The 144,179-nt window shown below is 46.5% G+C and overlaps 1 protein-coding gene across 1 annotated transcript; it reads right to left on the bottom strand.

Annotated features, from left to right (window-relative positions):
- Window positions 1–57,025: 57,025 nt before the first annotated feature.
- On the bottom strand, window positions 57,026–125,598 carry SYCE3 (synaptonemal complex central element protein 3). Its single transcript, XM_069242944.1, has 2 exons — window positions 125,490–125,598; window positions 57,026–57,180 (listed from the first exon to the last, which is right to left on the bottom strand). The coding sequence occupies exons 1-2, from the start codon at window positions 125,596–125,598 to the stop codon at window positions 57,026–57,028; spliced, it is 264 nt and encodes an 87-aa protein (XP_069099045.1).
- Window positions 125,599–144,179: the final 18,581 nt, after the last annotated feature.

Genomic DNA, 144,179 nt, shown 5'->3' with positions numbered 1-144,179 from the left:
AAACCCGAGGAATCAAGGGTATGGGGGGAAACGCGTAAATCAACTGGCCGCTCCAGGACGTCTGAAACGAGTCCCCCAACGCCCCTTGCATCAGATACTGGAGGCTGCCGAATAACAGGCAATGCGCGTTCTCCCGAGTGGCATATAAATCCACCTGAGGAGTACCCCACATCTCGAAGATGTGGAGGACTAGGTCCGGATGGAGACGCCACTCGTGATCTAACGAGAAGTGACGACTGAGAACGTCCGCACGTACATTCAACACTCCGGCCAAATGATTTGTCATCAAGCAAATCTGATGGTCCTGAGCCCAGGACCAGAGTTGTAGGGCTTCTCGGCAAAGAAGATACAACCCCACTACTCCCTGCTTGTTTATATACCACATTGCGGTAGTGTTGTCCGTCAAGATCTGAACTGACTGACCGCGAAGGGAAGGGAGGAAGGCCTTGAGCGCCAAACGTACAGCCCGCAATTCCAACAGATTGATATGCAACATCTGTTCCGCTGGAGACCAACGACCCTTGATCTCCAGGTCCCCCAGAGGAGCTCCCCACCCTAGAGTGGAAGCATCCGATATCACTGTGGCCACTGGAGGTGGTAGTGAAAATGGTTTTCCTTGGGAAAGGTTGCCGTCCACTGTCCACCAATGAAGATCCGCTAGAGCGTCCCTGGAGATCTTTAGTGAATCCCTGAGATCCCCATTGTGCTGGAACCACTGTCTGCGGAGACACCACTGAAGAGCCCTCATATGCCAGTGAGCATGAGTGACCAACAGAATGCAAGAAGCAAACAGACCTAGCAGGCGTAAGACTTTGAGGACTGGAACTGCTGCTCCTCTTTGAAACAAAGGAATCAGCGGCTGAATGTCCCGAACCCGCTGAGGCGGGGAGTAGGCCCGAAACCTTGTTGTGTCCAATACTGCCCCTATGAACAGGAGGCATTGAGAGGGCTCCAGGTGAGATTTGGGTACGTTCACTGAAAAACCCAGATCGAACAACAACTGCGTTGTCATTCGCAGATGAGACAACACAATCTCTGGAGACTTGGCTTTGATCAACCAATCGTCCAGGTAGGGAAAAACCGCTACCTCCCTTTTTCTGAGATGCGCTGCAACAACTGCCATCACCTTTGTGAAGACCCGGGGTGCTGAAGTAAGACCAAATGGGAGAACCGCAAACTGGTAATGTTGGGATCTGACCACAAAACGGAGATACTTCCTGTGCGACTTGATTATGGGAACATGAAAGTACGCGTCCTGCAAGTCGACAGACACCATCCAGTCTCCTTCGTTCAACGCCAATAGCACCTGCGCTAGGGTCAGCATTTTGAATTTTTCCTGCTTGAGAAACAAATTCTAAATCCTCAAGTCTAGGATCGGCCTTAGACGACCGTCCACTTTGGGAATCAGGAAATATCTTGAATAACACCCCTGACCCCTTTCCTGCCATGGTACCAACTCTATAGCGCCCTTTGCCAACATGACTACAACCTCCTGTTGCAACAACAGAAGATGTTCTTCTGAACAAAAGGAGGGACGGGGAGGGAAGGGAGGAGGAAACTCCTGAAAGGGGAGAACATAGCCCTTTTCCACAATTCCTAGCACCCACGAGTCTGTTGTAATTGACCTCCATTGCTGCAGAAAAAGACTCAATCTTCCCCCTACAGGAGAAGTGTGACTGATAAAGTGGGGGAAAACTAGGGCTGCTTCTGCTGTTGTCCACCAGAGGAGGATGAAGAAGAAGAGAGCTGCTGGGCTGGATCTCTAGCCCTACCTCTACCTCGCCCTCTGAAGGCACGATAAGGCGGGTTGGCAGGTTGTTGGCCATAAGATTGAGACCTACGAAAGGCAGAACCTCTAGCAAACCCTCGAAACCTACGAAAAAAAGGCCTGTACAATGTAGCAGAAGGGGTCTGCAAACCCAGGGACTTAGCTGTAGCCCAACAGTCCTTAAACCGTTCAAGGGCAGAGTCTGCCTTGTGCCCAAACAACTTTTCCCCATCAAATGGAAGGTCCATTAAAGTGGATTGTACATCCGACGAGAAGCCCGAAGACCTTAGCCAGGCATGCCTTCTCGTAGCCACCGATGTTCCCATGGCCCTGGCAATAGAATCCGTAGTATCCAAGCCAGATTGAATAATCTGCTGTACAGCAGCTTGCGCATCCAAGAAAAGGGCACCAAAAGATTTTTGCACTTCCTGTGGCAGATCTTTTGCCATCTCCTTAGCAGAGTCCATTAGGGCATGAATGTATCTGCCTAGCACACAGGTGGAATTGGTAGCTTTCAGGGCCATGCTGCAAGAGGAGAAAATTTTCTTCGAGGATTGCTCCATCCTCTTGGATTCTCTGTCTGTTAGAACACCAGGGAATGTACCGGGGGCAGACATTGCAGAACATGATGCCTGAACCACAAAACTCTCCGGAGTCGGGTGACGAGATAGAAAAACTGGATCTCCTGGGGCACTTCTATGCCTTCTCGCCACTGCCCTGTTCACCGCAGGAGATGTCACCGGCTTTTTCCACAGGTCCATAATAGGCTCAGTCAAAGCCTCATTAAAAGGCAACAAAGGGTCAGCACTGGAGGAAGAAGGATGAAGAACCTCTGTGAGTAGGTTAGTCTTAACTTCTGCCGTGGACAAAGGCAAATCCAGATAGTCAGCTGCCTTCCTCACCACAGCATGGAAAGAGGAGGCCTCCTCAGTAAACTCCCCGGAGAAGCAATGTCCCACTCCGGGGAAGTATCCAAACCACTTGCAGTGGCAAGTTCCTGGAAATCTTCAGAAGGCTCTATCTCACCTTCCTCAAGCCTTCTGTATTCCTCTTCCTCCAGAAGCCTCAACGCTTTCCTTCGAGATCTTAAATGCATCTCCAGAGCCGGACTCCATCGACGCCGATGATCTCAGACCTTGAACCGGTTCCAGAAGGCTCCCGGATTCAACCGGCGCCGGCCCGAAGTCGGCAGATGACCTCCTCGACGCCGAATGTACAGAAGGAGATGGAGCCGGTATGGATGAGGCCACCAATGACGCCGGATGGCGCGGAGAAGGAGTCGGATGAGAAGCCGACGGATCCACGGTCCCAGGTGAAGGACTCCTGCCAAGGGAATCCCACGGCGCCAGACCACCAGGCTCTGCAGGGCAGAAGGGCATGAATGGAGCAGCCCTGTACGACGCCGGCGAGCCCAAATTGAATGCCAATGGCTCCGTGGGACTCGCCGGTGCACCAGCAGGGGCCATGGATTGAAAAACAGCATACATCGCATTCAAAAATGCGGCCGGATCCGTCCCTGGAGTCGGGAAAGCTGGGTACTGCTGTGTAGATGTCTGAGGAACATCAGGATCCCTCGGCGCCGGTGAGAAGCGAGGACTACCTTGAGTGACCTCATAGACTGAAGGCGCCGGTGACAACCCCGGACTCTCCAGCTGAGGAGTGACTGTAGGACTCATCTCCCACGTCTTCTGGCGCCGTGACGAACATGATCTCGACCTCGAATGACTCCTCGATCAGATCCGCTCCGAACGGCGCCGAGAGTCATGACGGCGCCGAGAGTCATGATGACGCCGCTTCTTATGTTTTTTGGGAGAAGCATGGGAAGAAACCTTCTTGTGTTCCTTCTTCTTTGCCTTGGCCAAGAAGAGCTTCACTTCGCGTTTCTTCAGAGCTTTCGGATTCATGCTCTGGCATGAAGAACATCCTTCCACATCATGTTCGGAGCTTAAACACCAAATACAATCCGAATGGGGGTCGGTCACTGACATCCGACCCCCGCATTCCCTACACGGCTTAAACCCGGACTTCTTCGGAGGCGACATTGTAACTTCAAGAGATCGCTACAGTAACCAACGGGCCAGAAAGAAAAAAACGTTGGAGTCGAATGCACGGAAAAAGGAAAACTGACGTTAGTACGCCGACGGGGACCTCTTATTGGCACGTTGACGTCAGACGGAGTCACGCGGAGCCGTGCCATTATGACGTCCTCGTCGACGTAGACAGCTAGGAAGAAGACTTTCCGTCGGATGCTGGCGCAAGGATCGAATTCATAAGGTGAGGAATCCACAGGTAGTTGTATCCATCAGAAATATACTTTTGCATTGATATACTTATTTTTGCATTCAAGTAGGCCCCAAAAGTATCCATATAACTTAATAGGCTCACCTCCATATGCATACGGACTGAAGACTTATTCTTGAGTTTCTCAAGAAAAAACTGCGTTGATACAATGGTTATCTTCGCTCCAGAGTCAAATAAAACTTTAGTTCTCTCACCATCCACTATTATTTCATCCAGTAGGATTTTCCTTTTGCCTCCTTCAATTTGAAGGACAATTTGACCACATTCAAAGTCAGTATCACATCCGTCATATGAAGTAAGTTTGACCATCACTTCAGATACTTTACCCTTGCCACCTCTTGCTCTGCACACAGCAGCAAAATGACCCTTTTTTTTACAATGACTAAGAACCATTTTTATTGTTGGACAACTTTTGTCATTAACCATATGACCTTGTTTGCAACAGCGAAAACACTTCCCTTGGAATACATTTTTCTCTTGTAGTTGTTTCCTTCTAAGCCTTCATGTTTTCCTGTAGAAGTCTTAACTACTTGTATACTATCACCTTTCCCTTCTTCCTTTTTGATAGTTTCCACACATTGCAAAGAGTGTTCAATTGTTAATACCTCATCCAAAGAAGGCTCATCCTTCTGCCAAATTTCTTCCCTTATTTTTTCTATATTGCACCCTAGCATGAACTGGTCCCTAGTACGTTCTTCTAACAACATGCCAAACTTGCATGAGGAAGCCAGTTTCCTCAGCACAGTTGTATAATTTTCCACACTTTCACCTTCCTTTTGACACCTCCTCCCAAAGTGATATCTCTCCAAAATAGTGCTAACTTTCGGTAAATAATGTCTATCTAATTTTTCTATACATTTCTCATACTCATTTAAGTTCTCATCATTTACCTCTGGCAGATTATCAAATACCTCTTGCCCTTCTGACCCCAAACAGTGTAAGAGTAATGCAGTTTTTCTTTCTGCACTCAACGATGCTCCACATACTTTTGCGTATCTATCAAAAACTTTTTTCCATTTCTGCCACTTTATGGGTGGGTCACCTGGAAAAGCCAAAAAGAAAGGTGGAGCAGTAACATTCTGCATAGTTTCTATAATTTCCCCCACTGTGGCAGTGGGTGAAGGACAACTAAGCGTAGTTAGGGTTTTGATTGGTCTCTTTATTGTTCTAGTTGCGTCTGACCATACTTCTATACATATATAGAGATTATTAGTCTTCTAATCCTAGGTTGTTTTCTTCTTTTCCAGACTTCCTCTTGACAGGCGAAGATATTCCACGTGGATCTCCCAAAATCAGCCCGGAAACCAAGAGGAACGGAAAATAGGGTAAGTGTGGGGGTTTTAGGTTTTCAGAGCTCTTGTAGATAAAAAAAAAAGAGAGAGAGAGAGAGAGAGTGAGCACCCAATCTCCAGGAGTCAGTGATATTCTGGGGTCAGACTGAGGAAGGAAAGTCACCTCCATATACTGTTTAGATAGGTAGTGGCACAAGTTGGGTTTTTGTTGTTCTACTTCTCCTAGGTCTCCTGTATAGAAATCTTATTTAAGAGCTTCCCTTCCCTCTCCTCCTCCCTGTCGTCTTCTCCCTCCACTCCTCCCGCCCCTCTGTTCCCTTCTCTCATACCCCTCTCCTTTCCCTAGTTTAATCTGACTCTGTCCTTTAAAAAGGACTGTACCTGGTATAGCCACGTCCCTCCTGGGACGTGGCGGGATTCTCGGCCGTCTGTTTCTTCCTCTTTGGTCGGGGTAGCGTGGGTACCGCACGTCTTCGGGCTTGCTGTTGGTGTAAGGACGTCGTTCTTCTCCTCGGTTCCGCTTTCGTCCTCCTCTCTTACACCTCCGGCGTCTTCCATAAATGGAGCTCTCTCTTTCTGTATCCGTCTTCCGTTTTTACTAGTTCGGGAACCCGGATATCCGGGTTCCCCGTGTGGGCGTCCTCGTTGCCTTGGCAGCTGTGGAGTAGCTCGGGAATCCGCCCAGTAGGATTCCCGAGGTCTCTGCCATCGTGCTGCGTGTAAGGAAATCTGGACTCCGCTCCCGATTCTTCCTGTCTTGTAGCTGGTACTGTCAGCTGCCGGCTACAATTATATATAAATTCACAAGATTTTCTCTTTTCTTCTTTTTTTTTCTAAAAAAATGAACTAGAAAAAAACAACTAGTATGCAAACAATAGGTTTCTTATGGCGCTCCGATATTCTGATACATTCACTTCCTGTCGCTCGTAACGTAGCACTTCCTTTTAATGTTGCGTCCTCGTAAAAAACGTCCATTTGCAAACAAGTCGACGTCCTCCGAGAACAGCCGTTTGCGACTCGCTAATCGCGTTTCCCTATGCAGAAATGCATAGTGCAAGTCGGTACCTACTCGCAATATGCATTTCAGAATCGCAAATAGGAAGGGGTGTTCCCTTCCTATTTGCGATTCGGAGTGGTATACAATACCATTTGCGACCGCATATGCGGTCGCAAATGGTGTCGCAGTTACCATCCACTTCAAGTGGATGGTAACCCACTCGCAAATTGGAAGGGGTCCCCATGGGACCCCTTCCACTTTGTGAATGGACCCACACATATTTTTTCAGGGTAGGTAGTGGACCAAGGGACCACTACCTGCCCTGAAAAAAAAAACGAAACTAAAGGTTTCGGATTTTTTTTTAAGTGCAGCTCGTTTTCCTTTAAGGAAAACGGGCTACACTTAAAAAAAAAAAACTGCTTTATTTAAAAGCAGTCACGAACATGGAGGTCTGCCTCCATGTTTGCGAGTGCCTAGACTCGCTATGGGGCCGCAATTTGCGACCCACATCATGAATATTAATGAGGTGGGTCATTGCGACCCCATAGCGAGTCGCAGACGGTGTCTGAGACACCGTTCTGCATTGGAAATTGCGACTTGTAATTTGCGAGTCGCTCCGACTCGCAAATTGCAAGTCGCAATTTCCAAATTTGCTACATCTGGCCCTTAGGGCCAGATGTAGCAAATAACCAATTTGCGACATGCAAATTGCGAGTCCCTGCGACTCGCTATTTGCAAGTCGCAAATTGGTATGCAGTACGGTGTCTCTGACACCATCTGCGACTCGCTATGGGGTCGCAATGACCCACCTCATGAATATTCATGAGGTGGGTCGCAAATTGCGGCCCCATAGCGAGTCAAGGCACTCGCAAACATGGAGGCCTGCTGTAGTCAGCAGACCTCCATGTTCGTGACTGCTTTAAATAAAGCATTTTTTTTTTTTTTAAGTGTAGCCCGTTTTCCTTAAAGGAAAACGAGCTGCACTTAAAAAAAAAAAAAGAAACCTTTAGTTTCGGTATTTTTTCAGGGCAGGCAGTGGTCCCTTGGACCACTACCTGCCCTGAAAAATATGTTTTGGGTCCATTCACAAACTGGAAGGGGTCCCATGTGGACCCCTTCCAATTTGCGAGTGGGTTACCATCCACTTGAGGTGGATGGTAACTGCGATACCCTTTGCGACCGCATATGCGGTCGCAAATGGTATTGCATTCCACTCCGAATCGCAAATAGGAAGGGAACACCCCTTCTTATTTGCGATTCTGAAATGCATATTGCGAGTCGGTCCCGACTCGCAATATGCATTTCTGCATAGCAAAGAGGCATTTGCGCCTCGCAAACGGCGATTTTCGCCGTTTGCAACGCGCAAATCCTTTGCTACATCTGGCCCCAGGTTCCTTATTTCAGTTGAAAAACATTCATACCATAAGAAATCGATATTTAAAAGTGATGCCCTAAAAACAACCCATCAAACACTTATTAGTTATGGTTTCCTAAACTCATGTTATATTTGAGAGCCTACGCTGCTCATCTTCTACTTTGCCAAAAAAAACAGAACACCATTAATAGATATTCGTTCATTAACGTACACAGTTTAACTTTATGAACATGAATTGCACCAAGTTAAGAAATAAACACAGCAGTCTCCCGCCATCTAGTGGATCTGTTCAGACACCTTCTAAATAGAAATTCACTATTTAAGCGTGAGTTTCAAACGCCACGTATGTTTTAGACATAAAACATGCGCTTTAGACGTGGCAGTTCCGTGCTCTCATTCAATAATAAATACGAATGTCATAAACAACTGTAAAGCAAACATATCGGGTAGATTATAGTGGATCTATAGGAAACCTGAAATGCACAGCTATTTATAAATGTCTAACGGTTCTAAGCTTTACAATGACAGTATACATGTGCATTTTGTGTCAAAGGTTATTTTCCCTATCACCTCTACAAATATCCCATAGGCATATGTTCTAAAGGCCAAAAATATAATACCTACCATACTGCCATTATGTTGTGTAGGAATATGGGACGCGGCTGTATATTTAGGCCCATATTTATACTTTTTAAGCGCCGCATTAGCGTCATTTTTTGACGCAAAAGCTGCGCAAACTTACAAAATCCAATTTTATTTTGTAAGTTCGTGCCGATTCTGCATAAAAAAACAACGCAAATGCGGGACTAAAAAAGTATAAATATGGCCCTTAAAGTCGATTTCTCCAAAATGTTTGGCTATTTGAATTTTCAGTTGACGAATGCTAAATCCAACATAGGAGCTCATCTACAAGCACCTTGAGTCTACTTAGCGACCTTTTTTTTTAATGCTAAGGAGGCGTAAAAAGGTCCCCAATCCCATGCCATAGTTACAAGCTGGCGCAATGTCACCATTTCCAATATTTACAGTGACCACAATGAAAAAGCCTCTGGGTAGTGATAGTAACCACTGATGTTCAAAGTTATCAGGTTTTTCCACAAAATAATGTGATCGCACCAACATATCACCAAAATTAGGGGTATATTTAAGAGCCCTTAGTGCCACTGGAGCGTCACTTCTTGTGACCGGTTGCGCTATGCGCTATGCCCTATGCCGTATTTGCAAGGTGTCGTTAAGCCACTTTTTGTGGCTTAGCGGTACCTTGTAAGTATGGCCCCTTCACTTGCAGTACTTTGCATGGAAGGGGCGTGCAATGGGTTTTGCTGTGGGCGTGCCACAGTAACTCCAATTGGATTTTTACGTTGCCTCAGGTTTACGAGTTTTCGTAAACCTGAGGCAACGCCAAAAGCTGTGGCACAACGAGGAGAAATGCTTTCGTTTCTCCTTGCTTTTGCAACACACATAGACCAACTCGCCATTTTAGATTGTTTTGTGTGCAGGGAGGGGTTCCTGCACAAAAGCAAACTCCCCTCAACTCAACCATCCTTGCACTACAGTGCAAGGGTGGCTGTGTTGGCACACGCCAGCAAATTTAGCACCGCGAGGGGGAAAAAAGGGGTGCGCCATATTCTAGTAAATAAGGCGCATCCCTGTGTTTTGAAAATGAATGTGCACAACACTGCCAAATTTGGTGCAGCGTCGTGCACTGTCATTTTCCATTAAATCTGGCTCTAGGCATTTTAGTTATAGTAATAACTGGTGTTGAAGGTAAGTCAAGGTCTCAATCGTGTTTTAAGTGTCTCATTAATATTTTTCTAAGCAGCCAATGATTAGTGTTAGACCTGACAACCTTAGAGTGGTCACCCTCAACATTTTCCCTGCCTCCCTCCACTTTTTAACAGTTTTTGCTGATTTTAGGACTCAGCACACTTTACCACTGCTAACCAGTGCTAAAGTGCATATGCTCTCTCCCATAAAACATGGTGACATTGGCTCATACCCAATAGGCTTATTTAATTGACTTATAAGTCCCTGGTAAAGTGCACTACATTTGCCCAGGGCCTGTAGATTAAATGCTACTAGTGGGCCTGCAGCATTGATTGTGCCACACACATAAGTAGCTCCTTAACCATGTCTCAGGCCTACCATTGCAAGGCCTGTGTGTGCAGTTTCACAGCCAGGAGGCTATGGTCCACAAATCTGCGTTGCCTGCGTTGCCACAAATCTTCTCACTGTATCCCAGTAGAGCAATTAGTGGTGTGAGTGTTAACTGAGTGGATATCATTGTGGATAGTGCCTGCTCAATTTTCCCCAATAACTCAGCACCAGGGGACATGACCAGGCCAGGTGTAGGAAATATGCGTTCCCTGCCCTGCAGTTGGGATCTGGCCTAAGGTTGTGTCTATAAAGTTTTGCGGGAGTGTAATAGAGTCGATCAAGATAATTATAGTGTATAAGTCTCGATCTACTGCTTGCCGTGATTCTACCAGTCTGCTGGCAGCAATATGTCCATTGGGTATCCGATAATTGCGTTTGTAACTCTTCATCCCTGCCCTCACATGCTTTCCCCTTGATGAGCAGCTTTTCTTGCTATATTGAGTGATAAAGGATAGCAACCAAGAGCAACCAAGAGTTGTGGTGAATTCACCTGTAGCAGTGCATGGAATGTGTTCACCCTAGGTGGTTCTAAGGGGACGGACGGTGTAAGGTCCCTGATGGAGCGCTTGAGGCGTAGGATTAGACAGGTTTCGAGTGGTGATTGTAGGCCATCACGCGAGAGTGAGTCTGGTTACCGAACGCAGGTATTAATGTAAAGGTCTCCCCATTTAAGGATATTCAACTTTGTTAGTAATTTTGCACCTGCTGTTTCACATCAAATCTATACCACCTCTTGATTCAACAGTGGCATGTCTGGCGAGTATAATAGGTTACTACCTGCACAATTAGCTATTTTTCTTCAGGCTCTCTGTGTACATGCCATAGTACAGTCCGAGGGGAGGCGGCAACCATGTCAGGTCTCAGATATGCAGTGTGGGGGGTTGGGGTCATGTATCCCTGCTCTACGGCCAGATGTGCCATATGTGGAGGCGGGTGATACCAGTAATACGCGAAATGCGCTTGTGCACAATGATGGTATAATTCTAGATCGGGAGACTCGAAGCCCCCATTTGCAAAAGGTTGTATGAGGAACTTAGACGTGGCTGCTTGCCTGGCCCATGCCAGCCGAATCATCAGTGTTTTCAGCCCTTAAAGAAAATGTCTAGTTGGTAGGAACAGTATATTTAAAAATAAGTAGATTAGCTTGGGGAGTATAATCATTTTCATTAGGGATATGTGACCCTCCATCGAGAGTGGCAAAGCGATCCATGGTGTAACTTTAGATTGTATATCATCTAGCAGCACCCCATAGTTTAATCGCATCTGTTCTTGCTTATTACAGGTAAGTTCTATGCCTAAATAACGGAGACTGGTGTCAATCCATCCAAGGGGAAAGTCTGGGCAGTAGCGGGTATATTCTCAGCTAATGGCTATATGTGTGATTTTTCCCAATTTATCTGGACTCCCAACATGGGGCCAAACCTGATGAATTCCCCTAATACAGGATTTAAGCTCTCAGCCGGGTCTCTTAGACATAGTGTTATATCATCTGCATAGAGCGATATTAGAATATGTCTAGTGGGGTGCGTATTGCGTAGTCATTATGATGTTGGCGGAGTTTGGCCGCCAGCGGTTCCATCGCCAGAGCAAACAGCACTGGCGACAGCGATCATCCCTGCCTGGTTCCTCTCCCTATGCGAAATGGTGTGGATCTGATTCCATTGACTGATGGGGCAGAATATAATAATCTAATCCAGGCCAAGTATGCATGGGGAATCCCATACGTTTTAATATCACCACTAAATAATTCCACTGAAGGGTGTCAAAGGCCTTTGTGGCATCTAGGAAGGTGGGAACGGCGGGAGTTTCAGGGTCTATGCTTTGTTGGATGGCGAAGAAGGTACACAGGTTATGTGATGTGGATCTACCTGGGCTGAACCCAGATTGGTCTGGCCTAGTCAAGAAAGTCATCAATAGACTTAAGCGGTCGGCAAACACCTTTGCCACGATCTTTACATTGCAGTTGATAAGCAACAGTGGTCGATATGATTCACTGCTGGTGGCTAATTTCTTCGGTTTCAGTAGAGTGATTAGAAGAGCCTTTTTCATGGTTGGGGGGGAGGGCACCCCCCTGTTTGGCTTCCCTATAGACTTCCTTTAGCCATGGAGCGAGTATGTCTACATAGGTTTTGTAAAAGTCAGCCGGTATGCCATCGGGCCCTGGAACCTTGCCTGATTTTAGCTGCATTATGGCTTCTCGGATTTCATCAAGTTTGAGCTCAGCCTCAAGGAATTCCCCCTGCGCGTCGCCGAGCCAGGCCAGCACCACATCCTCGAGGCATCCATCTATACCCGGGGATTTTCTCATGTAAAGGAATATAGGTGCTATTAATAATGGACAGAGGTCTGGAAGTATTGCAGGGGTGTCCCTAAGAAGATGGCCTGAGGGGTCGCAAATCTCCATTACTGTGTTCTCTGGCCTTGTTGCACAGATAGTGTTAGCCAAGATCATACCTGGTCTTTCCCCTTCACCATAGGAATGTGCTTGAGTGTATTTTCCCTTGAATATGACCTCCCATTCCGCTGTCTCCTGATAGTCTGTTAACGCCTCCCGGAGGCGGTGTGTGTTATGGCCTGTTCTGCTTCCAAGCTTTTGATTTGTTATTCCAGGTGAATAAGTGTGGAACGTATATCGCAGAGGATGCCTATGTCCTTTGCCAAGCAGAACCCCGAGCGTGACCTTGAAGGCCTCCCACACCATACCTACTTTAGCCACAGTATCCTTGTTCCTGACAAAGAAGTCCCCTTTCTCCCTCCTCAGTTTCCTGTGGAATGCACCATCCAACAACATGTTTGGGGATAGTCGCCAGGTGACGAGGGGAGCAGTTGTTGTGGGCAGCAGCAGCTTAAGTGCGACCGAGCAGTGATCAGAGTATGTGCGACGTAGGAGTGTGATTTCTCCAAGCCAGGGTACCTGGATTGGGATATGAATCAATAGTACAGTCTGGACCAGCTGGAGTGTACCGCAGAGTAGAATGTGCCTTCCCTGTCATGCGGGTGCAGCCAGCCATCTACCACTCGTGTGCCACGGTGTCTGTTCTCAACCGCTCCGCAGCCCTGTGGCGATGGGGCATCGCCCCAGTCCGCCTATCCTCCAGGGGGTCTATGGCCAGGTTGAAGTCCCCACTACATTTGAGATTTTTTGATCCAACCTCCAGTACCCAGCCCCATATGGAGTCAAACAAGGCAGGGTTGTTGATATTGGGTGCATAGCAATTAACAATTGTTATGGATTGTTGCGCTAATCTTCCCCAAATGATGGTGTATCTGCCCTTACCTAAAAAGATTGTTGGACCTCGCGAACAGGATGAATAGGTGGCATGCTGGCAATATGAAGACCAGCAAGTCGCAAATGTAATCTGTGCCCCGGTGTAAAGTGGGTCTCCTGTAGGAGTGCGATGTGTATGTTGTGTCTCTCTAGGTACGCTAGGATGTGTTGTCTCTTGCATGGGTCACCCAGCCCCCGCACATTTCATGTCAGGCAATTTAGTGCATGCCCACCCCTAGTAGGTTGGGTTAATCCCCTGATTGCTGCCATTTAGGGGTGCTGCTACGAGCTGGACTCACTCTGGGAGGAGCACGGAATGCAGTTGGTGAATCGTGTGCAGTATGCGCAGTTGGGTTATGTGTTGATCTGACTCCGGAAAACAGTAAAACTCCCCTTCCCACCTCACCTCCCACCGCGGCAGCCCAATTCCGCCCAGGATTGCCCACCCTTTTAAATCCCAAACCATAACTACTAACTGGAAAGGCTTGATCTCCAAGGGTAACAGGGGAGTTCCCAGTGGAAGGCCAGCTAGGAGGCCATGCTAGAACCCCTCAGATGTCAGAGGGTGCCCGGGCATCTTGTGGACTGCCCAGGACAGTCTGTTTTGTCTAGCTAGTCTTGCGCCGGGGGTGCCCAGCTTTATTTTATGATGGGATCAGTCCTGGTATGATATGCTGGATGTTTGTGTAGAATCTATGCCGCTTTGTCTCCTCAGTGACTCTTGCCCGCAGTTGCGCTTCAGATAGTCATTGGCCTGTTGAGGTGTGGCAAAGATCAGGCTTTTCCCATTATGTGTGATTTTTAGACGCACTGGGTACAGCATGGCATAGGAAATGTTTGCTTGGCTCAACTTCTGCTTGACGGCAGCATACTTTTTGTGAGCCTTCCTACACAGCCATCGTGAAATTGGGGTAGATTGAAATCTAATTGCCCTCGAACTGCAGGGGATGTCGTTCGCGGCCCAACCTTAGTGAGGTGTCTGTCTCTATAGTTCAGTAGGCGGGCAATTATTGGTCTGGGTGGTGCCCCAGGTGGAGACTTCATCGCTAGGGCTCTATGTGCCCGCTCCACTACCAGCTGTCAGGAATCCCCAAGGTGCTTCCTGCTTTATCTGTCAGCATCCCCAGGGATTAGGGTTAAATCATATCTCTGTTCTTGGTTAAACCTTCATATTTCTAAGTAAACATAATGTGCTGTGTTACACAATTAGTTTTTATCAATGCTTGTTTGCTAATGTGAGCAGGTGTAGATATGTGCTTCTAATTAGGTGTGGTGACTCATCCACATGTGGAAACTTAACAGCTTTCCTGATTGGCTATAAATAGCAGAGTGAAGCATGCCTGCCTGCTTGGCTTTGTTTTGCTTCCTGATCTCAGCATCTGATTTGGCAGTCCAGCCCCCGCTGTCATCCTTGTATTCAGGATTTTTGAGGCAATTCTTTTCTTCGTTTCTGTACCAGCTGACACCAGGCATTCCTCCAGCACTCCGGAAAAGACTGCAGCTACGTGACTAGTATTCTCAAGGGAGTTTATTCTTTGAGCGCCGTGCTTTCCTAGAAGAGCTGGTGTATTTCAGACCTCGTGTTTTGGCAGAGTGCTTATTTTGAAGAGACAAATGCATTTCTGAACATTCTACATTATTATTGTAGTTACTTGTCTAAATGTGCTTCAGGAAATCTGCTTGAGCTCAAGTACTACAAAAAGTGACAGTGCAATTTTAAAAGAGCATTTACGTGACTTTTCTTTCTCTAATAGCATGACTCTTGGATTTAAATTGTGTCATTCATGCCTTGTTTCAGGTTTGAGGAATTTGCTTTTGAAGGGTTTTTCACACACACAGTGAAACCAAACCAAACTGTGCCACCCTAACTGTTTAAACCCAGAGTGGACATCTGTATTTCTTGGATTGTTTTTGTTCCTTTTAGTTTTTCCCTATGCATGCAGGAAAGTTATATGTGATATAATTAATGACCTTGTTTGTCCTTCTTGCGCATGATAAGTGCAACCACAATTCTAATTGTAGTGTGCAACCGTGAATCTCTGTGATGGCAGCCCTAGTGCCGCAGTACTTATTGTTATGGTACTCAGTTTGGGTTGTTGGTAATGCAGTGTTAGTAATTGTGCCAACAGTTATTATTATCCAAGAAAAGTGTTAGAGCACCCCTGTGTTCTTCTACCGCTTCCGTGCCCATATCAGAAAGACAGATTCAGTTTCAAGGAAGCTGAGTACACTAACTCTACTATCACTCTGTCAACAACAACCTGCCCCCGAAGATACAGGGTGCCTGGCTGGGCCGGCAAGACGTGGCCGTGTTTTGTCTCTTTCTCTTCCACTCCCCTTTTCCTTTTGGGACACCTGCTGGGGTTTCTGTGTCCACCAGGAAGTGCCAAGAGGTGTTCCAGGAGGTCGGGGCATACCATCGCCCCTGCAGACATCCTGCTTTTCAGGTGAGTGGCCCGTCTCAACATAAAGCTAAGCCACAACATACAGGCTGCGTGGGCGATGGATTCCTCAATGGGCACTTTCAAAGGTTTAGCACAGGCTTTACCAGCTGATCAGGATGCTCCATTTTTATGCTACTGCTCCAAGGAAAGCCATCAGAGCGGTAACAGGGCCTGAATTCTCCCTTCCTGACAAGGCAGAAAACGAACTGGCTCGATAACTTCTGAGACCATTTTATCGAGCTCCTCTTTCAATATGGTCTCACATCTTCTGGTTAATACCACCAGTCCAGTACCTGGACATCTAACTCTTATTGTGAGCCTAGTGTTGTCCCGTCAGGTTCGTAAGGTCATTCCCATACTGCTTGACTCTGGGGCTACCGGAAACTTTTTAGACTTGGGTTTGGCTAAAACCCTAAATATTACGACTGTCAGAAAAGACGTCCCTGAACCAGTCAGAGCCGTGGATGGCTCAGAATTGTCCTCTGGGCTTATCGTTTATCAAACAACCCCCTTGTCTATGCTTTCTGCTAACAACCATACAGAACAAATTCAGTTTGACCTCATAGATACCCCAGTATTTGGAGCCATTTTGGGGATACCCTGGCTTCAGTTACACAATCCCAAAATTGACTAGGCAGCAAGGACAGTGACATTAGACTCTAAACATTGCTGGCACTCCTGTTACCAAGACAAACCATTACTAGTGACACCCTTGCATTGTGGGTGCACACATATTACGGCTATCAAGCCGGACGACACACTGGCCATTCCTGCACCTTATAAAGACTTCCATCATGTCTTTAGTGAACAGAAGGCCACCCAGCTGCCACCAAATAGGTCATACGATTGTCGTATAGACTTGATTCCAGGGGCAAAACTACCATGTAGTAGGGTGTATGCTCTTTCTGAGCCTGAGAATCGGTACCTGCGAGACTACCCGGATGATCTATTGGCTAAGGGTTTCATTCATCATTCAACGTCACCAGTATCGTCGTCTTTGTTCTTTGTGCCCAAGAAGAATCGCAAACTGTGCGCCTGTATAGATTATCGCACAGTGAACAAAGTGACCATAAAAAATCGGTATTCACTTCCGTTGATCCCAGTACTTTTAGATCAGGTATGTCGGTCAACCATTTATACTAAACTCGACCTTCGGGGCGCCTACCACTTGATCTGAGTGATGAAGGGGGATGAGTGGAAGACGGCGTTCCGAACTAAAGTTGGACTCTTCGAGTACACAGTGATGCCCTTGGGTTGTGTAGCGCTCCTGCAGCGTTTCAATTTTTCATCAATGAAGTGCTGCAGGAGTTTCTGGATATCTGTATAATGGTATACGTAGACAACATTTTGAACTATTTGTCTTTCACTGAGGAACATATAGGGCATGTAAGAGCGGTTTTAGAATAGCTTTGTGAGCATCATTTCTTCGCCAAGCTGGAAAAATGTGTTTTTCATGCTACAACTGTAGAATTCCTGGGATATGTGATCACTCCCAATGGAATTTCCATGAATAGGTCCAAAGTACAGGTCATCCATTAAGGAAGTGCAACAGTTTTTGGGCTTCACAAATTTTTATCGGAGATTTATACCTCACTTTTTTACCATGGTATCTCCCATAACTCGTCTCCTACGAAAGGAGGTTAAGTTCCTCTGGGATGCAGAAGCTGAGAAAGCCTTCCAACATCTTAAAAACACATTCACTGAAGCACCCATTCTCCATCATCCCGACCCGGCTCAGCCATTTTTCGTGGAAGCAGATGCTTCTCAAATGGCAGTGGGTGATGTCTTGTCCCAACAAGATCCTGAATCTGGGCGTTTCCATCCAGTAGCTTACTTCTCAAAGAAATTGCTACCCGCAGGGAACTTCTGGCCATCAAGCTTGCCTTCCAGGAATGGCGTCACCACCCACTAGGAGCTAGACACACCGTAACTATTTACACAGATCACCATAATTTACAGTTTTTTCAAGTGACCAAGGACCTGACACCTTGTCAATTACTCTGGCTTCTTTTCTTTAACAAGCTTCACTTCGTAATCACCTATAGGCCCGGCACTACACAACAAAAGGCAGACACGTTGTCTAGGATGGGTTTCTCCTCTGAAATTGCGCTAGAACAGGTCAGAAGCATTATACCCCCAGAAAAAATCGTGGCTAGGTGCACTTCCCAAGAGTTCCTTGAGAAAATACGGGTAGCCCAACACAAGGTTCCCTGTTCAACTGATGTGTATGAAAAAGAGGGTTTACTATACCATGCTGTTCAGTTGTACGTCCCTACCAAAGAATTACGGGATACAGTGTTACATTGGGGACATGATTCTGTCCTGCAGGTTACCCAGGTGATAAAAAGATGTTAGATCTCTGTCAAAGATGGTTTTGGTGGCCCACACTTGTGCAGGATATCAGAAGCTACATCCAGACTTGTTCAACCTGTGTTTGGGCTAAAGCCCTGCATACTCAAGCCACAGGATTGTTACTTCCCATGCCAATTCCGGTGGCTCTATGGCATCCCATAAGTATGGATTTTATTTCTGATCTCCCAGCTTCCAATGGACACACTGTCATATGGGTGGTTGTAGATTACCTGACTAAAATGGCTCATTTTATTCCATTAAAATGCCTCCCTACGGCTTCCAAGCTCTCTGATTTGTTTGTCCAACACATTGCACAGCTTCATGGGTTGCCCACCACAATTGTTTCCGATCGTGGCCCCCAATTTATATCACGGTTTTGGCGTAGCTTCTGTTCTTCTGTTGGTATGGATGTCCGCTTGTCCTCTGCACATCATCCACAAACGGATGGGCAGACGGAACGTGCCAACCAATCGCTGGAGCAAATCCTGATATGTTACATTGACACATGGTCTACTGAGTGGGATAAGGCTTTACCTCTGGTTGAATTTGTATATAACAACAGTGTCCACATGGCTACAGGAGTATCCCCATTTTACTGTGTGTTTGGTCTTCACCCTAGAATGCTACCAATAACTGGGTCCCAACATCCACAAGAGTCCCAGCAGTACAGAAACACCATAAAGAGTTACAGGAGATTCAAAAACAAGTGCAACACCATTTAAAAATCTACCAAGCTCAAGTAAAAAAACAAGCAGACAAAAGGAGACCTGCTCCCTCTTATCAGATAGGAGATCAGGTGTGGCTCTCATAAACAAATCTCCATCTTGCAGGATCCAGAAAATGAAACCCCCCAAATCTAGGCCCCTTTCCTATTGCCAAAATCATCAGTCCTGTGGTAGTAGAACTGACATTGCCAGATGATTTCAAGGTACACCCCGTGTTTCATGTGTCGTTACTCCGTCCCTATTCCCCTGATACCCGCGATGCCCCACCACCTACCCCGGTAAAAGTGGGCCATGGGAATTTGAGGTGGCCAAAATTCTTGACTCCAGGCGCGTTCGTGGTGTTCTACACTATTTATTGGCTTGGAAAGGCTTTGGGCCTGAGGACAATTCCTGGGAACCCGCGTCCACAGTTCATGCTCCACATCTTACTAAAAAATTCTATCTCCTGCACCCTTCAAAGCCCTGCTCTTTGAACGGGTCCTTGGTGGGAAGGACTGTCAGGAATCCCCAAGGTGCCTCCTGCGTTATCTGTCAGCATCCCCAGAGATTAGGGTTAAATCATACCTCTGTTCTTGGTTAAACCTTCATGTTTCTAAGTACACATAATGTGCTGTGTTACACAATTGGTTTTTATCAATGTTTGTTAGACATGTGCTTCTAATTGGGTGTGGTGACTCCAGTGATTTGGCAGTCTAGTCCCTGCTGTCATCCTCGTATTCGGGACTTTGGAGGCAATTCTTTTCTTAGTTTTTGTACCAGCTGACACCAGGCATTCCTCCAGCACTCCGGAAAAGACTGTAGCTAAGTGACTACTATTCTCCAGGGAGTTTGTTCTTTGAGTGCCGCGCTTTCCTAGAAGAGCTGGTGTATTATAGACCTTGTAATTTGGCAGAGTGCTTATCTTGACGAGACAAATGCATTTCTGAACATTCTACATTATTATTGTAGTTACTTGTCTTAAATGTGCTTCAGGAAATCTGCTTGAGCTCAAGTACTAAAAAAAAGTGACAGTGCAATTTTAAAAGAGCATTTACGTGACATTTCTTTCTCTAATAGCATAACTCTTCTGTAGGAAGTTGGCTCTGTATATACTATTTCAAAGTAAGAAATAGTGTGCACAGACCCTTAGAGGTAAGATAGTGGCAAAAAGAGATAATTCTAATGCTCTATTTTGTGGTACTGTGGTCGAGCAGTAGGCTTATCAGAGAACTTTTAATAATCACAATAGCATGTACAGTTGTGACAAAAATGGCAATAAGCTATTTTAAAAGTGGACACAGTGCAAAAATCAACAGTTCCTGGGGGAGGTAAGTATTTGTTAAGTTCACAGGTAAGTAAAGGCCAAATAGTTGTCGTCTCCGTCTTCTCTGCCGGGCTTCAGGTCAGCAGTCCTTCTTCGTCTTCAGGTTGCAGGAATCTATCTTCCTTGGTTCTGGGGGCCCCTAAATACTCAATTTAGGGGTGTGTTTAGGTCTGGGAGGTTAGTAGCCAATGGCTACTAGCCCTGAGGGTGGCTACACCCTCTTTGTGCCTCCTCCCGGTGGGGAGGGGGGCACATCCCTAATCCTATTGGGGGAATCCTCCATCTGCAAGATGGAGGATTTCTAAAAGTAAGAGTCACCTCAGCACAGGACACCTTAGGGGCTGTCCTGACTGGGGAGTGACACCTCCTTGTTTTTCTCATTATGTCCTCCAGGCTTGCCGCCAAAAGTGGGGGCAGTGGCCGGAGGGGCAGGCATCTCCACTAGCTGGAATGCCTGTGGCGCTGTAACAAAGGGGGTGAGCCTTTGAGGCTCACCGCCAGGTGTTACAGTTCCTGCAGGGGGAGGTGAGAAGCACCTCCACCCAGTACAGGCTTTGTTCCTGGCCACAGAGTGACAAAGGCACTCTCCCCATGTGGCCAGCAACATGTCTGGTGTGTGGCAGGCTGGCAAAAACTAGTCAGCCCACACTGGAAGTTGGGTATGTTTTCAGGGGGCATCTCTAAGATGCCCTCTGGGTGTATTTTACAATAAAATGCACACTGGCATCAGTGTGCATTTATTGGGCTGAGAAGTTTGATACCAAACTTCCCAGTTTTCAGTGTAGCCATTATGGTGTTGTGGAGTTCGTGTTTGACAGACTCCCAGACCATATACTCTTCTGGCTACCCTGCACTTACAATGTCTAAGGTTTTGCTTAGACACTGTAGGGGCATAGTGCTCATGCACATATGCCCTCACCTGTGGTATAGTGCACCCTGCCTTAGGGCTGTAAGGCCTGCTAGAGGGGTGATTTACCTATACCACAGGCAGTGTGAGGTTGGCATGGCACTCTGAGGGGAGTGCAATGTCGACTTAAGTCATTTTCTCCCCACCAGCACACACAAGCTGGCAAGCAGTGTGTATGTGCTGAGTGAGGGGTCCCTAAGGTGGCATAAGACATGCTGCAGCCCTTAGAGACCTTCCCTGCCATCAGGGAGGGCCCTTGGTACCAGGGGTACCAGTTACAAGGGACTTACCTGAGTGTCAGGGTTGTGCCTATTGTGGAGACAAAAGTACAGTTTAGGGAAAGAACACTGGTGCTGGGGCCTGGTTAGCAGGGTCCCAGCACACTTTCAAATCATAACTTAGCATCAGCAAAGGCAAAAGGTTAGGGGGTAACCATGCAAAGGAGGCATTCCCTTACACAACCCCCTCCTCAAACGAAAGAGGGTGAGACTAACCTTTCCCAAGAGAGTCTTTATTTTCTAAGTGGAAGAACCTGGAAAGGCCATCTGCATTGGCATGGGCAGTCCCAGGTCTGTGTTCCACTATAAAGTCCATTCCCTGTAAGGATATGGACCACCTCAACAGTTTAAGATTTTCACCTTTCATTTGCATTAGCCATCTGAGAGGTATGTGGTCAGTCTGAACTACAAAGTGAGTACCAAAGAGGTATGGTCTCAGCTTCTTCAGGGACTAGACCACAGCAAAGGCCTCCCTCTCAATGGCACTCCAACACTGCTCCCTGGAGAGTAACCTCCTGCTAATGAAAGCAACAGGCTGGTCACGGCCATCATCATTTGTTTGGGACAGAACTGCCCCTATCCCATGTTTAGAGGCATCAGTATGCACAATGAACTGCTTTGGAGTAATCTGGAGCTTTGAGAACTGGTGCTGTGCACATAGCGTGCTCCAGGGTGTCAAAGGCCTGTTGGCATTCTACAGTCCAGTTTACCTTCTTGGGCATTTCCCTAGAGGTATGTTCTGTCAGGGGTGTCACTATGGATCCATATCCCTTCACAAACCTCCTATAGTAACCAGTCAAGCCAAGGAATGCCCTGACTTGAGTCTGGGTTTTGGAGCTACCCAGTCCAGAATAGTCTGGATCTTGGGTTGGAGTGGCTGAACTTGGCCTCCACCTACAAGGTGTCCCAAGTAAACCACAGTACCCTGCCCTATCTGACATTTAGATGCCTTGACAGAGAGGCCTGCTTCTTCAGGTGAACCAGGTGATCCTGCCAGCTGGAGCTAAAGACAGCAATATCATCAAGATAAGCTGCACTAAAGGACTCCAAGCCAGCAAGGACTTGACTCACAAACCTTTGGAAGGTGGCAGGGGCATTCTTTAAACCAAAGGGCATCACAGTAAACTGGTAGTGCCCATGAGGTGTAGCGAATGGTGCCATTTTAATTTGCCAGTACCCTACTGTCAAAGGTACTCCAGTATTTGGCAGCACCCAATTTGTCAATTAACTCATCTGCCCTTGGAATGGGATGGGCATCTTTCTTCAGAATTAAGGGCCATATGTACTACAGCATTTTACCATAGAGGCAGAATGGGTAAAATCCTTTGATACATCTGGCCCTAAGTCCTCTGTAGTCCACACAAAACCTCATCTCTCTCTTGCCATCTTTTGTGTGAGGCTTGGGGACTAAGACCACTGGGCTAGCCAGGGGCCCCACAACACCCGTTCCAGCCATCCTGTTCTGGCGGTGAAAACCGCCAGAAACAGGCTGGCGGGAAGGGGGTCGGAATCCCCATGGAGGATTCCCCCAGCCGGGGGAAATCCGGCGGGAAACCGCCAGGCCCGGCTGGGAGACCGCGGCTTTACAGCCGCGGTCAGAATGCCATGTGAAGCACCGCCAGCCTGTTGGCGGTGCTTCCGGCAACCTCCACCCTGGCGGTCATAGACCGCCAGGGTTGGAATGAGGGCCTATATCTTGCTTAGGCTCATGAAGAGGTCTCTCCCAGCCTTCTTTCACAAGAGCTAGTGGTCTCCTTACAGGATGGCCAAACAGAAGTTCAAAGGGGGAAAACCCTACTCCCTTCTGAGGCACCTCTCTGTAGGCGAAAAGCAGACATGCAAGAGGACATCCCATCTCCTTTTGAGCTTTTCAGGGAGCCACATGATCATGCCCTTCAATGTCTTGTTAAAACTTTCAACAAGACCATTGGTTTGTGGATGGTATGGTGTGGTGAACTTGTAAGTCACCCCACACTCATTCAACATGTGTTTAAGGTATGCTGACATGAAGTTGGTACCTCTGTCAGAAACCACCTCCTTAGGAAATCCCACTCTGGTAAAGATACCAATGAGTGCTTTGGCTACTGCAGGGGCAGTAGTGGACCGAAGGGGAATTTTCTTCAGGGTACCTAGTAGCATGATCCACTACTACTAGGATATACTGATTCCCTGAGGCTGTGGGAGGTTCAAGTGGACCCACTATGTCCACTCCCACTCTTTCAAAGGGGACCCCACCACTGGAAGTGGAATGAGGGGGGCCTTTGCATGGCCACCTGTCTTACCACTTACCGCTGGCTTGACAGGTGGCACAGGAGGCACAAAACTCCTTGACTTTCTGGGACATGTTGGGCCAAAAGAAATGGTTGACTAACCTCTCCCAAATCTTGTTTTGTCCCAAATGCCCAGTGTAGGAAGTTGGCTCTGTATATACTATTTTAAAGTAAGAAATAGTGTGCACAGAGTCCAAAGGTTCCCCTTAGAGGTAAGATAGTGGCAAAAAGAGATAATTCTAATGCTCTATTTTGTGGTAGTGTGGTCGAGCAGTAGGCTTATCAGAGGGTAGTGTTAAGGATTTGTTGTAGAAACACAGGCAATAAATGAGGAACACAGACTCAAAGACTTACTCCAAGCCAATAGATTTTTATATAGAAAGATATATTTTCTTAGTTTATTTTAAGAACCAAAGGTTCAAGATTTACAAGTAATACTTCAAATGAAAGGTATTTCACTCATGTATTCTAGGAACTTTGAATAATCACATTAGCATGTACAGTTTTGGCAAAAATGGCAATAAGCTATTTTGAAAGTGGACACAGTGCAAAAATCAACAGTTCTTGGGGGAGGTATGTAATTGTTAAGTTCACAGGTAAGTAAAACACTTACAGGGTTCAAAGTTGGGTCCAACGTTGCCCACCGTTGGGGGTTCAAGGCAACCCCAAAGTTACCACACCAGCAGCTCAGGGCCGGTCAGGTGCAGAGGTCAAAGAGGTGCCCAAAACACATAGGCTTCAATTAGAAACAGGGGTGCCCCGGTTCCAGTCTGCCAGCAGGTAAGTACCCGCGTTCTCGGAGGGCAGACCAGGGGGGTTTTGTAAGGCACCTGGGTAGATACAAACAGGCACAGAAAGTACACCCTGAGCAGCACAGGGGCGGCCGGGTGTAGAGTGCACACAGGTGTCGGGTTTTGTATTGAAAGCAATGGGGAGACCCGGGGGTCTCTTCAACAATGCAGGCAGGCACAGGGGGGGGGGCTCCTCGGGGTAGCCACCACCTAGGCTAGGCAGCAAAGGGTCGCCTGGGGGTCGCTCCTGCACTGGAGTTCGGTTCCTTCCGGTCCTGGGGGTGCAGTGTTGGTTTCAGGCGTCTGGTCCCTTGTTACAGGCAGTCGCGGTCAGGGGGAGCCTCTGGATTTCCTCTGCGGGCGTCGCTGTGGGGGGTCAGGGGGGACAACTCTGGCTACTCACAGGCTCGCAGTCGCCAGGGAGTCCCTCCTGTAGTGTTGGTTTTCCGCAGGTCGAGCCAGGGGCGTCGGGTGCAGAGTAGAAATTCTCACGCTTCCGGCGGGAAACATGAAGCCCTTGAAGTTGTTTTTTTGTTGCTAAGAAGTAGCTGGTTTTGAACAGAGCCGCCTTTCACTGCAGTTTCTTGGTCCTTGGATGCAGGGCAGTCCTCTGAGGCTTCAGAGGTCGCTGGTCCCTGTTGGATGCGTCGCTGTTGCAGTTTTCTTCGAAGTTGGGAGACAGGCCGGTAGGGCTGGGGCCAAGGCAGTTGTCTCCGCCTTCTCTGCAGGGCTTCAGGTCAGCAGTCCTTCTTTGTTAAGTTTGCAGAAATCTAGGTTCCTAGGTTCTAGGGTGCCCCTAAATACTGAATTTAGGGGTGTGTTTAGGTCTGGGAGGGCAGTAGCCAATGGCTACTGTCCTTGAGGGTGGCTACACCCTCTTTGTGCCTCTTCCTTGAGGGGAGGGGGGCACTTCCCTATTTCTATTGAGGGAATCCTCCAAAATCAAGATAGAGGAGTTCTAAAGGCAGGGGTCACCTCAGCTCAGGACACCTTAGGGGCTGTCCTGACTGGTGGGTGACTCCTCATTGTTTTTCTCATTATCTCCCCTGGACTTGCCGCCAAAGGTGGGGGCTGTGTCCAGGGGGTGGGCATCTCCATTAGCTGGACTACCCTGGGGCGTTGTAACACTGAGCCTGAGCCTTTGGGGCTCACTGCTAGGTGTTTACAGTTCCTGCAGGGAGGAGGTGTGAAGCACCTCCACCCAGAGCAGGTTTTGTTTCTGGCCCCAGAGGTCACAAAGGCCCCCACCACATGGGGTCAGAAACTCGTCTCTCAGCAGCAGGCTGGCACAGACCAGTCAGTCCTGCACTGAACAACTGGGTAAAATACAGGGGGCATCTCTAAGATGTCCTCTGTGTGCATTTTTTAATAAATCCAACACTGGCATCAGTGTGGGTTTATTATTCTGAGGAGTTTGATACCAAACTTCCCAGTATTCAGTGTAGCCATTATGGAGCTGTGGAGTTCGTTTTTGACAAACTCCCAGACCATATACTTAATATGGCCACAACTGTACTTACAGTGTCTAAGAATAGACTTAGACACTGTAGGGGCATATTGTTCATGCAGCTATGCCCTCACCTGTGGTATAGTGCACCCTGCCTTAGGGCTGTAAGGGCAGCTAGAGGGGTGACTTACATATGCCACAGGCAGCATTTTGTGTGCATGGCATCCTGAGGGGGATGCCATGTCGACTTTGCCTTTTTCTCCCCACCAACACACACAATCTGCAATGGCAGTGCGCATGTTTTAGGTGAGGGGTCCCTTAGGGTGGCACAACATATCCTGCAGCCCTTAGGGACCTTCCCTGGTCACAGGGCCCTTGGTACCACTGGTAACTTTTACAAGGCACTTATCTCTGTGCCAGGGGTGTGCCAATTGTGCAAACAATGGTACATTTTAGGTGAAAGAACATTGGTGCTGGGGCCTGGTTAGCAGGGTCCCAGCACACTTCTCAGTCAATTCAGCATCAGTATCAGGCAAAAGTGGGGGGTAACTGCAACAGGGAGCCATTTCCTTACACAAGCCCCCTCCAGCCCACAGGCCAGGAGACTCAGCCAAAGCTGGGAGAGTCTTCCTAGTCTGTCAGGCGAGGAAGAGTAGGGGAAATAGGCTGGTTTGTTGCAGGGCCTACTCTGCCTTACATCCTCCTGTTCAGGTCATTCCCTCTGGGGAACTGACCCACTTCCACAGTGATATGACCTAGTCCGAATTGCCTCTTGTCTGTGTCTTTGATATCTTCACCCATTCTCTCTATTTTGGGGTTAGAGGTATCCACCTCTGCTAATCTTATCGTAGCCAGGCTCACCCCTAGCTTACCCAAAGAGGTTACCCAGAGCTGGAGTAACCCCACCATGACCAACAGGGTCAGGGGGCCTAACTTGCTATTTGGCATGGGGTCAGACCACCATGCCAAGGATAGTGCAGCCGTAAAGGCTAACACCCAGCAGAGGCCACTGACAGCTGTCAGTGCCCAGAACCACACCTTTAGCTCTTCACCTATAAGGGAAGGAGCTAAGTTACAGGCTCCTTTGGGTTCAGGGTGCCTGTCTGCTGTGTTAGAGTGGGGGGTTACTACATCTTGTAGTAAATACCCTTCTTCCACTGTTTCTTCTGTTAACTGAGGAGCCACCCACTCAGATTTAACAGTTGCCTGACTATCCAGGACTTCTTGTGGGTCAGGTTGGAGCTTACCAGTGCCACCTTTGGAGCTCTCCCCTACTGGAGCAGAAACTCCTTGGCTTGCTGGTACCTTGGCTAAAGGTTGTCCACCCTTCCTACTCTGTTTTCTTTTCTGTTTCTTCTGGGGCCTACTTGCAATTACTGCAGGGGTAGCACCTCCAGAATCATTGGGAGAGGACTGGCACAGGACCAGTTCCTCTCTTGGGCTCTGACTAACCTCTGGGTAGTCATTTCCAAGGAGACAATCAAGGGGGAGGTCTGTACTGACTACCACCCTTCTCCAGCTAGAAGTCCCGCCCACTTCTATGGGCACAAAAGCCACAGGCCTATCAGTGACCCTGTCTGGGCTAACTCTTACTCTGGCAGTCTCTCCTGGGATGTACTGGTTGGAGAATACCAGCCTGTCATGCACAATAGTGTGACTGGCACAAGTGTCTCTCAGGGCAGTGGCTGGGATTCCATTCACCAGTAGGTGGTGGAAGTGTCTACTTCCCTCTGGAATCTCCAACTCACCTGTTGGGCCCTTTTTCCAGTTGAAGGCTATGAAGACCTCTACATCTGAGGAGTCATCCCCAATGGCTACACTGGTCATCCCGGGGATTTTGCTAGGGGGTTTGTTTTTGGGACAAGAAGTGTCCTTGGTGTGGTGCCCTGTCTGTCTACAGTTTTGGCACCATGCCTTAGTGGCATCCCAGTTCTTACCCTGGTACTCACCTTTGTTTTGGGTTGTGTCTTGGGGCCCACCCACCTGGTCTGGTTTTTGAGGGCCTACAGAGGGCTATTTTTCTTTGTTTCTAGTGTCACCTACTTTTTCCTGGGGAGGCTTTGTAACCCCTTTCTTTTGGTCACCCCCAGTGGAAGTTTTGGTTACCCTAGTCTTGACCTAGTGGTCTGCCTTCTTTCCCAATTCTTGGGGAGAAATTGGACCTAGGTCTACAAGATACTGATGCAACTTTTCATTGAAGCAGTTACTTAAAATGTGTTCTTTCAAAAACAAATTATAAAGCCCAACATAGTCATGCACTTCATTTCCAGCTACCCAGCCATCCAGTGTTTTCACTGAGTAGTCTACAAAATCAACCTAGGTCTGGCTCGAGGATTTTTGAGCCTCCCTGAACCTAATCCTGTACTCCTCAGTGGAGAATCCAAAGCCCTCAGTCAGGGTAGCCTTCATGAGGTCATAAGATTCTGCATCTTTACCAGAGAGTGTGAGGAGTCTATCCCTACACTTTCCAGTGAACATTTCCCAAAGCAGAGCTCCCCAGTGAGATCTGTTTACTTTTCTGGTTGCACAAGCCATCTCAAAAGCTGTGAACCATTTGGTGATTTCATCACCATTTTCATATTTAGTTACAATCCCTTTGGGGATTTTTAGGATGTCAGTATTCTCTCTGACCCTATTTAAGTTGCTGCCACCATTGATGGGAGCTAAACCCATCTCTTTTCTTTCCCTTTCTATGGCTATGAGCTGTTTTTCCAAAGCCAATGTTTTGGCCATCCTGGCTAACAGGAGGTCATCTTCATTGAGGCTGCCCTCAATGCTTTCAGAGGTACTGGTCTCCCCTGTGGAAGAACCAGTACCTCTGACTATGATTTGAGGAGTCGGGGTTTGAGGGACCCTGTTCTCCCTATTTAGGACAGGAGGGGGGAATTCATCCTCCTGTTCACTAATTTCCCCATCTGAAGGATTATCCTCAGAGGGGTGGTCCCTTTTGAACTCTGCCAAAAGCTCCTGGAGCTGTACTTTGGTAGGGTTCGACCCAGTTTTTATCTTTTTTAATTTACAGAGATCCCTTAACTCCGGCATCTTTAGATGCAGGTAAGGGGTGAGGTTGAGTTCCACCACCATCTCTTCTGTGCTAGACATTACTTTTCTAAACATTGGGATACTATTAAAGAATCTAAAACTATCTTTAGGACTTATCCAAACTTTTACAAAACTTTTAAACTCTAAAAGAAATGTTAACAGGGACTTACACAAGGCCCTAGCAGGACTTTTAAAAATTTAGAAAAATAGCTCAAATTGCAAAAATCAGTTTCTAATGACAATTTTTGGAATTTAGTCATGTGATCAGGTATCGGCTGAGTAGTCCAGCAAATGCTAAGTCTTGTACCCCACCGCTGATCCACCAATGTAAGAAGTTGGCTCTGTATATACTATTTCAAAGTGAGAAATAATGTGCACAGAGTCCAAGGGTTCCCCTTAGAGGTACGATAGTGGCCAAAAGAGATAATTCTAATGCTCTATTTTGTGGTAGTGTCGTCGAGCAGTAGGCTTATCAGAGGGTAGTGTTAAGCATTTGTTGTACACACACAGGCAATAAATGAGGAACACACACTCAAAGACTTACTCCAGGCCAATAGGTTTTTATATAGAAAAATATATTTTCTTAGTTTATTTTAAGAACCACAGGTTCAAGATTTACAAGTAATACTCCAAATGAAAGGTATTTCACTCATGTATTCTAGGAACTTTGAATAATCACAATAGCATGTACAGTTTTGGCAAAAATGGCAATAAGCTATTTTAAAAGTGGATACAGTGCAAAAATCAACAGTTCCTGGGGGAGGTAAGTAATTGTTAAGTTCACAGGTAAGTAAAACACTTACAGAGTTCAAAGTTGGGTCCAAGATAGCCCACCGTTGGGGGTTCAAGGCAACCCAAAAGTTACCACACCAGCAGTTCAGGGCCGGTCAGGTGCCGAGGTCAAAGAGGTGCCCAAAACGAACAAGTTACTTACATTTGGTAACAACTTTTCTGGTGGATACATTAGCTACCTGTGGATTCCTCACCTAATGAATACTCCCATTGCGCTAGCATTCAACGGAAATCTTCTTCCTAGCTTCTGCACGTCGACGAGGACGTCACAGTTGCCCACGCGACGCCGTCTGACGTCATACAGGCAATAAGAGGTCCTCGCCGACGTGCCGATGTCAGTACCAACATTTTTTTACGTGCCTGAGAATAATAGGCCATTGAGATGAAAGAACAATAGTAATATTTAATGATATTCCAAACAAACACATCATTCTGAGAATTCAACCTACCATTTTTTTTTTTTTAAAACAAGTAAATAAATATATGAACTATATATATACATATAAACATATATACATAATATATACAAATCCTCAAAACCAAGAGGAGCACACTCAAGAATTACTTGGTTAGACCAAACAGGCAACGGGGAGGCGGGTGGTACTGTGAGGAATCCACAGGTAGCTAATGTATCCACCAGAAAAGTCGTTACTGAAGGTAAGTAACTCGTTCTTCTGATGGATACAACTACCTGTGGATTCCTCACCTAATGAATAGAGTCCCAAAGCAGTACCGCACTCGGTGGTGGGTGCCTGAATGGTCAAACCAAGAAATCCTGCAGCACTGACCGTGCAAAATGGCCATCCCTTCTGACCTCAGAGTCCAAGCAGTAATGCTTCGCAAAAGTATGAAGGGATGACCAAGTTGCGGCCTTGCAGATGTCGACCACAGGAACACCCCTAGCCAAGGCCGAAGAGGCCGACTTAGCTCTGGTGGAATGAGCTCTTATACCATCAGGGGGATCCTTCTTTGCTAAAGAGTAACACATTTTAATGCAAAGAACAACCCACCTGGAGAGTGTTCTCTTGTGGACTGCCTTTCCTCTCCTCTTTCCCACATATCCAATGAAAAGCTGATCCTCCAGCCTGAAATCCATTGTCCTGTCTATATAAAAGCTTAGCGCCCTCTTTGGGTCCAAGCGGTGTAGTCTCTCTTCTTCCTTTGATGGATGAGGCGGAGGATAAAACGTGGATAGAGCAATTGTCTGGGCCAAATGAAAGGGTGAAACAACCTTCGGAAGGAAAGCAGTCTTGGTCCTCAACACCACCTTATCCCCATTAAAAGATGTATAAGGGGGTTTTACCGATAGAGCCTGCAACTCACTCACTCTCCTTGCAGAGGTAATTGCAACCAGGAAAACCGTTTTAAGAACCAATAATCTTATGGGGCAAGAATGCATAGGCTCAAAAGGGGACCCCATAAGGAAAGTTATAACCAAGGTCAAATCCCATTGAGGCATAACGAAAGGAGTTGGAGGGAATTTATTCATAAGGCCCTTCAAGAATCTAAGTACTATTGGGGATTTAAATAAAGAAGGTTGGTCTGGAAACCAAAGAAAGGCTGGCAAGGCAGACAAGTAACCCTTAACAGTAGCCACTGCACAACCCCTCTGTGCTAAAGACAAAGCAAAAGATAAAACATCTGACAAATGAGCACGTAAGGGATCAATCTGCCTCTCTCCACACCAAACCACAAATTTAGACCACCTATTAGCGTAGATAGATTTATTGGAGTGTCGCCTGGCCGATAAGATAACATCCACTATCTCAGGTGGGAGAGAAAGGGAACTCAGGTTGCCCCGTTCAATCTCCAGGCATGAAGGTGCAGGCTCTGGAGGTTGGGGTGTAAAACCTGCCCCTGCGACTGCGAGAGGAGGTCTGCCCTGAGAGGGAGACGGAGCGGAGGGCACAGTGAGAGTTGGAGAAGGTCGGAGTACCACACCCTCCTTGGCCAATCCGGAGCTATTAAGATGACTTGGGCCCGGTCTTGGCGAATTTTCCTCAACACCTGAGGAATCAAGGGTATGGGAGGGAACGCGTAAAGCAGCTGGTCGCACCAGGTCATCTGAAATGCATCCCCCAAACCTCCTTGTACCGGATACTGGAGGCTGCAGAATAACGGGCAGTGCGAGTTCTCCCGGGTGGCAAACAGATCTATCCGAGGAAACCCCCACATCTGGAAGATTATCCGGACTTGATCTGGATGGAGACGCCACTCGTGATCGGCCGAGAAATGGCGACTGAGACTGTCCGCACGTACGTTCAAGACTCCGGTCAGATGATTTGCTACCAATCAAATCTGATGGTCCTTTGCCCAGGACCATAGCCGAAGAGCTTCTCTGCAGAGAAGGTATGACCCTACCCCTCCTTGCTTGTTTATATACCACATAGAAGATCTTTCCCCTGACGCCTTGTTTCTTACCGAAACCTGGTTGGGCAATGACTCAGCAGTAGATATCTGCAATTCTCTACCCTCCACCTACTCTATGGCGCATGTAGATCGACTCCATGGAAGAGGTGGTGGTATAGCCATTATCTACAAAAATACCTTTCGTGTACCACCTTCCCCTCTGATATCCCGGAGTGTGAAAGCTTCATTTTCTTTCTCTATCTCTCCCCCACTTTTACCTTTTCCGGTATGCTTCTCTACCGACCCCCGGGACCTTGCACTCGTTTTTTAGATTCCTTGCCGGAAGTCGCAGCTAGTCTTATCTGTAAATCCCCTAACTTTACTATTCTTGGGGATTTTAACATCCACCTTGATAATGAAAACTGTCCGCACGCCAGGTCTCTACTTGCGTCCCTCTCTGCGCTTGATTTAACTCAACACGTAATAGGACCTACCCATACCAAAGGCCATACGCTGGACCTCCTATTCAGTAATCTCCCTGTTCTTACCACCCTGCCGTCCCAGCCCCTAACCTGGACGGATCATTGCCTTTTATCTTTCTCTTTCCCTTATAAGGTTACTCCAGATGTGCCGTCTACCTCCTTAACCTTTGGTCGCATTTGGTCAAAATTGGCTCTTGGGGAATGGCGCGCTGCTCTCCAGACCTCCTTTGGGGTCAGCAGCCCCTCCACCTCCACAGATTTATTTAATGAGTGGATCTCCTCCTCTTTGGATAGTATTCTGCCCATCAAATTAAGATCTAACAAGCCCCCCCATAAGGCTAAACCTTGGTTCTCACCTTGTCTGTTAGAATTAAGAAAAAAGTGCAAAAGGTTAGAAAGATCTTGGAGAAAGAATTACAGTCCCACCGAAAGAGAAATATATAGGCAATCTGTCAGACTCTACCACCAAAACATTAAAGCCGCCCAGTCCTCTTACTACGGAATAAGAATAGAAAACTCCTCCTGTTCACAAAAGGAAATTTTTCAGATTTTTAAGGAATTAACCATAACCCCTATGCCCTCTCCTCCCACAGAGCCCTCCACTGAAACAGTAATCTTCTGGCATCTCACTTCAATGACAAAGTCATCAAGATATACTCTGGGTTCCCTTCTTCTCCTCCCCCAGGTACAGTAGAGTACCAAACGATGGATCCCTCCCTCTCCGGAAGCACATTAACCACTTTTGTACCTCTCACTGACACCGCTACTACCAACCTTCTTCTTCAAATTAAATCGGGCTCCCCCCTAGACCCCGCCCCTCCTTCCATCCTCTCGCGAGTTTCAGATATTATTGTACCTCCCCTTACAAAAATACTGAATCATTCCCTATCCTTAGGTTTCCTCCCCCCTCTTTTTAAGCATGCCATCATTAAGCCTCTTTTAAAAAAACCGAAATTGAACCCATCTCTGTTAGAGAATTATAGACCCATTGCTCTCCTTCCCATTTCAACAAAAATTCTGGAGAAATATGTTAACCACCAATTAACCAGCTACTTAGAGAGCCATGAACTCCTTCACCCCACTCAAATGGGTTTCAGAGCCCATCATAGCACGGAGTCAGCCCTCCTTACAGTGACGGAGTCAGCCCGGCAACTTCTGGACCAAGGGTCTCATGTAGCTGTGATTCTACTTGATCTCAGCGCAGCTTTTGATACGGTGGATCACAACCTTCTCTGCTGTAGGCTCTCTGAATTAGGGATAGGAGGCCTAGCATTGTCCTGGCTGTCCGCTTTCGTCAAAGGTAGATCTTTTCAAGTCCTGGACCGAGCCTACTTCTCTGATATCTTTCCATTGACTTGTGGAGTTCCTCAGGGCTCCTCCCTGAGTCCAACTCTTTTTAATGTTTATCTATCCCCGCTGGCTAAAGTGATCGCTCCCTACAATCTGTCTTTGGTCACCTATGCCGACGATACTCAACTTGTGGTGTCACTATCTAGTTCTGGGGATTCGTCGGCGGCCAACCTTTCGTGTTGTATGAAAGACATTGGAGTTTGGATGATCCAGTCTAAGCTTAAATTTAATGATGGAAAGTCAGAAGTCATTGTACTAGGCAATGCCCCCCCAGCCCCTCCCCTTTCACTATACTCTGAGGCCTTCAACAATCTTCCTCCTCCCAAGGACCAGGTAAAAAGCCTTGGTTTTTGGGTGGATTCTCGCCTGACCATGGATTATCAAGCAAAAAGAGTTTCCTCTACATGCTTTGGCATTTTAAGAGTCCTTAGGAAAATCTTTAATCTTCTTCCCCCTATGGCCAGAAGAATCCTTGTTCAAACTCTGATCCTTTCCCGTCTGGACTATGGGAACTCACTTTTTCTCAGCGCCCCGGCTTATGTCATAAAAAGGCTGCAAACAGTCCAGAACGCAGCTGCCAGGCTTCTTGTCAATCTTCCCAGACATTTATCCGCTAAGCCTGCTTTTTCCATACTTCACTGGCTCCCTATTAAGCAGCGTATTTATTTCAAGACTCTATGCATTGTTCACAGAGCCCTGCAAGATAAGGGTCCAATGTTCTTCACAAAGCGGCTATATCTTTATGTCCCCTCTCGAAGTCTAAGGTCCTCCTCCTCTCGACTTGTGACCATCTTGCGGTCTAAGAGAGCCTGGGGGGCCAACTCCTTCTCCACCAAGGCCGCTCCTCTCTGGAATGATCTTCCCTCTGAACTCCGTCATGAACACTCAGAACTGCTTTTTAGAAAAAAACTTAAGACCATTCTTTTCTGTAGGTAGCTCTCTGAATTCTCCTATTGCTAGCACTGGTCAGGTTAGGTTTAGCGCTGGGATGCCTTCGGGTCACTACGCGCTTTATAAATCCTTAAAACTAAACTAAACTAAACATCGCAGTAGTGTTGTCCGTAAGGACCTGAACCGACTGACCGCGAAGGGATGGGAGGAAGGCCTTGAGAGCCAGACGTACAGCCCGCAACTCCAACAGATTTATATGAAACATCTGTTCCACTGGAGACCAAAGCCCCTTGATCTCCAGGTCCCCCAGATGAGCTCCCCACCCTAGAGTGGAAGCATCCGTTATTACTGTGGCCACAGGCGGAGCTTGCGAGAACGGCCTTCCTCGGGAAAGATTGTCGTCCGCAATCCACCATCTCAAATCCATGACAGCATCTCTGGAGATTCTCACTGAGCCTTTGAGATCCCCTTTGTGTTGAGAGAATTGCCTTTGGAGGCACCACTGAAGAGCCCTCATGTGTCAGCGAGCATGCGTGACCAACAGTATGCACGAAGCAAACAGACCGAGCAGACGTAGGACCTTGAGGACTGGAATGACCGCTCCATTTTGAAACATTGGAACCAATGCCTGAATGTCCTGAACCCGCTGAGGCGGAGGAAAGGCTTGATTCAATGTTGTATCCAGTACTGCCCCTATGAACAGGAGGCGCTGAGAGGGCTCTAGGTGAGATTTGGGCACGTTCAACAAAAAGCCCAGGTCGAACAACAACTGGGTTGTGGACTGTAGGTGATGCAACACGAGCTCCGGAGACCTGGCTTTGATCAACCAATCTTCTAGATAAGGAAATACTGCTATCCCCTTCCGTCTGAGCTCTGCCGCAATCACCGACATCACCTTCGTGAAGACTCGAGGTGCTGAAGTAAGACCAAACGAGAGAACCACAAACTGATAGTGCTGCGACCCCACCACAAACCGGAGATACTTCCTGTGCGACTTGAGTATCGGGATATGAAAGTAAGCATCCTGCAAGTCGACAGACACCATCCAATCTCCATTGTCCAGCGCCAAAAGCACCTGAGCTAGGGTCAGCATCTTGAACTTTTCCTGTTTGAGGAACCAATTCAAGATCCTTAGGTCCAGGATTGGTCTCAACCGACCATCCTTCTTAGGAATCAGGAAGTACCTCGAATAACAACCTTGACCCCTTTCCTGCTCTGGAACCAACTCCACCGCGCCCTTTGAAAGGAGGACTTGAACCTCCTGTTCTAACAACAAGAGGTGCTCTTCTGAACAGTACGATGGGCGGGGCGGGATGGGGGGCGGAAACTCCCGAAAGGGAAGGGTGTAGCCTTTTCTCACAATGCTGGTAACCCAGGAGTCTGAAGTTATGACCTCCCACTTGTGGAGAAAATTCAGTAACCTCCCCCCTACAAGAGTGGAGTGAGTGGGAATTGGTGGAAGCCTAAGGCTGCTTCCCCTGCTGCACCCCTCCAGAGGAAGAGGAAGAAGCAGAGTGCTGCTGAGAGGCTCCCCTGGTACGACCCTACCCCTCCCCCTAAAAGATCTATAGGAGAGAGCAGAGGTAGGCTGCTGGAATTTCCCTCAAAGGAGGAGGAGGAGGAGCCACGTCCAAATCCTCGAAACCTCCTAAAAAATCTGGAGGAGGCAGAAGAAGTGGCTTGCAAGCCCAGCGACTTGGCCGTGGCCCTGCTCTCCTTGAACCTCTCTAAGGCCGAATCCACCTTGGCACCAAAGAGCTTGTCCCTATCAAAAGGAAGGTCCAGTAGGGTCGACTGTACATCCAAGGAAAATCCTGAGTTACGAAGCCAAGCCTGCCTCCTCGTAACTACAGCAGTGCCCATTGCCCTAGCAACCGAGTCAGTTGTATCCAACCCAGATTGGATAACCTGAGTTGCAGCTGCCTGAGCGTCCGATACCAGACTTAATAGCCCCTGAGGGACCTCTGTATGCGTTGATGCAATTTCGTCCATCAGAGCATAAATGTACCTTCCTAAAATACATGTAGCATTGGTGGACTTCAATGCCATGCTACATGAAGAGAACACCTTTTTGGATGCCATGTCCATCTTCTTGGAGTCTCTATCCGAGGGCACAGATGGAAAAGAGCCAGGAGCAGACCTTGCAGAGCAGGAAGCCTCGACCACCAAGCTTTCAGGTGTTGGATGTCTGGTAAGAAAACCAGGGTCAGCCGGTGCAGCCCGATACCTCCTAGCCACAGATCTATTGACAGCTGAAGAAGACACCGGCTTCTTCCAGACTTCCAAAACAGGGTCCAGCAACGCCTCATTGAACGGCAAAAGTGGCTCTGCCGATGTAGAGGCCGGGTGCAACACCTCTGTCAACAAATTCTGCTTGGCTTCAGCCACCGGCAAAGGAAGATCCAAGAAGCTAGCTGCCTTCCTGATAACAGAATGAAAAGTGGCCGCCTCTTCTGTATACTCCCCAGGAGATGACAAGTCCCATTCGGGGGAAGTATCTAGGCCACTAGCAGTGTCCAGCCCATGGAGACCCTCACGAGAGTCTTCAATCTCTCCTTCCTCCAGGTTTTGTCTCTGGTACTCCTGCTCTTCAAGGAGGCGGAGAGCAAGCCTCCTCGAGTGCAGCCTCTCCTCTATCCTCGGCGTCGACATGGCGTCAGCGGACGTCGAAGAATGACACCGATCCTCGGATCCGTCCGATGCCGGGTCTACAGGCGCCATAGGTTCCTTCGGTGCCGAACGAGGAGTCGGATGGAGAGAAGACTGCTTCGGAGTCGTAGGAGGTCTAGACGGCGCCACTGGTTGAAACATCGAAGCCGCCGGAGCCGAAGCTGTCGGAGCCGAAGTCTCAGGAGCCACCGGAGCCGATACCGGCGCCGAGCCCACGTTCCCCAGGGGGAGAAAGGGCATAAAGGGTGCCGGTCGAAGCGGAGCAGGAGCACCCATGTTGAAGGCCAACGAGCCCGAAGGACCAGCCGGTCCACCACCTGGAGCCATTTGCTGTAAGATGGAAAACATTGCATATAAAAATGCGGTACTATCCAAGGGCCGGGAAAGCCGGGTACTGGGGTGCCTGGTTCGAAGGCGACACCGACGCCGGTCTTGACGTCTGCAACGACGGAGAAAACATTTGAGGCTGCGGAACCTCAAACACTGAAGGTGGTTGGCCCGATGACCCGGGCGAAGTCGGTGAGGCTGGAGAAGGCAACGGCGTCGACGGCTGAGGAGTGACAGTGGGACTGACCTCCCAAGTCTTCCGATGTCGAGTTGATGGTGACCTCGACCGAGACCTCTCTTTACTCGACCGGCGCCGTGATTCTCGATGACGCTGGGAGTCCCGATGACGCCGATGAGACTTCGGTGACGAGGATTTTCGATGATGTCTCTTTTCCTTCCTTTTCGACTTTGCCAGAAAAAGCTTGGCCTCGCGCTCTTTCAGGGCCTTAGGATCCATATGTTGACAAGAATCACACTTGTCAACATCATGATCGGAACTAAGACACCACAAACAGTCAGAATGTGGGTCCGTTACTGACATTTTGCCCCCACACTCACGGCAGGGCTTGAATACTGACTTTCTTTGCAACATTGTAATCTCAAAGAAAAAATAGATCCAAAAAACACACTGTAACTGTCGAACAGCAACAGTAGCTCCCTCGAAGATAACCGTTTCGAATGGCACGGAAAAAAGGGAACTGACGTCGGCGAGGACCTCTTAGTGCCTGTATGACGTCAGACGGCGTCGCGTGGGCAACTGTGACGTCCTCGTCGACGTGCAGAAGCTAGGAAGAAGATTTCCGTCGAATGCTGGCGCAATGGGAGTATTCATTAGGTGAGGAATCCACAGGTAGTTGTATCCATCAGAAACATAGGCTTCAATGGAGAACAGGGGTGCCCCGGTTCCAGTCTGCCAGCAGTTAAGTACCCGCGACCTCGGAGGGCAGACCAGGGGGGTTTTGTAGGGCACCGGGGGGGACACAAGCAGGCACAGAAAGTACACCCTCAGCAGCACAGGGGCGGCCGGGTGAAGAGTGAAAACAGGCGTTGGGATTCAGATAGGAATCAATGGGGAGACCCGGGGGTCTCTTCAATGATGCAGGCAGGCACAGGGGGGGCTCCTCGGGGTAGCCACGACCTTGGCTAGGCAGAGGGTCGCCTGGGGGTCAGTCCTGCACTAGAGTTCGGTTCCTTCAGGTCCTGGGGGCTGCGGGTGCATTGCTGGTTCCAGGCGTCGAGTTCCTTGTTACAGGCAGTTGCGGTCAGGGGGAGCCTCTGGATTTCCTCTGCAGGCGTCGCTGTGGGGGCTCGGGGGGGGGTCAGCTCTGGCTACTCACGGGCTCGCAGTTGCTGGGGAGTCCTCCCTGTAGTGTTAGTTTTCTGCAGGTCGAGCCAGGGTGTCGGATGCAGAGTGGAAAGTCTCACGCTTCCGGCGGGAAACGTGGGGTCTTTAAAGTTGCTTCTTTGTTGCAGAAAGTTGCAGTTTCTTGAACAGGGCCGCTGTTCTCAGGAGCTTCTTGGTCCTTTAGATGCAGGGCCAAGGTCCCTGTTGGATGCGTCGCTGTTGCAGTTTTCGTCGAAGTAGGGAGACAGGCAGGTGGGGCTGGGGCCAAATCAGTTGTCGTCTCCGTCTTCACTGCAGGGCTTCAGGTCAGCAGTCCTTCTTCTTCTTTAGGTTGCAGGAATATATCTTCCTTGGTTCTGGGGGCCCCTAAATACTGGGTTTAGGGGTGTGTTTAGGTCTAGGAGGGCAGTGGCCAATAGCTACTGTCCTGGAGGGTGGCTACACCCTCTTTGTGCCTCCTCCCTGTGGGGAGGGGGGCATATCCCTAATCCTATTGGGGGAATCCTCCTTCTACAAGATGGAGGATTTCTAAAAGTAAGAGTCACCTCAGCTCAGGACACCTTAGGGGCTATCCTGACTGGGGGGTGACTCCTCCTTGTTTTTCTCATTATCTCCTCCAGCCTTGCCGCCAAAAGTGAGGGCAGTGGCCGGAGGGGCGGGCATCTCCACTAGCTGGGATGCCCTGTGGCGCTGTTTTAAAGGGGGTGAGCCTTTGAGGCTCACCACCAGGTGTTACAGTTCCTGCAGGGGGAGGTGAGAAGCACCTCCACCCAGTACAGGCTTTGTTCCTTGCCACAGAGTGACAAAGGCACTCTCCCCATGTGGCCAGCAACATGTCTGGTGTGTGGCAGGCTGGCAAAAACTAGTCTGCCCACACTGGAATTCGGGTATGTTTTCAGGGGGCATCTCTAAGATGCCCTCTGGGTGTATTTTACAATAAAGTGCACACTGGCATCGGTGTGCGTTTATTGTGCTGAGAAGTTTGATACCAAACTTCCCAGTTTTCAGTGTAGCCATTACGGTGCTGTGGAGTTCGTGTTTGACAGACTCCCAGACCATATACTCTTATGGCTACTCTGCACTTACAATGTCTAAGGTTTTGCTTAGACACTGTAGGGGCATAGTGCTCATGCACATATGCCCTCACCTGTGGTATAGTGCAACCTCCCTTAGGGCTGTAAGGCCTGCTAGAGTGGTGACATACCTATGCCACAGGCAGTGTGAGGTTGGCATGGCACTCTGAGGGGAGTGCCATGTCGACTTAGTCATTTTCTCCCCACCAGCATACACAAGCTGGCAAGCATTGTGTATGTGCTGAGTGAGGGGTCCCTAGGGTGGCATAAGACATGATGTAGCCCTTAGAGACCTTCCCTGGCATCAGTGGCCCTTGGTACCAGGGGTACCAGTTACAAGGGACTTACCTGAGTGCCGGGGTTGTGCCAATTGTGGAGACAAAGGTACAGTTTAGGGAAAGAACACTGGTGCTGGGGCCTGGTTAGCAGGGTCCCAGCACACTTTCAAATCATAACTTAGCATCAGCAAAGGCAAAAAGTCAGGGGGTAACCATGCCAAGGAGGCATTTCCTTACATCTTGGATTTAAATTGTGTCATTCATGCCTGTGTTGCAGGTTTGAGGAATTTGCTTTTGAAAGGTTTTCACACACACAGTGAAACCAAACCAAACTGTGCCACCCTAACTGTTTAAACCCAGAGTGGACATTTGTATTTCTTGGATTGTTTTTGTTCCTTTATGCATGCAGGAAAGTTATATGTGATATAATTAATGCCCTTGTTTGTCTTTCTCGTGCATGATACGTGCAACCACAGATCTAATTGCAGTGTGCAACAGTGAATCTCTGTGAAGCCAGCCCTAGAGTACTTATTGTTATGGTACTCAGTTTGGGTTTTTGGTAATGCAGTGTTAGTAATTGTGCTGACAGTTATTATTATCCAAGAAAAGTGCTGGAGCATCGCAGTGTTCTTCTACTGCTCCTGTGCCCATATCAGAAAGAGAGATTCAGTTTCAAGGAAGATGAGTGCACTAACTCTACTATCACTCTGTCAACAACGACCTGCCCCCGAAGATACAGGTTGCCTTGATGGACCAGCAAGACGTGGCAGTGTTTTGTCTCTTTCTCTTCCACTCCCCTTTTCCTTTTGGGACATCTGCCAGAGTTTCTTTGTCCACCAGGAAGTGCCAAGAGGTGTTCCAGGAGTTCGGGGGGCATACCATCGCCCCTCCAGACATCCTGCTTTTCAGGTGAGTGGCCCGTCTCAACACCAGCATCTTGGAAAAGGCTTCTGTGCCAAATAGAGTACTGAGCATGCGCTCCATATACTGTTCTATGTGTCCAGTATCCATAGATTCCGGAATGCCTACTATGCTTAGATTGTTTCTCCTTGACCGTGCTTCTAAGGCCCTCATTAAAACCCTGGCGGTCAAAGACCACTAGGGCTGTTTCGATGGTTGCACCGCCAACAGGCTGGAGGTGCAATCCTTGGGATTACGACCGTTGGTCCCGGCAGTTGTAATACGCCAGTTTCCGAGTTTCCGCCCGCCGGCCCAGCGGGGATGTTGAAATGGCCACCGCGGAAGTGCGGCCGCGTGACGGTTACAACTTGTAATGAGGGCCTTAGTCTTCATTTTTGCTAGCAATGATTTTAAGGAGTTTGTAAATCTGCGGGAGTTGGTCACTTTTTGTACACATTGTGTCTTCGACATGGGAAATGCGCTGTTCTGCTTTAGATATGTGCCCGCATGTTTTCCATCTTATTAGTGAGCAGGTCCAGTCTGACAGCCATATTGTCCATTTTACTATCAATCAAGGATAAGCTTGACTGCATAGCCAGTAGTAGCATCTTCATTTCTCCCATTTTTAGAGTTCTCTTCCTGGGCAGGCTGGGTGTCATTATTGTCCATGGCTTCTGGAGGTGCCCTAGTTGATTTTTTTGCTCCAAACTGTAGATTCGGCTGCCTATTGTCTGATTTCCCCATGCCAACCGGCCTAAAGGTAAGGAGTCACAATGATGTCCCCGCCGCAGTAACCTAAGCAGGACCCCCACCACGTCCCACGAACTTCTCCGCAGTGATGGGGAGAGAGGATGCCCCCTCCGGCCAGCAGTGGGGACTGTCGTTTAAATTTGAGCCGCTCAGCTGTTGCAGCACACGGCGCCAATCAAGTTGGGTTTAGGTTGTTGTTTTTTGTCACCTGCGTCAGCGATCAGGCCTGGCGCCCATCACACCCGCCATCGCCCAGTCTCGCTGCCACTGCCTGCCTAAGTGTCTCTATCAACAGTACCGCCCGGGGTCTGCGGAGCACCAGCTACGGCATCCCCATCTTCCACAACGCTTGCAGCACATTGCCACGAGGCTCACCGTAGTGCTAACCGACCTCTGCACAAGTCAGAGGCCTGCCACCTCACATCCTGGCACACAGCTGAGCGGCACCTTCTGGGCGTCAGCCTCCTCCGTTGCTCGGCCAGTGCAGCACTCTGTCCACCTTCGAAGCGGCGGCCCCACAGTTACCTGGCCGGCCCGGCCGATCTTCGCGGGCCGGACAGTCTCGCCGACTCAGCACACCGCTCCCCGCCAGGGACAGTAGATCAGCGCTGTGCCTTGTGATCTCCCATGGGAGTTCTCCTGTGTCTTGTCCCTATACATAGCGTCCCACCATGAGGGATCCCGGGGGCTCCAGCCATCCAGGCAGGCCCCGCCGCCGCATAACAGGCACATGCCGGCATCTCTCGTCCTTTTATTCTGGGAGCACACCTGCTACCAGCAACCACCAGACATCAGATCTTGAAGCAGTACGATCCGTTAGGGCAGGATTGTATCCGATTGTTTGCCCAGGCCGCTGGAGCCTCACACAAGTGCGGCCATTTTGCTTGCCGGCTCTCAAGCGCCACCCCCCCACCCCCCCGGTCCTGCTGACTGTTGAAGTTGGATTTTATATTACTATTTTAGAAATGCCACTTTTAGGAAGTGAGCATTTCTCTGCACTTAAAACCTTCTGTGGCTTACAATCAATGTCTGAGCTGGGCTGGTTGACAGCTCCCTTGTGCATTTCACCCAGACAATCACAAACACAGGATGCTCAGTCACACCTGCACACATTTGCATGCTGAATGGGTCTTCCTGGGCTGGAAGGGTGGAGGATCTGACACTTACATTTCAAAGGACAGTGGCCTGCCCTCACACAATGGACTGCCAAACCCCTACTGGGACCCTGGTAGACAGGATTGTACTTTAAGGGGACATTCTGCGCTTCTAAGCCACTCTTTGAAGTTTCCCCCACTTCAAACGCACATATGGGTATATAAACTGGTTCCCTGACCCTACCAACTCAGACACTTCTTGACAAGATACCTTCTGGGAAAGAAACTCTCAACCAGAACCTGCAACCTGCTAAGAGTAGCTGCCAGGCTACCCAAAAGATTCACCAGACTGCTTTGCTGTAAAGGACTGCTGCCTTGCTGTTGCCGTGCTGCCTTGCTGCCCTCTGGGGAGAAGTGCTCTCCAAGGGCTTGAAGTTACAGGACCAAAAAACTTAATCTCTGCAAAGAACTCCTTGTGCGGCGAAAATCGATGCACAGCCTGCCGGAATCGATGCACAGCCTGTCCTGCGGTGAGATAATCACTGCATTGCCAAATCGGTACAACATAGCCCAGCTCCCCGAGTGGAGATCGACGCAGCGCCAGTATTGCGACCAGAACTTCGACGCAAGGCCCACCAGATTGATGCATCGTCGAGCCAGAATGACGCAGCCCGACTTCCTGCAAGAGAAATCGACGCAATGCATGCCGTGTGACAGAAATTTCCCCGCATCGCCCACCCGATTGACGCAGCTCACGTGACTTCACCCTACATGCCCAGGATTTCTCTTCATTGTCCCCAGGGCGTCCAAATACCCCGCAACCTGAAGAGGACCCAAGCATGCTCGCCGGATATTGAAGCAAAGTCTGTGCTGCGTGGAAAGGAATTGATGCATTATCTGTGTGCGCCCGGAGAAACCGACGCACACCTCCCCACTTTCCACACATCCCCTCCTCTGCAGTCCTGTGCGGATAATTTAGACGCAAACCAGGTAGTTTGTGTTTGCAAGAGACACTTATTGCTTTTTAAGAACTAAAGACTCTATTTATCATTACAAAAGTGATATTTCAACTTGTATTTATCAAATCTTGATCATTTTGACCTTAATCTACTCAGATAAATATGCTATATTTTTCTGAACCTGTGTGGTGTCTTTTTGTGGTGTTATACTGTGTTATTGCATGATTTATTGCACAAATACTTTACAAATTGCCTTCGAAGTTAAGCCTGACTGCTCAGTGACAAGCTACCAGAAGGTGGGCACAGGATAATTTGGACTGTGTCTGACTTACACTGACTACAGCGAGGGTCCTTGTTTGGATAGGGGATAACCTGACTGCCAACCAAAGACCCCATTTCTAACAATTAGTATAATATTTTGTGCTCAGTCTGAAATTATTTGATGTAACTGTTTTTATTACTAGCAGAATTGCCAAATAAAATGCAATTTTTATTTACACCTTCTGTTAGGGAACTCTTGTTCAATGGATCTTGGGATCTGGCTCACATTCTTCTACATATCAACATCACCCACATTAACACACAAACATGCATTTTAGGAATTATCATCATTTGGCAGTGGAAATATAGTCCACTTCCAAAACCATTAACATACACCTTTTATATGTTTCTGTGCATGCACTCCTGCTGAACGTCCTCCTTTGTATTTGACAGACTTCCTCCTCACATTTCATCCATCTGCCAACCCATTGCACCTGCATGCCTTCAAGACTTCACTGCATAAGTATTCTCAATTCTTACACATCGACTGGACAAGTCAACGCCACGGGAAATGGTTATTACTTGCATAGTAGGTATTTTCTGAAACACACAAGTGTCTTAGACTTAAATTAGTACCAGTGTGCATTTATTGTGCTGCGAATTTTGATAAAAAAATCCCACTTTTCAATGTAGCCACTATGGTGCTGTGGAGTTCGTGTATGACAGACTCCCAGACCATATACTCTTATGGCTACCCTGCACTTACAATGTCTAAGGTTTTGCTTAGACACTGTAGGGGCATAGTGCTCATGCACCTATGCCCTCACCTGTGGTATAGTGCACCCTGCTTTAGGGCTGTAAGGCCTGCTAGAGGGGTGACTTATCTATGCCATAAGCAGTGTGAGGTTGGCATGGCACTCTGAGGGGAGTGCCATGTCGACTTAGTCATTTTCTCCCCACCAGCACATACAAGCTGGCAAGTAGTGTGTCTGTGCTGAGTGAGGGGTTCCTAGGGTGGCATAAGACGTGCTGCAGCCCTTAGAGACCTTCCCTGGCATCAGGGCCCATGGTACCAGGGGTACCAGTTACAAGGGACTTACCTGCATGCCAGGGTGTGCCAATTGGAGACAAAGGTACAGTTTAGGGAAAGAACACTGGTGCTGGTGCCTGGTTAGCAGGCCTCAGCACACTTACAAATCATAACTTGGCATCAGCAAAGGCAAAAAGTCAGGGGGTAACCATGCCAAGGAGGCATTTCCTTACACAACCACCCACCCCCCCCCCCAACGAAAGAGGATGAGACTAACCTTTCCCAAGAGAGTCTTTATTTTCTAAGTGGAAGAACCTGGAAAGGCCATCTGCATTGGCATGGGCAGTCCCAGGTCTGTGTTCCACTATAAAGTCCATTCCCTGTAGGGAGATGGACCACCTCAACAGTTTTGGATTTTCACCTTTCATTTGCATTAGCCATCTGAGAGGTCTGTGGTCAGTTTGAACTACAAAGTGAGTACTAAAGAGGTATGGTCTCAGCTTCTTCAGGGACCAAACCACAGCAAAGGCCTACCTCTCAATGGCACTCCAACGCTGCTCCCTGGGGAGTAACCTCCTGCTAATGAAAGCAACAGGCTGGTCAAGGCCATCATCACTTGTTTCGGACAAAACTGCCCCTATCCCATGTTCAGAGGCATCAGTCTGCACAATGAACTGCTTGGAGTAATCTGGAGCTTTTAGAACTGGTGCTGTGCACATAGCTTGTTTCAGGGTGTCAAAGGCCTGTTGGCATTCTATAGTCCAGTTTACCTTCTTAGGCATTTTCTTGGAAGTAAGTTCTGTGAGGGGTGTCACTATTGATCCATATCCCTTCACAAACCTCCTGTAGTAGCCAGTCAAGCCAAGGAATGCCCTGACTTGAGTCTGGGTTTTTGGAGCTACCCAGTCCAGAATAGTCTGGATCTTGGGTTGGAGTGGCTGAACTTGGTCCCCACCTACAAGGTGTCCCAAGTAAACCACAGTTCCCTGCTGTATCTGACATTTGGATGCCTTGATAGAGAGGCCTGCTGTTTGCAGGGCCTGCAAAACCTTCTTCAGGTGGACCAGGTGATCCTGCCAGCTGGAGCTAAAGACAGCAATATCGTCAAGATAAGCTGCACTAAAGGACTCCAAGCCAGCAAGGAATTGATTCACCAACTTTTGGAAGGTGGCAGGGGCATTCTTTAAGCCAAAGGGCATCACAGTGAACTGATAATGCTTATCTTGTTTAGGCTTATGAAGAGGTCTCTCCCAGCCTTCTTTTACAAGAGCTAGTGGTCCCCTTACAGGATGGCCAAACAGAAGTTCAAAGGGGGAAACCCCTACTCCCTTCTGAGGCACCTCTCTGTAGGTGAAAAGCCGACCTGGCAAGAGGACATACCATCTCCTTTTGAGCTTTTCAGGGAGCCCCATGATCATGCCTTTCAATGTCTTGTTGAATCTTTCCACAAGACCATTGGTTTGTGGATGGTATGGTGTGGTGAATTTGTAAGTCACCCCACATGTGCTTCAGGTATGCTGACATGAAGTTGGTACCCCTGTCAGACACCACCTCCTTAGGAAATCCCACTCTGGTAAAGATACCAATGAGTGCTTTCGCTACTGCAGGGGCAGTAGTGGACCTAAGGGGGATTGCTTCAGGGTATCTAGTAGCATGATCCACTACTAATAGTATGTACTGGTTCCCTGAGGCTGTGGGAGGTTCAAGTGGACCCACTATGTCCACACCCACTCTTTCAAAGGGGACCCCCACCACTGGAAGTAGAATGAGGGGGATGGCCACCTTTCTTACCACTGGCTTGACAGGTGGCACAGGAGACACAAAACTCCTTTATTTTCTGGGACATGTTGGACCAATAGAAATGGTTGACTAACCTCTCCCAAGTCTTGGTTTGTCCCAAATGCCCAGCAAGCGGAATATCATGGGCTAAGGTCAGAATGAACTCCCTAAACTCCTGAGGCACTACCACTCTCCTAGTGGCACCAGGTTTGGGATCTCTTGCCTCAGTGTAGAGGAGTCCATCTTCCCAATAGACCCTATGTGTTCCAGTGATTTCTCCTTTGGTTTCCTCAGCAGCTTGCTGCCTAAGGCCTTCAAGAGAGGGACAGGTTTCTTGCCCCTTACACAACTGTTCACTTGTGGGTCCCCCTGGGCCTAAGAGTTCAACCTGATAAGGTTCCAACTCCATGGGCTCAGTTCTCTCAGAGGGCAGTACTTCTTCCTGTGAAAAGAGGTTCTTTTTCTTTTGTTGTGTTGAAGCTGGTTCCCCAGTCTTCTTTCCTTTTTTCTTGGAGGGTTGGGCCATTATTCCAGGCTCCAACACCTTTTTTTCACCATGAGCTCTGCACTATGCCCTTGTCTTGACACACACACCAGTTCAGGGATACCCAGCATGGCTACATGGGTTCTGAGTTCTACCTCAGCCCATGCTGAGGACTCTAGGTCATTTCCAAGCAAACAGTCTACTGGGATATTTGAGGAGACTACCTCCTGTTTCAGGCCAGTGACCCCTCCCCACTCTAAAGTTACCATAGCCATGGGATGTACTTTAGTCTGATTGTCAGCGTTGGTGACTGGATAAGTTTGTCCAGTCAGGTATTGTCCAGGGGAAATCAGTTTGTCTGTCACCATTGTGACACTGGCACCTGTATCCCCCAGGCCTTCTACACTAGTCCCATTAATCAAGAGTTGCTGCCTGTATTTTTGCATATTAGGGGGCCAGGCAGCCAGTGTGGCTAAGTCCACCCCACCCTCAGAAACTAATGTAGCTTCAGTGTGAACCCTGCTTTGCTCTGGGCACACTGTTGATCCCACCTGGAGACTGGCTATTCCAGTGTTAACTGGAGCAGGAGTTGAAGTGGAACCTTTCTTGGGACAGGCCTTGTCTCCAGTTTGGTGTCCCTGCTGATTACAGCTACGACACCAGGTCTTTTTGGGATCAAAGTTTTTACCCTTGTACCCAAAATTGGATTGTAAAGAGGCTTTGGACCCTCCCTCCTGAGCAGGTTTTTGGGGCCCTGTAGAAGACTCTTTACTTTTTGCCTTGGATGTCTCAACACTCTTCCCCTGGGCAGTCTCTGTGACCCCTTTCTTTTAGTCACCCCCTGTGGAAGTCTTGGTCACCCTAGTCTTGACCCAATGGTCCGCCTTCTTTCCCAATTCTTGGGGAGAAATTGGACCTAGGTCTACCAGATGCTGATGCAGATTAACATCGAAACAATTACTTAAAAGGTGTTCGTTCATAAACAGATTGTACAGTCCATCATAATCATTTACACCACTGCCATTAATCCAACCATCCAGTGTTTTGACTGAGAAGTCAACAAAATCAACCCAGGTCTGGCTCGAGGATTTTTGAGCCCCCCTGAACCTAATCCTGTACTCCTCAGTTGAGAATCCAAAGCCCTCAATCAGGGTAGCCTTCATGAGGTCATAGGATTCTGCATCTTTTCCAGAGAGTGTGAGGAGTCTATCCCTACACTTTCCAGTGAACATTTCCCAAAGGAGAGCACCCCAGTGAGATCTGTTTACTTTTCTGGTTGCACAAGCCCTCTCAAAAGCTGTGAACCATTTGGTGATGTCATCACCATCTTCATATTTAGTTACAATCCCTTTAGGGATTTTCAACATGTCAGGAGAATCTCTCACCCTATTTATGTTGCTGCCACCATGGATTAGACCAAAGCCCATCTCTTGTCTTTCCCTTTCTATGGCTAGGAGCTGTCTCTCTAAAGCCAATCTTTTGGCCATCCTGGCTAACAGGAGGTCATCTTCATTGAGGCTGCCCTCAATACTTCCAGAGCTGTTGGACTCTCCTGTGAGAGAAGCAACATCTCTGACTATCACTTCTGGAGTCAGGGTTGGATAAACCCTGGTCTCCCTAACTAAGACTGGAGGGGGGAAATTCTCCTCCAAATCACTAGCTTCCCCCTCTGTGAGGACATCATCAGAGGGGTTGTTTCTAGCAAACTCTGCCAAAAGCTCCTGGAGCTGTACTTTGGTAGGGTTTGAACCAGTTTTTATATTTTTGATTTTGCAGAGAGTCCTTAACTCTGACATCCTAAGATGCAGGTAAGGGGTGAGGTTGAGCTCCACCACCATCTCTTCTACAGCAGACATTATTTCACTAAAAGTTGGAATACTTTTAAAGAATCTAAAACTATCTCTAGAACTTAATCCAAACTTTTACAAAACTTTTTAAACTCTAAAAGAAATGCTAACAGGGACTAACACAGGGCCCTAGCAGGAGTTTTAAAATCAGTTTCTAATGAGATTTTTTGGAATTTAGTCATGTGATCAGGTATTGGCTGAGTAGTCCAGCAAACGGAAAGTCTTGTACCCCACCGCTGATCCACCAATGTAGGAAGTTGGCACTGTATATACTATTTCAAAGTAAGAAATAGTGTGCACAGAGTGCAAGGGTTCCCCTTAGAGGTGAGATAGTGGCAAAAAGAGATAATTCTAATGCTCTATTTTGTGGAAGTGTGGTCGAGCAGTAGGCTTATCAGAGGGTAGTGTTAAGCATTTGTTGTACACACACAGGCAATACATGAGGAACACACACACAAAGACAATTCCAGGCCAATAGGTTTTTATATAGAAAAATATATTTTCTTAGTTTATTTTAAGAACCACAGGTTCAAGATTTACAAACAATACTTTAAATGAAAGGTATTTCACTCAGGTATCTTAGGAACCTTGAATCATCAAAACAGCATGTACACTTTTGGCAAAAATGGCAATAAGCTACTTTAAAATTGAACACTTAAAATCAACAGTTCCTGGGGGAGGTAAGTATTTGTTAGGTTCACAGGTAAGTAAAGCACTTACAGGGTTCAAAGTTAGGTCCAAGGTAGCCCACCGTTGGGGGTTCAAGGCAACCCCAAAGTTACCACACCAGCAGCTCAGGGCCGGTCAGGTGCCGAGGTCAAAGTGGTCCTGCACTGGGGTTCAGTTCCTTCAGGTCCTGGGGGCTGCGGGTGTAGTGTGTTTTCCAGGCGTCGGGTTCCTTGAAGCAGGCAGTCGCAGTCAGGGGGAGCCTCTGGATTCCCTCTGCAGGCGTCGCTGTGAGGGCTCAGGAGGCGGGCAACTCTGGCTACTGAAGGGCTCGCAGTCGCCGGGGAGTCCTCCCTGTAGAGTTACTTTTCCACAGGTCGAGCCGGGGGGCGTCAGGTGCAGAGTGGAAAGTCTCACGCTTCCGGCGGGAAACGTGTGGTCTTTAAAAGTTGCTTCTTTGTTGCAAAGTTGCAGTTTCTGTGGAACATGGCCGCTGTCCTCTGGAGTTTCTTGGTCCTTTTAGATGTAGGGTAGTCCTCTAAGGCTTCAGAGGTCGCTGTAAGAAATCCTGACAGGATAAATGTGACCAGCAGCACTGTGGTACTGCCTTTGCATTCACCTGCACTCTCTCCCACATATCCACTTTGCACTGCCGAGAAGGGCCACGAGTATCAGCCGGTGCATGCACAAACTCACTCATACGCACTTACTCCCGGCACCCTATTGCGGTGCCCTGATAACCAGATAGTGAATGCCACTGTGTTTGCAAGGACCCTGGGTCTCGAAACCACCCCTCACCCACCAACTAGCTTCAGCTATCACATGCCTCCACGAACCAAATATTGCATCAACCTTTCCCTAGTTACTGAGCTGCTCGCGGCTAAGTCACCAGTGCCAGGATTCTGGGGTCAAAGTGGGGGACATGAAAGACAACAGCCGTTAAACAATTAAGATGGAGACGACCAGGCTCCGCACAGGTTTACTCAGGGGTCTTCAAAACACAGGTGGAGGGTCACCGGGCCGCTGTTAGATTCTGAGGTGGCCAGCCAGACAGTTCGACGTTAACAAAAAGTTACCAATTTCAGCACCTCCAGAACGGAGAGATGCCACCGGGGTTTGTTTACATGATTCACCCTCAACACTTCCAGTTGCACACAACAAGTAACTAAGGCCACCCCTCCTGTCCTAGGAGATGCTGTGTCAGGGGCACGAAGACTCAAGTAAACCCAGATGGTTACAATTCTACGTGAAAAGTGCTCAGTGCTGTACCTCCACATAAAAGGAGGCACAACATCAGGGGTCCCCTGATCTGCATCGCCCTGCCAGTATGATCATTCACCAGCCAATTCCAAATATGGTACCGCCTTGGATAGAGGCACCTTTCTGGTGAGTGATGACTTGAACCGCACCAGATCCTCCCGGACTCTCCTACAAAGGATGTAAATCCTGCAACCCTCAGGGAGGCACAATGTCTAGCACACTTGAGTCACACTAGACCCTTCGATCACACTCAGAACTTGGTTTCCATACCTCTTTGGAATGAGGCACACTGTCTAGTACACAATGACTTGTAATCACACCAGACACCTCTGTCACAGACATTGATGAAAGTTCAGTTGTGCCATACAAGGCCAAATTCAGCACTACTCAGGTTGCACTCCCGCCTCAGAGGGACTCTACCAATGAACAGGGCACCACACACAATGACCATGCAGCCGAGATTCACACACGAGAAACATAACACAATCGACAATAGCAGGCACTGCAGGGTCCTGCACCGGGTGATCCTGATCACACCAACAGGACATTTCGGTGTGCAATGGTCCCCACGACGAAGGGCTACTCAGCGAAATGCGGGAAGTCCTTGGTAAGCTCTACACAAGTTCATCATCCTGAGTCCAACAATACTAAACATCATGAGGCTGCTCCCCTGTAATCCACTAGTGCAGCCAAGCTTAATAAGCCTCATTCTCCCATGTTACCTTATGGGTAGAGAAGCACTCATAGGTACTGCGAACACACATGGGTGTTCAGCACACCCTGGGCACATATGCTGTGGCACACACCCATGCCCGCTGAGGCATGTGGGACACGTTTGTTAAAGCTCCCTCAAAGGTGCTTCTGTGCCAATACAGGCCTGTTCTATCAGACTCAGTTCCTATCCTAGTTAACCCGTGCATAAATGTTCACACTTTGGAAAGTAATGCCAGCTACAGTACCTATACAGTATGCACAGACGGGCTAGTGTTACTTCCATGATGGCAGTGGTACTTTCACACTGTGCTTCTAGTGGGGAAGTGCACAGAGCTGATAGGCCCTTTGCAAGAACCAGCAAAAACATTCTTCAGATAAGCAAAAAATTTGGGGAAACTCTACCCCCGCATGTCAGGTCTAACTCCCACGATGTGCTGTGCTCGGTGCAAACAACAAAGTCTTCTTAGTGTCTCATTAACAGCTTGTGCTGCTCTCAATGAGGCAAATAACAATGAGGTTTTGCAGTCTGGGTTGCTGAGCACATCTATGTTCTTCACTGCAAACAAGCAGTGGTAGTACCTTACCCTCAAGAGAACAACAGTACAAATAACCATGAAGAAAATTAGATACTTACCTGTAACTTCAGTTATCCAGTATTGATATCTTTCATAGATACACATGCTTGAATCATTTCCTGTCGATGAAATGGGAGTCCCACTGTACCATTAAATTGCAGTGTAGGGTGTCTACAAAGCAAACAATGTTAAGGACTATCACTTCAATGTTTATTCACATAATTAAAAAGGCCCCAAAGTCCAGCAATCAGGCGACAGCTCCCTTCATCCCAGAGGCTCCATTCCCTCAGATTTTTCAGCACAAGTGGGTCATCCAAACCTAGGGAGCTAAGGGGAGCCTCTATGGGCAGGAGGATGGTTTGCATGTGAATTTATTGAATCAACGAAAGATACCAATACTGAATCACTGAACTTACAGGTAAGAAACTCATTTTCTTCTCCAGTATTCGATCTTTCATGGATTCACATGCTTGAATCAGAGAAGCAAGCGGTTACTGTACAAAGAAATGTATATATATACGTATATATGCATATATATAAAATATGCGGATGGTGGGCGATTTCATACAAAGCTATAGTTATACAAGAAACGTATGATTATAGACAAGAACACATGAAATCAATGGAGGCTCACCTTAGTGAAATAGAGGCGAAGGACTGCTTGACCAACAGCTGCATCGCCGCGCTGAGCTGGTTCCAAACAATAGTGCTGCGTAAAGGAATAAACGCTCTTCGCTCTTACAGGTCGGAGCTTGACATATCTTTTCCAATGGCACTCCTGCAAACAAAGCAGTTGATGTGGACACAGCTCTGGTTGAGTGTGCCTTGGCTTTATTTGACAAAGGTTATCCCCCCTTTGAGTGGCAGAAATGGATTGCGGCTGAAATCTATTTAGCTATGGTTGCCTTAGTGACTGTGCTACTTTTGTGAATGTGAACACAAGAGACCAGCATCTGAGTTGTTCTTCTGATATGTTTTGTGCGATGCTCTGGTTGAGTGTGCCTTGACTTTATTTGACAAAGGTTGTCCCCCCTTTGAGTGGCAGAACTGGATTGCGGATGAAATCCATTTAGCAATGGTTGCCTTAGTGACTGCAGTACTTTTGTGAATGTGACCACAAGAGACCAGCATCTGAGTTGTTCTTCTGATATGTTTTGTGCGATGTAATAAAACTCAAGGTACTTTTTGAGATCCAGCATTTGCAAAGATCTTCCTGCCAGTGATGTTGGATTCAGGAAGAAAGTTCTCAATACTACAGGCTCTACAAGATCAATCAATCAGGTATTTGTAAAGCACCGCTTGTCACCCACAAGGGTATCCAGGCACTTGATGTATGTCTCATTCGAAGAGCCAGGTATTCAGCTTCTTCCTGAATTTGGTCAGCGAGGGGGAAGTACAGAGGTGGAGGGTGTTCCAGACTTCTAGGTGTGCGGAGTGGAGATTCCTGCTGGGCAGTGAAAGTGCAGGCCCTGGTTCAGGCAGGCAAGTCTGAGGTCATGGAGGGCTTTGCAGGCGTGGGTCAGGAGTGTGAAGTGGCATTTCTTCTGGACCGGGAGCCAGTGGAGGTCTTTCAGGTGGTGGGTGATGTGGGTTCTCTTGAGCAGGTTGAGGATCAGTCAGGCGGCTGCATTCTGGATCGATTGGAGCCTTTGCATGAGTTTGGTGGTGGTGCCTGCATAGAGTGCATTGCCATAGTCGAGTTGGCTGGTTATGAGGGCATACGTTACTGTCTTTCTTGTGTTGATAGGAAGCCACTTGAAGCACTCCCCAACTCTTGTTACCTTGGAATGAGGTCTCTAGATCAGACTTCATGGGGATATGAAGGCTGGGTCTGTATGCGACTAAGCCAATCCTACAACACGTCGCAACTGTCAGCCCAACCCTCCCGGCTCACAAGCAGTACCTCACCAAAACAGTAAAAGGTGATTTCTGACAGCCTTTATGCATGGACTCTAGAGTGCGACATCTCAGGGGAGTTGTGGTTAAACAGAGAATACCCTTTTCTCACATGAACAACAAGACTCAGTCACACACAGGCAATAAAGGAGATGCAGTGAAGTTTTCAATAGGTTTTATTAACAAGATTGCAATCTACTGTAAAATGCAGGAGCTGCAATGATTAGGATAATAAACAACCCCCACAACCTTCTTACCTTGGAATGAGATCTCTAGATCAGACACCATGGGGACACGAAGGCTGGGTCTGCATCGCAGTGGCGTGGAGCATGGATGACATAGATGGTTTATGGTAGGAAGCCCACTGATAACCTTGTCTGCATGAGATGTATTTATACAGATCTTGCAGGACCCCTGACACAGGTTTGTTCCCAAACAATAGATAAGAAGGCATGCTTGCGGCAGCAATTACATAAACAATCCCCTCCAAAATTATGTTCTTGTCTTACGTAAATTTGAAAGGGACATGATGTGAATACCTACGCATATAACTTGTCTTTGACGCTGATAGTGAGGCCTTCACAGAGTGGCACTGATAACATGAAATCAAAACAACTTCCTAACTATAAACATAGCAGCCATCTTGGAAGAAATAATTAAATAAATGTGCTAAAACAGAGCAGGGTAAGTAGGCTAAAAGTCACTAGGTGACAGGGGCACAGGTCTGCAAGCCACAAGGCTAAGCGAACTCCCGATTCCCAATAAAACTAAATAGGATCCACTACAATACTCTTATGCACATTTCTCCATTAGCCGTTACATTATTTTAAAAACGAAAGCTGGTAGTAAAGGGCCTATAGTCATATAAATCATAGAGTTACTTTGGGGCTTATTCACATTCTTTGTAGAATATTTAGTAGTACTAAAATAGTACTCTAATGCACTACAAAATACTATTCACAAACCTACAAGCAGCGGTTCCACACTTGCCTTGGCTATCTTTTTCTTTGTAGAGGTCTTTACCCACCTGCAGAGTCTCTGCACACTTAAATATAGATTTCTGCAAAGAATGTGGGAAAGATACGGAGGAGCTGCTTGAAAATGGGTAATACCTACAAAAGGGAGGGGTTACAGGATGAGTAAGGAAGGGTTAAGAGAGAGCGCTAGGGAAAGGTTTAGTGAGGGTTGTTCATCCGCCCACAAAATAGGCAATTTCTATTCACAAACTTCACTTATAAACTTACCACAGCCAAAAAAGGGCCCAAAACAGTCTTAAATGGACTCCTACTGAGATCTGGAGTAAGTCCGGCACCATACACGGCCAACCACTAGTTTTGCAACACCTTCCCATAAAAAATAAGGGAGGGAGAAACTTAAAATAAAACCCAAAGGGAATAATGTTAAATGTAATTAAATTATTTTAAAATAGTAAACATAATAGATTTAATTTAATGATACCAACATCAAAATATAAAACATTTTTTTTACTATAACATATTCCAATAACCTTTTCGGAATTTAAAAAGAACTGTAACATATATTTTTATTAAAATATAATGAAATTACATTTGATGAATTCTATGCCTCACTTTTAATAATTACTAATACATTAAAAAAAGTAATAATTTATACTTTAGCTGGGTTTTTTTTTAATTTAAACTTCTGAAAAATAATTTTAATGTAATTTAATTGATAGCATTTTGTTTGTACTGTCGGGATGTCTAGTCAGTGGTGGAATGCCAGGGGGTATCTAGCATGCTTCATAAGTGATTTTGATTTGGACTACAAAATGTTGTCTGAACCCCTTACCATGTTAAGTTAGGTGGCCTAAGCAGACTACGAGATACGATGTACCAAACTATATAATGATCCATTGCCTCTAAATCTGCTTTTTTAGAAAATTAATTTAGCATCAGGCGTAACCCATAATGAATTGTTATGATTGAAAGTTCCCAGAGCTGTGTCCCTATGACAACTTGCTCAGTTCATCATTCTGAAATCTCTGGTATGATTTCTTATGCAGAAGCCCCATGTCACAAGTATCCTAACAAGAATGCTACAATAGTTTTTTGAGTTGTAAACTGCTCAAGGCACTTCCCCAGTCACTGAAAAAGAGGGCTGGTGTCTAATTATCTAAGTTTGGAGAAAAAGGGAATTAAAGACGAGCCTTGTAGGGGATTGTCAAAGAAACTAGTGGATGTGCCTACAAAGGACCTACACAGTTCTTCCACTTCGTGCACTTCGAAAGCTGTATAAACCTGTTCTGGCTATGTGAAGAAGGCACGTAACAGAGATTCCTGCTCTCAACAAAAACATTTCATGAGACATGGAATAAAAGGCACTTATGGGCGCAAGTAGCCCCACAACATGTGTCGGCTGAGTAGTGCACACACACAAAAACAATGTCAAATGAACTAAGAAACATATTTTTCCTTCTGTCAAAACTTTATTCATAAAAGGACGGCTTGCTCAAATAGCTGATGGAAGCAGCCAAACTGTTGGTTTAATTCAAACAGATTTTTGCAAACCACATCTTTTACTCCTTCTTCGACTCTTCGAGTATATCTTGCCAGTTCTTCTCCACCTCCTCTTTGCACTTCATGAAGGCGCTTTCCAGTTTCCTCATGGATTCGGTAAGTGCCGGGTTAGTGCGCATCACCACCATGTCGTAAGCCATACATGTTGCTTGCACTGTCAGCATAACAAATGAGGAATGTGTGAGAAAATGACACATAGGACACCCATCAGATACAGAGAAGACGTTGAAAGCACAAAAACATTTACATTGTTAGTGCTCATATGATGTTCGACTTGACCTGTGTCCGTAATTTTGAATGAAAAGCACTTGGGAATCAGGATGAAAGAAGAGGCACAGTTACACAATGTTGAACTTAAATTAGTGTGTTTCAAAACTCGTCTTAGTTTCAAGCCATGTTTTACTGCTGAATGAAAATGTGAACAATGGTCTTCCAAGTGTTGTAGCTCTTGCATCTTCAGACTGACATTTTTGCTTCTTTGGATGACACTGAGAAATTGCGTTACTCCCTCGCTGGCCAAGCCACGATGCAGTCGATCTCTGACATCCCTACACCTCTGGGCTGATCTGCCGCTCACGGCCCCTGAAGAGTGGACCTTGGGCTAGCCTTCTCTTCTTCGTTGCAGAGACACAGCAAGATAGGGATGGGTCCACTGATATTTCATAATGACCTGAATAGACCAAAGATACACGCCCACTCTTGCAGATGCCCAGGACTTTGATCAAGAGGAGCCCCAACTGCAAAGTCACACTTAATGAACATGGAGAAAAGTCTCACAAAAAAGAGAAACCATCCAAGCACAGCCACCGTTAGCTGACTAGCCTAATGTTCATATAAAAGGACTTTGGCTTGACTACGCACTGAGGGAAAATAGGATACAGCTGGTTTCCAGTCTACCTGTCTCACTCCTGTGAGCTTGATAAAGGCCTATCGGGCTCCTTCAGGCAAAAAAACACAAGATGCTAGAAGAATGGTTTGAAAGAAAGGTATAAAAAATTTCAAGCATCGTACGGTGAGAGAACAACTGGAAACACTTTTTCTTCACCACTACCAAAGCACAGGCAGGGATGGTAAGGGCTTGTTTTATCTTCTACTCTCAAGAAACTTCTTTAAGATTAGAGTCTTCACAAGCACTAAATGTAATAAAGAATATAAACTCCATTTACTTTCTCAGCCAGCACAAAACCTGTATAACCATTTCAGTCTATGACAGTGACTAAATAATTGTACAGTCCTTTAAAGCTAACCTTAAACTCTTCCATTTCCAAATGCTGCTGAATATTCAGAAAAGTATCAGAATAAGAAAAAAAACCATCCTCCAGCTTATTCACAGTTCTCACATACCATTCCACTTAACGACTCTCCATGCTGTACTGGATGTGACTGTCCAAAATGCAGCAGCACAATTCCACACGTCTGCTCTCCATTAACTCCAGTCAAGAACAAAGATGACTAAACTCACAAACTAATACATTTACAGCATGGACACCTTCAAGATGCCTCTAATCCTCAAGAAACACCCAAATACATCAAACCAACTTTCAACTCCCCCCCCCCCCAACATCCCCTGAGGGGCCCTACCTAAACAGCAAAACGGGCACCCCAAATATCAAATCTATTAAATCTAAAATTGACAATCTCCACAAATCCATTATCCCAATGTTCCTGAAGCTAGAACAATTCACTCTTCAGCTGAGACAGGAGCAGAACAGCCATCCTTTTCAGACCACACTCAGAACCATCCCTTTGCAGAAATAGGAATCCTGCACTCTCTGCTAGCAAAAACACACCTGGAGGACCTACTCAACGAGTCTGGCAAGACTCTCAAAATCCGCAAGAAAGTTTCTATAACATGCCCCAATGGTAAAAACCAGAGAAGAACAATTTGGGGATACTCACTCAAGAGGCTTAAACTGAAATAAGCTATGAAAATTAAAAAAAGAGACATAAACGGAAATAACCTATGAAAAAGAAAAACTGTCAGAAGCTCTAAGCAACACATACACAACTGTTCCTTAAAATGCATTCTCCATTACTGGATATCTGTAAGCGCAATACTTAGAAAGCAGACCTAATTGCCTTAACAAAATAATTCTACCAAAAACAAGGTTTTCAGAATCACTTTAACCAACCCTGGTCCCCCAAGGAAGTGATGATATTCACCTAAGGATAACAGGAAGAAACGAGGTGACCATGCAGTCTTCTACAAGAGTTCAATTTCACCCAGAAGTTAAACATTAGATCTGTTTACTACCGTTGAATAGTTACAGACTGAACCAGGGCCAGCAGAACAGAAACCTCTTTGGTTCCACATTATGTGGCACCCACAGAAAACAACTTACCTTTCCGAACAACTAACTGAACTTACAGATAGTACGATCAAGCATGACAACAATATCCTTCTATGAGACTTGAACTTACAATGAGAAAACAAAAAAGTCCCATCAGTGTTTCTTTTAACATCAATCTTTGTCAATAATAACGCCTAACCACTGCCACAGGGACACGTTAAAACTTCTCCTAGCTAAAGGGAGAATGCCACAGATATACAAATAAAACCAGTCAACTAGCTGAATCACACCCTTATATTTTCATGTTAAATGGGCTGAACTCCTCAAGAGAACCCGTCAGGCTTAAGCAGTGGTCTAGAAATAGAACTGTGCACAAGGACACGCTGATCTAGCTCCCAGAAAGTTTTCAATCTCGGGAGGACAACATCAACTGAGAAGGGCAGAGATCCTGCAACTCGGAATCCCAGCCAGGAAAAACTCCATATCACCCAAGCAACTGTTCTTCAGAAGAGCACACAGACTATGGAATTCCATCCTCCCAGGACAAACAGGTAATTCAATCGTAGAAGCTTTTCAAAAAGGAACTGAGAACACTACTATTCAAACAGCACTACCAACTAGGACGACAAGAGACACTGCTAATCCTTTTACTGAGCATCTGACTAGACATTAGTAACAAAAATGAGACTAACTAGTGACATAATACTTAAATAGTACCTTCAATCTGGATTACTTAGAGTCTCTTTTCTGTACAAGATTCATACATTCTTAGATACCATCATCACCCTATAGGAAATGTATCTCTTTACCATATTGTTATATTCTTCTCCAAATGTATGCTGATGTATTTATTCTTGTTTAACATAACAATAAAGTATAGTCCTAACCCATCAACTTACCTTTGTACCCTGCAGTGTCCACTGTGAATAAAACCCACTGTTGATGTAAAGTGCTCTGAAAGCTTAGAAACATTATCAGTAAATAAATAAAGTGAACAAGGGTCTTTCAAGTTTTAAGCACTCTCGTTTCGTCAGACTAAACTTTCTGCATAGCGTTGAAAAACATAATAACACCCTGTTGGACATGGCCCTCTATGCAGGAATACCTCCAAACATTTTGCCTTCACCCTTCCAATTTTTACTGAATTCATTTTTGTTGGCCTAAGGACGCTGAGCATTTCTGGCTGCTGCCCAGTGCCAAAATGCTGTGCTCTCTCCCCAGAACATGGTAGAATTGGCTTAAACACAACTGGCACATTTAATTTTCTAGTGAGTCCCTAGTAAAGTGGTACACCTCATACCAAGGGCCTGTAAATTAAATGCTACTAGTGGGCCTGCAGCACTGATCATGCCACCCACTTAAGTAGACCTATAAAACATATCCCGAGCCCAACATCCCTGGCAAATGAAATGTTCTGCCAGGCCCAAACATTCCTATTTAATACAAATTAGTAATCCCTAACATATTTCCTGAACAGCGGAGAGTGTAAGGTGCACTGTATTTTAAAAGTTGGACATGTTCTTTTAAGTTTTACACTTCCTGTTAGTGAAAAACTAAATTTGTTATTCACTACTGCAAGGCCTACCTCTCCCACAGGACAATATTAGGTTTCATTATTACATTTAATAAGTAGTAACTTTAAATTGGGAGCAGGTCGCCCGTCTGAGTTTAGTGTTTAAAGAATTGTAATTAAAAGCCCTTATCAAACTCTACATTGGTACTGCTGCACAATGTATGGCCAACGCAGTATTTGGCATCACAACCCGCAGCCTCCTCAGAACCGCTTTAGCGCGACACATCCTCAGCACGGAGGTTTCTATTGAAAGCCGTTTGTTTACATCATCCCCGAAGATGATGTAGCACTATGCATCACAAACCCACCAGTTTCTCCTGAACCAGCTGGTGCGCAATGCTTCTTCAATGCAGGGCTTCGCATTGCAAGCCCCTCATCGATTGCACCCTAGAGGACAACACAAGACCTTGTCTCATGCTTACTGCAACTATCACTCCTCGATGCATCTCATCTCCAGAACCTCCCATCATCTTGCTTGCGCAACACATCCTCGACGCTGGTCTGCATCGTTCCTCAACCAGGATTTAAGGTACTGTGTGTTCAGTGACTTAATCCGGTGTGACCAAATAATCACAGTTGGCACTTTGTGCTTTTTTGCGCTATATACACTTAAAACTTTAAAACTGCATATCACAGATTCTACTGATTAGAGTTTTGGCCTTAAATTATTTATTAAATTTTACTCTCTGTTTCTAAATTGGTTTAGGATTTTTCTTGTGTTATGTTTCACTTTATTAATGTTTGAGGTGCTGCATAAATACTTAACATGTGGCCTGTAAATTAAGCCCGACGACTTTAGCTCCAAGCCACCAGGGGGTTAAAGATAGGTTAATTTATGACTTCACCCTGACAAGGATTATGGTTGTGCTTGAGTACGGTTTCCCACCTTACAAACAGTAACCCAATTTCTTAGACACTCTTTTGGTTAAAGTCAACTAACTACTAAATCATATATGTACCAACTATATTTAGCTGGATTAGTCTGTCCCTGGTTGAGGAATGAATTATTGCAATCAGGAGTTTCTAGATATGTGCCTGAAGAGTTTACAGGGCCTTGCTAAGCAGAAGAAACACATCCATCTTGCTGGAAACATCAGGTGTAAGTCCATCTAAACAAGTTCCTACTTACTCAGTAGTGTGCATTTCTAGTTGCCTAAATCTCTTCCTTCATATGTTGTTTCAGTCTAAACGATCACTTATCTCAGCAACCACATATTTAGGAACCCATGTACACAGAATAGGAGAAATGTGCCTTAAGCGGTGCCCAGATTAACACACCAAACTTACAGGCAGAAAGAACTCAAGAAGGCCTATCAAGATGAACAGAAATTTGAAAGGCAGAGGGGCAAATGGAGGCAATGAGAGAGATGGAATAAAATCAGCAGTGGAGAAACGCATGGACACAGAATGGACGAAAAAGAGAGAGGGAAGTACAAACAGAGAGATGGAGATAGATGGAGTAAAATTTATGGTTGAGGAAAGTATTCACAAGAAAAAGATCACAAGACAGAGGGACCAAGGGAGAGCTGGAGACAAATGGAATTGAAAAGAATTCTCTGCACTTTCTTCCCAGTGTGTTTATTGCTCGGGACTTTCACTTCCGAGTCTCTCTTCTTCCGGGAGGGACTATCAGAAAAGTATGAGCATGCCCACAGATCATTAGGTGTCTGATATTAATTCTCAGCATTCTTTGAGAAATACCTGAAAAGTGGTAAATCTGGTGTGATCGTGAAAATTACTATGAAAAGGATGACACATTGTAGCACATGGATAAGTTACTTACCTGTAAATCCTAGTTCTCTTCCAGGGGTATCCTTATCAAAGTCATAAACATTGAATATTCCCGCCCTTGTGCAGGGACCCCGGAGCATATATAAAATACACACATATTATACATGTGTAAAACAGCAATGCAGGCTATAATGTTAAAAACAGGCTAAAATGCTTTATTTCTATGAAGTTTTTTTTTTTTGTTGTTTTTTTTATATTATAAAATTACAATATACAATAGAGAATAAATATCTACCCAAGCCCCCAAAACTGGGCTTAGGGAAGTATGCAGCAGTAAACTCTAGAGAAAAAGAGAAAAAACTGCATTGAAAAACAATGGAGCATTCTTAGCCAATAGGCTGCATGCAGGTTAACACAGGAGAACCATAAAAACGTTGGCACCGTGCCTTTAAGACCCTGAGCACCTCCAGTATCCCACCATGCCTCAGGGGTGAAGGAAAGGTGACAGTTGGTTCACAGTTAGGTCAGTTCTTTTTTACGGTGACAATCTGTGTAACTGATTAAAGATACAGGGGGTCATTCTAACCCTGGCGGTCCAAGACCGCCAGGGCTAAAATGACGGGGGCACCGCCAACAGGCTGGCGGTGCCCCGCTGGGCATTCTGACCGCGGCGGTTCGGCCGTGGTCAGAAGTGGAAAACCGGCGGTCTCCCGCCGGTTTTCCGCTGCCCAAATGAATCCTCCAAGGCGGCGCAGCAAGCTGCGCCGCCATGGAGGATTCTGACACCCCATACCGCCATCCTGTTCCTGGCGGTTCTCCCGCCAGGAACAGGATGGCGGTATGGGGTGTCGCGGGGCCCCCGTAAGAGGGCCCCAAAAAGAATTTCAGACACTGAAATTTGCGACGGGTGCAACTGCACCCGTCGCACCTTCCCACTCCGCCGGCTCAATTCTGAGCCGGCGTCCTCGTGGGAAGGGTGTTTTGCACTGGGCTGGTGGGCGGCCTTTTGGCGGTCGCCCGCCAGCCCAGTGCAAAACCCAAAATACCCTCAGCGGTCTTTCGACCGCGGAGCGGTATTTTGGAGGGGGAAGTCTGGCGGGCGGCCTCCGCCGCCCGCCAGACTTAGAATCACCCCCACAGTCTGTCCTGCACTTCTAGGAGACGTGCGTCCGGGGAGGAGGGTGGGTTGTTTATGACTTTGATGAGGATACCCCTGGAAGAGAACTAGGATTTACAGGTAAGTAACTTATCCTTCTCTTCCAGGGGATCCTCATCAATAGTCATAAACATTGAATAGATTAGCAAGCCCATGCCTAAACTCTGCGGACTGTCTGATAGAAGTGCAGGAATATATACGTATTATGCAAATAAGTTTCTTAGAGAGGCCTGCCCCACTTGGGCATCCGCTCTTGCATCTGAGTCTAAACAGTAATGTCTAGTAAACGTATGTACACACTTCCATGTAGCAGCCTTACAAATCTCAGATATTGGAACATTGTTAAGGAGGGCAGCAGTAGCCGCTTTTCCCCTTGTGGAATGCGCTTTAGGCCTCGCTAGTAATTGTTTATTAGCCAGCTGGTAAGTATTAACAATACAAGAAACTATCCATCTTGATATCGTTCGTTTAGATGCTGCCTCTCCTGTCCTCAAATGACCATAATTTACAAACAAGCGGTTAGAGTGTCTAATCGATTTTGTCTTATCCAGATAAAATTTCAGCACTCTTTTCAAGGCTAAGGAGTGCAAAGCTTTCTCTGCCGGAGTCTCCGGATTGGGAAAGAAAGTCGGTAAAGATATAGTCTGATTGATATGGAATTCTGACACCACCTTTGGAAGGAAAGATGGGTGGGTTCGCAGAACCACTCTATTGTCATGAAAAACCGTGTACGGTTCTTTGGAAGACAAAGCCTGGATTTCGCTGACCCTCCTCGCTGAAGTAATGGCCACTAAAAAAGCTGTCTTCCACGTAAGGTGTTGTAAAGAGGCCTTATGTAAAGATTCAAAAGGAGGGCCCATAAGTTTTGCCAATACTATGTTCAGTTCCCATGGAGGAGAAGGTCTCCGAATGGGCGGAAAAACTTTCTTCAAACCTTCTAAGAAATCCTTTACTACAGGTTTCGTAAAGAAGGATTCCTGAGAAGGTGACTTGCGATAGGCTGTAATAGCAGACAAATGTACCTTAATAGATGATATCTGCAGACCGGACTTTGCCAGATGAAGCAAATAGGACAGTATGACATCCTCCTGAGCCCGTATGGGATTCTGACCTTGTTGACAGCACCATATGTAGAATCTCTTCCACTTAAAAGCGTAAGAACGCCGCGTGGAAGGCCGTTTGGACTCTTTCAAGATGTTCATGCACTCCTGCGAGAGCCCTAGGTGCCCATACTGCAGGAATTCAGGAGCCATGCTGTCAAGCTCAGAGAGGGTAGGTTGGGATGCAGAACCCTGCCCTCCATCCTGCTCAGAAGATCTGGTCTGCACAGCAGCCTAATGTGAGGTTGTTCCGATAGGTTGAGGAGATCTGTGTACCAGAATTGACGGGGCCATTGTGGCGCTATGAGAATCATTCTGGTTCTGGATCTGTAAAGTTTGTTGATCACTGCCGGTATGAGGGGAATCGGCGGAAAAGCGTAGAGAAATATCCCTGACCAGTCGATCAACAGGGCATTCCCTCGAGATCCCGGACGGTAGAACCTGGATGCAAAGTCTGGGCATTTCTTGTTTACTTCGTCTGCGAAGAGGTCCAGTTGAGGCCAACCCCATTGAGCGAAGATGTATTCAGTGACTTCGCCGTGTAGGACCCAATCGTGAGCGTCCTCTAGGTGTCTGCTCAGAAAATCCGCTTCCACGTTCTGTTGCCCTGGCAGGTGAACCGCTGTAAGTGACATTCCTCTGGCCAGGAGCCAATGCCATATCGCTTGGGACTCTCGAGATAGGGGTGGGGATCTCGTTCCTCCCTGTTTGTTCAAATAATACATTGTGGTTGTATTGTCCGTTTGTATTAGGAGAGCTTTCCCCTGAATTAGTGGTATGAAAGACTTGAGAGCCAGATGGACCGCTCTGAGTTCTAGCAGATTGATGTAGTACTGCTTTTCCTTGTCTGACCACAGGCCCTGAGCTTGAAAGGGACCCAGATGAGCCCCCCATCCCTGAAGAGACGCATCCGTTACCAGAGTGTCGGATGGAACTACCTGGTGAAACGGAGCACCCACTGACAGGTGAGGTCTCTGCATCCACCATCTCAATGACTGAAGTGCTACTGCCGGTAGTCGCACTCTGTCCTCCCAGCGACCTGTCCTTTGGCTCCAGTTGTTCTCCAATGCCTCTTGGAGGGGCCTCATGTGGAGTCTGGCATTTGGGACAATAAAAATGCATGATGCCATGGAGCCCAGCAGCGATGTCACCTGACGTGCCGTAGGTGCGTTGGCTCTCAACAGGTCCTGACACTTCCTGTCTATTGAGGATAGTCGTTCCTCCGAAGTATACACTCTTTGGAGTTCTGTGTTTATGATAGCTCCCAGGTAGTGAAGGTTCTGTGTTGGAATCAAGGTTGACTTTTGGTAATTGACCTGAAGACCTAGAGACTCGCAAACTCCGAGCACAATGTCCCGATGGCTTCTCGCCTGCTCCGGAGAAGAAGCCTTCAGTAACCAGTCGTCTAGGTATGGATATATGAATATCTTTTGTTTTCGAAGATGCGCCGCTACCACTGCCATACATTTCGAGAAGACGCGTGGGGCAGATTTCAGGCCAAATGGCAGAACTCTGAACTGGTAATGCTGTAACGCTACTTGGAAGCGCAGGAATTTTCGATGTTTTGGAGCTATTGGGATGTGAAAATATGCATCCTGCAGGTCGATGGAGCACATCCAGTCTCCCTGATGTAGCTGAGGGAAAATCTGGTGAAGCGCTAGCATCCTGAACTTCTGTTTCCTTATGTATTTGTTCAGCAGCCGTAGGTCCAGAATTGGCCTGAAAACGCCCTCTCGACCCTTCTTCGCCACCAGAAAGTAACGGGAGTAAACCCCCTTTCCTCTGCGCGCAGGTGGAACCTTTTCTATGGCATTCTTTTGTAGGAGGGCGAGAGCCTCTTTGCGCAGCAGGCTGAGATGAGATGGATTGCCTTTGGTTGGTGGCAAGTGTGGTGGAGGCTGTTTGAAAAGAAGAGAGTAGCCATGTTCGACAATATTGAGCACCCATTTGTCTCTTGTGATAGAGTGCCACTCGTGAAGATAAGCTGTAATACTTCCCCCCACCGGAGTGGTGTACAGTGTCGAGGGAAGCGAGATCTCATTGTTTGGTGGGTGCTTTCGGAGTGGACTGCTGAGGTCTACTTGACCCTCGCTCCCTTGTGTTCCTTCGCTGAAAAAGAGGGCGTCCCTGTCGTTGCTGTGACCTTTGGGACCAGTGAGGGGTTTGAACCCTCTGCTGGAAAGGGCGCCTGTCATAAGGCCTGTACCTCCTTCTGAAATCTTTCTTTCTTTCCAGGCCCACTCATGGTATCCACCTCGGTCTTCATGCGGGCCATTTCCTCGTCTGCATGGGCACCAAAAAGAGAGTTCCCGGCGAATGGGAGATTCAGGATGCGTTGTTGTGCTTCCTGCTTTAAGCCAGTGAGCCTCAGCCAGGAGGACCTCCTTGCACAGATTCCATGCGCGTACCCATGTGCAGCTAAATCCGCCCCATCTGCTGCCGCGCTGATAACCTGGTTGGATACCAGGCATCCTTCTTGCAGGATCTCTTGGAAATCTTGTCTGTCCTCTCTGGGCAATTTCTCTGTGAATCTATTGAGAGAGTCCCACAGAGAACAATCATACCTGCCCAGGAGTGCAGAAGCACTGGAGACTTTCATTGCCGAAGCCGCCGTCCCGCATATCTTTCTCCCCAGAGAGTCTAGATGCCTGCTCTCTTTATCCGGGGGGACCGTGGATGATGATGCCACCGAGTGGGTCTTTCGGGCTGCGGCTAATATTACCGAGTCCGGTGGCGGATCCTTCCTTAGGAACAGAGGGTCCTGTTCGGGAGCCTTGTATTTTTTGAGAATCCTAGCCGGGGCAGATTTGAGCGAGGCTGGGGCCAGAAAAGTGTCCATGGTTGGCTGCAACAAACCAGGCACTAGAGGCAGCAGCTTTTTAGATGCTGATCTCTGTTGTAGAGTCTCAAAGATGACTGACGAGGAGGTAGATGGCTCTGGAACTTCTATGTTTAGTTTCTGCGCTCCTCTTAGCAGCACCTCGTTAAAAGTGGTAATGTCATCCACCGGTGAGACCCTAGCAGGTGGTGAATCTGTTAGGGTGGGTGAATAACGCCCGACAGATGATCCTGAAGACGACCAAGAAGGTGATCTTCTTCGTGAACGAGACCTGGATCGTCGTTGAGAACGAGACCTGCTGCGAGACGCTGTAGCAGAGCGCCCAGGCCTCGCGGCCGGTTGACGAGGAGCAGAACGAGCCCGTCCTGCCCTTGCTGTCGGTGATGGCGTTCTTGGCAGGGAGGCAGTAGGCGAGTACATTCGCGAATATTGCGAATCTGGGGAGGCCGCTGGTCTGTTAAGGCTCTCCAGCCATCTTGGAGATAGATTGGTGGGCGAGACATGCCCAGATGATACCGCTCTTGACCGAGAAGAGTCGCTCAGTATGGAGACCACTGGAGATGGCGCAGCCTTGTCTGGCGTGGGGCGATGTTCTACTCCCTGCGGGACAGGTAAAACCTGTGTCGACGTCGATGGCTGTGTCGACGTCGAAGGGCGCCCCACCGGTTTTTCATGCCTCGACGTTGAGTGTCTCGACGTTGAGTGTCTTGACGTCGAACGCCGATCCTTGGACCTCGACCTGCTCGCCGTCGTGTGCCTCGACGTGGAGCCGTGGGAGGCCGACGGCGGATGTCTCTCATGCCGTCGTGGCGATTTCGACATCGTGTCTCTTGACGTCGGGGGGCGCACAGCCTTTGGCGGCGACCGGGCACGCCGGCGATGGCTCGACGTCGATCGACGGGCTGCCGTCGACGGAGACCTGCCCCTGCGATGGTGTTCCCTCAACGCCGTCTCCTTCGACGTCGGGTGTGTCGCCGTCGACGGCGATCTATGCCGGTGAGAGGGTGGTAGCGACGACGTCGATGGGGAACAAACAGGTACTTTCCTACCTGCTGACGTCGACCTAGCCATTCTCTCCTGAGAATGGCCTGCTGGATGTCTGGGAAGTGAAGAGGACGATGTTTTCTGCCTCACCTGAAGCCCATGTAGCCTGATCTTTTCTCTGTCTTTCAGAGTCCTCTTTGACATATTCTTGCAGTGCTTACAAGTGTCAGGGCAGTGACTCTGAGGCAGGCACACTATACACAGAGAGTGTGGGTCTGACTGGGCCTTCTTCTTCCGACAAGCAGGGCATTTGACAAAAAGTGAAGGCATTTTTCTGTCAGGAAAAAACCGCCAAGCTCAGACAAAGATGTTATCTGTCGAATGAAAAAGGAAAAAACACTTTTTCAAAGGATTTTTCTGAGAAAACTCAGAAAAACTGAGAGCTCAATGCTCCAGGATCCTCTCAGAAGAAGCCGGAAAAAAGAACAGACCTAACTGTGAACCAACTGTCACCTTTCCTTCACCCCTGAGGCATGGTGGGATACTGGAGGTGCTCAGGGTCTTAAAGGCACGGTGCCAAAGTTTTTATGGTTCTCCTGTGTTAACCTGCATGCAGCCTATTGGCTAAGAATGCTCCATTGTTTTTCAATGCAGTTTTTTCTCTTTTTCTCTAGAGTTTACTGCTGCTTACTTCCCTAAGCCCAGTTTTGGGGGCTTGGGTAGATATTTATTCTCTATTGTATATTGTAATTTTATAATATAAAAAAATAAAAAAAAAACTTCATAGAAATAAAGCATTTTAGCCTGTTTTTAACATTATAGCCTGCATTGCTGTTTTACACATGTATAATATGTGTGTATTTTATATATGCTCTGGGGTCCCCGCACAAGGGCGGGAATATTCAATGTTTATGACTTTGATGAGGATCCCCTGGAAGAGAATCAGCTAAATACTAGGGGAAAGGTTGAGGTGAGGTTTCCTGATCACAGAGCAATTATCTAGGTATACATTGATGGCTAATACTGAGAGTGTGGCATTGTATTAGATGCTGCAATGGCTAAAGTTCCCTTTCTATATTCTAACGCTGCAGGTTCGTTCTTATTATCAACGCTTGGGTACCAGTGGCTTGACAAGATGTCACATTGCCTGTTGACTCCAAATGAGAAAATGGAGGATTGAAACTTGTAGAGAAAGTCGCAAGAACTTTGCACTTGTTGGAAATGAAAGGATTTGCTACTTTGCTGGGAAATAAAAAACACATTGCAAAACCTTTATTGCTCATCGACTGGGACTCTCAGTACAGGTAGTGAGTTCTTTGATTTTGCCACCATTGTGAAGGATAAGGTGCCAAAGGCGCAACAGGTAACACTATTAGGCAGTACACACTTAACAGGCCCTGCCAAAAAGAACTACACAATTCGTGGAATAGCAACAAAAACACAGGAGCCGGAGGTGTTGGAGTGTGTCTTTTAAAAGCAACATTAATATGAAAAGCTTGCAATATATTGTGAGATGAAGCTGCATAGAAAACGTGTTAACATAGAAAAATAATGCACACGTTTTGAAATGTGCCCACGGGGAGTGGCTACCAATGTATACGAAAACTAATGAAAAGCTTGTTAATTCTGAATTGTTATGCAATAATGTTTTGAATTTGTATTAGCGTATCATAATTAGAGTTATGTATTAAGAAGTTGCTTATTAAAATTAGAAGGACTTAGCTTGGGGGGTTTGAGCCTACCTGCCTGGTCTCGTATTAAACTGCATTTTCTAATGTGCTGTTTTCTTGAAGGACACAAAGCTGTACTTTTCCAGAAGTTATGTGTGTGTGTAGCCGTAGTAAATTCTTTCTCATGAGAACCGATTTGCTCAAGGAGACGTTCTTGCTGAATGCAACAATGTAATTCGTAACAGATGCAAGGTTAACTGTAGTAGGAGAAAACAATGGAGACACTGACTGGAGCGCAAATTGTAACTTTTCCTACCTGACATTCCAACCGATGAAGACGTCAATAACATGGACCAATCCGCGACATGAGAACTGTGGTTTTTGGAAAATTCTGGCAAGATGCATGAAGAATTATTGGACAGAGATAACAATGCACCAATTATTGTCCAATGAGAAGTTAAGGACTAATTAGACAAGTTTTGATTTAACGGCGTGACTCAAGAAGAAACAGAGACTTCTCTCACTCACAGACACATTTTCTCATCCACTCTTGTTCACTTTCCAGAGGGCTTGCCACTATTCCTGTAGTGTTTTGTCCTGATACTCTAAACCATCCTCTACACATTCTTTGCTTGATGCTAACTTCCCCTCCACATGAAGGAAGAGAGTTTATTCCTTAGCTGTGCTATATCGAGACTTTGCCCTGTCCTATCTCTGCTGATGGCGAATCGACTGATGTCCTGAGGACGAAGACTGACACTGTTTGCTGATCTGTTGGATTGGTAAGTATCTGATACAAAATTGTAATTGTCCGTTTGCCTTTTCTTTCTAGGTACCAACTGCTATTTTGATAGTCCTTAGTTTAGATTTTTCTAAACTCGTGTTTGCTAAAATGTTTTGCATGAAGCCCAACATGCTAATGCTGATTTGAGGTTAGTTAAGGCGTTCACAAATATCTTGTGCAAATAGACAAATGACTGAGTTCTTGCTTTGTTGAATCATGTATTACTGAGACTTCGCTAAGCTGCTTCATATTAATGACATGCCTAAATACTGAATGAATATTCTCCATGCATTGACTAACTGTGTTTAAAATTGCTAATTGGAAGAGTTCCTAATGAAGTTTATTGAAATTGAGATTAACAGAGATGACATTAGATTGTAATCAATAGGGAAATAAGGATTAGTTACTTACCTGTAAATCCTAGTTCTCTTCCAGGGGTATCCTCATCAAAGTCATAAACATTGAATATTCCCGCCCTTGTGCGGGGACCCCGGAGCATATATATATAAAATACATACATATTATCATGTGTAAAACAGCAATGCAGGCTATAATCATAAATAGGCTAAAATGCTTTATTTCTATGCAAGTTTTTTTTTTTTTTTTTTTTTTTTTTTATATTATATTATAAAATCACAATAGATCATAAATATCTACCTAAGCCCCAAAAACTGGACTTAGGGAAGTAAACAGCAGTAAATAGCAGAGAAAAATAGAAAAAACCACATTGAAAAACAATGAAGCATTCTTAGCCAATAGGCTGCATGCAGGTTAACACAGGAGAACCATAAAAACTTTGGCACCGTGCCTTTAAGACCCTGAGCACCTCCAGTATCCCACCATGCCTCAGGGGTGAAGGGAAGGTGACAGTTGGTTCACAGTTAGGTCAGTACTTTTTTACGGTGACAATCTGTGTAACTGATCAGAAAGATAATCTGTCCTGCACTTCTAGGAGACTTAAGTCCGGGGAGGAGGGTGGGTTGTTTATGACTTTGATGAGGATACCCCTGGAAGAGAACTAGGATTTACAGGTAAGTAACTAATCCTTCTCTTCCAGGGGATCCTCATCAATAGTCATAAACATTGAATAGATTAGCAAGCCCATCCCTAAACTCTGCGGACTGTCCGAAAGAAGTGCAGGAAAGAATACATATTCATGCAAATAGATTTCTAAGAGAGGCCTGCCCCGCCTGGGCATCCGCTCTTGCATCCGAGTCTAAACAGTAATGCTTAGTAAAGGTATGCACAGACTTCCATGTAGCAGCCTTACAAATCTCGGAAATTGGTACATTGTTAAGGAGGGCAGCAGTAGCCGCTTTTCCCCTTGTGGAATGCGCTTTTGGCCTAGCCAGTAATTGCTTATTAGCCAGTTGGTAAGTGTTAACAATACAAGACACAATCCATCTTGATATAGTTCGTTTAGACGCTGCCTCTCCTGTTCTTAAATGACCATAATTCAGAAACAAATGGTTAGAATGTCTAATCGGTTTTGTTTTGTCCAAATAGAATTTCAGCACTCTTTTTAAGTCTAAAGAATGCAATGCTTTCTCAGCCGGAGTCTCCGGATTGGGAAAGAAAGTCGGTAAAGATATAGTCTGATTGATATGGAATTCTGACACCACCTTCGGAAGGAAAGATGGGTGAGTTCGCAGAACCACTCTATTATCGTGAAAAACCGTGTACGGTTCTCTACAAGACAGAGCCTGAATTTCGCTGACCCTCCTCGCTGAAGTAATGGCCACCAAAAAAGCCGTCTTCCACGTAAGGTGCTGTAAAGAGGCCTTGTGGATAGGTTCAAAGGGAGGGCCCATAAGTTTTGACAGGACTACATTCAGTTCCCATGGAGGAGAAGGTCTCCGAATGGGAGGAAAAACCTTTTTCAAGCCTTCTAAAAAATCCTTGACTACAGGTATCGTAAAGAAGGATTCCTGAGAAGGCGACTTACGATACGCTGTAATTGCAGATAAATGAACCTTAATAGAAGATACCTGCAGACCAGACTTCGCCAGATGAAGTAAATAGGATAGTATGACGTCCTCCTGAGCTCGTATGGGATTTATACCTTGTTGAGAGCACCAGATGTAAAATCTCTTCCACTTAAAAGCGTAAGAACGCCGCGTGGAAGGTCGTTTTGACTCTTTCAAGATGCTCATGCACTCCTGTGAGAGCCCTAGGTGCCCATACTGTAGGAATTCAGGAGCCATGCTGTCAAGCTCAGAGAGGGAAGGTTGGGATGTAGGATTCTGCCTTCCATCCTGCTCAGGAGATCCGGTCTGCACGGCAACCTCCTGTGAGGTCTTTCCGATAAGTTGAGTAGGTCCGTGTACCAGAATTGGCGGGGCCATTGTGGCGCTATCAGAATCATTCTGGTTCTGGATTTGTAAAATTTGTTGATTACTGCCGGTATGAGGGGAATCGGTGGAAAGGCGTAGAGAAATGTCCCTGACCAGTTGATCAACAGGGCATTCCCTTGAGATCCCGGACGGCAGAACCTGGACGCGAAGTCTGGGCATTTTTTGTTTGTTTCGTCTGCAAAGAGATCCAACTGAGGTCGACCCCATTGACCGAAGATGTCCTCGACGACTTCGTCGTGTAGCACCCAGTCGTGCGCGTCTTCCAGATGTCTGCTCAGGAAATCTGCCTCTACGTTTTGCTGACCTGGCAGGTGTACCGCTGTGATAGACATTCCCCTGGCCAGGAGCCAATGCCATATCGTTTGGGATTCTCGAGACAGAGGTAGTGATCTTGTTCCCCCCTGTTTGTTCAGGTAATACATTGTGGTTGTATTGTCTGTCTGAACTAGGATAGATTTCCCCTGAACCAATGGAGAGAAAGATTTGAGAGCCAGATGGACTGCTCTGAGTTCCAGTAGATTTATGTGATAGTTCTTTTCCTTGTCGGACCACAGACCCTGAGCTTGGAAGGAACCCAGATGAGCACCCCAACCCTGAAGAGACGCATCCGTAACCAGAGTGTCGACTGGAATTGTCTGGTGAAACGGAGAACCTATCGACAGGTGTGGTCTGTGCATCCACCATTGTAGTGATTGAAAAGCCACTGTTGGTAGTCGAACTCTGTCCTCCCAGTGACCAGTCTTTTGGCTCCAATTGTTCTCTAATGCCTCCTGAAGGGGCCTCATGCGTAGCCTGGCATTCGGGACAATGAAGATGCATGAAGCCATGGAGCCCAGAAGCGATGTCACCTGACGAGCTGTAGGTGCATCGGCTGTTAATAGATGTTGACACTTCCTGTGGATTGATAAAAGTCGTTCCTCCGAAGGATACACTCTTTGGAGCTCTGTGTTTAGTATCGCTCCCAGGTAGCGGAGGTTTTGTGTTGGAATCAAGGTTGACTTGTCGTGGTTGATTTGAAGACCTAGAGGCTCGAAAGTTCTTAGAACGATATCTCGATGTTTTCTCGCCTGATCCGGAGATGAGGCCTTCACTAGCCAGTCGTCCAGGTAGGGATAGACGAATATTTTTTGTCTTCGAAGGTGTGCCGCTACCACTGCTACACATTTTGAAAAGACTCGGGGTGCAGACTTCAGGCCGAATGGAAGGACTCTGAATTGGTAGTGCTGTGACGCTATCTGGAAACGTAAAAATTTCCGATGTTTGGTTGCTATTGGGATGTGAAAATATGCATCCTGTAGATCGATGGAGCACATCCAGTCTCCCTGATGCAGTTGCGGGACAATCTGGTGAAGGGCTAGCATCCTGAACTTTTGTTTTCTTATGTACTTGTTCAGGAGCCGTAAGTCCAGAATTGGTCTGAAGAGGCCCTGTTGACCTTTTTTCGCCACCAGAAAGTAACGGGAGTACACCCCTTTTCCTTTTTGTGCCGGAGGAACCTTTTCTACAGCTTTCTTTTGTAGGAGTGCGAGAACTTCCTTGCGTAGCAGGCTGAGATGAGAAGGAAAACACCTTGCTGGCGGCAAGTGTGGAGGAGGTTTTTTGAAAAGGAGAGAATAGCCATGTTCGACAATATTGAGCACCCATTTGTCTTTTGTGATTGAGTGCCACTCGCGAAGATGATGCGTAACACTTCCCCCCACCGGAGTGGTGCACAGTGCTGAGGGAAGCAATGCCTCATTGCTTTGATGGCGTCTTTGCTGTAGACTGTTGAGGTCTACTTGACCCTCTGTCTCTTGTGGGTCTACGTGCCTGAAACAGGGGACGTCCCTGTCGTTGTTGTGGCCTTTGAGACCAGTGAGGGGTTTGAACCCTCTGCTGGAATGGTCGTCTGTCATACGGCCTGTACCTCCGCCTGAAGTCTTTTTTACGTTCCAGGCCCACTGCCCTCATCGTGTCGACTTCCGTTTTCATTCGGGCCATCTCTTCATCCGCGTGGGTACCGAACAACGAACTCCCGCTGAATGGGAGGTTCAAAATGCGCTGCTGTGCTTCCTGCTTCAGACCCGTGAGCCATAGCCAGGAAGACCTCCTAGCGCAGATTCCGTGCGCATACCCATGCGCAGCCAAATCCGCCCCGTCCGCCGCCGCGCTGATGACCTGGTTAGATACTAGGCCCCCTTCCTGCAAGATTTCCTGGAAGTCCTGTCTATCTTCCCTGGGCAACTTTTCTGTAAATCTGTGGAGTGAGTCCCACAGAGAGCGGTCATATCTGCCCAGAAGTGCTGAGGCGCTGGAGACCTTCATAGCAGATGCCGCCGTACCGCACATCTTTCTCCCCAGAGAGTCTAGGTGTCTGCTCTCCTTATCCGGGGGGACTGTGGAAGATGATGCCACAGAGTGTGTTTTTCTGGCTGCGGCTAAGATCACAGAGTCCGGTGGCGGATCCTTCCGCAGGAATAAATGATCTTGTTCCGGAGCTTTGTATTTCTTTTGAATCCTAGCCGGGGCAGACTTGAGAGTGGCTGGAGACAGAAAAGTGTCCATAGTCGGTTGCAGCAAACCCGGTACTAGTGGCAGCAGTTTTCTCGAGACTGATCTGTGTTGTAGGGTCTCAAAGATAACTGAGGATGAGGTGGCCGGCTCTGGTACCTCAATATTTAGCTTCTGCGCTCCCCTTAGAAGAACCTCATTAAAAGTGGTGATATCATCCACCGGGGAAATCCTAGCAGGTGGAGAATCTGTGAGTGTGGGGGAGTAGCGCCCCACAGACGATCCTGAAGAAGACCAAGAAGGTGATCTTCTGCGTGGTGTTCGTGACCTGGTTCTCCTTCGGGAACGGGACCTGCTCCGAGAGGCTGTAGCAGAGTGTGCAGGTCTTGTGGTCGGCTGACGAGAAGCAGAACGAGCCCGTCCTGCTCTAGCTGTAGGCGATGGCGTTCTCGGTAATGAGGCAGTAGGAGAATACATCCTCGAGTATTGTGAATCCGGGGATGCTGTGATGGGAGAAACATGCCCCGATGCTCTGGAATGGGATGATGCACTCCTTATAGAGACCACCGGTGAGGGAGCTTTGTCCGCTGGCTCCACTGCCTGTGACACCGCTGAAGGTTGTGTCGACGTCGATTGTATCCTCGACGTCGAAGGTTGCGCTGGCTGGTCTGCTCTCGACGTCGAATGTCCTGACGTCGGAGGTCTTGCCGTCGAGTGTCTTGACGCCGATCGCCTATCACGGGACCTGGACCTACTCGCCGTCGTGTGTCTCGACGTTGAGTGGCGAGTGGTCGACGGCGGATGTTCATGCCGTCGAGGTGTTTTTGGTGTCGTGTCCTTCGACGCCAAGGGGTGAGACGTTCTCAACGGCGAACGGGAGCGCCGGAGATGACTCGACGCCGAACGGCGGCCTGCCGTCGACGGAGATGTACCCCTGTGTCCATGCTTCGACGTTTTGTCCCTCGACGTCGGTCTGGTCGCCGTCGACGGCGATCTATGCCGGTGAGACGGTGGTGCCGATGACGTCGATGGAGAACAAACAGGTACAATCCTACCTGTCGACGTCGAACGGGCCATTCCTTCTGCTGTAGGTCTGGGAAGTGAAGAGGATGTTGACTTTTTCCTCTCCTGAAGCCCATGTAGCCTGATCTTCTCTCTGTCTTTGAGAGTCCTCCTTGACATGTTCTTACAATACTTGCAGGTGTCAGGACAGTGACTCTGTGGCAGGCAGACAATACACAGAGAGTGTGGGTCTGACTGGGCTTTCTTCTTCCCACAAGAGGGACATTTTACAAAAAGAGAAGGCATTTTTCTGTCAGAAAAAACCTTCCTAGCTCAGACAAAGATATTACTTGTCGAGTGAAAAGTGAAAAACGCTTTTTTAAAGAATTTTTCTGAGGAAAACTCAGAAAAAACTGAGAGCTCAATGCTCCAGGATCCTCTCAGAAGAAGCCGGAAAAAAGAACTGACCTAACTGTGAACCAACTGTCACCTTCCCTTCACCCCTGAGGCATGGTGGGATACTGGAGGTGCTCAGGGTCTTAAAGGCACGGTGCCAAAGTTTTTATGGTTCTCCTGTGTTAACCTGCATGCAGCCTATTGGCTAAGAATGCTTCATTGTTTTTCAATGTGGTTTTTTCTATTTTTCTCTGCTATTTACTGCTGTTTACTTCCCTAAGTCCAGTTTTTGGGGCTTAGGTAGATATTTATGATCTATTGTGATTTTATAATATAATATAAAAAAAAAAAAAAAAAAAAAAAAAAACTTGCATAGAAATAAAGCATTTTAGCCTATTTATGATTATAGCCTGCATTGCTGTTTTACACATGATAATATGTATGTATTTTATATATATATGCTCCGGGGTCCCCGCACAAGGGCGGGAATATTCAATGTTTATGACTATTGATGAGGATCCCCTGGAAGAGAAATATCCTAACACTTAACTAACTTGTTGTGGTTATTCGTGACTGAAAGGTCATGGTCTGTTCAACTTATTGATTCTTATTAAACGTTATTGATTAGCTTGTTGATTAGTTACTAAGAATATTGATTGGGTTATTGATCTATTGATTTGTGATGCCGAAAAGACATCTCATACTGGGAAGTCCCCGAACGTGGTCCAAAGGTACATCAACCTAAACGCGTCTCCTTGTAAGTTTACTTAATAAGGCTCTGACGCGCTAACAGTTTTTGGTAGCAGAGGTGATGGTTTGGCCCTTTGGGGCCCCAGAACAAGGGACTACGGTTTGACAGAGTGTTGCTAGAAACGGTGTCGGTTTTTTGGTAGAAATTGATGGGCGTGGTTTGCAAGGAAGCAAGGTGTACCAACTAAAATTGGGTTTTGTGTTTTTTTTTTTTCCTTTCAAGGATGCAAATTGGAGAGACGATGTGCCCCTTATTCCCAAATGACTTTCCCGGAATCTCGTAGCTGGCTGAAGGAAGTTTGAGTATGTTCTTGGCGTTCTAGTGATAGTGTGAATGAAGTAGATTTAGCGCTTGCACAGCTTATGCATATCGCAGTTGAATTGTGAAGTTTGTGAGGATTTTAGCCCAGATGATGATGTTTTAGTAGGAGTGTGCATACACCGCAGTATGAGAGTAGGGAAGTCGGCGAGCTTCATGTGAGTGTGGCGCTTTGTGCTAATAAATTGTCCACGTGGTTGTTGATGATGCACGGACCCTGCGTGGTCTAAGACTCAGGAGAATATTGATAAGTGTATGAGACACTTGGTTTGAAAATAAGTTACTTACTTGTAACTGTAGTTCTCCAGTATAGGAATTTTTCATAGATTCACATGCTTGAATCATTCCCCATCGTCGAGATGGGAGTCCCCGGTATAATTTACACAAGTAGTGTCAAGATATAATAACAAAGAAAAAAGGCCCTAGGCCTCTTAAATTTAACAGTCTATCAGAGTCATTTTGTGACAAGGACCAAACTTGAGCATCCACCAATCAGGCGACAGCACCCTCTAGAATCCTCCTGAGAGAAGCTCCAGCACCTCAGATTTTCCAAGCACAAGTGCGTACAATATAGGAAAAAAGAGAGAGAGAGAGAGAGAGAGAGAGAGGTGAAGTGAGCTTCTCCGGGGAGGCGGGTGGGTCGCATGTGAATCTATGAAAGATTCCAATACTGGAGAACTACAGTTACAGGTAAGTAACTTATTTTCTTACTCCAGTATTGAAACTTTCATAGATTCACATGCTTGAATCAGAGTAGAGAGCAGAAGCTATGCACATTGTTGTATAATAACATATTTGAAAACACCTTGATACATGAAACCTCATTATATTCCTGTATATAAATCAATATAACTATAAAGGTATACCTCTATATATATATAAATACATATATATATGTATATACACATATAGATATCCAGAATGGCAAAGCAAAAAGTATCCCAAAACACGTATGTACTATGAATACTATCATTAAAAATGACCACTTATCTGTCTGTCAGAATGTTCACTTATTCTTGTTTACTTTTTTTTTTTTTTTTTTAAACTGTGTAAGCGAATATAAAGGATATAAATAATGTGCATACCTGTTCTAGGATGGAGGGATGGAGAAGAGAAGGCTCACCTTCACCTGAAGAGATTCCTGAGAACCGCTTGACCCACTGCTACCTCTCCCTGAGATTCCAAGCAGTAGTGTTTTGTGAATGTATGACAGCTCCTCCATGTTGCTGCCCTACAAATGTCTTGTAGTGAAACTCCGGCGAACAGCGCCGCTGACGATGAGACTGCCCTCGTGGAGTGAGCATGTACAGGTGAGTGCAGAGGTTTGCCCGCTGCTTGATGGAAGAAGCGAATGGCTGAGGCGATCCATCTGGAAATACTCGGCTTGGAGAGTGGATGTCCTTTCCTAGGAGCACTGTATGCTACGAATAGCTGATTAGAGCGTCGAAAAGATTTAGTCCTGTCCAAATAGAATGGAACACATCTTTTAACGTCTAAGGAGTGTAATGCCCTCTCAGCCGGAGTGGATGGATGAGGAAAAAAGGATTTGAAGACTAAAGGTTAATTGATGTGAAAGTCTGAAGGAACCTTTGGAATAAAATGCGGGTTAGTGCGCATTAGCATTCTGTCATGTTTAAGCTGTAGGAATGGCTCTTGAATGGAGAGAGCTTGCACCTCGCTGAGTCGCCTAGCTGATGTGAGAGCTACCAATAAAGCAACCTTCCATGAAAGGAACTTGAGAGAAACACAATGGATCGGCTCAAATGGATGCTTCATCAGTTGTGCTAAGACGATATTTAGGTTCCAAGAAGGAGGTGTTGGCCTGAAAGGAGGGAAAACTCTGAAAAGCCCCTTCAAGAACCTCTTAATAAGACGAGAGGAGTAGAGTGAGGGTGTAGCATCCGAACGTCTGTATGCAGCTATCGCTGCTAGGTGAACTTTAATGGAAGAATGTGCCAGGCCAGCTTGAGCTAGCTGCAAAAGGTACGGTAATATTTCCTCTGGTGGTGAGACCAAAGGGTTAAACTATCGTTGATGACACCAGACCCAGAATCGTCTCCATTTACAATAATGAGTTTTATTGGTGCTATTCGCTCTGGCTTTTGACAAAATATCCCTACACTCCTGTGGGATATTCAAATGTGCGAACTCCCTGAGGTCAGGAGCCATGCTGATAAATGCATCGACTTCGGATCTGGGTGCCAAACCTGGCCATTGTTCATTGTCAACATCTGGGGAAACGGCTCCAGCGGAATGTGAGGCTTGATTGACAGAAGAAGAAGTTCCACAAACCAATGCTGACACGGCCAGTATGGAGCTATTAATATCAGAGTGCAAGGCTCTGCTTTCATCTTCGTGAGGATCCGTGGGATCAACGGAATTGGAGGAAAGGCGTAAGCAAAGATGTCTGACCAGACTATCGAAAACGCATTCCTCCAAGATCCCTTCTGGTGATGCCAACTTGCGAAGAACTGGCATTTGGCGTTGTGCTTGCTTGCAAACAGGTCTACTGTCGGTGTTCCCCACTGGGAAAAAATGTGGTTCACTATTGACTGGTCTAGCTCCCACTCGTGGCAGCTCGACTTCTGCCTGCTGAGAGCATCTGCTGTCTTGTTGTCTATTCCTGGCAAGTGTACCGCTGATAATGTGATTCCTTGCTGCGATGCCCAATTCCAGATTGTCTGGGCTTCTCTGGAGAGAGTGAGAGATCTTGTGCCTCCTTGTTTGTTGAGGTAATGCATCGTGGTGGTGTTGTCCATCCTTATTACCACTTGCGATCCTGAGATCTTGGGAAGAAACGCCTGTAAGGCCAGGTGCACTGCTCTGAGCTCCAGCCAATTGATATGCATCGAAGCCAGATGCGGTGGCCATTTGCCACTTATTTGCAGATCCTGTAGCACAGCCCCTCAGCCTTCCAGGGATGCATCCGTTGTTATGGTCCACAGAGCTGGCTGCTGTAGAAACAAAAGGCCGATTGATAGATGATGCCTTAGAGACCACCATCTCAGAGCCCTGAGCATTGTTGGAGTTATGTGTATCTGATCCTCGAAAGTGCCTGACACTTGGAGCCATTGAAAATTCAGTTGCTCCTGCAAGGGGCGCATCTTTAGACGGCATAGAGGAACTAAAGGTATGCATGAAGACATCATGCCCAACAGAGACTTGAACAGACGGACAGTAACCTTGCTTCTTTTCTGTATGGAACTTGTTAGAGTCAGTAACCTTTGTTGCCTCTCTAAAGTGGGACATGCAATGGTGGATTGTGTGTCCAGTTTTGCCCCTAGAAAGGTAAAGTTGCATGCTGGTAGAGGCTTGGATTTTTCCCAGTTGATGGTGAGTCCGAGGTTGGTTAGTAAGGAAACACACTTTCTTGTTGATCTGTGCGCTCCTGCGTAGGTCTTTGCCTTTATCAGCCAATCGTCCAAGTATGGAAAAATTTGGTGTTTTCTCCTTCTGAGAAAGGCTGCGGATTGGTGCTAGACATTTGGTAAATATTCTGGGAGCTGATTTCAGTCCGAAAGGAAGGACACGGAATGGAAAATGGCTGCCGGCTACGGTGAATCCCAGGTATTTTCTGTGGGCCGGGTGGATGGGTATGTGGAAGTATGTGTCTTTCAGGTCTAGCGTAGACATGAAATCTCCCTGGTTGAGATGCAGGAGGACGTCTTGTAGGCTGATCATATGGGACAACTGCTTTTTTAAGTAGGCATTTAGCTCCCTTAAATCGAGGAACGGCGTCCAATCCTTCCACTTTTTCCGAATGGGGAAGAACCTGGAATAAAATCCTGTTCCCCGCTGGGCTCGAGGTACTTTCTCTATAGCTCCATTGAAAAGCATTTTGTCGATCTCCTTTTTGAGTTGTTGAGGGTATCTTGAAGGAGTCCTGCGGGGGGGGGTGGGGTTGGAGGGAGGTAGTTGGGTAAATTCTAAAGTATGGCCTGTTTCACTAATTGTAGGACCCACTTGCCTGAAGTGATGGCTTGCCATTGTTCGAGGAACAGAGATATCCTCCCGCCCAGAATGAAAGGAGGAGAGTTGGACGTAGCCGGAGCCTCGGATGCATCAGGCTCTACGAGCCGAATCTTTGGCCGGGCGGGTTGAGCGTCCACGACCTCCAGGTCTACCATAGGCTGGTTGCGGCGGTTGCCTCTGTGAGTAGTATTGGCGATATTGTTGGGAAGAGGAAGGATAGGTGGAATATCTGTATTGCTGATATCCTCCTCTGTATGAGGGTTGGCCATGCCCTCTAGGTCGAAAGGAAGACTTTCGATATTGCAGGGTCCCTAGTGACCTAGCCGTGTCTGTGTCCGATTTGATGGATTGTAAGGCGTCATCAATGTGTTTCCCAAACAACGCCTGGCCATTAAATGGTTTAAGTCCAAGATTTTATTTTGCACCTCTGGACGGAAAGAGGTAGCTTTCAGCCAACCTTGCCTTCTAAGCACCGCTGCACCGGCGAGCTGTCGAAAAGCAATGTTTGCAATGTCCATTGCACAGTCGATAAGTTCTGCAGACGTGCGTTGACCCTCCTGTACCGTTTTGTTTGCGTCTGATCTTGTTTCTTCCGGCAACTGGCCAATATAAGGTGCAATGTCCGCCCAAAGTTGCCTATCAAACCTAGCCAGTATAGCCAAAGAGTTGGTGGCTCTTACCACTGGGCTAGCCATAGAAGAAAACCTTTTACCTATATTATCTAGCCATCTACCCTCTTTGTCTGGGGGTGCAGAAATCGGGGCAAAAGTGTTCTTAGATCTTCTTTGTGCTGCCTGAGCTACCACCGAATCCGGAGGAGGGTGTCCAGTTAGACATGTTGGTGCATCGTCCGGAGCCTTGTATTTCTTATCTAAACGAGGCAGTACTGCAGTACTGCAGTAACTGTAGCAGGATTATGTATGACTTTAAGACCCTCTTCCCACAGGTAGTTAACCATCGGGATAGAGCGCACGGATTTCTGAAAAGGTTCCCTAAAGTCGTAAAGGAAACAGTCTGTTTGCTTGGTTGGCATTGGTAAAGCAAAACGTTTGGCAGCTCTCTCTAGAAGATTGTGAAACCCCAAAAATTGTCCACGTGGTTGTTGATGATGTACGGACCCTGCGTGGTCCAAGACTCCGGAGTATATTGATAAGTGTATGAGACACTTTGTTTATGTTGTAATTTGTGCTGTTTAATAGATCGATGGTGAAGTCGACAAGTCGAGTATGAGTCAAGGTGAGTGAATGAAAACTTCGATGGAGATTTGGTGAGTTCTAAAGTGCACTAGAACAATAATCCATTGACAAGTCAAGAGTAAAATTTGCGGGTCAAATTTTGCTTGCGAGTGCGGGATATGAGAAGGAGAGAGTAGCGGCCGAGGCTAAGCGAAATCTCTGTAAAGTTCTGAAGCGATTGTGTTACCCTTTCCTGTAGTAAACCGGCAAATTTTGTGTTTTATTTGGTTGGTGCTCGCAATATATTACATTAGTTTGTGTGAGTCAAGAGTGGGAAGACAAGCCGCAAGACTTTTTCAGCCGCAGTGTGTGTGAGTGTGACCTCATCGAAGCTGCGCTGGGATAGGTTGGTTAGTGAGAAGGGTCGCGCACGGATTGGCAGCCGTCCGTGAGAGGCAATTGGTTGAAAAGGTAGGCGAAGAGATTTCTGGGAATAAAAGTCACTTCCTGATTTGATTGTGAACAAAATAAAAGACGTAAAAATGACATTTTTCAAGGCTTTAAAGAGCGCCTTGAGGGGAGACATATATATTACCGTGAGTGTAGGGGAGGTTGCACCGCCAGAGTATACACCGGCTTATGCTGTAATGGAGAAAAAGGGGGTCACGCCATGTCTTTGGCTAAAGCTATAGTGCAAAGCTACAGAGAAAGAGGGGTGCTTATTGTTTCCAGAGCACGGAACGTTCAATTTGAGGATTTTGGAAAATTTGCGAAGGTTGCTAAATGAGCTAAAGCCACCTCCGAGGCCAGCACAGTTTGAGGCATTAGCAATTTGGGAGCTGATGGCAATACGACAGCAGCAACAGACATTTGAGAGGAGAATGAGGAAAGCAGAAAAGACACTAGCGGAGGCTAGGTGGAATAGTGCACAGAGTTTGGAGAAGAGAAACAATAGATGGAGTCAGGCTGTTTCCAGCAATAGCTCAAGAAGGTGAAGACAAAGGGGGAAAAGCCACTTGTAAGACTGACAAACGTCCTTCCAAAGACAAAGAGGCTAGGAAGCCCTGGACAGAGGTAGATGACTCAGACGATGATGAGTTCCTTAATCAGTTACTGAATGATCACCCGCCACCATATACGATAGATGATAACAGACCGAGTATTAGTACATGTCCTGCAGGTTCAACCCAAGAGAAGGTGACAACGAATCCGATACAGGTTAGTCCTGTCTCGACACCAGTCCCGGTGCAGAGTAGTTTTAGCTTGTCCACTGCCCAGGGTATGCAATCTCAGTTGCAACCACCACAGGTACAAAGAATTTACCCCGATGTCCCAATTTTAGAGACTACCACAAATCTGATGATGCCGACAGAGCAAATATATGGAAGACCAAAGTTGATTCAGACTGAGCCAACTCCACCTTTACTGCCCCAGGCACAGCAGCATATGATTCCGAATTATACTTCGGTCACGGGCCGCAATCAAACATGGCACCAGTGATGAGCCAGAATATGGGAGTTAGTCCTCCTGAATACTCTCTTTGAGATCATAGTCCCAGCTGATTTGTGGCTTGAGTGCAAGAGAAGCGTGGATTGGCCAACCGAGGAACCGGCAAGGGACACGATCACAGGAGGACCGTCTCCTGAGGTGATGAAGTATTACTATAAGGTGATTGAGTTTCTGAAATCGAGAGTTTCGCTGAAGAATATTGACTGGCAAAGGATTGATCGAATGGCTCAGGAAGTCAAGGAGTCCATACATGCCTATTATAAGAGGTTGTTGAAGGCATTTAAGCACTACAGTGGTACAGAGGTTGTTGAGGCGAAGGATATGAATCACCTTGTGTTTAGATTTGTTGAAGGGCTGAGACCTGAGATTAGCCAGATGATTAAGAGTCACTTGATTTGCTGGCAAGCAAAGCAGATTGACGAGGTGTTACAGTATGCGAAGTACTGTAGTGACGAAATTGAGTTAAAGCAGAGAAAGTTGAAGGAGAAAGCAATAGTGATGCAAAATAAGGCAGCACAGTCAGGGATGCAGGGAGGTTGCCTACAACAGATGGTGCAACAGCCGCAAAGGCAACGCAAGTGAGAGGTAGAGGTCGAGGAGGTTTTGTGAACCAAAGTCCAGATTTGAACACTGTAGTGTTTCAAAATGACGTACAGGGAATGAAGAATATGTTACCCTGTCATGCTTGTGGGGTCGTTGGACATTGGAAGCGGGACTGCCCGATGATGGTGCAGGAGGGTGTTGTTCAACAAAGCAATGATATCAGTTCATTCCAAAATGTGAGAGGACCGAGACGCCCAATTCCGAATTTCCAGAATAATGTAAATCAAACGCAAGGGTTTCAATCCATGCAGCAGGTGCAGATGCCGCGTATACAGCCGATACAGTTACAGCAAATGCAAGTCCCTTTAGCGCCAATGGAACAGCAAAAGGTGATGCTTCCTCAACAGGTCACAGGTCAAAGAATGAGTCAAAATAACACAGTGCAACAGTACCCATTGCGTGGTGAGAATGGAATAAACGATGAATGGTCGGATGAGAGTTCAGATACTGAAGAGTGCAGGCTTGCAGCGTCTTTAGAAGTAGACTAGAAAGGGCCCTATGTTGAGCGGAAGGTAATGGATCACAAGGTTTCATTCTTGGTTGACACAGGACGCTCTACAGTCAGAAGTGCAGAGGTTCCGAAACTGCCCCTTTCGGGACGGACAGTTAAGGTAGTGGGAGTAGCAAACCAACTCCTGACTAGCCCAATCACAGATCCGGTTCAGGTTGAGCTTGCCACTTTCCAAGGATTGCATAGATTTGTGGTTTGCGATTCAAGTCCTGTGTCCTTACTGGGAAGAGACTTACTGTGCAAGACGAGGTGTTCAATCACCTGTTCCAATGAGGGAATTGAGGTCCAGACGAACAGCGATGATGAAGGGGAGGAACAGGCTTCAGAGCCTGAAACTGAGACCACAGACGAGGAGTAACCTCTGATTAATTTCTTCCCAATGTTCACAGTGGCTGATCTCCCGGCAGACTTGCAGGAAACAGTCCAAGAGAAGGTGTGGGATTTAACAGGGAAAGTAGTAGGACTGATAAAAGGAGTAGAACCAGTTAAAGTCAGTGTGAAGCCAAATGCTGCGTTCCCCCAGATACTGCAGTATCATATGGCACAAGATGTCCTTATAAAGGTTGCGCAATTAATTGCAGACTTTGTTAAACAGGGAGTCTTGAAGGAAGAGAAGAGCAGTCCATGTAATTCACCGATAATGGGACTGAGAAAGCCTTGTGGGAAGGTTCGGATTGTCCAAGATTTGAGGAAGGTCAATGACATAGTGGTGAAATGTTACCCACTGGTGCCAAACCTGGCAGTGATTATGTTTCAGATTCCATGCGATGCAGAATCTTTCACAGTCATTGATCTGTCCCAGGCGTTCTTTTCTGTGCCTCTTCATGAGGACAGACAATTTCTTTTCAGTTTTAAATACCTGGACAAGGTTTACAATTGGTGTCGAATTCCTCAAGGGTTTTCGGAATCACCTTCCATATTCAATCAGATATTAAAGAAAGATTTGGAGTCATTACAGCTGCCTTTCCAATTGACTCTAGTGCAGTACATTGATGATTTTTTGATCGCATCCAAGACAAGGGATGAGTGCAAGTATGATTCGATTGCCTTACTGAATCACTTGGGAAAGAATGGGCACAAGGTGTCCCCAAAGAAATTGCAATATTGCCAGAAACAGGTTGTAGGAAGTTGGCTCTGTTTGTACTATTTCAAAGTAAGAAATAGCATGGACAGAGTCCAAGGGTTCCCATTAGAGGTAAGATAGTGGCAAAAAGTGATAATCTAATGCCTCTCAGGGCAGACCTCCTCTCGCAGTCGCAGGGGCAGGTTTTACACCCCAACCTCCAGAGTCTGCACCTACATGCCTGGAGATTGAACGGGGCAACCTGAGTTCCTTCTCTCTCCCGTCTGATGTAGTGGATGTTATATTAGCGGCCAGGCGACACTCCACTAAATCTATCTACGCTAATAGGTGGTCTAAATTTGTTATGTGGTGTGGAGATAGACAGATTGATCCCTTACATGCTCATCTGTCAGACGTTTTGTCTTTTGCTCTGTCTCTAGCGCAGAAAGGTTGTGCAGTGGCTACCATTAAGGGTTATTTGTCGGCCTTGTCAGCCTTCATTTGTCTTCCAGACCAACCATCGTTATTTAAATCCCCTATTGTTCTCAGATTCTTGAAAGGTCTTCTAAATAAATATCCTCCAAAACCATTCGTTATGCCTCAATGGGATTTGTCCTTGGTCCTGACTTTCCTTATGGGGTCCCCTTTTGAGCCTATGCATTCTTTCCCCTTAAGTTATTAAAACAGTCTTCCTGGTAGCTATAACATCTGCAAGGAGAGTGAGTGAGTTGCAGGCCTTATCGGTAAAACCCCCTTATACAACTTTTTATGGGGATAAGGTGGTGTTGAGGACCAAGGCTGCTTTCCTCCCGAAGGTTGTTTCTCCTTTCCATTTGGCCCAGACAATTACTTTGTCCACGTTCTATCCTCCGCCTCATCCTTCTAAGGAGGAAGAGAGACTACATCGCTTGGACCCAAAGAGGGCGTTAAGCTTCTTTATTGATAGAACGAAGGATTTCAGGCTGGAGGATCAGCTATTCATCGGATACGTGGGCAAGAGGAGAGGAAAGGCAGTCCACAAGAGAACACTCTTCAGGTGGGTTGTTCTTTGCATTAAAATATGTTACTCTTTGGCAAAGAAGGATCCTCCTGATGGCATTAGAGCTCATTCCACCAGAGCTAAGTCGGCCACTTCGGCCTTGGCCAGAGGTGTTCCTGTGGTCGACATCTGCAAGGCCGCAACTTGGTCATCCCTTCACACTTTTGCGAAACATTACTGTTTGGACTCTGCGGTCAGAAGTGATGGCCATTTTGCACGGGCAGTGCTGCAGGATTTCTTGGTTTGACCATTTAGGCACCCACCACCGGGCGTGGTACTGCTTTGGGACTCTATTCATTAGGTGAGGAATCCACAGGTAGTTGTATCCATCAGAAGAACGAGTTACTTACCTTCGGTAATGACTTTTCTGGTGGATACATTAGCTACCTGTGGATTCCTCACGGTCCCACCCGCCTCCCCGTTGCCTTTTTGGTCTTACCAAGCAATCCTTGAGTGTGCTCCTCTTGGTCTTCAAGGCTGCAATAGATTTTGTATATATGGATGTTTGTATATAGATATATATATATATATATCTTTGTGAATATACATGATTAGTATATATATATTTGTTTGTTTGATTAAAAAAAAAAAAAAAGTTATATTAAATCTACAGCCATTTTATTGCAATGTTGTGTGATTTACAATGTTATGGGATGTTGCATTGCTCTTTCATTGCATTGGGTTATTGTTCTCATGCACGTAAAAAATGTTGGTACTGACGTCGGCACGTCGGCGAGGACCTCTTATTGCCTGTATGACGTCAGACGGCGTCGCGTGGGCTAATGTGACGTCCTCGTCGACGTGCAGAAGCTGGGAAGAAGATTTCCGTCGAATGCTGGCGCCATGGGAGTATTGATTAGGTGAGGAATCCACAGGTAGTTGTAGCCATCAGAAGTCCCAGTTTTCAGTGTAGCCATTATGGTGCTGTGGAGTTCGTGTATGACAGTCTCAGAGACCATATACTCTTATGGCTACCCTGCACTTACAATGTCTAAGGTTTTGCTTAGACACTGTTGGGGCATAGTGCTCATGCACCTATGCCCTCACCTGTGGTATAGTGCACCCTGCCTTAGGGCTGTAAGGCCTGCTAGGGGGTGACTTATCTAGGCCATGGGCAGTGTGAGGTTGGCACGGCACCCTGAGGGGAGTGCCATGTCGACGTAGTAGTTTTCTCCCCACCAGAACACACAAGCTGGCAAGCAGTGTGTCTGTGCTGATTGACGGGTCCCTAGGGTGGCATAAGACATGCTGCAGCCCTTACAGTCAGCTTGCTGTTGGGCAGAGAGGGTGTCTGAATAGATCACTCCATCTACTGAGCCATCTTTAGAGTTAGTGTAGAGGAGATCAGGGAGAGGTTCACTATCAGCTTCCTGGTCCTCATCTGTAACCATTAACATGTTTACATCTGCCCTGTCATGAAAGAGTTCACATGGATCACCCTTTTGGTGGTCTTGCTAGTGCCTAGGTCTACCAGGTAGGTGACCTGACTCTTTCTCTCAAGTACTGGGTAAGGGTCACTCCATCTGTCCTGAAGTGCCCTGGGAGCCACAGGCTCCAGAACCCAGACTTTCTGCCCTGGCTGAAACTCAACCATAGCAGCCTTTTGGTCATACCACATCTTCTGGAGTTGTTGGCTGGCCTCAAGGTTTTTACTTGCCATTCCCATGTACTCTGCCATCCTGGAACGTAGGCCTAGTACATAGTCCACTATTTCCTGCTTAGGCTCATGGAGAGGTCTCTCCCAGCCTTCTTTCACAAGAGCTAGTGGTCCCCTTACAGGATGGCCAAACAGAAGTTTAAAGGGGGGAAAACCCTACTCCCTTCTCAGGCACCTCTCTGTAGGCGAAAAGAAGACATGGCAGGAGGACATCCCATCTACTTTTGAGCTTTTTTGAGCTTTTCAGGGAGCCCCATGATCATGCCCTTCAATGTCTTGTTGAATCTTTCCACAAGACCATTGGTTTGTGGATAGTATGGTGTGGTGAATTTGTAAGTCACCCCACACTCATTCCACATGTGTATGCTGACATGAAGTTGGTACCTCTGTCAGACACCACCTCCCTAGGAAATCCCACTCTGATAAAGATACCAACAAGTGCTTTGGCTACTGCAGGGGCATTAGTGGACCTAAGGGGAATTGCTTCAGGGTACCTAGTAGCATGATCCACTACTACTAGGATACACTGATTCCGTGAGGCTGTGGGAGGTTCAAGTGGACCCACTATGTCCACTCGCACTCTTTCAAAGGAGACCCCCACCACTGGAAATGGAATGTGGGGGGCCTTTGGGTGGCCACCTGTCTTACCACTGGCTTGACAGGTGGCACAGGAGGCACAAAACTCCTTAACGTTCTGGGACATGTTGGGCCAATAGAAATGGTTGACTAACCTCTCCCAAGTCTTGGTTTGCCCCAAATGTCCAGCAAGTTGAATATCTTGGGCTAAGGTCAGGATGAACTCTCTGAACTCCTGAGGCACTACCACTCTCCTAGTGGCACCAGGTTTGGGAACTCCTGCCTAAGTGTAAAGGAGCCCATCTTCCAAATAGACCCTATGTGTTCCACAGATTTTTCCTTTGGTCTCTTCAGAAGCTTGCTGCCTTAGGCCTTCAAGAGAGGGACAGGTTTCTTGCCCCTTACACAGCTGTTCCCTTGTGGGTCCCCCTAGGCCTAAGAGTTCCAAACTCCATGGGCTCAGTTCCCTCAGAGGGCAGAACTTCTTCCTGTGAATAGAGGTTCTTCTTCTTTTCCTGTGCTGAAGCTGGTTCCCCAGTCTTCTTTCCTTTTCTCTTGGAGGGTTGGGCTATTATTCTAGGCTCCAACACCTCTTTTTCACCCTGAGCCTTGCAGTGTGCCCTTGTCTTGACACACACCAGTTCAGGGATACCCAGCATGGCTGCATGGGTTTTGAGTTCTACCTCAGCCCATGCCGAGGAGTCCAGGTCATTTCCAAGCAAACAGTCTACTGGGATAGCAGAGGAGACTACCACCTGTTTCAGGCCAGTGACCCCTCCCCATTCTAAAGTTACCATAGCCATGGGATGGACTTTAGTCTGATTGTCAGCGTTGGTGACTGGATAGGTTTGTCCAGTCAGGTATTGTCCTGGGGAAACCAGTTTGTCTGTCACCATTGTGACACTGGCACCTGTATCCCTCAGGGCTTCTACACTAGACCCATTAATTAAGAGCTGCTGCTTGTATTTTTGCATATTAGGGGGCCAGGCAGCTAGTGTGGCTGAGTCCACCCCACCCTCAGAAACTAATGTAGCTTCAGTGTGAACCCTGGTTTGCTCTGGGCACACTCTTGATCCCGCCTGGAGACTGGCTATTCCAGTGCTAACTGGAGTAGTAGTAGAAGTGGAACCTTTCTTGGTATAGGCCTTGTCTCCAATTTGGTGTCCCTGCTGATTACAGCTACAACACCAAGTCTTTTTGGGATCAAAGTTCTTACCCTTGTACCCAAAACTGGATTGTGAAGAGGCTTTGGACTCTCCCTCCTGAGCAGGTTTTTGGGGCCCTGTAGAAGACTCTTTACTTTTACCCTTGGATGTCTCAACACTCTTCCCTTGGGGAGTCTTTGTGATCCCTTTCTTTTGGTCACCCCCTGTGGAAGTCTTGGTCACCCTAGTCTTGACCCAATGGTCTGCCTTCTTTCCCAATTCTTGGGGAGAAATTAGACCTAGGTCTATAAGATGCTGATGCAGTTTATCATTGAAACAATTACTTAAAAGGTGTTCTTTCATAAACAGATTGTACAGCCCATCATAATCATTTACACCACTGCCATTAGTCCAACCATCCAGTGTTTTGACTGAGAAGTCAACAAAATCAAACCAGGTCTGGCTTGAGGTTTTTGAGCCCCCCTGAACCTAATCCTGTACTCCTCAGTTGAGAATCCAAAGCCCTCAATCAGGGTAGCCTTCATGAGGTCATAGGATTCTGCATCTTCTCCAGAGGGTGTGGGCTACCTTGGACCCAACTTTGAACCCTGTAAGTGTTTTACTTACCTGTGATTTTAACATGTACTTACCTCCCCCAGGAACTGTTGATTTTTGCACTGTGTTCACTTTTAAAATAGCTTATTGCCATTTTTGCAAAAACTGTACATGCTATTGTGATAATTCAAAGTACCTAAGTGAAATACCTTTCATTAAAAGTATTGTTTGTAAATCTTGAACCTGTGGTTCTTAAAATAAACTAAGAAAATATATTTTCCTATATAAAAACCTACTGGCCTGGAATTGTCTTTGAGTGTGTGTTCCTCATTTATTGCTTGTGTGTGTACAACAAATGCTTAACACCACCCTCTGATAAGCCTACTGCTCGACCACACTACCACAAAACAGAGCATTAGAATTATCTCTTTTTGCTACTATCCTACCTCTAAGGGGAACCCTTGGACTCTGTGTACACTATTTCTTAGTTTGAAATAGTATAGACAGAGCCAACTTCCTACAACTAATATGAAACATAACCAATAGAAATAAACAATACGAAATATGTGCTTTATTATTATATACATACATAAACATGTTTTCTGTCTTTCTTATTTTTTATTTTTTTTAAATATATATATAGACACAACTATATACATTACATCAGTATATACATATGTACAATATACAGGCACTCACCCAAGGAGTTCATGGTAAGACCAGTCAGGCAATGGGGAGGCGGGTGGGACCGTGAGGAATCCACAGGTAGCTAGTGTATCCACCAGAAAAGGCATTACCGAAGGTAAGTAACTTGGTCTTCTGATGGATACAACTACCTGTGGATTCCTCACCTAAAGAATAGAGTCCCAAAGCAGTACCGCCCCTGGAGGTGGGTGCCTGAATGGTAAAACCAAGAAATCCTGCAGCACTGAGCGGGCAAAATGGCCATCCCTCCTAACTTCAGAGTCCAAACAATAATGCTTGGCAAAAGTGCTTTGCAGATGTCAACCACAGGAACACCTCTAGCCAAGGCCGATGAAGCAGCCTTAGCCCTGGTGGAATGGGCTTGGAGTCCCACAGGAGGTTCTTTCTTTGCTAAAGAATAACATAACTTGATTCAAAGAATGACCCACCTGGAAAGCGTTTTCTTGTGGACAGCTTTGCCTCTCCTTTTCCCCACGTAACCGACGAAGAGCTGATTGTCTTGTCTGAACTCCCTCGTCCTGTCAACGAAGAAGCTTAACGCTCTTCTTGGATCAAGTCGGTGAAGCCTCTCTTCCTCCTTGGATGGGTGAGGTGGAGGATAGAAGGAAGAGAGAGTAATGGACTGTCCTAAATGAAAGAGTGTAACACCCTTCGGAAGGAAAGCCGCCTTGGTCCTTAACACCACTTTGTCCCTGTAAAAGGAAGTATATGGAGGTTCTACACTAAGAGCCTGGTGCTCACTCACTCTTCTAGCTGATGTTATAGCCACCAGAAAAACAGTCTTCAAAACCAAAAGCCTCAATGGACAAGAGTGCTTTGGTTCAAAAGGTGAACCCATAAGAAAGGTCAATACTAAGTTAAGATCCGACTGTGGCATAACAAACGGAGTGGGCGGAAACTTATTAGTGAGACCCTTAATGAACTTCAACACAATAGGCAACTTAAACAAAGAGGGATGGTCTGGAAGGCACAGAAAAGCCAACAGCGCGGATAAATAACCCTTAACAGTGGCAACTGCACAACCCCTCTGTGCCAAGGATAAAGCGATCAACAGGATGTCAAATAAGTGGGCCCTCAATGGATCAATTTGATTCTCTCCACACCAACTCACAAATCTAGCCCACCTGCCTGCATAGATAGATTTGGTGGAGTGTCACCTGGCTGATAATATAACTTCCACCACCTCAGGTGGGAGAGAAAAGGAACTCAGATTGCTCTGTTCAATCTCCAGGCATGAAGGTGCAGGCTCTGGAGGTGGGGGTGTAGAACCTGCCCCTGCGACTGCGAGAGGAGGTCTGCCCTGTAAGGGAGACGGACCGCAGGGCACAGAGAGAGTTGGAGAAGGTCTGAATACCAAACCCTTCTTGGCCAATCCGGGGCATTTAAGATGACTTGTGCCCGGTCTTGGCGGATCTTCCTCAGAACCTGAGGAATTAAGGGTATGGGAGGAAACATTTATAGCAACTGACCCTTCCAGGACATCTGAAATGTGTCCCCTAAAGCTCCTTGCATCGGATGCTGGAGGCTGCAGAACGACGTGCAGTGCGCGTTCTCCCGAGTGGCAAACAGATCTATCTGTGGATATCCCCACCTCTGGAAGATGTAAAGGACCAGATATGGATAAAGACGCCACTCGTGATCGGTCGAGATGCGCCGACTGACATCGTCCGCACGCACGTTCAGAACTCTGGCCAAATGGTTTGCTACCAAGCAAATCCGATGGTCCTGAACCCAGGACCAGAGCCAAAGAGCTTCTCTGCAGAGAAGGTACGACCCCACTCCCCCCTGCTTGTTTATATACCACATCGCAGTAGTGTTGTCCGTCAAGACTTGAACCGACTGACCACGAAGGGAAGGGAGGAAGGCCTTGAGAGCCAGATGTATCGCCCGCAGTTCCAACAGATTGATGTGAAACCTCTGTTCCACTGGAGACCAACAACCTTTGACCTCCAGGTCCCCCAGATGAGCTCCCCACCCTAGAGTGGAGGCATCCGTTATAACCGTGGCTACTGGAGGAGGCAGTGAGAACGGCCTTCCGTGAGAAAGGTTGCCGACCGAAGCCCACCATAGAAGATCCACTGCAGCATCTCTGAAGATCCTTACAGATTCTTCGATATCTTCTTTGAGTTGAAACCACTGTCTGCGGACGCACCACTGAAGAGCCCTCATGTGCCAGCGTGCATGAGTGACCAGCAGAATGCAAGAAGCTAACAGACAGAGCATACGAAGGACCTTGAGGACTTGAACGACTGCTCCATTCTGAAACATTGGAATCAACGCCTGAATGCCCTGAATCCGCTGCGGCGGAGGAAAGGCCCAATTCAATGCTGTGTCCAGTACTGCCCCTATGAACAGGAGGCGCTGAGATTTGGGCATGTTCACTGAAAAGCCCAGATCGAATAACAACTGAGTTGTTGACTGCAAGTGATGCCGCCAGAGCTCCGGAGACTTGGCTTTGATCAACCAATCGTCCAGATAAGAAAATACCGCTATCCCCCTTCTTCTGAGCTCTGCTGCAACCACCCCCATCACCTTTGTGAAGACTCAAGATGCCGAAGTAAGACCAAAAGGAAGGACCGCAAACTGATAGTGTTGCGAGCCCACCACAAACCGGAGATACTTCCTGTGCGACTTGAGGATTGGGATATGGAAGTAAGCATCCTGCAAGTCGACAGACACCATCTAATCTCCTTCGTTCAATGCCAAAAGAACCTGTAACAGGGTCAGCACCTTGAACTTTTCCTGCTTGAGGAACCAATGCAAAATCCTCAGGTCCAGGATTGGCCTCAACCGACCATCCTTTTTGGGGATCAGGAAGTATCTTGAATAGCAGCCCTGACCCCTCTCCTGCTCTGGAACCAACTCCACTGCGCCTTTTGACAAAAGGTTTAGCACTTCCTGTTGTAGTAACAGAAGATGGTCTTCCGAACAGAAAGATGGGCAGGGAGGGATGGGAGGGGGAAACTCCCGAAAGGGAAGAGTATAACCTTTTTCCCCACAATGTCGGTGACCCAAGAGTCTGATGTTATTGACTCCCACATGTGAAGAAAGTGAGACAGTCTCCCCCCACAGGAGATGTGTGAACAGGGAGTGATGGAGAACTAAGGTTGCTTTCCCTGCTGCACCCCTCCAAAGGAAGAGGAAGAGGCAGAGTGCTGCTGGGCGCCCCCTCTAGTGCGAACTCTACCCCTGCCCCTGAAAGATCTATAATGGAGAGCTCCTGAAGATTGCTGTCCTGCTGCCTGGAGCCTGCCTCGAAAGGAAGACCCACACCCAAACCCCCTAAACCTCCTAAATGATCTTAAGGAAGAGGAGGTGGCTGCTTGCAGTCCCAAAGATCTTGCTGTGGCCCTACTCTCCTTGAACCGCTCCAAGGCAGAGTAGGCTTTTGCTCCAAATAGTTTGTCCCCATCAAATGGCAGGTCAAGCAGTGTTGTGTGTACATCAGGAGAGAATCCTGACGATCGTAGCCAGGCATGCCGTCTTTTCGCTATGGACGAGCCCATAGCCCTGGCCACCGAGTCCGAGGTGTCTAGTCCAGATTGAATCACTTGGGTCACCACCGCCTGAGCGTCCGACAAAAGGTTAAGCACCTCTTGAGACAATCCAGAGTGTCCCTTGGCCTTGTCCATAAGAGCATAAATATATCGTCCTAGAATACAAGTAGCATTTGTAGATTTCAGAGCCATGCTACATGAAGAGAACGCCTCTGGGCGACTGGTCTGTTCTCTTTATGTCTGCGGGAACTCCTGGAAAAGATCCTGGAGCAGAGCGAGAGGAACATAAAGCCTGCACAACCAAACTCTCCGGAGTCAGGTGCTTGGATAAAAACGCTGGATCACCTGGAGCCACTCAATACCTTCTTGCCACCGACCTGTTCACGGCAGTCGAAGTCACAGGCTTCTTCCGCAACTCCATAATAGGGTCCATAAGCACCAGATTGAATGGAAGAAGCGGCTCCGCCACAGCTGATGATGGATGCAACACCCCAGTAAGGATGTTGGTCTTGACATCCGCAGCTGGAAGAGGAAGGTCCAAAAAGTCCACTGCCTTCCGCACCACGGCATGAAGCCAAGTCCCACTCCGGGGAAGTGTCTAAACCACTCGCCGTGTCCAATCCTTGCAGGTCCCCTGTCGACTCCACAATCTCTCCCTCCTCCAAGAGCTGCTTCTCATACTCCTGCTCCTCTAGCAGCCTCAGAGCCAACCTTCTGGAGCGGAGCCTGGATTCAATCGCCGGTGTCGATAAGGCATCAGCCAACGCCAAAGACCTCGGACAGTATCGATCCTCAGAGTCATCCGACGCCGGATTCATCGGCACCATAGGCTTCTTTAAGGTCGATTGGAGCTGTGGCGAACTGGGGCAGTGGACGTCGTCCGCATAACCGGTCTTCTAGGTGACGCTATAGGTACTGGCGCCGAACCAGCACTTCCTGAAAGAAGAAAGGGCATGAAGGACGTCGGTCTATAAGAAGCCGGAACACCCATGTTGAAGGCCAATGGACCTGACAGCCCCACATGCACACCTCCCGGCGCCATGGATGTGAAGATGTTAAACCTTACATTGAGGAATGCAGCCGGGTCCGTGCCCGGCGCCTGGAACGCCGGATAACTTTGTGGAGCCGGTGCCTGAGGTGAAGCCAGGCATCTCCATCTGCGCCAGAGAAGCCCACGGCTCCCGATACGGATCAACTTCAAAGACCAACAGTGGAGACGTCAGTGAAGCTGGAGGAGGCGGAGGCGGAACAGTTGGGCTGACCTCCCAAGTCGGTCGACTTCAAGCCGATGGCGACTTCGAACGGGAGAGGTCCTTCCTCGACCGGCACCGCGATCCATGCCGGCGCCGAGAGTCTCGATGACGCTGATGAGATCTCGAGGACTTAGAAGAAGATTCCCAGTGATGATGTTTCTCGTTCTTCTTCTTGGACCTTGCCAGGAACAACTTGGCCTCCTGCTCCTTCAGGGCCTTTGGATTCATGCGTTGACATGAACCACACGCCTCGACTTCATGGTCAGAACTGAGACACCACAAGAAATTTTCGTGTGGGTCCGTGACCGACATCTGACCTCCGCACTCCCTACAGGGTTTAAAACCCGACTTCCTTGGCTGCGACATTGTTACACCGAAGTGAAACTAGCTCCCTGGTAGCCTCGGAAAAAAAAAGTTACTCTAAGGCACGGAAAAAAGGGAACTGACGTCTGCACGTCGACGAGGACCTCTTACTGCCTGGATTACGTCATACGGCGTTGCGTGGGAGTTGAGCAATTGTGACGTCATCGTCGACGTGCAGAGGTAGAAGAAAATTTCCATTGAAAGCTGGCGCGTGGGGGAAATTCTTTAGGTGAGGAATCCACAGGTAGTTGTATCCATCAGAAGTATGCTTACTAACTTGACTAGGGATAGTACAGACTTGAAGGAGTTGAAAGACCCAGGTGTCTGGGAGAAGGTTGGGAAAGGATTTGCTTCAGTGGGAAATTAGCTTAGTAACATTTGGCATGGGATATTGTCAAAAATTGTACAGGGGATATTGATGGTTATAGCTTGCCTATTTGGATTGTGGGTGGCATGTAAAATTAGCAAAATAATAAAATTTGAAATGGTGAAAAATGATAAGAGGAGGGAAGAAAAACAAAGGGAAAAATTGTATATGGAAAAATCAAACGGGAAGCCGATAATAGAGGAAATAGAGTTGAAAGAATTTTAGGATGTAAAATTTTTGGGGAAAGTTTTGTGTAATGATAAGAGTCATCAGAGGAGGGATTGTTGGAGTGTGTCTTTTAAAATCAATAATAATATGAAAACCTTGCAATATATTGTGTAATGAAGCCGCACAGAAAACGTGTTAACATAGAAAAATAATGCGCACGTTTTAAAATGTGCCCGGGGGAGTGGCTACCAATGTATACGAAAACTAATGAAAAGCTTGTTCATTCTGAATTGTTATGCAATAATGTTTTGAATTTGTATTAGCGTATCATAATTAGAGTTATGTTTTAAGAAGTTGCTTATTAAAATTAGAAGGCCTTGGCTTAGCGAGGGTCTGGTCCTAGCTGCCTGGTCTCGTATTAAACTACATTTTCTAACGTGCAATGTGCTGTTTTCTTGAAGGACAAGAAGCTGTACTTTTCCAGAAGTTATGTCTGTGTGTAGCCGTAGTAAATTCTTTCTCATGAGAACCGATTTGCTCAAGGAGACGTTCTTGCTGAATGCAACAATGTAATTCGTAACAGATGCAAGGTTAACTGTAGTAGGAGAAAACAATGGAGACACTGACTGGAGCGCAAAGTGTAACTTTTTCTACCTGACATTCCAACCGATGAAGACGCCAATAATATGGACCAATCCACGACATGAGAACTGTGGTTTGTGGAAAATTCTGGCAAGATGCATGAAGAATTATTGGACAGAGATAACGATGCACCAATTATTGTCCAATGAGAAGTTAAGGGCTAATTAGACAAGTTTTGATTTAACGACGTGACTCAAGAAGAAACAGAGACATCTCTCACCCACAGACACATATTCTCATCCACTCTGGCTCACTTTCCAGAGAGCTTGCCACTATTCCTTTAGTGTTTTGTCCTGATACTCTAAACCATCCTCTACCCATTCTTTGCTTGATGCTAACTTCCCCTCCATATGAGGGAAGAGAGTTTATTCCTTAGCTATGCTATATTGAGATTTTGCCCCGTCCTATCTCTGCTGATGGTGAATCGACTGATGTCCTGAGGACGAAGACTGACGCTGTTTGCTGATCTTTTGGTATGGTAACTATCTGATACAAAATTGTAATTGTCAGTTTGCCTTTTCTTTCTAGGTACCAACTGCTATTTTGATAGAGTCCTTAGTTTAGATTTTTCTTAATTCGTGTTTGCTAAAATGTTTTGCATGAAGCCCAACATGCTAATGCTGATTTGAGGTTAGTTAAGGCGTTCACAAATATCTTGTGCAAATAGACAAATGACTGAGTTCTTGCTTTGTTGAATCATGTATTACTGAGACTTCGCTAAGTTGCTTCATATTAATGACGTGCCTAAATACTGAATGAATATTCTCCATGCATTGACTAACTGCGTTTAAAATTGCTAATTGTAAGAGTTCCTAATGAAGTTTATTGAAATTGAGATTAACAGAGATGACATTAGATTGTAATCAATAGGGAAATAAATATCCTAACACTTAACTAACTTGTTGTGATTATTCTTGACTGAAAGGTCATGGTGTGTTCAACTTATTGTTTCTTATTCAACGTTATTCATTAGCTTGTTGATTAGTTACTAAGAATATTGATGGGTTATTGATTTATTGATTTGTGATGCCGAAAAGACATCTCATACTGGGAAGTCCCTGAACGTGGTCCAAAGGTTCATCGACCTAAACACGTCTCCTTGTAAGTTTACTTAATAAGACTCTGACACGCTAACAGAGGCGTAACACAAGAACCCCCCCCTTAAAAAGAACTTTTTAGCAGCCATACAGGGCTCTTGCATGGCACTGGAAGGTAAGGATAAGTTACTTACCTGTAAATCCTAGTTCTCTTCCAGGGGTATCCTCATCAAAGTCCTAAACATTGAATATTCCCGCCCTTGTGCGGGGACCCCGGAGCATATATCAAATACACACATATCATACATGTGTAATAAACAATCATGCAGGCTATCATGTTAAAAACAGGCTAAAAATGCTTTATTTCTATGAATTTTTTTTTTTTTTTTTTTAAATACTACAATAGAGCATAAATATGTACTCAAGCTCCTAAAACTAGGCTTAGTGAAGTGAACAGTAGCAAACTCTAGAGAAAAAATAGAAAAAACTGCATTGAAAAACACTGAAGCATTCTTAGCCAATAGGCTGCATGCAGGTTAACACAGGAGAACCATAAAAACTTTGGCACCGTGCCTTTAAGACCCTGAGCACCTCCAGTATCCCACCATGCCTCAGGGGTGATGGAAAGGTGACAGTTGGTTCACAGTTAGGTCAGTTCTTTTAACGGTGACAATTTGTATAACTGATTCAAGACACAGTCTGTCCTGCACTTCTAGGAGACGTGCGTCCGGGGAGGAGGGTGGGTTGTTTATGACTTTGATGAGGATACCCCTGGAAGAGAACTAGGATTTACAGGTAAGTAACTTATCCTTCTCTTCCAGGGGATCCTCATCAATAGTCATAAACATTGAATAGATTAGCAAGCCCATCCCCAAACCCAGCGGACTGTCCGATAGAAGTGCAGGAAATAGATATGTCTTACGCAAATAGATTTCTTAGAGAGGCCTGCCCCACTTGGGCATCCGCTCTAGCATCTGAGTCCAAACAATAATGTCTTGTAAACGTATGGACAGACTTCCATGTAGCAGCCTTACAAATCTCAGATATAGGAATATTGTTAAGGAGAGCAGCAGTAGCCGCTTTACCCCTTGTGGAATGCGCTCTAGGCCGCGCTAGCAATTGTCTATTAGCTAGCTGGTAAGTATTAACAATGCAAGAAACTATCCATCTAGAAATTGTTCGCTTAGATGCTGCCTCTCCTGTCCTTAAATGACCATAGTTCACAAACAAGCGGTTAGAATGTCTAATCGATTTTGTCTTGTCCAGATAAAATTTCAACACTCTTTTCAAGTCTAATGAGTGTAATGCTTTCTCTGCCGGAGTCTCCGGATTGGGAAAGAACGTCAGTAAAGTTATGGTCTGATTAATATGGAACTCTGAGACCACCTTCGGAAGGAAAGATGGGTGAGTTCGTAGAACCACTCTATTGTCATGAAAAACCGTGTACGGTTCTTTCGCAGACAAGGCCTGGATTTCACTGACCCTCCTTGCTGAAGTAATGGCCACTAGGAAAGCCGTCTTCCACGTAAGGTGTGTCTTCCACGTAAGGTGTTGTAAAGAGGCCTTGTGGATAGGCTCGAAAGGAGGGCCCATAAGTTTTGGCAGGACTATGTTCAGTTCCCATGGAGGAGAAGGCCTCCGAATTGGCGGAAAAACTTTCTTCAAACCTTCCAAGAAATCCTTTACTACAGGTTTTGTAAAGAAGGATTCCTGAGAAGGCGATTTGCGATAGGCAGCAATAGCAGACAAATGCACCTTAATAGATGATACCTGCAGACCGGACTTCGCTAGATGAAGCAAATAGGACATTATGACATCCTCCTGTGCCCGTATGGGATTATGACCTTGTTGACAGCACCATATGTAGAATCTCTTCCACTTAAAAGCGTAGGAACGCCGCGTGGAAGGTCGTTTGGACTCTTTCAAGATGCTCATGCACTCCTGCGAGAGTCCTAGGTGCCCATACTGCAGGAATTCAGGAGCCATGCTGTTAAGCTCAGAGAGGGTAGGTTGGGATGTAGAATCCTGCCCTCCATTCTGCTCAGAAGATCCGGTCTGCACGGCAGCCTCCTGTGAGGTTCTTCCGACAGGTTGAGGAGATCCGTGTACCAAAACTGTCGGGGCCATTGCAGCGCTATAAGAATCATTCTGGTCCTGGATCTGTAAAGTTTGCTGATCACTGCTGGAATGAGGGGAATCGGCGGAAAAGCGTAAAGAAATGTCCCTGACCAGTCGATCAACAGGGCATTCCCCCGAGATCCCGGACGGTAGAACCTGGATGCGAAGTCTGGGCATTTCTTGTTTACTTCGTCTGCGAAGAGGTCCAGCTGAGGCCGACCCCATTGCGCGAAGATGTATTCTGCGACTTCGTCGTGTAGGACCCAATCGTGAACGTCCTCCAGGTGTCTGCTTAGAAAGTCTGCTTCCACGTTCTGCTGACCTGGCAGGTGAACTGCTGTAATTGACATTCCTCTGGCCAGGAGCCAATGCCATATCGTTTGGGACTCTCGCGATAGGGGTAGGGACCTCGTTCCCCCCTGTTTGTTCAAGTAATACATCGTGGTTGTATTGTCCGTCTGTATCAAGAGAGTTTTCCCCTGAATTAGCGGTATGAAAGACTTGAGAGCGAGGTGGACCGCTCTGAGTTCTAGCAGATTGATGTGGTACTGCTTTTCCTTGTCCGACCACAGACCCTGCGCTTGAAAAGGACCCAGATGAGCCCCCCATCCCTGAAGAGATGCATCCATTACTAGGGTGTCGGATGGAAGCACCTGGTGAAACGGAGCACCCACTGACAGGTGAGGTTTGTGCATCCACCATCTCAATGATTAAAGTGCTACCTACGGTAGCCGCACCTTGTCCTCCCAGCGACCTGTTCTTTGGCTCCAGTTGGTCTCCAACGCCTCTTGGAGGGGTCTCATGTGGAGTCTGGCATTTGGAACAATAAAAATGCACGATGCCATGGAGCCCAGTAGTGATGTCACCTGACGTGCCGTAGGTGCACTGGCTCTCAACAGGTCCTGCCCCTTTTTGTTTATTGAGGATAGTCGTTCCTCCGAAGGATACACTTTTTGTAGTTCTGTGTTTATGATAGCTCCTAGGTAGTGAAGATTCTGCGTTGGAGTCAAGGTTGACTTCTGGTAATTTACCTGAAGACCTAGAGCTTCGCAAACTCCTAGTACAATGTCCCGGTGGCTTCTCGCCTGCTCCGGTGAAGAAGCCTTTAGTAGCCAGTCGTCTAGGTATGGATATATGTATATCCTTTGTCTTCGGAGATGTGCCGCCACCACTGCCATACATTTCGGGAAAACTCTTGGGGCAGACTTCAGGCCAAAAGGTAGAACCCTGAACTGGTAATGCTGTAACGCTACTCGGAAGCGCAGGAATTTTCGGTGTTTTGGAGCTATTGGGATGTGAAAATATGCATCCTGCAGATCGATGGAGCACATCCAGTCTCCCTGATGCAGTTGAGGGAAAATCTGGTGAAGCGCTAGCATTCTGAACTTCTGCTTCCTTATGTATTTGTTTAGCAGCCGTAGATCCAGGATTGGCCTGAAAACTCCCTCTCGACACTTCTTTGCCACTAGAAAGTAACAGGAGTATACCCCCTGTCCTCTTCGTGCGGGTGGAACCTTTTCTATGGCATTTTTTCTCAGGAGGGCGAGAGCCTCCTTGCGTAGCAAGCTGAGATGAGATGGATTGTCTTTGGTTGGTGGCAAGCGTGGTGGAGGCTGTTTGAAAAGAAGAGAATAGCGATGTTCGACAATGTTGAGCACCCATTTGTCTCTTTTGATAGAGTGCCACTCGTGAAGATAAGCCGTAATACTTCTCCCCACCGGAGTGGTGTACAGTGTCGAGGGAAGCGAGATTTCATTGCTTAGTGGGAGCTTTCGGAGTGGATTGTTGAGGTCTGCTTGAACCTCGCTCCCTTGTGTTTCTTCGTTGAAAAAGAGGGCGTCCCTGTCGCTGCTGTGACCTTTGCGACCAATGAGGGGTTTGAACCCTCTGCTGGAAAGGGCGCCTATCATACGGCCTGTACCTCCTCCTGAAATCTTTCTTTCTTTCGAGGCCCACCGCCTTCAAGGTATCCACCTCTGTCTTCATGCGGGTCATCTCTTCGTCTGCATGGGCACCGAATAGAGAGTTCCCGGCAAATGGTAGATTCAGGATGCGTTGTTGTGCTTCCTGTTTCAAGCCAGTGAGCCTCAGCCAGGAAGATCTCCTCGCACAGATACCATGTGCGTACCCATGAGCAGCCAAATCCGCCCCATCCGCTGCCGCGCTGATAACCTGGTTGGATACCAGGCATCCTTCCTGCAGTATCTCCTGGAAGTCTTGCCTGTCTTCTCTGGGCAACTTTTCTGTAAATCTACTGAGGGAAACCCACAGAGAACGATCGTACCTGCCCAGGAGCGCAGACGCACTGGAGACCTTCATTGCTGAAGCCGCCGTCCCGCATATCTTCCTCCCTAGAGAGTCTAGATGCCTGCTCTCCTTATCTGGGGGTACCGTGGATGAGGATGCCACCGAGTGGGTCTTACGGGCGGCAGCTATGATAACCGAGTCCGGTGGCGGATCCTTTCTAAGGAATAAAGGGTCCTGTTCTGGAGCCTTGTATTTTTTAAGGATCCTAGCCGGGGCAGACTTAAGCGAGGCTGGGGCCAGAAAAGTGTCCATGGTTGGCTGCAGCAAGCCAGGCACTAGAGGCAGCAACTTTTTCGACGCTGATCTCTGTTGTAGAGTCTCAAAGATGATCGATGAGGAGGTAGATGGTTCTGGAACGTCTATGTTAAGTTTCTGCGCTCCCCTTAGCAACACCTCATTGAATGTGGTAATATCATCCACCGGTGAGACTCTAGCAGGTGGTGAATCTGTAAGGGTGGGTGAGTAACGCCCGACAGAAGAACCTGATGAAGACCAAGAGGGTGATCTTCTCCTTGACCGCGACCTGGATCTCCGTTGAGAGCGAGATCTGCTGCGAGACGCTGTAGCCGAGCGTCTAGGCCTCGTGGTCGGTTGGCGAGGAGCTGAACGAGCCCGTTCTGCCCTGGCTGTCGGTGATGGCGTTCTTGGCAGGGAGGCAGTAGGCGAATACATTCGCGAATACTGCGAATCTGGGGAGGCCGCTGGTCTGTTGAGGCTCTCCAGCCATCTCGGAGATAGATTGATGGGCGAGACATGCCCAGATGATGCCGCTCTTGACCGAGAAGAGTCGCTCGGAATGGAAACCACTGGAGATGGCGCCTTGTCTGGCGTGGGGCGATGTCCTGCTCCCTGCGGGACAGGTAAAACCTGCGTCGACGTCGATGGCTGTTTCGACGTCGAAGGGCCCCCAGCCGGTTGGTCCTGCCTCGACGTTGAGTGCCTTGACGTTGAGTGCCTTGACGTTGAACGACGTTCCTTGGACCTCGACCTGCTCGCCGTCGTGTGCCTCGACGTGGAGCGATGGGAGGTTGACGGCGGATGTTTCTCGTGCCGTCGTGGTGATCTTGACGCCGTGTGTCCTGACGTCGGGGGGCGCACAGCCTTTGGCGGCGACCGGGCACGCCGGTGATGGCTCGACGTCGATCGGCGGGCTGCCGTCGACGGAGACCTGCCCCTGCTCTGATGTTCCCTCGACGCCGTTTCCTTCGACGTCGGGTGTGTCGCCGTCGACGGCGATCTATGCCGGTGAGGCGGTGGTAGCGACGACGTCGACGGTGAACAAACAGGCACTCTCCTGAGAATGGCCTTCTGGCTGTCTGGGAAGTGAGGAAGACGATGTTCTTTTCCTCTCCTGAAGCCCATGAAGCCGGATCTTCTCTCTGTCTTTCAGAGTCCTCCTAGACATGTTCTTGCAGTATTTACAAGTGTCAGGGCAGTGACTCTGAGGCAGGCACACTATGCACAGAGAGTGGGGATTCTTCCCACAAGCAGGGCATTTGACAAAAAGTGAAGGCATTTTTCTGTCAGAAAAAACCTTCCTAGCTCAGACAAAGATGTTATTTGTCGAGTGAAAAGTGAAAAAACGCTTTTTTAAAGAATTTTTCTGAGGAAAACTCAGAAAAACTGAGAGCTCAATGCTCCAGGATCCTCTCAGAAGAAGCCGGAAAAAAGAACTGACCTAACTGTGAACCAACTGTCACATTTCCTTCACCCCTGAGGCATGGTGGGATACTGGAGGTGCTCAGGGTCTTAAAGGCACGGTGCCAAAGTTTTTATGGTTCTCCTGTGTTAACCTGCATGCAGCCTATTGGCTAAGAATGCTTCAGTGTTTTTCAATGCAGTTTTTTCTATTTTTTCTCTAGAGTTTGCTACTGCTCACTTCACTAAGCCTAGTTTTAGGAGCTTGGGTACATATTTATGCTCTATTGTAGTATTTAAAAAAAAAAAAAAAAAACTTCATAGAAATAAAGCATTTTTAGCCTGTTTTTAACATGATAGCCTGCATGATTGTTTATTACACATGTATGATATGTGTGTATTTGATATATGCTCCGGGGTCCCCGCACAAGGGCGGGAATATTCAATGTTTATGACTATTGATGAGGATCCCCTGGAAGAGAAACTAGGCACAGCATCGGTGGATGTTAATTTCGCAAACTCATCTGTGCAAGGTTGCCGAGATGGTCTACATGGTCATGGGTACAGTGTCTGAACTGCAAGCTAAACTGAAAGTACTTAAGGGGAAGATGGCAACACTAAAGATTGCATCCACTGTCCAGGATAGGGTCGAAGACACTGAAAATCGTTTCTAGCAAAACAACCTCCTCTTTCTTGGGTCTCTAGAACAGGCAAAGGAGGCTAATACGAACGTCTTTGTGGAGGAATGGGTCCGTCAAGAGCTGAAACCCATTGGCTTGCCAGTGGCATTTGCAGTGAAGAAAGCAAACTGAGACCTCGTGGAGCGCCCTCCTCGTGGGGCTCACCTGCAAGCCCTGACAGCACAGATACCGAACTTTAGAGACAGGGACTGTATCGTTAAAGCAGCCTGCTTGGCAATGCTGCTTGTTTTTGAGAACCACACTATCATTGTTTATCCAGATTACAGCCAGAAGGTACCAGTGCAAAAGAAATCCTATATAGAAATCAAGCAACAACTTAGAGCCTTAGACCTTCAATACATGCTGCTCTTTCTCTCAAGACTAAAACTCATTGCCCAAGAGAAGAGTCATTTTTAAGGGCCAACAGATGTGTGGGTTTGGCTGGAAATGTAGGACCATGAAGGATCTTGACCCGTAGGGCCATCTCGAACCCAAAAAGAGAGCCACTCATTTACTGAGGTACAATGGTGGAAGAAACGCCAGGGTTACGACTGTATGGATAGACTTTGGAGTACCCTGTAGATTACAACTGTTGAGGATGGTACAATGATGAGGGCTAGTGAGTCCTCTGTTAAGGGAACACAAACTTCTGCAGACCGTCCAGGGTTGATGCTGGGTGAGGGTGCTGGACCCATGGAGGTGGAAAGCCCTCTGCCATAATTTCTGTGTACAGCTGTAGCTGTAGCCCTGAGGCTTTGCCATAATCCATATAGTGGTAAGGTAATGCTTCAAATCAGCTTGGGTGAGATGTTTATGTTCGTGATCCTGAGGGGTTGCATTTACGGAGGTGTTGATCCAGGAAGGCCTACCCTGCAGGTGTGATTAGGGCAGGCTGGGGACCCGGCCTTAACTTTGGTCCCCCTATCTCAGTTGGCGGGGAAAGCATTTCTGGTCCTTTACCTCCTTTGCTGGGGTGTTGCTCCTGGCAGACCAAAGCTGTTCGGGGCTTTCCTATTTTGTCTGGACCTCTAGCTGTTTATAAACTTCCTGAAGATTTGCATTTTTTTAACTTTTATTAATATTTAGGTTATAGGTAAGGTCGAAAACAAGATGTTAATGTAAAGGTTAAGGATGAGCGATTAGAACGCATTTGTCCTATATTGTAGGCAAAACACCAGGACGGACTATACATTCTGAGTTTGCCCTAGGGGAGATGGAGATGAAGACTGAATTCTTATTTTGGGGTGCAACAAAACTGTTTGCTGTTGATTGATTTAAGTGTGGGTCGCCACTGCCAGGAGCCAAACAAGAGGCTGTGAGAATGTATTCTGCTTTGGGAGGGCCCAGGGGTGAGGATTTTGCTATCTGAAAAGAGACGGTACGAAAAGGGCACTCATAACTTGCATTATTGGGAGCTGAATAGCTGCTCAGAAAAAAGAGGACACATTTTTCAGCAGGAATAGTGCACAAATTGCACTGTTGCAGGAAAACTAATCTTCTTAAAGCAGGGATTGGCGCATTGAGGAAAAAATGGAGAGGCTCTCTGTTTGCAGCTACATGCTCTAACTATGCCGTGGGGTGGTAACATGAATTGCCCCTGGGTTCTCTTTTGTTGATCAGACGATTTTCTCTGACCTGCGGTATAGATATGTGATTGGGGCTTTGGAAAGGTTTGTGTCTTCCCTAGCAAATATGTATGTCCCAAACATTGATGATAATACATTTTTTCTTGAATTAAGTAGGCTATTAGACACGTACGTGCATACTAGGATGTTATGGGTGGGGGACAGCAACTGTTTAAGGACTGGGGACACTCCCTCCCTACCCCCCATTGCCAGGACTTCAATTAAACAGGAAATGAAACTGAGAAGGGTGATAAAGAATCTCCATTTATTGGAAATCTGGAGGTGCATGCATATTCATGCTATTCACATGTGCATTGGATGTATAGCCAGCTAGATGACGTAATAGGACACAGGGAGAACACGGAGGTTCATAAACACTCAGCGTACTTCAACCAGTACCTCTTGGACCACTCTGCGCCGCTCATTATAGTGTTTTGACGAGATGGGTCAGGCCCAAAAAACTGTTGTGGAAATTGCAAGCAGCGGTGTTGTCAGAAGGAGTGTTCTGGGACCATGTTAAAAAATACACACCTCAGTTCTGAAATAATCAGGGTTCCATGGTCAGCAGGACGGTGGAATGGGAAGCCTATAAAGGAACACTGAGAAGGAAGACCACATATTTGGGCTGTGGAAACTAGACCAGACACTGACTGAACTGGAACGCACACTTGCACAGGTAGACTCTCACACAAATCGGGGCCTGACGATGCCCAGCAATTAACCTAAGTGAAGCTATACATGGGGGAGGTGTAGACTAGGTTGGAAAATATGCTCTACACAGAGAATAGGCAGAGGTTGCTCTGCAAGAAGGGCAAGTCTGGGAGGATGTTAGAATGGTTGCTGAGGACAGACCGACCACATATCAAAAAAGTGGGTTTGCTTGGGCACACACGACCTTAGTGGATATGCTGGTCGCTTCCTATTGGAGGTGAAGTTGACTAGATTGAACGTTGAGCAGTGACAGACAGTGGGTGGCCTCTGGAGATGGAAGAACTGAAAGAGACACTGGAGGGTCTGACACAGGGGAAACCCCGGGGGCCGAAGGCCTCCATATTGACTTGTTCCAGATGTTGCCCTCTCAAATAGAGCAGCTGCTGGAGGCACGAGAAAGAGGAGTCCTACCATTTACTATGAGGTAAACGGTGACAGTATTAATCTATAAGGAGGGGAGAGACCCTTCCAATCTCACCTATTATAGGCCACTCTCTATGCTGAAGGAGAATGTGAAATTGCTATGAAAATCTTAGCTGAAGGACTGCTTGTGGTGTTTGGATCCCTCATTCATCCGGATTAAACAGTTTATACCAGGTTGTGCACTAAAGGTATTGTTTCTGAAGTATGGAATTTGGGCAGGGTAACTAGACAGGGATGCCCCGGTCCACTTTATTGTATTCAATAGTGGTGTAGCTGCTGGCCCGCAAGCTGCAGACATGGATTGAGTCATGGGGCATTTGGTGTTAGCCCACAGATATTATTCAATGTGCATGGTTCTGTTTCAATGTAGGCCCTCACTAGACTACCTCACAAGTTTTTTCCCCTTTTGAAGGCAAATAATGGTTTCTCGAATGGATTATCAAGAGAGGCTAATAAATGCCAATTATTTAAAATAATCTTTTAAATTCCATTTGACTCTGAACCAAAAGTTGTAACACAAGTCATACGTGAGTGAGCAGCTTTCTCTTTGTCCTGGAGTAAGGCTTGTCGATCGTAATACCAGGCACGTTACAAGGACCCTTTAACCAGTTTATATGGATAGTCCCTGATCAATTTAGACATTAGAGTCTTGGCTTTAAAAAAATAGTCGTCTTTCTTGGTGCAATTACGTTTAATCCTTAAAAATTGCCCAAACTGTAAATTGTCCCTTAAATTCCTGGGATGATGGCTATTATATCTCAGAAGAGTATTTCTGGCAGTGGGTTTCGTACATACAGCTCACCCTCATCAACTGAAAATTTTAAATCTAAAAAATTAATGGAATGGGTATCATACTCCAGGGTAAATTGTAAGTTAGTATTTTGATTATTAATCCATTTGTGAAACTGTAGTAAGTTACTTATTGGACCACGTCAAATAGAGAATATGTCATATATATACCAATGCCATTTTGTGATGTAATTGTCATAAGGATTACCCTCCTTATAGATGGTATACTCTTCAAAAGTGTCCACATATAGATTTCCAATATCAGGATCAAAAACAGCTCCCATCGCTACTCCCTTTCTTTGTGCAAAGAACTCATAATTGAATAGAAAGTAATTGCATTCCAGTGCAATCTGAGCACAACCTGTGATAAAATCAGTGGGAACCCTATGAGGCCTTGGTCTAGAGTCAAGAATGGTGTTAATTACCTCAAGTGCCTCACCTTGTGGAATATTGGTGTACATGTTTTCTATATTCATCGTAACCAAGATGTAAACCTCAGGATTAAAAAGAGCCCCTTCTATTTGAGTGATCACATACAATCTCTTGTGTATGACTTGGTTGGAGGTACAAACGGTTTGATGAAAAAATCAACATATTCTGCAAGTGGATGGGTCTTCCTGGTGGCTTCTTTGTATCTTTGTGGATTTTGGGTAAACATAAAAGGCTGGTATGACAAAATCATCCTTATTAAGGCAGTCATATTCCATTTTGCTTAACCACCCACCATGTAGACCCTTATTGGTGGTCATTTCACGAATTCCACTTCTGATGGATGGTGTAGGATCTTTCCTTAATTTGTTGTAATGTAAAGGATGATGTAGTTGTCTTAAAACTTCCTATTTATAATCTGTTCTATCTTGACTAATGATGCTTCCTCCTTTCTCAGCTGGGTTGATTACTATATTTTTATTGCTGGCTAGGGAGGATAAAGCTTCATTTTGAGCTCTAGTAAAGTTGGACTGCACATATTTATGTTCCTTGAATACTTTCTCTACCTCAAACAGAACTTCATTCTCAAACGTCATGATTTCCTTTGGCATCAACTTAGTTGGAGGAAAAAATGTAGAGGCACATTGCAAGCCTGTGATCATTTCTGGACTCGCCTGTGGGTTTTTGGTAAACCAAAATGTAAGTCCCAGGGTCCTAATTTTTTGTTAATATAACTCTATTTGAGTAAAAAATGGGTCATTCCTTTGAGTTGGCACAAAGTATAGACCGGTACTCAGAACTTCAATTTCTTTAGAACTTAACTCATGTGAGGACAAGTTGAAGGTCGGTACCTCCTCCAAACCAGGATTATGTGTCATATTGTCTACCACTCGTAATACTGATTCCTGGTTTGTGTGAACCCTTGGGTGTATTGGTTCATGAACCTCCACCACCTGAAGTTCCTTACCCTTTCACATGATGGTCTCTGGCCCCTTTCTAAAAAGGTTTGTCTAGTGGTGGAGGGTTCAGTATTACAACTTGTGCTAGGGAGGACCGCAGTAGAAACAGAGTTGTCACTGTCAGAATCACTAATAGTATCTGAGAAAGTAACAATATGTTTCTGAGTACCACCAGTATTTACTCTACCATGTTGGTAAAAATCTGTATTTAAACATGGATATGTGCACTCCTTACTCCATCTCCATCTCCTTTTGTCTTTTTGTAACTTATCTGTTTTCTTCAGGATATTAGTTCTTTTAAAATCAGAAATGGTAGCTTCTAACTTTTTTAGAGTTTTCTTAGCCTTGGTTATAGTTTGATACTCCAAGAACTTTATTTCTAGCTCTGCAATATCTTTTTAAATCATTTCTATATGTTTTAGAGCTAAGGACCATCCAACTTCTTGTGCATTTGTTTGAACGAAACTGAACCCAATTTTAAACTCCTCATCATCCACAAAAATAATCAACATATTCTGTACTTGTAATCCCACCAGAATAATTTATGCATTTAAACAACCTGTTAAAAACTTGGTGTGTAGCTTAGTCCTTACCAGTTTTCTATGTAATTTTTATAGTTGGGCCAAAGTGGAATCCTGTGGTGTATGTAAAATTGATACCCAAAAGAGACAGGCCGCTGGCTTTCTAGCAATGTAATCATCAGTGTAAGATAATGTTTCTTGCTCAGACATTTATCCAGCTATCAATTCGCAAGGTGGATTAACAAAAATGTTTACACATTACAAATTAACCATTGGTATCAAAAACTAACTAGTTAGATTTTTTTTATCTTTTTGCTGCAATTTATCCTGCTTGACATTTTAATCTAATTCTAAACAACATGTCTCTGGCTGGGTCTCAAGGAGGAGCTGGACAGTTTGACCTAACTAAACTGGAGATATACTGTACACTGTCAGCCGCCTGAAAGGGTTCTGGAAGGGGATGGGAGTGCCTACCTGGGGTGTCTCGAGGAAGGAGGAGTACCAAAAGGTGCTGAGGCCTGGGCAGAAGCCCATTCACAAGAGGATGTTGAGGTGGAGGAGTCAGAGGATGGCTTCCCAGAGGATTTGCCAATAGCATAGAGAGGTGACACCCCTGGATTGGTGCCCCCTGCTAAACCAGGGAGCAGTGTCTCAAGCCATGGCCTGACCGCAGAGGAAAGGAGGGAGGAGAGAGAGTTTCAACTGCAGTTGGCCAGATTAAAACTGGAGTAAAAAAGAGGAGAAAGGGAGGCAGAGGAGAGAAGAGAGAGAAGCCAAACAAAGCTGAGATTGATAGGGCCTTGGCTGAAAAGAAACTACTTCTGGCTCATGAACTGAGTCTAAAAGAGCTGGACCTCAAGTCTAGGCAGTCTGAATCCAGCAGTGATGGTGGCAGCATACATACAGGACCTGCTGGAGACAAAAAGGTTATTATACCCAGAGATGTGGTGCCAAGTTATGTGGTGGGAGATGACATTGACAAATGGTTTGATGCCTATGTAGTTGCACTAAGGGCTTATTGGTTTCCTGAAGAGCAATGGGGGGTGGGCTTGTGGAAACATGTACCAGCAATTAGGAGGGACACAGTCCTCACATTAGAACCAGAGGACCGTAACATATACTTGCTCATGAAAGCTATTTTAATTGCCAAGTTTGGGCTGAACCCTGAAAAGTATGGCCAGAAATTCGTGGACAGTACCAAACTTTCCCACCAAACGTGGGTAGACTTTTATGATTCTTCTAGCAAGTCACTGAATGTATGAGTGAGGGGCAGTAAAGTGAATGATTATATGGGGTTATATAATTTGATCCTGAGAGAGCATATGTTTAGTATTTGCTTTACAGAGTTGCACCAGCACCTGATTGACAGTAAATTGACTAATCCCAGGAAGACTGCTGAGGAGGCGGACCTCTGGGCTAGCAGCAGAGTGTCCAAAAAGGTACCCGGGAGTGATCCCAAGAAGGGTGGTTCCGGTTCCCCCCAACAGAGTGAGGGGGAGGTTAGAGATGACCTAGACAAGTCCCAGAGTAAAGGGGGATGAAAGGGTTCCCATGCCCCATCTGAGAAACAGGGTGGTTGTTTTGGTTGGCGGAGGCCCAGGGCACCCCATTTCCAAATCCGCTGCTTTGAGTGCTCCCAGCTAGGACACAAGCAGGGGGACTCTGTCTGTCCAAAGAAACCACCTACTGGTGGGGTCTCTACAGGGGTGTCCAATGTGGCCTTAGTGGAAAGTACTCCCCAGAGGCAGGTTGTAGACCATGACTTAATCTCCCTCAGTTGGGAGATAGACTTCCCGAGTGAAGAATCAATGCAGCGCCTGCCGTGCAACAGAAAATCTGATGCATCGCCTACTGAATCGTCGCAGCGACTGTGACTACTTATCGCACACCCAGGATTTTCCCGGCATTGCCCCTGGGTGTCAAAAAGATCCCCACATCACAGTGAGGAACCAAGACTGCGCGCCTGAAATCGACGCAAAGCCTGTTGCAGTGTGGAAAGAGACAATGCATTGTCTGTGCTGCGCCAGAAAATCCGACGCACACCCTAATCTCCATGCATATCCTCCTCTGAGGTCTCGGTGCGTACTACTTTTGACACAAACCAGGTACTTTGTGCAAACAAGAGACAACTGTTGATTTCTAAGATTTAAAACTCTTTTTAATATTGCAAAAGTGATATCTCAACTTGTGATTATTGAATCTTTATCGTTTTGACCTTCATTTAACACAATAAATATCATATATTCTTCTTAGACCTGTGTGGTGTATTTTTATGGTGTTTTTTTGTGTTACTGTATGATTTATTGGACAAATACTTTACACATTGCCTTCTAAGTTAAGCCTGACTGCTCAGTGCCAAGCTACCAGAGGGTGAGCACAGGATAATTTGGACTGTGTGTGACTTACCTTGACTAGGATTGCAGTCACTACTTGGACAAGGGTGTATACCTCTTCCAACTAGAGACCCAATTTCTAACAAATACTTTTTACTTAGAAGTATTCATTCTTGTTAGAACACTGTATGAATACTGAAACAATGTTTGTTACTGTAACCACGGTGCCCCGATCCCTTTAATAGATTATCAGTAGCCCAAAAGCAAATACTATACTTCAATTACACAATGAATCATGTTCTGCTGGGCTACAATACGGTGACTTTCGCATTCGCAGCTAGTACGCTGAACAAAGTAATAGCTTACGCAACATTTGTACACCACAGGATGTTCTTTTATCAAAGGCCAGGAGGCTTAAGAACCTTCTCCCCATGGCAGGTGATTTCCACATCCACTGTTCCCCACATGCCTGTTCTGCCTCCGCCCAGATTCTCTTGGGGCAGATCTTTTTAGTTTCCAGGTGGTGCTTCCTCCTGCTCACTGATGGATGAAAGTCTTAATGCCTGCCTCGAAGCTGAGTCTGTCTTCTTGCTCCTGGTTCTGCTGTGAAGGTTGTTGACCAGCCAAGTCAACTGAAACGGAATGTGAAAGAGAAACTCTGTTAATTCTATTGGTCATTATAGCCCCTCTACGCAAATGTTCCCATTTTACAAGTGCTAAAAATGTAGAGACTTTACCAAACTTGTCACTATCCTATGCTTCCATACTCAAATGTTGTTAATTAGAACTCCTTAACACTAAAATTCAAATTATAGCTATGGAATCAGCCATACAAAGGAGGCGAAAGGGTGGGTATCGTTGCAATATGTCAAAAATAAATTTTAACCTATTGGAAATGTAGGTTCTCAACAGGTTCCACACACTGGTTAGATGAAAGGAGACAGTTTTTGAAAGTACTGTAAAGGAGGATGAATTAGTCTATACTTTTTTACATCAGATGTTCCGCACAATATTCATTAAGTGTATGAACTTTTAAGGTAAAACATAACAAACATATGGTGGAAAGGAAGTAAAGTAAAAGTACACAATGTCAGCATCACATAAAATTAAATTGGCAAAATAGAAATGTTACAGATTTCAAATGTATAATTTGTGTTTTAATTATGCCAGAAATTCCGAGCATTTTAAAAGCATTTCCATAATGTCAAGATCACTAATGTCATTAAAGAAATTTCAAAACGTTCTTACTGTAAAAATACTTGTAAAATAAGATAATGACAATGTTGATATTGAATGCATGACAAGACATCACTCCCAAAACGCATGCCCACCTAAGTTTGAAATGCTAATATACACTCACTTACTTTATCTCTGCTGCTCAAACTCTTCTAACTGAGCATAGAGGACTCGACCAGGTGGCTTTCAGCACCCTCCGGTACATGGATGTCATGAGGGGGGCTGCGTTTGTGGCTGGGAGAACAAGGCCATAATGTCCTGTCTCAGCCCTTGTGGCACAGCTTCCATTGCTGGGAGTGGACCCCACTCCAGTGATGCTCCGATATCTCACCAGATCTGGGTCCGCTCTGTGTTGTTCAAATGTGTAACTGGACCCTGATAAAGCTGAGGGTACTTGTCAACGTTGGTTAGTGAAGTGATGTTTATTTCATTCTCAGATAACATGGGGGGGGTGCGAGGTCTTCTCATCAAGTCCTTCAGCTATGTTAGATGGAACAGAGGAGGATATTGCTTGGAAAAGTGGATGACTAAGGTTGAAAAAAAATGGCTGACTTCCTCTCCCTATTTGTCATTTCCAATTGATGTGGTAGGCTGAGACCTCCATCTTGATTACAGAGGAGTCCTCAGTATACGGGGTGGAGGCTCCACATTTAGGAGGAACACAACCAACACATGCTGCAAGAACTCCCAATGTCACACAGTAGCTGAGATATTTGAGTACTTAATATTGTGTGTTAAGTTAGGATTTTAGTATGTTTTTCCTAGAACGTAATTGTAGCATGTGAGATATTGTCTTTGAGTACTGGTAGTGATACTTGTTACAATATATGAAAAAACGCAAAGCCAACTATTTTTAATCTTCAGCATAGCATTTAGTTAGCGATATTATGTGCAGTAAACAGAATTATCTCAGGATGGTATCTGTGGACAGTGTGTTAGTCGTCCACCATTTATCACTGACAAGATATTGTCCAACTAGATAAATGCAGCAACGAAAATAGCAGCTCAAGACAAAAGTCAGTTGACCAGCCTATCCTACAATTGCATGTCCTGAACTCTATTCTGTACCTCACCTCAGGTATCTGAATGTGGGCCTAGATGAGGGCCAAGATCGATATATAAGCCTTGTTGTATGGTGATGTTGCACAACACGCTACAAATGTCTTGCACTCAACTTCTGGGAAGAACACCAATACCAACACCCACCCATGCTCAAGCCATCTGACCCAAAACATTTGCTCAATAATAGCCTCTGTATGTATATTTACTCTACTTTACCTATGCTGAGATAGAGTGTGGTTGAACGTTTGTAGGAAGTGAGGATGGAGACAGAAAGTGTAACTGGAATAACCTGCAAAAAAGAATTGAGAATTTTCAACAAATTTATGAAATTGTACAACATCATGCCTCTCTACATGCAGTGTGTGTCAGGGTAATGTGTGCACACTTAGTTGTAGTGTTCAATGATTATGTTTGAGATGCCATCTCCAGGTGCAAATGTAGGCCACGCGTGAGGTGTTGTTATTTACCAATAACCCAAATGTCACCTAAATCCCCAGCAGCCAAGTGACAAGAGTTGACTGTCAGCAAATGCAGCTGTTGTATGTGCTTCCAGGAAAGGCAGAATAGAAATCAGTGAAGTAGTCCCTTGCCTCGCAGACAGCCTACATGTTGATGGATTGCCAATGTTGTCTGCTGAGGAAAAGATGAGCTGTGCGTAGAGGTGGCGGAAGTGCAACACTGGTTCAGTTAATGGCACCTGACTGTTGAGGGAAGAGGTAAAAACCATAGAATTCCCACAATACCTTTTACCTTTCCACCACTGACTGTAGCACAGCAATAACCTTGTCCACACTTCTGATGACGCATCTCAGTATCCGGTGGAAGCATCAGGACTGGCTTGCCTGTAAGATGCCAATGCTTTCAGAAGAGATCCTCTGAAAAGATCCTGTGGCCATGAATTAAAGTGCAGCCAGTATTTTGACATAGGCTGGGATAGCCTGGGAGCAGGCTGCAGGTGAAGCCAGCTCCTGTTTCCAGTCGGCAACCATGTTCAGGATCACATCAGCTATGAAGCGTTTTCTGCCAATGACAGCTTAATTGGGCATAAAGATGTTGATTCTTTGTCCAGTAAACCTCTCTCTCATTGATTTCAAATGATTCTTCCTCAGAACAAGGGCACAACCAACACAGACATTCAGAGACATAGTGAATGCAACTAAAGTTATTTGTAGTGTGAGCTCAATTCTTATGTGTTCAGCCGGACTATAACTGGTTGGACTTGAAATTAGTTTCAGCTGGAGATAGGCAGGGGAGCTGAGATCAATCAGTCATTTTATTAACAGATTTCTTACAAGTGTTGTCATTCTTGTTATGTAAATCTCCTATATTTGGAACAAAGTGTACATTCCTAAAATGTGGAAACATATCTCCAGCTGCACTCCTTAAACAATCTTTTAGGTTTGGTCCCCGTGTGGTAAAGTATAGGGAAAATTAAAAAAGTTTAAGAAAATAAAAAGATACTATATTTATTTTCAATACTGAACAAAAGAAAATAAATGCTACAGCACGTTTAACTTGCTTGAATAAAATATGCACTCGATTTAGACTGCTTCCCTCTGGTCATCGGATCACATTCACTCATTGGGGTCGGTGCAGGTCAGTGGGCACAGGATGCTCTTCAGTATGTTAAGGTTTTGTCTGGAGCATAACATTTTGGTATTTGGTGATCAATAGGTTGAACATCTAACCAGGACTGCAATGGGAAGCTATTTTGCTCCTAGTTATGATGGAATCTTTATGGGATGTTGGGAGGCTCAACACATCTGGACTGAAGCTTAAGTGAGGTGGACACAGCATCTGGTAATTTGAACACAATAAATTGACGATCTTTTTGTAATCGGGGATGGTCCATAAAAGATTTTAGATTCATTCCTCTGTTGAATAAATAATAACGAGATGAATCTTAGGTTCACTCACAAGACGCATTAAGAGCACCATTGAATTTCTTGATGTAATGGAAACACTGAAGGGTGCTACTGTTAAGAGCAGCATCTTTAGGAAATCAACTGCAGCCAATAGTACTCTACAAACCTGTAGTCAACACTTACCTAATCTGAAGTGGAGTATCCCCTATGGAGAGCTGTTAAGAGCGAAATGCAACAGCAGTACTCCGCCTGAGAACAGACTGATTGCTAGATTTACTCCGTGTGAGAACAGAATGATTGCTATATTTAAGTCAAAAGGGTATCCAGGCAAGGTGATTAAAGCAGCATGCGATAAAGTGGCTAAGATCAGAGGGGACAGTTTACAGACACCAAAAAGAAAATGTCAGGATCGTAATGAAATCAGGCTGATAACAACTTTTAATAATGAATCATGCACTATCAGCCCGATATTAAGAAAACACTGCCATTTAGTTAGATCTGATCAGGTTATTGGCACATTGGTCAGACCTTTTCCTTGTATAACCTACAGAAGATGCAGGTCTCTTAGGGACATTCTGGTAAACAGTTGCTCCACGAGACATCATGGGGATACAGGACCTGGTTGAGGGAGCTGAGGGGGTTCTATAAACGTAGCAAGTGCAAGGCATGCGCACATAGACCCAAGAGGAAGGCTTATACTTTGCCAACAGGCAGGGAGGTGAAAGTCAGGAAAATTATAACGTGCAACAGTGATTTTGTTGTTTAGACCTGCCCATGTGGGCTTCAATATGTGGCGAGTACAATTTTCCCTATTAAGGAATACATTTTAGAGCATTTATGTATTTTATATACACTTTTTGACGTAATAAGGAATGTACATATATTTAAGCGACGTAGTGGAAACACTTTTAGGTCATGCGATTCAGGTGCAATATCCATGTTTTAAGCACTTGTCACTTGCCAGTTACATATGTCGAAGGGAGATGGTGTGTCCTTTAGGGGACAATATTCATAGTACTATTTATCTCAATAGCACTAGCATGTCAAGACGGATCAATATTCGTAGTAGCCACTGACAGATAGCATTTTGTTTTTCTCTGTTTTTCCCCTTGTTCATGATATGTCCTTGCACTGTCGGCCGATCGAGTTAAACCTTTTTTTAATTATGACATTTTACATGCAGTACCGTGAACGAGGGGATGCTGCTAGAGATTGAAGCTGATTTATTTTGCCCTTTAGATGTGTGTTTTCTAAAATGTGTTACCTGCCTATGTGTATTTTCACCAGGTTGGAGGCAGAATTGATGCTTCATTTACTGAGAAGTCTTTTTATTATGCTCTCTGTGACATTTGTGTTAAAGGGATCCAGTACACCAACCGTTATTATGACTTTGACAATGAAAGTTCCGGTCGAAATGCATCCTCCTTTGGATTAAACTTTCACAGAAACGATATCTTGGAGTGTGGTATTTTCTGTGTTTTGAGTGCAACACAGTGGTATGGCAATTACATTATATTAAAATCCATTTTTTGCTGAAGATACATTGAACAAAAATATGGAACGTAATAATATTAAAATTATTTTTATGCATTTATGATTATTAGAACTGAAGAATCAAATAATTAAAAGAAATGTATGTATATTTTATTACAGTTGTAATTTTTTTAATTAAAAAATGGCTAACATTTTTTAATTAGAATAATACATGTGTATTTTCATTTTTTGTTAACATTGAAATATATTTATTCATATTTAAAATATTTAAAATTGTTAATTTTTATTTAAATTATTTGCTTTTTGGTTTCATTTTAACTCCTAACTGCCAAGTATTTTCAAAGGCAGAGTGATGCAGTACCAGTTATTGGCCATCTGTGGTGATGGACTTACTTCAGCTCTAAGCTGAAGTAATTTAAAACTGTTTTGGGCCCTTTTTTGATGTAGTAACTTTAGAAGTGCAGTTTGTGAATAGCAATGGGTTTATTCTTTTGCTGGGGATGCATGTCCCTCCATGTACCCCTCCCCCTTTAGCAGGAAGAATTACACATTTTCAAGCAAGTCCCTGAATCCCACCCCACATTTGCTGCTAAAACATATACTTACAGTTGTGAAAGCTCTGCAGCAGGGCTTGAGATCGCTACTCCACAAAGATGGGAGAGGCAGTGGCAGAAACTCTGCACATAGGTTTGTGAAAAGCATTATGTAGTACTATGGTAGATTACAAAACGCACTACAACATCCAGTTTGTGAATAGGTCCCAAGATGTTTGTATGATTATGAGTAAGGTGCAAGAGGTTTTAGCTAGTGACACATGTATTGCTGCTATCAGTAGGACCCACAGAATATTAATGTGTTTTAACTATATTTCAATTGCACAGTGGTAAAGCAGAAACTAAGCTTGTCTTCAACAAAGAGCACAAAGACATAGTGCTTGGGTAGTTATCCTTTTAAGAGAGTGGACTGGTTGACAAACTCATACAAAGGTATTCATCTCTTGTTATGCTTCAGTTTCTGTACTATAGCATTCTACCAGAACACAGGGTTGGTTACACAGATACATTTTGATGTATATTATTTTGAATATTAAAGATAGAGGTAGCTCTTTAGATACACACAACAACCTGCACATGTCAGTACACACCAGAGTGGGGAGTCAGAGTGGTGGTATCCATTGTCTATGTTTTCTCTCTTGTCCCACTCTTCTTACCCCGTTTCTACTGATGGCCCTCATATTCTCTTTATTAGCGGTCAGTGGAGGAGGAGGTGGGAGATAGCAGGGAGCATTGTTCCTGCTGGATCCACTGTGCAAGGTTAGTGCTTGCTGTCATTTAGGCAAGGGGGGTTTCATTTGCAAGGCCACCTTAACCATCAGAAACACTGAAGGAATGGCAAGCTAGGAACTGTAACTCACCCACCCCTTGACCAAAAGCCACAGCTACCCGCAACGCTGTTTTCTAAGATGTCACTCACTGAGGAGTACATTGAAGGAGATTAGTGTATATTTTTTCTGTTGACCCTTTAGAGGATCCTTAATCTATTTTATGCTTGAAAAACATATCCTTCCTGATCATGGAGAAAATATAAGCTGAAATTTCTGTACTGATTGTACTCACATACAATCCTTTCTCGGATTAGGGATGTCTAAAACTTCACAGGCTCCAAGGGGTCCACTGAGTTGGATGTACAGCACCTGCAACACTCAATATGGCTTAAGAACACTGTTCTCGCAGGACAACTAGCACATAGGAGAAACTCAAAGACTTTAGTTCAAAGCCTGAAAAGTTTGCCTTTCAATTTACAAGCAAATGGCTACACCTGCGTGCAGCATCTGACCATAATACTGTGAAATAAGACTCTAAAACGGATATTGCTCCAGTGGCCCTCAGCACAGGTCTATAAAGTCTCGAGTACAATAACCATTCATCCACTCTAGTACACGTAGGATGACATGCTTTGTGCTGTTCTACTTTCTGGACAGTCTTCTGAATGAAGGGGACTGGATGGAGCACATAGTAAAGTTTGAATGACTAAACCACAGTCTATGTATCCTCCAGTGAAATTGCAGCATACCTCTAGATGGAGCAAAACCATGGACAGTTATTGTTGTCACAAAAAGATCTAGCAGCAATCCCCACACATCTGGAAACATCTCTTAAGTTCATAGCCAGTAGTTTCCAGATTTGACTACATAAGTTGCTGACAAGCCAATTTAGTTGTATATGAATCAAACGTGAGATCCAGGTTTGACTACTGGCAACATAAGTTGCTGACAAGCCAATTTAGTTGTTTATGAATCAAACTTGAGATGTATTATTTCTTTGCACAGACCTCTTGAATAAACATCTGTCTTTTTATATTTCAAACTATGGAGGATTGTCATCCAGAACCTACAATTGAAATCTGTGTAATCTCAGGAGGAAATTGTTGAAGGCCAAGCAAATGATATTCAATACCAGAACATTTATGGGCATCCGCTTCTCATCAGAAGACCATAAAATGTTGTTCTCAATATACCTAAGAGACAGTCACTTGTGTCTATAGAAGTAAGAAAAACTCTCCTTCAAAAAAAAAATTCTGGAGAGGTCTATCAATAAATTGACTAAATCAGAGCCCAAAGAAAATGAGTAGAACTTTTGAGGTTGTGGCTTTAGAAACCATTACAAGCTCCTAAATATGAGGAATGACTAAGGTACTAGAACAATGTAATCTTTTTCAGTTCCAGCAACTTATTTTTGAGGTTTGCCTCACTTATCTTAACTGCTGCCTCCTTTTTATTTCTGCACATCACTGTTTTGTTTTGTCAAGATTAGGCTGGATTTTCAGGTTACCATTCCAGTAATCCTAGCGTTAAGTATATTTCGCTTCAGCTTTCCATGGTTTCAAAGGAGTTCTCAGGCTCTCCCACTAAAGATGATGGTGGGGGTTTACTCTTTGGTTGTTATTCAAGGAATATGTCGTCCCCTGCAGAGTTAACTCACTGCAGAGCACTGCACTCCTTGCTGTCAGAGACTATATTGAGTATGACTGGGGGTGGAGGGTGGGAGGGAGTGTTTAGCTACTACGTGTAAAGAATTCAATTGGTGTGTTCACTTTCAAGGGACTTGGGAACAGTGAGACTCTCTTGCACCGGGATGGCTCTACGACAGTCAACTCCCCACTGTTAGTTATGCTACCTCGCCTGTCAGCATAGAGGCCTGAGGCCTTAAATACCTCCCCAGATGTCAGCAAGTGCTGCAGGACCTCTGTCTACTTAGCCACTTCTCCACAAACGCCTGTGTCCTTGTCCCCAATAGTCTTACCACAGCATTGCTCTCTGCGAGCATCTAACACTATTGTCTTTCGTTCAACACCAGGCCCCGGAAAACACTGCTCCACCTCCATATCATACCAGGCTGCTAAAGTCAATTCAGTCACTACCCAGGTCTGGGGCTCCTCAGGCCATGGCTCCTGGATCCTCCCACAGGGCCCTGTCTTATCAATGATGGCCTGATCAGGCCTCTCTCCCTAAGAAGTCTGATATTTTGTCTCCTTTTTTGTAAGCAATTTTATAACCTTGCTGCGACATATAGGAGGCACAGCTCACTTCGCAGACAACGTACATGCATGTTGCTGGATGTATTACTTGGGATCTACAAAGGGGACTAGTTAACCGGCTCTCATGGAATAGGTGCAGCTTACTCTTCATGCAAGGTAGATGATTCCAGAGGGCTTTGTGCCAATAGCAGGACATAAAGTTTAAGTCTGCACTAGATAACTGTTCTCCAGTCTCAAACCACAGGCGTTAGGTGAACCAGTTGATGCAAATGGTCAATGAAATAGCTTGTATACCTTAGCATCAGAAAGTTGAAGCAAAAGCAACCAAGTGGAAGGAAAAAGAGGACAGTGAGAAGAAAAAGCAAAAGAAAGTCCAAAATAAGCCAAGAGTATCAGAATAAAGTTAAAAGAGAAGGGAGCTCTTATCCACCAGATTTGGCGCGAGAGAGAGGTAACTGACAAGGGTGCACATATTTCCTAAGGCATGGTCCCAATGATGCACACAACTTCACACTCTACTGGTGAGCAAAGCTTGATTTAACATTTATCGCAATGGTTTCGGGTACTACCACTAGGAGCAAAGTACATACAAATTGAGAATGCTTGAGAGCAAGGGAGCAACAATACATGCATTAAGTGCTTTCTTTCCTCTTTCTTTGAGTAATCCCCTCATGAAACGTTTGCATGAAGTAAGCAATAGCGATCGATTTCTTCCAACATCTTGTGCTCATCTTGATTGTTAAGCTCATACTGAACCTTTCAAATATCCCGGAAACAGGAGTTACCCCAAGTCTGCACACAGGAACTATGCTGTCATGGTGTCTCTGTCAGTTATAAAACTGAGAAAGAGAGTTGATTCTTGCATGTGCTGAACCAGATCTACTGGCTATTAATAGCCTCGTAGATAGCACAGACTGGTTATACGCTATTACAGCAGATGTGAATGTATAAATAAAGTTCACATTATAGCACCCAGTTTGCTGAGTACAAATGAATGGTAAATGACAAGATGATGTACATAACTACAATTTCCTGAAGTCAAACAGCAAGTTGGAGACACTAAGGGGGTTATTCTAACTTTGGAGGAGGTGTTAATCCGTCCCAAAAGTGACGGAAAAGTGACAGATTTACCACCAGCCGTATTACGAGTCCATTATATCCTATGGAACTCGAAATACGGCTGGTGGTATATCCGTCACTTTACCGTCACTTTTGGGACGGATTAACACTCCTCCAAAGTTAGAATAACCCCCTAAGTTTTGATGCTAACGGCTGACAATGCCTAACATTACTGTATATACACCAAACCAGTGCCTGCCTACTATTTTACAGGCCAGTCCCAATTTTGACACTTTGCTCAATGGAGAAAGCGTCACACCTTTAAGGAAACCATAGCACCAGATGGATTTGGATTGTTATGGCATGACTGTGTAAATATTAAACTTAGCATTAAAAACTACCTGATATTTTCTCCATTTCTTCTAGCATTTTTTCCAGATCCTTGTTCAAGTCGCGAAGCATTTTTGTCACATTGTTATAATTCTTGTCATGATGTTCAGATTCTGCCATCTGAAAGAGATAGATAGCAAAAGCCATTTCACTCGGAGCAAGATGATGCCACTGGCTATCACAACCTAAAGCTCAAATATAAAGAATTTTGATTTGACTCGCAGAATTACATTCCTGAGACCAAGCAGGCTCAAACACCAGTGACCAGTGGCGTTTGCAGACATTCATAACTTATACTTTAACTGAATGATGTGCAGCTAACGGTTTTATGAAATGAACTTAACTGATGGTGTCCAATGTTTAGGTATCCTTTTAAGATATATTTATTTTATTGTATTCTACAACAATTATTCTGTTCTTATAGCTATTGTCTTTTTGAGAAGACCTACAAAGAAGATATTGTTAGCGTCGGAAAGTAGCAGGAAGAAAAAGACAAAGGGCCAATGGGCATCTGAAGAGTGCAAAGGAGAGTAAGCTAATTTGAGAAGTCAAAAACAGTATACAGAAATAGGCTAGAGAGAGAGCTCGGAAAATGACAGAAGAGCAGATTAAATAATGAAGGCAATCAGTTTGCACTCTGTTCAAACAGGGACCCTCACTCTAGTTATTGTAAGGGAGATACACAGCTAAGATAACCCCTGCTCACCCCCTTGGTAGCTTGGCACAAGCAGCCAGACTTATCTCAGAGGCAATGTGTAATGTATTTGTACCAACATACACAGTAACACAGTGAAAACACCACAAAATCAGTCAACACCAGTTTAGGAAATTAGCCAATATTTATCGTAGTAAAACTAGACCTAAATGACAAAAATCCAACATACAGAAGCAAAGTTATGAATTTTCAAAGATTAAACTTCAATATAGCGTTTAGAAACACAAATGCTTCAATTTGGTGTTATCACTGCTTCATGACGGAGTCTTTCCCAACAATCTGACGCCAATGGTGCCAGTCACTGCGCCGCACGGACTCCCAGGTACAATAGCTTCTGAAAGTGAGGAAACAAGCTGGTGCACAGAGTTGGGGAATCATGGCTTCGCTGGATCAGGTGTGGCATCTATGGGAGAGATTGGCCTTGCAATAGTGAAAACCGAATATGGCAGTATTTCACTATCAGGACATGTAAAACACACCAGTACGTGTCCTACATTTTAAATACACTGCACCCTGCCCATGGAGCTACCTAGGGCCTACCTTAGGGGTGCCTTACATGTAGTAAAAGGGAAGGTTTGGGCCTCAGTTCCGATGCTCAGGAGCAGTGGAGCGGAGGCATCGGTGCAAAGCATCAGGTCCTTGCTGCGAAGCAAGGGAGATGAGGCTGCGTAGGTGCAAAGCGTTGATTCCTTATACTCTGGCGGGGTCGATGTCCGGCGGGTCAAGACATGGTGGGGTGACCTCATGGGGTCAAGGTCATGCTACGGGGCTGCAGGAGCCGCGGCGGAGTCGGGTGTCACGAAGTCACAGGACGTCAGGGGCTGCTGCGACGTTACGCAGCGATGTTGGTCTGAGTCATCTCACTCCAGCGGGGACCAAGGCTTCAGTTGCAGGCGGCGGCGCAGGGTCAGGCAGCAGTGTCAGTCCAGGTGTCTACTAAAGTTTGTGCACTTGGTTTTTCTTAGTTTTTCACCAGCTTTCACTCCTACGGGCCCTGAACTGGAGTAGGCCCAGCTGGCAAGTTAAAGTCCACAGTAAGTGAACCCAGAGGCTGGTATGTGAAGTTTTTGCTGTCCCTGAGACTTCTTAAAAGGAGGCAGGCTCAGCCCAAGTCCTTGGAGAAACTTCACAAGCAGGATACACAGCACAGTCCAGTCTTTGTCCCTCTAAGGCAGAAGAACGAGTTACTTACCTTCGGTAACGACTTTTCTGGTGGATACATTAGCTACCTGTGGATTCCTCACCTAATGAATACTCCCATGGCGCCAGCATTCGACGGAAATCTTCTTACTAGTCTCTGCACGTCGACGAGGACGTCACTCTAGCCCACGCGACGCCGTCTGACATCATACAGGCAATAAGAGGTCCTCGACGACGTGCGGACGTCAGTACCAATCATTTTTTACGTGCATGAGAACAACCAGGCAATGCAATGAAAGAGCAAGGCAACATCCCATTACATTGTAAAAATACACAACATTGCATGAATAACTGTAAATCTTTTATATATATATATATAACTCTCTCTTTTTAAAATATATATCTACACATCAAGTATATACACAAAGATATATACATATATACATATAATATATACAACATCTATTGCACCCTCAAAGACCAAGAGGAGCGTACTCAAGGATTACTTGGTAAGACCAGAAAGGCAACGGGGAGGCGGGTGGGACCGTGAGGAATCCACAGGTAGCTAATGTATCCACCAGAAAAGTCGTTACCGAAGGTAAGTAACTCGTTCTTCTGATGGATACAACTACCTGTGGATTCCTCACCTAATGAATAGAGTCCCAAAGCAGTACCACGCCCGGCGGTGGGTGCCTAAATGGTCAAACCAAGAAATCCTGCAGCACTGACCGTGCAAAATGGCCGTCCCTTCTAACCTCAGAATCCAAACAGTAATGTTTTGCAAAAGTGTGAAGGGACGACCAAGTTGCGGCCTTGCAGATGTCGACCACAGGAACACCTCTGGCCAAGGCCGAAGTGGCCGACTTAGCTCTGGTGGAATGAGCTCTAATGCCCTCAGGAGGATCCTTCTTTGCCAAAGAGTAACAGATTTTAATGCAAAGAACAACCCACCTGGATAGTGTTCTCTTGTGGACTGCCTTTCCTCTCCTCTTGCCCACGTATCCAATAAACAGCTGATCCTCCAGCCTGAAATCCTTTGTTCTATCAATAAAGAAGCTCAACGCCCTCTTTGGGTCCAGACGGTGCAGTCTTTCTTCCTCTTTGGAAGGATGAGGCGGAGGATAGAACGTGGACAAAGTAATTGCCTGAGCCAAATGGAAAGGTGAAACAACCTTCGGGAGGAAAGCAGCCTTGGTCCTCAACACCACCTTATCCCCATAAAAAGTTGTATAAGGGGGCTTTACTGATAAGGCCTGCAACTCACTCACTCTCCTTGCTGATGTTATAGCTATCAGGAAGACTGTTTTTAAAACCAAATACCTTAAGGGGCAAGAATGCATAGGTTCAAAAGGGGACCCCATAAGGAAAGTCAGGACCAAGGACAAATCCCATTGCGGCATAACGAATGGATTTGGAGGATATTTATTTAGAAGACCTTTCAAGAATCTGATAACAATAGGGGATTTAAATAAAGATGGTTGGTCTGGAAGACATATGAAGGCTGACAAGGCCGATAAATAACCCTTAATGGTAGCCACTGCACAACCTTTCTGCGCTAGAGACAGAGCAAAAGACAAAACGTCCGATAGATGAGCATGCAAAGGATCAATCTGCCTCTCTCCACACCACGCAACAAATTTAGACCATCTATTAGCGTAGATAGATTTAGTGGAGTGTCGCCTGGCCGCTAATATAACATCCACTACCTCAGGCGGGAGAGAGAAGGAACTCAGGTTGCCCCGTTCAATCTCCAGGCATGTAGGTGCAGACTCTGGAGGTTGGGGTGTAGAACCTGCCCCTGCGACTGCGAGAGGAGGTCTGCCCTGAAAGGGAGACGGAGCGGAGGGCACATTGAGAGTTGGAGAAGGTCGGAGTACCATACCCTCCTTGGCCAATCCGGAGCTATTAGGATGACTAGAGCCCGGTCATGGCGAATCTTCCTCAATACTCGAGGAATCAAGGGTATGGGAGGAAACGCGTAAAGCAACTGGCCGCACCAGGTTATTTGAAACGCGTCCCCCAACGCTCCCTGCATCGGATACTGGAGGCTGCAGAATAACGGACAATGCGCGTTCTCTCGAGTGGCAAACAGATCTACCCGAGGAAACCCCCACCTCTGGAAGATTAAACGGACTTGATCTGGATGGAGACGCCACTCGTGGTCTGCCGAGAATTGGCGACTGAGACTGTCCGCACGCACGTTCAAGACTCCGGCCAGATGGTTTGCTATCAAGCAAATCTGATGGTCCTTTGCCCAGGACCATAGTCGAAGAGCTTCTCTGCAGAGAAGGTACGACCCCACTCCTCCCTGCTTGTTTATGTACCACATCGTGGTAGTATTGTCCGTTAGGACCTGTACCGACTGACCACGAAGGGAAGGGAGGAAGGCCTTGAGAGCCAGACGTACAGCCCGTAACTCTAACAGATTGATGTGAAACATCTGTTCCTCTGGAGACCAAAGACCTTTGATCTCCAGATCCCCCAGATGAGCTCCCCACCCTAGAGTGGAAGCATCCGTTATGACTGTGGCCACTGGTGGCGACTGCTGGAACGGCTTTCCTTGTGAAAGATTGTTGCTTGCAATCCACCACTTCAAATCCACAGCAGCATCTCTGGAGATCTTGACAGTACCCTCTAGATCCCCTTTGTGTTGAGACCACTGCCTTCGGAGGCACCACTGAAGAGCCCTCATGTGCCAGCGAGCATGCGTGACCAACAGAATGCAGGAGGCAAACAGACCGAGCAGACGAAGGACCTCGAGGACTGGAACTACCGCTCCATTTCGAAACATTGGAACCAAATCCTGAATATCTTGAATCCGCTGAGGCGGAGGAAAGGCCCGACCCAATGTTGTATCCAGTACTGCCCCTATGAACAGGAGGCGCTGAGAGGGCTCTAGGTGAGATTTGGGCTCGTTCACCGAAAAACCCAGGTCGAACAACAACTGGGTTGTTGACTGTAGATGATGCGACACAAGCTCCGGGGACTTGGCTTTGATCAACCAGTCGTCCAAATAAGGGAATACTGCTATCCCCTTCCTTCTGAGTTCTGCCGCAACCACCGACATCACCTTCGTGAAGACTCGAGGTGCTGAAGTAAGACCAAACGGAAGGACCGCAAACTGATAGTGCTGCGATCCCACCACAAACCGGAGATACTTCCTGTGTGACTTGAGTATCGGGATATGAAAGTAAGCATCCTGCAAGTCGACAGACACCATCCAATCTTCCTTGTTCAACGCCAAAAGCACCTGTGCTAGGGTCAGCATCTTGAACTTTTCCTGCTTGAGGAACCAATTCAAGATCCTCAGGTCCAGGATTGGTCTCAAACGACCATCCTTCTTGGGAATCAGGAAATACCTTGAGTAACATCCTCAACCCCTTTCCTGCTCTGGGACCAACTCCACCGCGCCCTTTGAAAGGAGGGCTTGTACCTCCTGTTCTAGCAACAGGAGGTGTTCTTCTGAACAATAAGAAGGGCGGGGCGGGATGAGGGGCGGGAACTCCCGAAAGGGAAGGGTGTAGCCTTTTCCCACAATACTGAGAACCCAAGTGTCCGTTGTAACAGTCTTCCATTTGGTGAGAAAATGCTGTAATCTTCCCCCTACAGGAGAGGAGTGAGTGGGAAATGGTGGAAGCCTAAGGCTGCTTCCCCTGCTGCACCCCGCCAGAGGATGAGGAAGAGGCAGAGTGCTGCTGAGAGGCTCCTCTGGTGCGGACCCTACCTCTCCCCCTAAAAGATCTATAGGGATGGGAAGAGGCAGGTTGCTGATATCTTCCCCGAAAGGAAGAGGAGGAAGAGCCACGCCCAAATCCACGAAACCTCCTGAAAAATCTGGAAGAGGCCGTGGAAGAAGGAGCTTGGAGCCCTAACGACTTAGCCGTGGCCCTGCTCTCCTTAAAACGTTCCAAGGCCGAATCAGCCTTGGCTCCAAACAGTTTGTCCCCATCAAACGGGAGATCCAACAATGTGGACTGTACATCCGCAGAAAAGCCCGAGTTACGGAGCCAGGCCTGTCTCCTTGCCACCACAGTTGTGCCCATTGCTCTGGCTACCGAGTCGGTCGTATCCAGTCCCGTCTGGATAATCTGGGTCGCAGCAGCCTGGGCATTTGAAACAACATCCAAAAGACCCTGGGGAAGCTCTGTAAATGATGAGGAAATGTCATCCATCAGAGCATGAATATACCTCCCCAGGATACAGGTTGCGTTGGTGGCCTTCAACGCCAGACTGCAGGACGAAAAAATCTTCTTGGACTGCGCCTCTAGTTTCTTTGAATCTCTGTCCCCAGGCACCGTCAGGAAAGAACCATGCGCTGACTTAGATGAACAGGAGGCCTGCACCACCAAGCTCTCCGGCGTAGGGTGCCTAGACAGAAAACCAGGGTCAGTCGGAGCCGCCCGATACCTCCTGGCCACGGCTCTGTGAACTGCTGGGGAAGATGCCGGCCTCTTCCACACCTCTAACACCGGATCCAGCAGAGCGTCATTAAATGGCAAAAGAGGCTCCGCCGCATCTGAGGCCGGATGTAGCACCTCTGTTAGAAGGTTTTGTTTAGCCTCCACCACCGGCAAAGGCAGGTCCAAAAAACTAGCTGCCTTCCGTACCACTGCATGAAAGGAAGCAGCCTCCTCAGTGTATTCTCCCGGGGACGAAAGATCCCACTCAGGGGAAGTGTCCAGCCCACTGGCCGACTCCAGACCACGCAGCCCATCACCCGAGTCCTCTAGCTCTCCTTCCTCCAGGGCTCGTTGGTACTCCTGCTCCTCTAATACACGGAGAGCACGTCTCCTCGAATGAAGCCGTTGTTCAATACGCGGAGTCGACAATGCCTCCGCCGAAGTCGAAGATCGGCGCCGATCTTCAGAAGCCACCGACGCCGCGTCCGGCGCCACAGGTAACTTCGGCGCGACGAAAGAGCAGTTGAAGCAGATGGACCCACCGGAGTCACAGGCCGAAATCCCGACGTCGACGGGATGGAAATCCCCGGGGCCAATCCCTCTGAAGCCACCGGAGCGGCCACCGGCGCCGACACTGGCGCCGAGCCCACGTTCCCAAAAGGGAGAAAGGGCATAAAGGGTGCCGGCCGAAGAGGCGCAGGATCACCCAATGAAAAGGCCAAAGGCCCAGCCGGAGCACCCCCTGGAGCCATCTGTTGGAAGATGGCATACATCGCATTCAAGAATGCGGAACTATCGGCTCCAGGGGTGGGAAAAGCCGGATACTGGGGTGCCTGTCTCGGAGGCGACCCCGACGCCGGCCTCGACGTCTGCAACGCCGGAGAAAACACCTGAGGCTCCAATACCTCAATCACCGACGCCTGTCCAGGTGAAGTTGGAGACGCCGGAGAGGGCAACGGCGTCGAAGGATGCGGCGTAACCGTGGGACTGATCTCCCATGTCCTTCGGCGCCGATCCGAAGACCTGGAACGAGTCTCCTTCGAATGACGCCGAGATTCTATACGGCGCCGGGAGTCTCGATGACGCCGATGTCTTGGAGAAGAAGACTTCTTGTGTTGCTTCTCCTTCGATTTCGCCATAAACAGCTTCGCCTCACGTTCCTTGAGGGCCTTTGGATTCATGTGCTGGCATGAATCACAAGTCGAGACGTCGTGGTCGGAGCTCAAACACCCAAGGCAATCGGAATGAGGATCCGTCACCGACATCTTGCCTCCACACTCACGACAAGGCTTGAATCCAGACTTTCTCTGCGACATTATTACCACAGCGAAAGACTACGCAGCAAAAATACACTGTAACCACAAAAGTAACAGTTGCTCCCTCGAAGATAACCGTTTTGAATGCACGGAAAAAAGGGAACTGACGTCCGCACGTCGTCGAGGACCTCTTATTGCCTGTATGACGTCAGACGGCGTCGCGTGGGCTAGAGTGACGTCCTCGTCGACGTGCAGAGACTAGTAAGAAGATTTCCGTCGAATGCTGGCGCCATGGGAGTATTCATTAGGTGAGGAATCCACAGGTAGCTATTGTATCCATCAGAAGCAGCAACTGCAGGCCAAGCCAGCAAAGCACACACAGCAAAGGGGGAGTACTCCTCCTCCAGCTCTTCTGCTTGGCAGACGTTCCTCTTGATACCGAAGTGTTCTAAAAGTCTGGGGTTTTGGGTCCACTACTTACACCCAGTTCTGCCTTTGAAGTAGGCAAACTTCAAAGGAAAGTATCTGTTGTTTTTAAGATCCTGATTTGCCAAGTTCTAGCCCCAGACACACACAAGAGGGTTGGAGACAGCATTGTGTGAGGACAGGCCCATCCTTATCCGGTGTAAGTGTCGGCTTCCTCCTCCCCACTCTAGCCCAGGTGACTCGTAAGAATATGCAGAACATTCCTCTGCTCCCTTTGTGTCACTGTCATGAGGGAATTTGTAAGAAGCCCAACTATTAGTCTGACCTAGATGTGGATTCCACAGGCAGGCAGAGGCACAGAATAGTTAAACAAGAAAATGACCACTTTCTAAAAGTGGCATTTTCAAACAGACAATCTAAAATCCAACTCTACCAAAATATGTATTTTTAAATTGTGAGTTCAGAGACCCCAACCTCCATATCTCTTTCTGCTCCCAATGGGAAACTGAACTTAAAATATATTTAAAGGCAGTCCTCATGTTAAACTATGGGAGAGATAGGCCTTGCAATAGTGAAAAACAAATTTGGCAGTATTTCACTATCAGGACACGTAAAACACACCAGTACATGTCCTACCTTTTAAATACACTGCACCCTGCCCATGGAGCTACCTAGGGCCTACCTTAGGGGTGCCTTACATGTAGTAAAAGCGAAGGTTTGGGCCTGGCAAGTGGATACACTTGGCAGGTCGAATTGGCAGTGCAGGACTACACACACAGACACTGCAGTGGCAGGTCTGAGACATGTTTACAGTGCTACTCATGTGGGTGGCACAATCAGTGCTGCAGGCTCACTAGTAGCATTTGATTTACAGGCCCTGGGCACCTCTAGTGCACTGTACTAGGGACTTACTAGTACATCAAATCGGCCAATCATAGAAAAGCCAATTACAAATACAGTTTACACAGAGAGCACTTGAACTTTAGCACTGGTCAGCAGTGGTAAATTGTTCAGAGTACAAAAACCACCAAAAACGAAGTCCAGCACACAGTCAAAAATACCGGAAGCAGAGGCAAAATGATAGGGGAATCCATGCCAAGGATGCCAGGTATAACAGGATGGTTGAAGGGAGAGCAAAAGTGTGAAATCAAAAGCAGAAAAGGTGATGAAATGAGGGAAAGAGTGAGAGATAGAGAGAGAGAGTGAAAGAAACAAAGAAAGAAAAAGGAAGGTGTAAGTAAGCGGTCCTCAGATCTTTTGGATTAGAGATCCCTTTCTTTCAGCAGTCTGTAATATTGCATGTATTTTCATACTCTCCCTGTGCTGCTTCCCCCTCACATACCACCTTTCACCTCATGTTCTGTGTTGCTCCCTTCTCCCCCAACCTTCAGCTTGTTGATTGATTCCCAAACCTTGTTTTTTTATTTTTTTGTGCTTTTTATGTCCTTCTCTGCCTCAAGCTCCTACATTGCTCCTGTGGAGATAAGTAACAGAACTTTAACCCAATCTTGTGAAGAGTCTCCATTCTGTGCCACTCAACCAAATGAGCATGCAGAAAACAAACCCATGAAGGATGTGCTGCACCCTGAATTTCAGTACATAGATTAGTCACAAGGTGTAGGCAGAGAAAGAACACAAACTGTTCCAAGACACAGAACCTGTTATCTTATCTAGAAGCAGCAGAACACCCCCAGTCTAACTTGCAAAAAAGAAAATAAATCACAAGACTAACAGATGTCCTTGCCGGATTGTAATGTATGCCTCAACTATTGAATTCAATGATTGTTGAAGTATATATATATATTGTACACATTCAGATGATCCTTGAGACTCTCCCTTGTCCATGACTTTGCATGCAGCACTACAGTGGGTCTCCTGGCCATGAAATAAAGTCTACCTCAATGAAGAAAACAAGTTACTTACCTGTAACTACAGTTATCCAGTATTGGTATCTTTCATAAATTCACATGCTTGAATCATCCCCGTCGTCGAAGTGGGAGTCCCACGGTACATAAAATAGCAATGAATTATAAATAAATAAAAATTGCCATAGGCTATAATGGAGCCAGCAATTGCTCACATAGCCTATACATGTCCTTTTGTGAAAGGACCCAAACCTGCCTGCTGTCCAATCAGGCACCAACACCCTCTAGAACCTTCTCCAGAGAAGCTCCCTTCCTCAGATTTTCCAGCACGAGAGTGAAAAATTAAAACCTAAGAGGAAATGCGAGCATCAAAGGGGAGGAGGGTGGGTTGCATGTGAATTTATGAAAGATACCAATACTGGATAACTGTAGTTACAGGTAAGTAACTTGTTTTCTTATCCAGTATTGGATCTTTCATAAATTCACATGTTTGAATCTGAATAGACAGCAGTATGGTTGATAAACATTGTATCCAGTGTGGATGGAGGGTGCGAGCATGAAGACCCTCTATCTCCAATATAAATAATAATAATAATCATAGTAAACTCATACATTTCTGATCGTGAGTTACGAAGGAATACAGATACTTTAAGTACATGTACATAAATACTGAAATTCATGCTGTAAATACCGATATATATATATATATATATACATGTCTATTAATACATACATACACCTTACATATTCACATGGAAGCATAATAGAAAACATGGTTATTTGCATTTCAAACTATGGGGGTTATTCTAACTTTGGAGGAGGTGTTAATCCGTCCCAAAAGTGACGGAAAAGTGACGGATTTACCACCAGCCGTATTACGAGTCCATTATATCCTATGGAACTCGTAATACGGCTGGTGGTATATCCGTCACTTTACCGTCACTTTTGGGACGGATTAACACTCCTCCAAAGTTAGAATAACCCCCTATATGTCTATAACTAAGGAAAGGTCTCATCTAATGAAAGAGATGGCGTAGAACAGCTTGTCCTACTAGAGAGTCTGTTCTTTGTGATGACTCCAAACAATAGTGCTGCATAAAGGAGTGCGTAGTTTTCCATGTCGCAGCCTGGCAAATTTTATCAAGGGCAATACCTTGAAACAAAGCAGCCGATGTGGAGACTGCTCTTGTGGAGTGGGCTCTCGGGCTCCTAGTCAAGGGTTTTCCTGCCTTGGTGTGACAAAATTGGATTGTCGAAGAAATCCATCGGGCTATAGTGGCCTTGGTTACTCCTGTTCCTTGTCGTCCCAGAGAATAAGATACTAGGAGTTGGTCTGATTTTCTGATGTGTTTGGTACTTTGCAGATAAACTTTTAGGCATCGTTTGATGTCCAAAGAGAGGAGAGTTTTCTCTGCTATCGTAGTAGGGTTTGGAAAAAAGGTTCGTAGAATAACGGGTTCATTGAGGTGGAACGAAGATGGAACCTTGGGAATATATTTGGGATTGGTTCGGAGCATAACAAAGTCTTCAGAGAAAACCAAAAAGGGTTCTTTAGTAGTGAACGCCTGTATATCACTGACTCTCCTGGTAGAGGTGAGAGCGAGCAAGGTTGACACTTTCCAGGTGATGTACTTGAGCTCCGCCCTATGAATGGGTTCAAAAGGAGCTTTCATGAGTTGGGAGAGGACAATATTAAGATGCCACTCTGGCGGAGGTAAGCGTTGCGGAGGAAAGGTGCGGAACAGCCCTTTCACAAACTGTTTGATGACTCTGGATGAGCCGATAGATGGCATGTCAGCCGATCATCTGTAAGAGGCTATAGCTGCTAGGTGAATCTTGACTGATGCATGGGAAAGACCAGCTTTGGAGAGAGAGAGCAGGTAAGAAAGAATTTGCTCAGGATTAATCTGAACTGGGCGAAAGTTATTCTGAGAGCACCAAACACAGAATCTCTTCCATTTGAGTTTGTATGTCTTGTTCGTGCTCTCTGCTCGTGCCTTAGATAATATAAGTCTACATTCTTGATCAATGTTCATATCTTGGAACTCTCTGTACTCAGGAGCCAAGCATGCAAGTGTAGTGAAGTTGGGTCGGGATGTAAGATGAGACCCTGATTCTTCGTTAGAAGATTGTGGTTGCAAGGGAGGCGGACTGGATTGGCTACCGACCGGAGTAGGAGCTCCGTGTACCAGTACTGCCTGGGCCACTTGAGGGCTATGAGAATGATCCTGCAGCATTCGGTCTTCAGTTTGAGAGGCCTGGGAATCAGTGGAATGAGGGGAAAATCGTATGCAAAGATCCCGGACCATCTTATCAAAAGAGCATTTCCCCACAACCCCGGGAGTGGGTATCGACTGGCGTAAAACTGGCATTTGGCATTCAGATTGGTGGCGAACAAGTCTAGGATCGGCCGACCCCATCGTTGGAAGATGTCCTCGAGTATGATCTGGTTGAGTTCCCACTCGTGACAGTTGCCGTCCGTCCTGCTGAGAAAGTCCGCTAGAGCATTCTTGACCCCAGCCAGGTGCCCCGCCCTGAGGCGGACGTTGTTCAGTGTGAGCCAGTTCCAGAGAGACTGAGCTTCTCTTGAGAGGGAGAGGGATCTTGTTCCTCCCTGCTTGTTGATGTAGAACATCCTTGTTGTGTTGTCTGTTCTGACTAACACTGATGATCCTGCGATGCGTGGCAGAAAAGCTTTGAGCGTGAGATGAATCGCCTTCAGCTCTAACAGGTTTTTGTGCATCTCTTTTTGGAGCTTGGACCATCTGCCTTGAATGCGCATGTCCTGTAAGTGGCCTCCCCATCCTTCCAAGGAGGCGTCCGTGGTGATGACAAAGTCTGTTATTGGTGCCAGAAAAGTAAGACCGTGGGAGAGATGGTTGATGTGAGACCACCATTCTAACGCCTGCCGAATCTTTGTTGTGATAGTTATTAAGTAGTCGAAGGATCCTTGCGACTGGGTCCATTGAAGTTGCAGTTCTTCTTGCAGCGGCCTCATTTTGAGTCTTGCTAGCCGTACTAGGACTATGGCTGAGGAAATCATGCCCAGGAGCGATTTGAATAGTCGTACTGAAACAAACTTTTTTGCGGAGATTGTGACAGCCAATTGGGTCAGCTTCTGCTGCCTTGCTAAGGTAAGCTATGCCTTGTTTTGGATAGTGTCTAATTCTGCTCCCAGGAAAACTCTCCTGCATTCGGGAAGCACGACTGACTTCTGTAGGTTCACTGTTAGACCCAAACCGTTGAATAGTTTTAGGCAGGCGTTTGTCGCTTTGGAAGCTAGCAGAGATGACGGAGCTTTTATGAGCCAGTCGTCCAGGTATGGGAACACCTGGAAACCCTTGCTTCTGAGGGAGGCTGCGACCGGGGCAAGGCATTTTGTGAAGATTCTCTGAGCTGATCTGAGGCCAAATGGTAGGACTCTGAGCTGATAATGGGCACCGGCTACTGTAAAACTGAGATATTTGCAATGCTTTTGGTGTATTGGAATGTGGAAGTAGGCGTCCTGTAGATCTAGAGTTGTCATAAAATCTCCAGGATTCAGGAGGTGCAAGACATCTGACAGTGTGATCATCCGCAAGGATTGTTTCTGACGGAACTTGTTGAGTTTCCTGAGGTCTAGTATAGGACGACACTCTCCTGACTTCTTCCTTATGAGGAAAAACCGGGAGTAGAATCCGAGACCCCGTTGTTGCAGAGGAACTGCCTCTATTGCCCCTTTGGCAAGAAGGCTGAATACTTCCGCTTGAAGCAGACGAAGATGGAGAGACCTGCCTGATGTTGGTGGGTGAAGCGGTGGCTTTTGTGTGAATTCCAGGGTATGACCTCTTGTCACTATATCCAGCACCCATCTGTCTGATGTTATTTTCTTCCACTCTTGGATGAAGTTGGAAATATTTGCTCCTATTTGCTGATGTCGTGGGCATTGGGGGAGCATAGCCGGTGCCTGTAGAAGATCACTGTTTTCTGGGTTGATCTCTGGATTGCGAACCCTGCCTTCGTTTACCTCCTTGTCTGGTATAGGAGGCAGTCGATGATTGCCTATACTGCTGGTGGTATGAAGGCCTGTACTGGGATTGCTGGTATTGTCTGTGGAAAGAACCTCGAAATGAGGTGAAACCTCTCCCTCTAGCCCCTCGAAAGGGCTGTTTCCGTTACTGCAAGGTACCCAGGGACTTGGCGGTGTCCGTGTCCGTCTTGATGGCTTGAAGTGCGTCATCCACATGTTTGCCAAATAGAGATTCGCCATTGTAAGGCATGTCTAGGATTCGGGACTGCACTTCTGGTCTAAAAGATGTGGCCTTGAGCCAACCTTGCCGTCGTAAGACCGCGGCACCCGCTAGTTGGCGGAAACCAGTAGAGGCTATGTCAAGAGCGCAGTCGATAATTTCTTCCGACGTACGCTCACCTTCCTGTAGGATCTTTCGTGCCTCTGCTTGTTTATTTTCAGGGATGAGGTCCAGGAAAGGTTGCATGTCGGGACCACATTTGGCGGTCATATCGGCCTAGAATCGCGAAAGAATTTGCTGCCCTGACAGTGATTGCAGACGTGGAGGAGAATCTCTTGCCTATAATGTCCAGTCTTCGACCTTCCTTGTCTGGAGGAGTAGAGATAGGCGTCAATGGGTTTTTGGAGCGCCTTTGAGCAGCCTGTGAGATCACTGAGTCAGGCTTTTGATGGCCAGTAAGGCATGCCGGAGAATCTTGGGTTGCCTTGTATTTCTTATCCAGTTTCTGTGGAACTGGAGGAACCGTAGCCGGGTTTCGCATAATCTTTGTGCCCTCGCTCCATATGAAATCAATAATCGGAATGGACCGTACCGACTTCCGTGATTGCTCCTTGAAATCATGTAGGAAACATTCCAACTGGGAGACAGATGTTGGAAGGTGAAAACGTACCCCGGCTCTGTCCATAAGATTATGGAAACCACCTATGTCCTCAGGCGGAGAATCAGAGGGGCGAGGAGGTGGTGGAGAAGGAGTGGGGGCCAAGTAATCATCCCATTCCTCGGTAGGATGTTGTGGAGTGGAAATTTCTCCTTCTTCTTGTTCCTCTTCCCCTGAAGTGGAACCTTCATCTCTGGGGGGTGCAGCTAACACAGAGTGGGATGTCAATCTTGGAGTAGGTGGCAGAGGAGGAACATTAACTGGTGTCACCGAAGAGACTGGCGCTGGTGGTTGATCTTCCGCTGCCAGTGGGAACCTTCTCCTATAATCCTGAAGCATGGATTGTAAATCCTGGATTAAGGAGGAAGGCATTTGTACAGTATCTCTGTGTTGAGGTTCTCGTGTTTCGTAATATTGTTCCTGATGAGAGTAGTATGGTTGGTATTGTTCATACTCATCCTCTTCATCCTCATCTTGGTACTTGACATGGAGCTGCGAGGGGCTATGTGCATCTCCGAATGGACCTTCGTCAGATTCCTCCCAGTCAAGAAGATGACTGGGTACTAAAGTGTCAGTTGGATAAATGTCCGGTGCAGGTAGAGATCTGGTCCTGACCATGGCTCAGAGCTCTGGAGACCTGGAAGAGGCAGGAGTGGCCTCAATTTGTCTACTAGGCACCAGTGCTGTCGATGGCGTGAAAGTTGATGCAGCCGTGGATGGTACAGATTTTTCCGTCGACTGTGGTCTCGTCGACGGTGGTCTCGCCGACGATGGTTTCGCCGACGGTGGTTTCGCCGACGGTAGTGTCGTCGATGGTATTGTCTTCGTCGAGGATGACTTCTTTGACGGTGTCTCGGTCGATGACGAAACCGCCGATGACAATGGCGTCGCTGACGTTATAGTCGACGGGGCAGTCGTCGACGGTGTTGCAACCAACGATGTTTTTACTATACTCGTCGACTGAGTTTTGAGAGAGGGAATAGGATCCCTTACCGTCGATGTTAAGGTAGTCGACGCTGACGACGGTCTCGTCGACGATGTAGTGGAGATGGTAGTTGTTGGTACTGTCGTCGTCGTCACGGTTGTCGACGGTGTTGTCGTCGTCGATCTGATTTTTAGAGTCATTTTTCCAGAAGTGGAAGGCTCTGAGGAAGGAGATAGACGGTAGGACTCCTTCTTTTGAAGAGGAGAGGAAGGCTCAGAGGAGACTGAAGTCTGTAAGCCCTTCCCATGATGTGATTTCTGCCTCTTCCTGGATTTTTCTGTGTGGCCCAGGTCCTCAGATCTGGACCTTTTGTGTGGCCTCTCTGACCCACTCTCCTCACGTGAAGTACAGGATTTGGCCTGTAACCATGTCAGGAGCCTGCCCTCACGGTCTCTGAGGGTCTTTGTGGAGAAGGTGCGACATATTTTGCAGTCCTTAACCTGGTGTTGTGGGTAGAGACAATACAAACAGTCTTTATGTGGGTCATCCACATGGAGCCTTTTCTTTCCACAGGTCTTGCAAGGGCAGAAAAGGCCTTTCCTAGAAGAATCTGAAATATTTTCAACTCTTTTGAGAGAAAAAGTTCTGAAGTAGAAGAAAAACTGAGCAGAGCTCAGGGAGACTCCCTTCACACAATGTGCGGTAGAAAATCTGAGGAAGGGAGCTTCTCTGGAGAAGGTTCTAGGGGGTGCTGGTGCCTGATTGGACAGCAGGCAGGTTTGGGTCCTTTCACAAAAGGACATGGATAGGCTATGTGAGCAATTGCTGGCTCCATTATAGCCTATGGCAAAAAAATATTTTTATTATTTATTGCTATTTTATGTACCGTGGGACTCCCACTTCGACGACGGGGATGATTCAAGCATGTGAATTTATGAAAGATCCAATACTGGATAACGAGTAAACTTCCACATACCTACTCGCAAGCTCTGCTCCGTGGACCTCGGCACCTGCCACAGTACCCCGCATCCAACGCACCACCTCCGGCGGCAGATCCTTCTCCCACCTCACCGCCAAGACAAGACCTGGAACTCCCTCCCCACCAACCTACGCAAGACCTACTAACTTTCAGAAAGCTCCTAAAAACATGGCTTTTCAAGCAGTAACCGGCCACTACCTCCCCCCCCCCCCAGCGCCTTGAGACCCTACTGGGTGAGTAGTGCGCTTCAGAAATTACTTGATTGATTGATTGATCCTGAGAACTCAAGACGGAAGGCTGTGATAATTTCTAAGCGTAGTGGTAAAACAACTGTCCAGAGTTGACACTCCCCTTGCCTACCCCATTGCTTAACTCCTTGACTGCTTTCCTAGCTGCTCCTCCTCCTCTCCCTCCCAAGTCATCCATTCGAAAGGATGTTTGCATTAGGGCAGAGCCAACACATGAAAGGGGACAAAAAGCACTGAATAAGAAGAAAAGAAATGTCACAGACAAGAAATCCAATGGTAAGAAATGGACAAGCCTAATACCTGCTGAAATTTTTGATATTATGTACAATAGGTCTTTTTGACAAGACAGCTAAAAGCTGTCCATAGACAAGTTTACAAAGACCACAGTGGAAGGGGGAGTGGTTGGGGTGTGTAGTACTTTGAAAGATGGCTGCAGATCCAGAACTAGGTCAGTGTTGCTGGGCACTGTAGTATAAGTGCATGATCCTTCCACTGCCAGGTCCATTCTTGATGGGAATCACTCCTTCTTCCCTAAGGCTGCTGCAGAGGTTAAGTGAGCCAGGAGGAGAGGCTCTGTGACAATACCTGGGGTCCTTCTGTCCACCATATTGAGTAGAAGAGAACATTCTTGAGCAACATTGAGGGGAATTCCACCAATTCTTGTCCTGAGGGTAGCAGTGTTTGGCCAATACAGAGAGAAGGCTTGCCAGGGCCCAGAGCGCATTGGCAATCAAGTGACATTTTGGAGGAGCATGTGTCACTGAGGAGAGAAATGTAGATGAGCGACTGGCAGTGGGACCTTCCTTACTCTGCTCACTTCTTATTCGCCACAATAGGATGGGGCAGCAATGGTGCTGTCTCTAGCAGGATCTTGCTGTAGTTAGGCAGCTGACATTAAGTGGCAAGGGAATGAAAAATCTGTCAAATGTGGGGAACTAGGATCTGGAGCCTGAAAATCTACAAGGCTGCGCCTCACTAGGTTCTTTTGGTGATGTCCCTTTTCCAAGGTAGGTTGGAGGGCTCTGCAGGAGAAGGGGTTGTGCCCTGTAGCTTTTGCCTGTTGGTTGAGGCTCTTCCATCCAAATCTCAGACTTTGTAACAAGAAATATCACCTCGGAACAAAGTTAAAGTGGCTCATCTTGGAGAATGTAAAGTAGTGTGATACCGGGCCCAGTACAGAACACAACAGTGTTACTCAAGTACAGCTTTTACTGGTTGAAGTAACACCAATTGCAGTTCCCAGCTGTGCAGAGTGGACCACATTAACTTATGTAATGGCCATAGTGGGAAGCCTATGGCTTAAGATTTGGTAATTCACCACTGCACTGACTTCATTGTTGTACACCAAGCATGCTAAATCGGCTCTATGAGTGGCACTTGGATCTAATGATTACCATTACAAGTTTGCTGAACTGACTCCATAATGGAGTGCTGGGGATCTCCATGGAATACTTGTGGGTCAATATGCGTAGGTACAGGGAGACAGACTAATCTCAATATAACTGACTACAGAAATACATATTTCTTGGAGAAACCAAGGGGAACAATCATGATGCTATCGATATAAAGGCCATCCCACCTGTTGAGGCAAAAGAATATTAGCTGTCACTCAGGGAAGTGCCCTTGACTGACAAATACCTAAATGGAACTAGAGCATAATATACACTCAGAGCATTGATGTGTAGTTCTTACATGAAGACCTTAGGGAATGGGAAATTGTGGCATTTCCTGAACCTGGAGAAGGAATTGGTGTGGTCTGATGGATGTAGTCATATGCAAAGGTCAAATGAGAGACCCCTCACTCCATCCAGAGAAGATTGATGGAAGAAAACAAAACTTTTTTTGCCAACTGTGGAAGGG

The sequence above is a fragment of the Pleurodeles waltl genome, chromosome 7, assembly GCF_031143425.1.
Source record: "Pleurodeles waltl isolate 20211129_DDA chromosome 7, aPleWal1.hap1.20221129, whole genome shotgun sequence".
In the NCBI taxonomy this organism is placed as follows: Eukaryota; Metazoa; Chordata; class Amphibia; order Caudata; family Salamandridae; genus Pleurodeles; species Pleurodeles waltl.
This window is presented reverse-complemented; position numbering and strand designations above follow the sequence as displayed.

Coding starts and splice junctions, on each gene's coding strand:
- SYCE3 (XM_069242944.1), bottom strand. CDS start 125,598: ATGGCAGAATCTGAACATCATGACAAGAATTATAACAATGTGACAAAA. Junction 57,181..125,489: donor AGAAATGGAGAAAATATCAG/GTAGTTTTTAAT, acceptor TTATGCTGACAG/TGCAAGCAACATGTATGGCT.